Source organism: Sminthopsis crassicaudata, chromosome 5, assembly GCF_048593235.1.
Source record: "Sminthopsis crassicaudata isolate SCR6 chromosome 5, ASM4859323v1, whole genome shotgun sequence".
Classification (NCBI taxonomy): domain Eukaryota; kingdom Metazoa; phylum Chordata; class Mammalia; order Dasyuromorphia; family Dasyuridae; genus Sminthopsis; species Sminthopsis crassicaudata.
The window spans coordinates 268,447,055-268,564,559 of NC_133621.1; the positions used below are offsets into that span (position 1 = coordinate 268,447,055).

Here is a 117,505-nt window from a genome sequence, read left to right on the forward strand (position 1 = left end):
TGTTTAGACTGCTACTACCACCACCACAATTGACCACTTCGGTAAAGAACTACAGCCATAGTTTTAGTGCCTTTCCAAAGCCTCATGACTTTCTGAAATTTGCAAAGTCTTCTGGGCTCATCTTTCTTGAAGTTTTGACTCAGTCACTACTCTTAATGTATATAGAGCACTCTATATACATAGGATATCCTCTATATATTCTACAATCTTAGGGTACGTTTAAACCTTTCCACTAAAAGTGACATATCTTTTCTCCACTGAACTACTGTAAACCTCTTCTCCCTTCTGCTCCTCCATAAATTACAGCATGAATAAGACAATTTAAATGCTGTATAGGATGGGCTTGAACTCAGGACTGCCTGATTGAGAACAGCTCTCCTCTCCATGGGACAGGCTCTCTGTCCCGTACAAATCTTTCCCAGACACTCATGAAGTCAATAACAAGGAAGGAAGTATCAAAAAAGGAATCTACACTACATTTGTCTATTCCAGGACTCCTTTTCAATCTGGGCGCCTTCTTCAACTTCACAGAACTGTTAGGGGTTGCAAGATATTTGAGAAATTATCTAGTAGAATGTCTTCATTTTACAGTAGAAGAAACCGAGACGGGCAAAGGAAATGGTGAATCCATCAAAGTAAGCAACAGAGCAGTTCCAAGATTCGAACGCAAGACCTAGAACTTTGGACTCCTCGAGCTGAGAGCTAACGGACGCACCCACCTGTCAGTGATTTCCCCCTTTTTCGCATCCATATGAACCACGGACCTGACAAACACAGCCGCAGTTCAGTTTCCCTCCTGCCATTGCTAGGATTGCAGGCGGCTCTCTAGGGCTAAATCGGTTAAAACTGCTGTGGGCTCATAAGTCTCTAAACCTCCGGCCTCCAGTTACTTGTGATTTACCTGTTTATTCCCCCTTTAATTCTCCTTCCGAGCAGGCTGAGGGACCCAAGAGGGGACTTACCCGCCAGTTCTCTCAACCAGCCCTCTCCCCTGGCTTCATTCAACTTGTGTCCAGGATGAAGAAGATTTTCCACCTCAGCAAGAAGGGGCAGTTTCGCCTCTTCATCAAACTGCCTTGTTACTTGGAGTCCAAACTAAAAGTGCAATAAAAAATAAAGATAAAGTATGAAAAGTGCTGTATGAACGAACCACAAGATACTAGGTATGTATCACAGAAGGATACCTGGTCTGGAGCAAGGACCTCGGGAACATCCACAAAGTTGCATTGCTCGGGGATGTGGCGAAGGTGCAGCAGTCCCCTGCTCAGAAAGCACAACGTGAATGATCTGAATAAGGTGAAGGGGTAAGAGCAAATGTTTGGAGAGGGGTGGAGAAGGGAAGACCCACAACAGAGTAGCCAAAGACACTCCCCATCCTTCCATGTGAGTCCTTGCCCCCCCCACCACCATTAACCCTCCGAAAAGAAATCCCTCTCAGCACCTGGGACAGGATCAAGGTCAGACTTTTCCTCCTAGGGATTAGATAACAAGTACTGAAAATTGGAGCCACCTGTCTTTCCTGCTTATTTTTTTTTTTTTATTAATTTTTTTTGGTAGTGACAGTACTGCTTTATTTGGACATCTACTATAGTTAGAGTATGGGTAGAGTATACCCATACTAAGAGAATAGTGAAAAGAACAGAACATGAAATCAAAGCCACTTCTTGCTTGCATGACCCGGGAAGTCTTTCAGCCTCTCTGGATGTGGTTTTCTCCTTATATAAAATAGGGCTGGGAGAGGTCGAAAAGTGTTCTGTTTGTTTGTTTGTTTGTTTATTTCTTAAATTAAAACTTTTTATTTTCAAAACATATGCATTGATAATTTTCCACATTGACCCTTGCATTGCCTTGTGTTCCAAATTTTCTCCTTCTTTCCCCCACTCCCTCTCTTAGATGGCAATCAATCCAATATATGTTATATATGCTAAATTACATGTTAAATCCAATATATGTAAACATATTTATACGATTATCTTGCAGCACAAGAAAAATCAGATAAAGAAAATGAGTAAGAAAACCACATGCAAGCAAGCAACAACAAAAAGAGAATGTTAGGTTATGATCCATACTCAGTTCCCACAATCCCTTCTCGATGTAGATGGCTCGCTTCATCACAAGATCCTTGGAACCGGCCTCAGCATTCCCATTGTTGGAAAGTGTCATGTCCAGAACTGATCAGCATGTTGCTGTGTACAGTGATCTCCTGGTTCTGCTCATTTTACTTAGCATCAGTTCATGTAAGTCTCTCCAGACCTCTCGAAAACCATCCTGCTAATTGTTTCTTATAAAACAATAATATCCCATAACATTCATATACCAGAACTTATTCAGCCATTCTCCAACTGAGGGACATCGACTCAGATTCCAATTTCTTGAAAATGGCTGCCACAAATATTTTTGCACATGTGGGTCCCTTTCTCTCTTTTAAGATCTCTTTGGGGTACAAGCCCAGCAAAAAGATTGTTGGATCAAAGGGCATGCACAGTTTGATAAGTTTTTGATCACAGTTCCAAATTGCTCTCCAGAATGGCTAATTCGGTTCACAATTCCACTAACATTGTGTGTGTCCCAGTTTTCCCACATCCACTCCAACATTCATCATTATCTTTTCCTATCATCTTGGCCAATCTGAGAGATGTGTAGTGATATCTCATAGTTGTCTTAATTTGCATTTCTCTGATCAATAGTGATTTAGAGCACCCTTTCATATGACTAGAAATGGTTTTAATTGCTTCACCTGAAAATTATTAATATCCTTTGATCATTTATCAATTGGAGAATGTCTTGAATTCTTATAAATTTGAGTCAATAATCTCTATATTGTAGAAATGAGCCCTTTATCATCATAATTCTTTAACGTAAAAATGTTTTCCCAATTGATTGCTTCCCTTCTAATCTTGTCTGCATTAGTTTTGTTTGTACAAAAACTTTTAAACTTAATATAATCAGAATTATGTATTTGGTGTTCAGTTATGAGTTCCAGTTCTTCTTTGGTCACAAATTTCGTCCTTCTCAACAGATCTGAATGACAAACTATTCTATGTTCTGCTAGTTTGCTTCTAATATCACTCTTTATTGTGGAATACCAATGACAGACCTGCTAGCACTCATAGAGACCATGAAAGCAAGAAAAGGAGAAACACCGGTGTTTATGGTCAAGACATTTTATTTTTTGCTGAGCTTTCTCTCTTTTTTTTTCCTTCTATGCATATTTCTACATTTATCTTGAGGCACAAGAAAAATCACATCAACAAGGGGAGAAAAAGAAAGAAAACAAAAAGCAAATAACAAAGAATGTGAAAATACCAGATTGTGATTCACATTAAGTCTCCCCATTCCTCTTTTTAGATATAGATGTCTTTCTCCATCACAAATTTATGAGAATTGGTCTGAATCACCATCTTGCTGTGTACAATGTTCTCTTAGTTCTGCTCACTTCACTCAGCATTAGTTTGTGTAATTCTCTCCAGGTCTTTCTAAAATCATCCTGCTGATCATTTCTTATAGAAAAATAATATTCTATAACATTCATATACCATAACTTATTCAGTCATTCCTCAATTAATGAACATTCACTCAATTTCCAATTGCTCGCCTCGATAAAAAAGACTGCTACAAATATTTTTGCACATGTAGATCCTTTTCCAATTTTATGATCTTTTTTGGTCTACAGAACCAGTAGAAACACTGCTGGATCAAAGGGTATACCCAGGTTGATAGCCCTTTGGGCATAATTCCAAATTGCTCTCCAAAATGTTTGGATCAGTTTACAGGGAGTAGTCACTTGTTTTCTGAGAGCAGTGATAAAACACATCTAGAGTTTTCCTATGACTAGTGGTAGTTACCAAATTTTTATTCATGTCTTTTCTTTCTGTCTCCTTCCTTTCTCTCCCCCTGTCTCTGTTTCTGCCTATGTCTCTTTCTTTCTCCTGTTATGGCTTCACTATCAGTAGGAACTAAAATCAGGAAGTCAGAGACCTTAGAGTGAATTTCTGGTGGAGAGCTTACTCCAGTAAGGGATATCCCTTCACTTATGCAGTCTCCAATTCTGTCAATTTCCCCAGGACTTTCATTGTAAGGATTCTGGAAGCTTAGAACTCAGTCTCTACATGCTGAATTCCCAGGACCAGTTTACTTTCTGTCTCCTCATACCAGCAGTCCAATTTTTTTTTTTTTTTACTATTTTAATAGTTTTTATTTACCAGATATATGCATGGGTAATTTTACAACCTTGACAATTGCCAAACCATTTGTTCTAATTTTTCCCTTCCTTCCCTCCCCCCAGATGGCAATACATGTTAAATATTTTAGAGTATAAATTAAATACAATATATGTATACATGTCCAAACAGTTGTTTGGCTGTACAAAAAGATTTGTACGGATTTTGAAATAGTGTACATTTAGCCTCTGAAGGCAATCAAAAATGCAAACGGACAAAATTAGAGGGATTGAGAATTCTATGTAGTGGTTCATAATCATCTCCTAGAGTTCTTTTGCTGGATGTAGCTGGTTCAGGTCATTACTTCTCTATTGGAATTGACTTGGTTCATCTCATTGTTGAAAATGGCCACATCCATCAGAATTGATCATCCTGTAGTATTGTTGTTGAAGTATACAAGTATCTCCTGGTCCTGCTCATTCATTCAGCATCAGTTCATGTAAATCTCTCCAGGTCTTTCTGAAATCATCCTGTGGGTCACTTCTGACAGAACAATAATATTCCATAATATTCATATCCCACAATTTATTCAGCCATTCTCCAATCGAGGGGCATCCAATTTCTGGCCCCCAAAAGAGGGCTGCCACAAACATTTTTGCACATACAGGTCCCTTTCCATTCTTTAATATCTCTTTGGGAGTAGTAACACTGCTGGGGTCTAAGGGGATGCACAGTTTGATAACTTTTTGAGTATAGTTCCCAATTGCTCTCCATTATGGCTGGATGTATTCACAATTCCACCAACAAGGTACCAGTGTCCCTGTTTTCCCACATCCCCTCCAACAATTCAGCATTTCCTTTCCCTGTCATTCTATTTCAGAGTTGTCTTAATTTGCATTTCTCTGATTAATAATGAGTAGGAGCATCTTTTCATATGACTAGAAATAGTTTCAATTTCTTCATCTGAGAATTGTCTGTTCATAACCTTTGACCATTTATCAATTGGAGATTGGCTTGATTTCTTATAAATTAGAGTCAATTCTCTATATATTTTAGAAATGAGGCCTTTTTGGAAATGAGGCCTTTATTAAAACTTTTGATTGTAAAAATATTTTCCCAGTTTTTTTCCTTCTAATCTTGTCTGCATTAGTTTTGTTTGTACAAAGGCTTTTTAATTTGATATCAAAATTTTTGTATTTTGTGATCAATACTGATTCTAGTTCTTCTTTGGTCACAAATTTTGGTCCTCCTCCACAGGTCTGAGAGGTAAACTATCCTCTGTTCTTCTCATTTCATTCTTTATGCCTAAATCATGAACCCATTTTGATCTGATCTTGGTGTACTGTGTTATGTGTGGGTCAATGCCTACTTTCTGCCATACTAGTTTCCAATTTTCCCAGCAGTTTTTGTCAAACTGTGAATTCTTATCCCAGAAGCTGGGGTCTTTGGGTTTGTCAAACACTAGATTATTAAAGTTATTGACTATTTTGTCCTGTGAACCTAACCTATTCCACTGATCAACTAGTCTGTTTTTTAGCCAATACCAAATGATTTTGGTGACCCCTGCTTTATAATACAGTTTTAGATCTGGCACAGCTAGGCCACCTTCATTTGATTTTTTTTCATTACTTCCCTTGAAAATCTTGACCTTTTGTTTTTCCAGATGAATTTTGTTATTTTTTTCTAGGTCATTAAATAGTTTTAACTACTAAATAATTTATTTTTAAATAAATTTTAACTTTTTAACTAATAAATTATTTTAGGTAACACTGTCATCTTGATTATATTTGCTCTACCTATCCAAGAGCATTTAATATTTTTCTAATTGGTTAGATCTGACTTTATTTGTGTGCAAAGTGTTTTGTAGTTTTTGAGCCTTCTCTTAAGCTCTAAAACCACAAAGTTGCTAAGGAAACAAAAGAAAAACAAAAAGTAGATAAATCAATCACAGTATGAAGCGACTGTCAATTTAGGGTTCAAAGAAAAACTTTAATGTTTTCAGATAAAGTATCACCTTCTATCCAGCCTATTTACCATTCCATTCCAGCATATCTGTTCCCAGTCCTTTTCAGCCTTTGACTGTCTGCTGGCTGGCTCGAAGGAGGGTTTCAGTGCCAGATCAGAATGACCTGGAATTCTGCAAACTAATCACAGACTAAGCAAGTCTGATTGTTTGGGAAGCAGGCAATTTGTTGCAGAAGTACCAGGTGATCAATAACCACCAACTGTTTTGTACACACCCCCTGCAACTTGACAAAGCCAAGATATCTGTCAACAGAATGTAAATATCAACAAAGGAGCAGTGATAATAGAACCATGGCAGGAGAAGGCAAAGTGCCAAGAAATCAAGGCTTGCTGGAACAAATTCCTGAATTCATCAATGCCTTTGGGGTCAGATTGATTTGTAGAAGCCCAGTTCATATGATTTTTTCAAAGATTGCCATATTAACACCATTCTTAGAAGGATGTTACAGCAGTGACATACAGAGGGTGAAATCTAAAATAACATTCCTTTTTTTTTTTTTCTTTCTTTTCTGAGACAATTGGGGTTAAGTGCCTTGCCCAGGGGCACACAGCTAGAAAGTGTTAGGTGTTGGAGATCAGATTGGCTCTCAGGTCCTCTTGAGTTCAGGGCTGGTGCCCTATTAGCAGCCCCACCTAGCTCCCCCTATAATCACATGTCAACATAAATTGTGGTTCTGAGTAATCTACATGATCTCCTAAAACTAATAATGTATCTCTTACTTCAATTATAAGTTGTAATAAATGTTGGTTAATAGCTTCTTGTTTTTTGCAAAGCAATAATGATATGCTGTAAACAACTGAAACAAATTAGAGCCTCTGTGGAAGATTGCCACCTGAAAAACTGCAAAGTGTTCATTAGCTTGGATAGACATAAAGGATGTGGTAGACCAAAGGATTGAGACAAACAGAGAAACAAGGAAGCTTTAGAGTTCTTTTAATTGCTCTTTGCAGGAGGTGTCCTGCCAAAGCAGCATAAGGTAAAATCACATGGTAAGGCTGAATAGAAGGGAAAAAACATTCTAAAATAGAATCACCTTGGTGGAGTAAGGCTGTAAGGTATTCGGGAGCAGGAGAAAGAGACAAGGTAACTGGAAGTTCTGGGTCATAATGATGAGACCCTGAGTGAAGAGAGTCTATAACTTGTGCCAGAGCAGCTTTGGCTGCTGGAGTGAGAGAATAGGGGTGAAGAGCTTTAACTGAGAATTTAAGGGCAATCTTGGACAGAACCACTAGATGTCGCCCAAGATCATTTGATTCAATTGATCAGATTGGTGTGAGATGACAATTTATGCATAAGCATAAATGTGACTTAAATAACCCAAGGAGCAAAGAAGGTTACATGCCAACGACGCTAACTTCACTTTCTCCAGCAAATATAGAAGGGGAGCCAGACCTTCTGGAGCTTGTCAAGGGTGAGAAAATTGTTACTGGAGTAACTTGCTCTAGTATGTAGATAACTCTGCTCTGTTGGATTTGGCCAAAATCCACCCAGGATGATGTTCTGAAAGCGATATTTGTTCCCAGGGCTATCCAACAGCGATATTTGTTCCCAGGGCTATCCCACAGTTGTATAACAAGGGTGAATAATAGTTTGTTGTACTATATTTACCCCATGGATGAGAAGGGAAACTGAGGGCCAGGGTTACAGATTGCTATAGTTATTGACTGTTTTGACCATGAAATTAACCTATTCCAGTGATCAGCTACTCTATTTGTCAGCAAAATGGTTTTGCTGCCTATTAATTTTTTAAAACTATTTTAATAAAACTTTTTATTTTCAAAACATATGCATCGATAATCTGACACTGACCCTTGCATAGCCTTATGTTTCAGATTGCTCCTCCTTGCCCCCACTCTTTCCCCTAGATGGCAAGCAATCTAGTATATGTTAAACATGTTAAAATATATGTTAAATCTAATATGTATAAACATATACTTTTCTTGCTGCACAAGAAAAATCAGATTAAAAAAAGGAAAGTAAATGAGCAAGAAAACAAAATGCAAGTGAATAAAAAATAAAAGAGTGAGAATGTTTAAGTCGTGATCCATATTCAGTTCCCACAGTTCTCTCTTTGGATGCAGATGGCTTTCTTCACCACAAGATCATTGGAACTGGCATCAATCATCTCATTGTTGGAAAGTGCCTGTTCATTTTTAATGAATGAAAAATTGCTTTTTATTTTAAAACAAAAACTAACTTATTCTTCATTAGTGATGATGTGGGAGGAAATACTATTCTCTTATGCTGAAATTCTGTCATGTCTAAAATGAAGGGAATTTTCTTGGCAAAGTTGCTGGAATGGTTTGCTGTTTCCTTAAGTTCATTTTGACAAATGAAGCAAACCTTGTTAAGTGACTCGTCTGCCTAGTCACACAACAAGGAAGTGTTAAGTGTCTAAAGACAGATTTGAATTCAAACCCTCCTAATTCCAGCGCAAGTGCTTTTTCCTTTTTGCCATCTAGGTGCCCCTCAAGATGACTCTTCCTGACTCTAGACCCAGATCTCTTATTCATTATGCCACCTAACTACCCCATCTGGTGAAATATGTGAAGAATAAAGGTGCCAAGGCCAAAAGTTGTTGCTTCTATTAAACCATTACTATTTGTGTCAGCAATAGGTACAGAGAAATGAAGGAGCAGGGATTACCCCTGCATTGGACGACCTGCATTGGACGAGGTCAGTCAGAGGAGTTCATCACCAAGGGAGACTGCAGAGAGGTAGAGATGAGAACTGAAAAAAGACCATTGGATTTGGCAATTAAGAGATCACTAATAATTTTGAAGAATTTGGAAGATAGAACACAGAGTATTAGAAGAAAATGACAGGAGAGGAAGTGGAGATACCAGTTGTCAACGGGCTTCTTAAGGCATTTAGCTACAAAAGACAGTAGGGATTTGGGATGATAGAGGGTATGGATTGAATAAGTAAAGGTTCTTTGGGGATGTTTGTAGGCAAGCAGGGGAATAGCCAGGATGCAGGGAATGATTGAAGTTAAGTGAGAAGAGGAATGTTTAAAGAGAAATATAGGTGAGATAGAATGGTATTGCTTGTATGTGTAGAGGCATTTTCATTGGCAAGGAGAAGCGCCACCTCTTCATGTGAGAGAGGTGAAGGAGAAGACAGTGGCTGAAAGTATTTGATTGATTAAATGAGATAAATAGTCTTTCAGAACCCGGCTGAGGTTATGTAGTAGTAGCCCACAGTTGCATTCTTTTCTGTAGCATGTATATAAGGGCAAAGGCAGTGCAGGGCAGGAGTGATTCAAGGGCAGGAATGATTCAAGACTGAGTCTGAGAAAGATACAGTTGGCAATTTGATAAGTGGGTATGTAGAGTTGAACAGACAAATTGAATGCTTCGCCAGGGAATCAAAATGGGGAAAGAAAAAAAGCTAGTCCAGAAGGGATGGTCTAATCTGGGATTAGAGGTCAGGTCTGGATGAAGAACAGCGTTTAAATTTGCAAAGAGGTGGGATGAGAATAGAGTGTGATCAAATAAGAAATTGAGAATTTATAAGGGCAGCAGTGCTGTATTATTTGGTGATCAGAGGTCTAACTATCTTTGTATCAGGTCAAGGTATGATGAAGTATACTGTATGAAATGAGAAAGTTGAGGAAATAGAAAATGAGGGTATTTCTGGGAGCACAAAATGTATGTTGAAGAAGTATGATGCATTGGAAAGGAGAGAGAGAGATTGTCAGATTACATGGGTCAAAACAACTAAGTGTAAATCAGATACTTATAAACTGAAGTGGGAGTAGTCTCAGATGGAACACTCTAATTTTAAGGGTGATAAAGCATGTATAGAAGGCAAGACTTTAGCTGAGACTTGAAGGAAGCCAGGAGATGGAAGTGAGGAGCATTCCAGGTATGGGAACAGCCAGTGAAGATACTTTATGACAGGTGATGGAGCGCTATGTGTGAGTAACAGTCATTCAATAAATCTATTGTCTACTATGTAACTTACATTGCACTAAAAGCTGAGTATACAAAGAATGATACAAGAAAGTCCTCACTGTCAGCACACTCATATTCCTACGGAAGCAACAATGTGAAAATAGCTAAGTACAAACATGATATTACATACAAGACAAACTAGAAAATCACCAGAGGAAGACATCAGTATTAAGGAGGATTGGGGAAATCGTCTTGTAGAAAGGAAGATTTTAGCTGGGATTTGAGTAAGCAAGGCAAGGCAAGAGAGAGATGGAGAGGAGAGATGAGAGAACTCAATGAGTTGAGAGAAATCAAATGAAAATGTCAGAAGATAGGGATACTACCTTGTACCAGGATGGGCAAATAGTGTCTACTCCATGCTTCATGCCTCCAACCAAACTACTAGAAACAACAGGTCAACCTATTGTACACAATATAGAGCAAAAGAAGCTTCTAGTAATCATAGAAAATGCAACTCAATATACATTTTGTTCAGTTGCATATCTACAGCCTTATGTACATATATGCTATTTTTTTTTCTTTAGATGATTTCAATAAGAACTTTCCTGTCCCAAGCAAATCCTAAGTGCTTGGAAAACTTTATTTATCCATATTTTCAGTTTAAAATAAAGATTTACAATATGATTTTCATATAAAGACAGGCAAAAAGCAGGCTTGTAATTAATGATTATAACTGAAGGCAACTGGTTTTGCATGTATACTTTATAGTATCAGCTTCGTTGCTCTCTCAGAATACCTCACTTAGTTGTCCAATACAGATAGATACAATGAATCATAGAAATTATACACAGGGAAGTTAATTTCCAAATTGCATTCTTTTAAAGAGCATATATAAGAATTTACAAAGAGACAAGTTGAGTCTTTTCATATATGGCCCTTCCAGAGGATCTCCAGAAAGGTAGGCTGAACGTTACAGCCAGGCATGTGAATTCTTTACGCTTTTCTACTGAATTGGCTGGCTGCTGAATCCTATATTGTCATGGCTTAAACTCCTAGCTCTGATGGGGATTCTATCACTTCTGCCTAGAAACCGATAAGGCCAAATAAAAACAGAAGAGAAACAAATACCACAGCCCATTTCTCTGAGCCACAAGGTAAAAGGAAAGAAAAAGGGGTTTTCCCTTCACCTTTTAGTGCCCACAGGTGGATCAAGTGTGTATGATCTCCATCCTTTTTGAGTATTGTTTTTTAAAGAGGCATCCTCTTGCAGCTTTGCAGCCAAACATGGAAGTACAATGCACTTGAAATTCACCTACCATTTTACACTTCTGGTAGGTCAATTTCAGATGTATTTTACTTCCCTATTTACTCCCAATCCCTAGTACAGGATTATTATCAATATTTCTAGGCCTTATGTATTGTTTTTATCTAATGATCATAATAGTTGAGATTCTAGAAAGAGAACTTGACTCTAGGTTTAGCCCCAATCTTTGCAGTCCTAGGCAAGATTATTGGATTATGACTATGTCAAATCATAATCATCCTCACTTGGGACGAAAATTTCTAAGCTGCTATATGCCTCAGATAGTCTTGTAAGCAGATTATTATTATTATTATTATTTTTTGCCTCTTAGATTTAGTCAATCATCTGTCATTTCTTTCTTCTTCCCAGGAAATCTACTTATCTTTTCGTTTTGACTTTGAATTTTATTTGAAGTTTATTTTGAAATGGTATTTTATTTGGTTTTTCATTTTAGTAACTGCTTTTAGGTTCTCTCTAGTCATCACAAATAGTTAAAACTTTTATGATTTCTCAAGTGGTACTTTTTTACTTGTCTCCAAAATAATTTTTAGTTTTACTACTTTACTACTTTTTAAAAACATCTTTAGGATTTTTCCCTTTTAGTGGTATATAGTTTCAGAGTTGAAGAAATGTCTTAATATCAAATACTAGAGTATTAAATTAAAATGTAGTTTTAGGTGGAGTAATCATTTATTATTCTTGCTGCAGCAGGGGAAAATCTTTGCTTCTCTAAAATAAAAATAAAAAGCATTGTATAAAGCATAGTGGAATGAGATGGTTTTCATCACTAATTGGTGGAAGGTAGTGACAATAGAAATGTGTTAGGATTCTTATAAGGTGCTAAGTCACTGGAATGGATATAATTACCTAATTCAGTATGATTGATCTAACCCTACAAGGAGATGTTATGGGCCAGAACTTGAAGTACTGAGTGGAATTGAGGAGACAATGGTTAAATCTAATTTAGCATTGAATTAATCCTACAGCAAATAATGGTTTCCTGGTGATGAAATGATTGGTGTGTGCTCAGGGGGCAGCATATAAGCAAGAGGCTCTCAGGGCCAAGGAGGACTTTGGGAAAACTACTTGGGGTATTCAGAGTCAGACTCAATCCCACTTCAACCTTCGTGCTGGCTGGAGCCATTTGCACATGAGCTTGCGGGAAACAAAGAGAGGGATAGGCCTCTAAGAAAGCTAACTGGGCCCAGGAAAAGATTCAGGATTTTGAAGGACACAATAAAGGATCTGAACTTCAACTCCTGGCTGCATTTTGTTTTTATTGAACTGAACTGAAAGGAAGGCTGCCTCTACAAGCTCCCCAAGAAACCTGCTCCTAAAGAATGATTACAATTTAGAGAAACAGAAAATTGTTGAAATGAAAATAGAAATTCTAAGTGTGAGTCCTTCACTGTCTTAAATCAATTTAACTTGTTTTTAAGTCCTTAACTTTTAAGTCTTCTTTTTAAGTCCTTAACTTTTAAGTGTGAGGTTTCTTAATGTTCATAGGGATCACCTTGCTATCAAATTTGTGCAATCAAATTGGTGCTTTATTTGTGCTTTAAAATCTTTTTAAAAAGGTATTATTTCCTAAGAGGCCCTACAAATATTCCCCTTAAAAGACTGGTTTCACCTTAAAAGCAGTCTTTCTTAAAATAGCCTATTTCCCTTTGGGATCCTTCTTACTGTTAGAAAGTTTTTTTTCTCTACATTAAAACTCAATTTGCAGATCTATACCTTCCATTCATGAATAAAACAAGTCTAATATTTCTCCCATTTGACAATGCTCTCTATTAATACAATGTATATGTATATACATTCTAGTTGATATAAACTCTACAATGGGAAGAGACGAAAAATCACTGAAACCCAATATAAAATCCTCTAGTGATGTGGTCCTGGGTAGGTAGGTGAGGTAACAGTGAAAGCCTGGAGATAAAATTGTAATACTCCCTGAGGCAACCAGGGAATGTCAGCCTTCCAGTCCCACCCTTGATGGAGGTCTTTGAAAAACCTGTATCCAATCAGAAATCCAAATTGTAATACCATGCCCCCTTTCTTCCCTTATAAACAATATCCTCAAAGTGTAGATGTTCCCTTAAGTTACTTATTAGCTCACCATGCTCAGCCTCATGCTGGCTTCTCACTCCCTCCTTTCCCTTGCAATAGCTTAATGCAATTCTTAAGATGCTATATTCCTTTCAGGTTAGGTTAAGTTTACAGGTTAGACCTTTTTAGGTCTGTGTGTGTCCTAGGAAATATTATCTTTTCCTCCCTCAGGTTCATGTCATATCAACCTAAGAATAGTTTCGTTTCACATCAACCTAAGAATTTACAAAGAGACAAGTTTAGTCTTTTCATCACCAAATAGCATTAAGGTCCCAGAAGACAGGTCTCCTAACTAAACTTCCTTAAAAATAACTGGAATCCCAAGTCTTGTGCCTTAGCTGCTGCTTACTCTCAGCTTTCAGCTAAGTGCTTCTATATAGGAGCTATCTGATTTATTGTCCTATATCTCACTGCCTGTACTGTGAGACACTGATTGTATTCAATGACAATTCTCTGTCCTTAACTTGTATTCTATTTGTCTTTTTTGTCTTGTGACATCTCTACTGACTTTCAATTCTGCCGCCTTCTCATTGCCTTCTTCCTTCCCACCTTAGGCTGTTGGCACATTTTTATTAATATCACACAAAAGTGGTGAATTGCCAATACACAAAGCATTTAGAGCACACGCCTGAAAAAGTAGTTAGGTAATGTATGTATGTAATATGTAATAAATCTGCACATACATTGAGATAACCTAACTAATATAAATGCCACTGTTAATTTGCATTATAAGAAGTTCTCTTACTTCAGAGAAGAGCTGTCTCCTCCAGGGAAATGACCTGAGAAACTTATGCTCCCATCTGGGAACCTTGATTCTCTTGGAGCATTTTGCTTCTTTTATTGAGAGCAATTGCAGGAACACACACTGCCAATCAATTGTGTTATCCTCTTTCCTTGCCAACCTCTACTTGTGTTGGTCTTCTCCTCTATGGATGTAGCCTGGCAGTCAATAGTTTATTCCCTTTCTTCTGGTTAAAGTAATGTCTTATCTTAGTCATGTCACTAAAAAAATATGATTCATATTTCTAAAAGTAGTTCAAAATAGTTTGAATTAAATCTAGTAATATTGATAAACCTATTTCAAAGATTATTGAAAGGGTAACTATAATGTCTCATATCAATTGTCGGACTATAATGTTCCAATCTCAATTCAGATGTCTAATTTTATTTGTTACATTACCTACACCTAGAATATTTTTTTCAGAATTTTGTTTTAGCATTTCTCATAATATATTCCATTGAACCATTTAAATGGAATATGAGACAAATTATTAGAAATACAAATTTATCAAGTTTACTTACAAGTGGTTAAGTAGTACTCTGCCTTTAAAATGTCATAAGTTGCACAACAGTTTTAATCAAAATAAATGATCTTATCTAAAAATGAATATCAGTTTGATTTTTATCATTCCCCGTTCTTGCATGTCACAATTTTACATTGAAAAGTTTTATCTTCAGGCTGCTGAAAATTCAAATTCCTAATTTATTTTGTTGAAAATAAATTTAACATTTCATTTCAAAATGTAAAATGTTTTGAGATGACATCATTTAAAAATCTAAAGCTCTTTCTATCTTCTCACTTTCATAATTATGTATTTGCTCTCTTAAAATGGTATGTTCATTGATTTGAAAAGCAAGATTTTGTGATAGAAGAGAGAATTAAAAAGTCAATCTTGTTCTTCTACCACAAAACCTTGTTTTTCAGTTTTAGCATAAAGATTCATTGAGAGATCCCTAAACTATACCAGGACACCATTTGATACCATTAATTTAAAGACACCTCTGCTTTGGGCATCTTCAAGCTGTTGTCAGAGTAAACTAATTTCACTCTGCCTTTGGGTTAAAATCTCTGGCATGTGAAGAAGGAACCCAGAAACTCTAAAACTCCTTGAAAGAGAAAATCTTTAACTCTGCCTCAGTGAGGGACCCTGCCCAAGGGAAACAGGCAGTTTTAATATGTTATATAGCAAAAGAATTCCGATCCTATTGAATTAAAGAAACTCATTCTATTCAAATTCCAGCTCAAGCTGAAACCCAGCTAGGAGATGAGCTAACTTGAGATTCCACCCACTAGCCCCCTTCAGCTTGTAGCCAAAGCTCCTATTATAAAAGAGCTAAACTAGAATCCTCTCTTTGCAGAGGTTCTAAACATGCCATGCTATGCCATGCCATGCCATGCCATATCTAGGAAACCTCTGCCTATTGGAATACTATTCTCTTCCAGTATTATCCTCTCTTTATCCTCACCTATCTCCCTAATGAGACCTTAGGCCTCTCTGTCAGGATTTCTAACATTACTTCCCAATCCCTATAATAAATCTTTTACAAATCTCAGTTTTCAGGCCTGTAAATTCCTTTATAGAGAATCCCTGTGTTGCCAGAAGGGAGTTCCCCCAAATTCCCTATCTTTGCACCAAATCCCAAGAGGGGATCCAAACCTCTCCATTTAGTTCCCTGAATCCCAAACCTGCCACTGGACCTTATCATTTAACTCTCTGACCACCAGAAACCCTAAGCTTATTTTGGTTCCCTAAATCTAGACCTTATCATTCCCAAATCTAGGCCTACTAAAGGGAACCCCAAAACCTAAATCTCATCACATGGACTCTTTTTGAGAATAGATCTCTTACGTTTTTCCTTTTCCATTTGATATGTGCATTCAAGTTCCTTTATAACAAATCTGATTTAATTCTATGTGTCTTTTAAAATTAGTGTCTTTTCCCTCAGGTAAACATAACTTATTTTCAGCTTTAAAAAGCTTTTCAGAAAGGATGCCAATCTTATATTCTGGTTTGCCCACTTACCTTGTTCTTCACCTTGTTCTTGCTGAAAGGTATGTGCAAGATGTCATTTTGAATGTCTGACTTTGTTCAGGATCAAGAATAGCAAAACTTACTTGGGAATGTACTAGGGTACCATTTGATACAATCACTTTAAAAAAACACCTTTGTGGCATCTTCAAGTTATTGTTGACACAATTAACTTTTTAAAAAAATTACAAGTCACCTTTATTTAATATTAAACTTGAGTTTACAGAGTATGTTATTTACATTATTTCATTTAATTCTAAGAACCTTGTGAAGGAGATGCAAATATCATTATTCCCATTTTACTAGGAAAAGAAAGTGAAACTCATGTGTCTTAAGTTTCCCTTCCCCCACTCCAAATCCAGTGCTCTTTGCCTAACTCCAAATCTAGTGCTCTTTTCATAGGACAGAAAGGACCAATGCAGGTTATCTTTGTTTATCCATGTTTCTGGTCAGGACAATTTTTCTTCTTATTGATTGAGGTGATTCAGAGCAACCCCAACGAACCTGTGATAGAGGAGTCTAACTTAAGAGAAAGGACTAAGGGTGCTGAATGTGGACACGGTGTTCTCACCTTTCACTGTTGTTGCCTGCTTGCCTGTTTTCTGCCCTCTGATTTTCTTCTTCTTTTGATCCAACCTCTCCTGTGCAGCATGACAAATGCAGAAATATGTCCAGAAGAACTGCCTATGTTCAGTCTACATTGGACCACCTGATGTCATCCAAGGTAATGAGAAGGAAGGTAAGGAGGGAGAAACATATGAATTCTGCCAAAATCGATCCCTGCACAGATCCTGAAAAACAAAAAGCCACCATTATAAAAATAAAGGACCAGTAGTTGATGAGGTGTGGTGCTTGAGGGGAAGGAGAGAAGATGGCTAGGCCCCTTTGGAGGCTATAAGGAATATTTCTGTACAGCAGAATAAGCACCACCATCACTACCAATGAATGGATTCAGCTCAAGTTTTGTTTCTTCCAGTCCTGTTACTTCCAAAGAAGAGCCAAAAATCTTTATCTAAATACTCTCTATTATCTATTTATTATTATCTATTATCTAGACCCTCTAGTGTTTATTCCAAACATGAGCATCTTTGTAGTAAGAGGTTGGATGGGGAAAATAAATCATTTCTCTGAACCCCAATCCTCAACCCTGGGGTGTTCCACATTCCTGGAGTCTGAGCCTCCAATCCTGGGAAGATAATCTTGCTTCTTGCTGTGTTAATAGTGTTTTTGAAAGACAGATTGTTGGCGTCCAACTTCAGTGAATAACTGAGAGTGTGAATGAATCTCTGAAGTCAGGTGGAAGATATGCTTTGCAGTCTTCGTTTATTAATCATGAGTGCCAGGCTTAATATACCCTTTTGGCTAGAGTTACAATACATCTTCAGGTGACATCTTATACATTCCAGAGTTAATGCTCAATGAATACTTTGAGATTTCAGTATGTATCTTACCTATCAATACCAAGATGATTATCAACACAGAATTGTAAATAACCTAGTTGTCATGTTCATAAACATCAACAGAATTGTAAATAGTTGTGATGCTTTATCAGTACCAAAGTACTTTTCAAAACAGTGTAGTAAGTAGTAGAAATGATCAGACTAATGTATCTACCTCAAGTATTTCCTTAAATCATTGTTAAGGGATAAATAGTGTAGTTGAAATGCCTTGTTGCTGTTGTATACATTCTCCTAAATTTACCCCAAGAATTTCTTTCAAAGATTGTTCAAAGATTGAAGAGATGATGAGCCTACATGGGCTCGCCCTAACAGAGAGTAGGTCTTAAGCAACACCTGGAATAGACTCCTTCTGTTCATGGACTTCTACATCTCCCCCCTTTTTAAGACATATGGGAAAGCACAAGGCGCTAAGCCAATGAATATAAGAATAACACAAAACTTTTTAGCCATAGTTTGCTATGCTATCGGCATCAATTCCAGGGACACTGCTTTTTGCTATGTTTTCTGCCAAGACAGTTAATTCAGATATATCTCAAGTGTGGTTGGAATTAAATATAGCTCCCTTTATTTTCTTCCTTATTTGAAACCATGTCACTTTGGTGGTATCATTATCCCATCTGAAGAATTAAATATATATGAGTGAATTTATAATCACAAGTTAGTTGGGATTGAGTTTCCAAATTGTTTACATGATCCCCTAACTATATTAATGATTGTTCCATTAACTTTGGTCCTTCTTTTAATTCAGTATCTATATTAATTTGTTCTTTTTATTAAGAGCTAATGATACTTTTTTTGCTAATTGATTTGCAAATTGGACAATCTGAATAGATTGTTAGGAGCTGAAGCTGAAATAGTAAGTGTTGTAATAACTGCTATAGTTGCCAGAACTCCAGCAATGAGTAATCCAACAATTCTCCTTTTCCTGCTTTTGTTTCCTAATTTTCCTTTGATGTTATCTCCATGACCTGTAGCAGTGGTGATTAACCTTAGTAGGCACCATCACACAGGATGTGTGTTCAATAATAACAACCATAGGTAATAAATTAGAAGACATTTCTAATAGCTAACTGGGATAAAACACAATTGTAGCATTTTACAATATAATATATCTTCCTAGCACATTCATGATTTAGATTCCAATGCCATTCCTTAAAACAGCATATGTAGTTAGAAACATCTTTGTATTTTTTAACCATGCTGTAGAGTATATTACTGAGCAGCCTGAACATATCATGGAATCCCATATCTGAGATGTAAAAATTTGGGTCATCTTAAATACATTGTAACAGGAGACTCATCCAGATACTGGATAATTTGGGGTCCATTCATCAATCAATTCCAGTTCCTCCACAAACCAATGGAGCCCAAAGTCCCCTGGAAGTAGGAGTGATGATCCTATCTTCTAAAACTACTTCCTGCTGAGAATGGACATAGAGCTAAATCATCGACAAAGTCCCATATTTTTATGAAGGGGGTGATAAGCTGGAATTCATTGAAGTGTGCAATGATTGATTTAGTTCCTTGAAGCTAGTCAATTCAGTTGTAACTGACCAAAATCTAGAATAAAAAACAAATCTAACAAAATACTTTTTTAAAGCCTATAGGTGAAAGAGATCAAATAATGAGTTAGAGGACCTATGAATATAAAAAACCCCAGAAAAACTTTTTGGGGGATAAGGTGTCAAAGAAATTGACATTTTTATTATTTGGAAAACAGCTGAACAAACAATGGTATAAAAATAAAGCATAATACTAATCTGCTCTAAGAAGTGATAAAAGATAATTTCAGAGAAACTTGAGAAGAGTGATACCAATTTATGTAGAGTGAAGAAAACAGGATCAAGAAAACATTTTACACAATAACAACATTTTCACACTACCTGGTTTAGATATCAATACCATATCTGTGTCACAAAAGGAGTTTGATAGGAGTCCTTCTTTCCCTATTTTTCAAGTAGTTTGCATAGTATTGGGATTAACTGTTCTTCAAATGTTTGGTACAATTCATATGTAAATCTATGTGGCCCTAGAGATGTTTTCTTGGGGAGTTAATTAGTACCCTGTTCTATTTCATTTTCTTTCTTTCTTTCTTTCTTTCTTTCTTTCTTTCTTTCTTTCTTTCTTTCTTTCTTTCTTTCTTTCTTTCTTTCTTTCTTTCTTTCTTTCTTTCTTTTCTTTCTTTCCTTTCTTTCTTTCCTTTCTTTCTTTCCTTTCTTTCCTTTCTTTCTTTCCTTCTTTCTTTTTTTCTTTCTTTCCTTCTTTCTTTGTTTCTTTCTTTCTTTCTTTCTTTCTTTCTTTCTTTCTTTCTTTCTTTCTTTCTTTTTTTTTGAGGCTGGGGTTAAGTGACTTTCCCAGGGTCACACAGCTAGGAAGTGTTAAGTGTCTGAGACCAAATTTGAACTCAGGTCTTCCTGAATTAAGGGCTGGTGCTCTATCCACTGAGCCACCTAGATACCCCCTATTTATTTTTCTAAGATGGGACTATTTAAATAATTTATTTCCTCTTCTGTTAACTTGGGCAATATAGATTGCCCATATTTTTGTAGGTACTCCTCCATTTCATTTAGATTATCCGATTTATTGACATATCGTTGGGTAAAATAACTCATAATTATTGCTCTAATTTCCTCTTTGTTGGTGGAAATTTCTCCCTTTTCATTTTTGAGACTAATAATTTGAGTTTTCTCTTTACTTTTTCTAATCACATTAACTAAAGGTTATCTATTTTGTTGGTTTATTTCATAAAACCAATTCTTAGTTTTACTTATTGATTCAATAGCTTGTTTACTTTCAATTTTATTAATCTCCCATTTTATTTTTAGAACTTAAAATTTGGGATTTAATTAGGGGATTTTCACTTTTTCTTTTTTAGATTTAGCAATCAATTCATTGATCTTCTCTATTTTATCCAAGTAAACATCTAGAGCTGTAAAATTTCCCTCAATTATCATTTTGGTTGCATCACACAAATTTTGATATGTTGCCACATAATTGTCATTCAATTGGATGTAATTATTGATTATATCTGTAATTTTTTGTTTCACCCATTCATTCTTCATGATTAGATTATTTAGTTTCCAATTAATTTTTGTTCTATTTTCCTCTGGCATTTTATTGCATGTGATTTTTATTACATCATGATTCAAAAAAAAAATCCATTTACTGTTTCTGCCTTTATTCATTTGATTTTGTGGTTTTTATGCCCTAATACATGGTCAAGTTTTATATAGTTTCCATAAACTGCCAAGAAAAAAAAATATCCATTCAATTTTCTTCAAAAGTCTGTCATACTTCACTTTTCTAAAATTCTATTTATCTCCTTAACTTCTTTCTTATTTATTTTGTGGTTTGATTTATGTGGTTTGAGATCCCTCAATATTATACTTTTGCTATCGATTTCTTTTTGCAGCTCTCTTAACTTCTCCTTTAGGAATTTAGATGCTACAACTGTTGGTTTATACATGTTTAGTATTGATATTACTTCATTATCAATGGTATCAATGGTATCTTTTTTTAACAAGATATAATTTTCTTATCTCTTTTAATTAGATCACTTTTTGTTTTTCCTTGATCTGAGGTCAGGATAGCTATCTTTTTTAAGCATAATAGATTCTTTCTCTAGCCTTTTGCCTTTACCGGAAATGTGTCACACTGCTTTAAATGTACTTTAAATCTTGTAAACAACATATTGTAGGATTCTGGATTTTAAAACAGTTTGCTATTCGATTCCATTTTATGGAAGAGTTCATCCCATTCCCATTCACAGTTAAAATGCCTAATTCTATATTTCCTGCCATCTTATTACCCCAAATTGTATTTTTCTCTTTCCTTTCCCTCATTCCCTCTTCCCTAGAATTTTGCTTCTGACCACCACTTCCCTTAAATGGCCCTCCCCTTTTATAGTCCCTTTCCCTTTCTTATACTTTCCCCCCACTACTTATGTTTTCCCTTTTCATGTCATGTTTCCCTTCTCACTTCTCACTTCTCTACAAGGTGAGGGAAGTTTCTCTGTGAAACCAAATAGTCTGATATTCTCTCTTTGAGCCACATCCAATGAGAATAATATTCATACAATGTTCATCCCCTTCCTTTCTTTCCCTCAATTATAATAGGTCATCTTTGCCTCTTCTCCCTCAATTATAATAGGTCATCTTTGCCTCTTCATGAGATGTTCCCCTCATTTAACTTCCATTTTCCTTTTTTCCGGTATAACCCCCTTCCTATCTGTAGTTTATTTTTTATATTTTCACAGTAAAACCAAATTATACGTGCATTCTCTTAAGTATACCCATAATGGAGATATAGTTCTCAAGAGTGCATTTATTTTTACCTTTTTATGCTTCTTTTGAGTTCTGTATTTGCAGTTCAAATTTTGGGGTAAACTCTGGTCTTTTCCTCATAAATAACTGAACTTTACCTGTTTCACTGAAAGCTCACCCCGGAGAGATGATGATCAATTTTGCCTGATAATTGATTCTTGGTTGCATTCCAATTTCCTTTGTCTTTGAGAGGATCAGATTCTGGGTCCTTTGAGCTTTTAAGCTAAAAGCTGCAAGGTCAGGGGTAATCCTACTTGTGGCTTCTTGGTATTTGAGGCTGCTCGCAATATTTTTTCCTTGGTCTGATAGTTCTGAAATTTAGCTCTTTTATCCCTTGGAGTTTTCAATTTGGGTACTCTTTCAGGAGGTGGTGGATGAATTGTTTCAGTGGCTATTTTATTCTCTAGTTCAAGGACATCACAGCAGTTTTCCTTGATGATTTCCTGAAAGATAATGTCGAGGCTCTTTTTTAATCATGGTTTTCATTTTCTTAGATTGTCTCTTCTAGATCTGTTTTCCAAGTCAGTTTTTTTTCCAATGATATTCTCATATGTTTTTTCACTTATTTTTGTTTTTGCTTGACTGATTTTTGATGTCTCATTGAGTGATTTCCAAATGGAAATGTTTAGTGAATTATTTTCTTCAGTTACTTTTTAAATTTTCTTTTGTATTTGGACAATTGAAATTTTAAATGAGTTGCTTTCTTCTATGATTTCATTTTCATTTCACTAATTCTGTTTTTTAAGGAGTTGTATTCTTTTTCCATTTTACACATTTTGTTATTCAAGGAGTCCTTTATCCATGTTTTCAAATCTGTTTTATAAGGGTTTTTTCTTTAGAAAATGTTATGGTTTTGTTGTTGTTGTTGTTGTTGTTGTTTGTTTTTTTGTTTGTTTTCCAAACCCTCTTGCAATGTTCTCATTTCATTTCCCCATTTTTCTTCTCTCTTTTAACATTTTGAATTCTTCCAAGAGAACCCTGTAAAATGTGAACCAATTCATATCACTTTTTGGGGCTTCATCTCAAGATGATGTGCTTTTAGTTTCTTCAGGCTTTGACTCTTCTCTTTCTCCATAAAAAAGTATCTATGGTCAGAATTCTTTTTTACCTTTTTGCTCATGTTTTAAAAAAAAGTTTGAGATCTGCCTTTAGGGTAAAGGGGAGATTATCCAAGCTTCATCTATAAGCAACAATGGCCTCACTGGATCAGTAGTGACTAACTTCCGGTGCTGAGTGGACCTGGCCATGTCCCGTGACTATTCTAAGGTATAGGGACTCACTATTTGTCTTTTGTGTTTGCATTAGATGGCTTACAGCTAATCTGCTGATCTATTGGCTTACCATCAGGTCAGAGTTGCCAGCACTGCTATAGATTCCTCTAGTTGATTGTGTGGTGCTGTGGAGGTGCCACCACCCTGGGTCTTGCACTGCCTTTTTACTTGGCCTGTCCTCATTGCACCAGCTCGCACTTGGCCTCGCTCCCTCTTTGCTTGATTGAAACAGATCTTTTCTGGAGATATTCCAAATTATCTTCTGCTGGAAATTTGTTACACTCCAAATATTTGTGAGTTCTGTCACTCCAAAATTAGTTCAGAGGGTGAATTTGTTGTTAATTTGAGTGACACGGGGAGAAGTCAGAAAAAAAGATATGTATCTTTTCTGCCATCTTGGTTCAGCCCCTGCTGTTTAAAATTTTTATAACAGATTTTATTTCTAAGACTTTCTTCTCCCTGAAAATTAACTTGTAAAAGGCAAAACTCAGAAGAATATAACTTGTCTTGAAGCCCATTCATTCAGTGTACTTTTTGTTCCTAATAGAAAAAGCATGGATAATAGCTTTAAAAAGGCAAGAGCCTTATTATGTTAAATATCCCCAGAAGACAAACCTCGCACTGTGTGGAGAGAAGGAAACAGGAGCAAGAATTCAAGTCCATGAGAAATATCCCCAAATTTGGTAATATTTTGCCTAGGAGAAAATGAACTTTCCCCATTTCTCCCGGCTCCACAGAAGCCCAATCGGTAATTCTATCTATTCAGGATAATATTTAGCACAACAGCTAGTGAGGCATAGCTTACTTGAAACAGAATGAAGGTGTTGGTCGAAAATTATAACAATTGAGTCAATTGACAAGCATTTCTCAGGTACCTACTGTGTTTCAGGTTACTATCCTAGATGCTACCATACAGTCACAAGAGTTGGGACAAGGTTTGTAGATGAGGGTTCAGAGTGATAACTAAAAATGCAAACTAAAGAACTCAGCTCACATCAGCTATTGCTTGCAGAAATCATTAAATTTTAGGTTTTAACAAATGAAATTAATTTGTTTGTTTCTTGTCCCATTAAAAGCCAATGAAGTCAGTGACAGATTTTTATGGACATACTTAAAACCAAAATTGAAAATCTACAAAGCAGAATTTATGAAAATATTCTAAACCTGGTTGTGTTTATAGGTCTTCTGCCTAGGCATTCATCATTCAGTTATGTAAATTGGACTTTGTATAATGTGGGAAGCATAATACTCTTTCCTAATAATGCACCTGCAATTAAGTTTGTTAACAAAAGGACTGTACACTCATTATTATGATTTTAACTAATATGATATAAGCAGCAATAATCATCATTTTAAGGAATACTTAGTAGTTGTTGTTGATAATTGTAGAAGTGGCACAAGGTATATAGGATTGGACAATAAAAAAGATCTGAGTTTAAATCCAACCTCAAATATTCTCCAAATGTGTGACCCAAGACAAATCATCAATCCTTTTTAGTATCAGTTATTTGATCTGTAAAATGGGAATAATAATAGTAGCTCCCTCACCACCAGAATGTTGTGAGGATTAAATGGGGTTTACATATAAAAAGTACTTTTGAACCTATGTAAATGCTAATTATTAGAAGAATATTCTCAGCAAGATCTTCTCTGAGAGTGATGTTGAATTTAAAAGCTGATTTCCCCAAGTTTGGTACAATTTTGCCTAGGAGAAAATGAACTTTTTTAACTTCTCCTGGATCAGCTGATGCCCAGTCAGTCATTCTTTCCATCCACTCAAGATAGATATTATCCTAGCAACTACTGAGGCATAAGAACTTGAGCCAATGACAAGCTTTCACTTGCTATAGTTATTTGTACAAGTATCCACCCTGTGTTTGGAAGATTATCTTTCAAAAGAGGTTCTTGGTTAATCTATATAATAGCCCTCTCTCTCCAATTCCAGGGACTAGTCTATATTTTACTGTAGCCTTTGGTTTCCTAGGCAAAGAAGAAAAATATCTTATAAAAACAACTCAAAGATGGACCAAGGAGCTTTGTCACCAAGCAGAAAGAAAGTGTTAAACCATAAAGAATTATAGAAGGATTAGGCTGGAATCCAGTAAGGAATCGCTATTAGATATTTTAGGAAAGTAATATTCAGTTTTTGCTGTGCTGGTCTTCACCAGTCCACAAAATTCATCATTCAGCAGAATTTTCTTTGTGATTTTTTAATGTCTGTCTTTTTTTCTCTGCCTATTTTTCTTTTTCAGTTTCTGAAGGGGATGAACTGAGTGAAGACCTCTCACAAGAATTGGGCATTGACTTATGCCCTAATTGTGACTTGAGACTTTTCAGTAACAGATTGAGGCAAAAGTTGCAGGGGTTTGATTAGTGATTATATTTCCTTCCTGTCTTTCCTCCTCCTTTTCATTATCATTAAGAATGTGTCATCAGCTAGTATTCTTTGTTTCTGGGATAGATTTTTAGGCTCTGAATAGATTATCTCATTAGGATGTAAGCCTGGACTCCAGCAGCCAATGGGAGAAAAGGGAAAAAAAGTTGTGGAAGCTTCTACATTAGGCTCTATACAATATTGTATTTTCAGCTTGTGCTTTGCACTACTTTACTGACGATACCTTCTCTATTGGGAGTTGCCCTTTCTTGTGAGATCATAATAAATCCATTTTGCTTTTAACCTTGAGAGTCTCTGATTTTCATTTGGGAAAGTGTCAGTGCTCTTCCACAGTTTCCATCTCTCCTCCTCTTCCTATGAAAATGATTTCCTTTGTGCTCACTTGTAGCTGTTGCTGCAATTACAATTATATTGGCATAAGTATTGGGTTCTTTTTGTTTTTTGTTTTTTTGTTTTCTTTTTTCTGAGGCAATTGGGGTAAAGTGACTTGTCTAGGACGACACAGCTAAGAAGCATTAAGTTTCTGAGATCAAATTTGAACTCAGGTCCTCCTGGTTTCAGGGCTGATGCTCTATCTACTGGGCCACCTGCTTGCCCCAGCATAAATATTTGTTTTTATTTTGTTTGCATATGATTGTGCACTCAATGTAGCTTGTGAAGCTGACATGCAACTAACTATGGCTCGATTCTCTGCTGCTTCTGATAATTTTTGGCCTTTCACCAAGAAGAAAACATAGTTTGTCCATCAGTCAGCAGCACACCACTCATATATGGAAACACCATTCCAGCACATGGAGAAGCTTTGAATGCTGTGGATAAATTCTCGTATCTTGCCATTAATTCTGAGGTTAATATACCCTTTGCCAGAGGTAGCTCAGTGTTGGGGAGGCTCTGAGGACAAGCTTGGGAGATGAGACTTATTAGACTAATTACCAAACTGAAGGGCTATAGAGCTGTTGTGCATGCTTCATTATTGTATGTCTGTGAAACTTGGACAGTATACCAACACCATGCCAGGAAATGGAATCACTTCCATTTGAATTGTCTTAGGAAGATTCTGAAGCTTTCATCAAGTAGGATAAAATATTAGACAGTGAGGTCCTTTCTCTCTCTCTTTCTTTCTTTCTTTCTTTCTTTCTTTCTTTCTTTCTTTCTTTCTTTCTTTCTTTCTTTTTTTTCTTTCTGAGGACACTAAAAGCCGATTGTCTCCAGAGGAATCCCCTAAGGGGGATATGAGCTGCTCCTCAATACAAAAGAATCTCATAGAGGAAATCAAAAAGGCTCTCACAAGAGACCTAGAAGAGAAATGGGAAAAGGAAAGGGAAGCTTGGAAAGAATGTCTGGAGAAGTTATCCAGAGTGGAACAACTCCAAGGAAAACGGGATTAGTGAGCTGGGAAAAGATTACAGCTCTCTCTAAAACTAAAATGGATGAAATGGAAAAAAAAATCCATAGAAGAAAAAAACTCACTTAAAAACTCATTTGGACAATTACAAAAAGATATAAAAAAGTGAGTGAAGAAAATACAACATTGAAAATTAGACTTGAGCTAGTAGAAATGAATGACTCAGAAAGAAACCGAGAAGTATTCAAGCAAAACAAGAAAAATGAAACAATTGAAAAGAATGTCAAGTACCTTATTGGAAAGACAACAGTCCTGGAAAACAGATCCAGGACAGACAATTTGAGAATAATCAGACTCCCTGAAATATGTGAGGAAAAAAAGAGCCTGTACACTATTTTCAGGAAATTATCAAAGAGAACTGCCCAGACATTTTGGAAACAGAGGGTAAAATAGACATTGAAAAAATTCATCCTTCACCTACAGAAGGGACTCTGAAATCAAAACACCAAGAAATATATTGGCCAAGTTTAAGAACCATCAAATGAAGGAAAAAAACTATTGGAAGCTGCTAGAAACAAGCAATTCAGATATGGAGGAGCCACAATAAGGATAACGCAGGATCTAGCAGCGTCCACATTAAAAGACAAAGGGCCTTGAACATGATATTCAGAAAGTGCTATGAAGCCAAGAATAATTTACCCAGCAAAAATGAGCATCGTTTTCCAGGGAAGAAGATGGATATTTAACGAAATAAATGAATTCCATCTATTCTTGATGAAAAAACCAGACCTACACCAAATGTTACAGAACTCAAGAGATTTCTAAAAACATAAAAAAAATCTTGAGAACTATATTTCTGCCATAAAGATATGTAAAGAACACATGTATAATTTGTCCTAGAAACTAGAGGTGGAAAGGGAATAATATCATAAAAAAGGGTAGAGTGGTGGTACTATAACTCATGAAGAGGCAAAGGTAACCTATTCTATCTGAGAGAAAGAAAGGAGGGAGATGATAGTGTGTGTCAATAGACCTATTCAATTTATGGTGAAACTTCTTCCACTGCATGGAAAAGTGAGAGGGAAGCAGTAAGCTAAGGGGAAGGCAATACAGATATTGTAAGAAAAAAGGGGTAAAATAGGAAAAGGAACTTTAAAGTGGGGGAGAGATACTAAAAAGGGGAGGGCTGTGAAAAGCAAGTGGTGTTCACCAATTTAATACTGGGTAGAGGGTAAGATGGAAGGAAAGGAGAAAAGCATAAGGAGGGGTTAACAGGATGGCAAGCAATATGGAATTAGTCATTCTAACCATAAAGGTGAATGGGGTAAACTCTCTCATAAAGAGGAAGCAGTTAGCAGACTGGATTAAAAGTCAGAATCCTACTATATGTTGTTTATAGGAAAAACACCTGAAACAGGGTGATACATTCAAACTAAAAGTAAAAGGGTGAAGCACAATCTACTATGCTTCAGGTGAAGCCAAAAAAGCAGGAGTAGCCAGCCTCATCTCAAATAAAACAAAAAAATTGATCTAATTAAAAGAGATAAGGAATGGCATTATATCCTGCTAAAGGGTAGCATAAATAATGAAGCAGTATCAATATTAAACATATATGCACCAAGTGGTAGAGCCTCTAAATTCTTAAAAGAGAAATTAAGAGAGCTGCAAAAAGAAATATACAGCAAAACTATAATAGTGGGAGATCTCAACCTTGCACTCTCAGAATTAGATAAATCAAACCACAAAATAAATAAGAAAGAAGTCAAAAAGGTAAATAGAATACTAGAAAAGTGTGATATGATAGATCTTTGGTGAAAGCTAAATGGAGACAGAAAGGAGTATACTTCCTTCTCAGCAGTTCATGGAACCTATACAAAAATTGATCATATACTAGAACATAAAAACCTCAAAATCAAGTGCAGTAAGGCAGAAATAATGAATGCATCCTTTTCAGACCACAGTGCAATTAAAAGTACATTTAATAAAAAGCCAGGGTAAAATAGACCAAAAAATAATTGGAAACTTAATAATCATAAACTAAAGAATGATTGCGTAAAACAGCAAATCATAGACATCATTAATAACTTCACCCAAGAAAATGACAATAATGAGATATTATACCAAAATGTGTGGGATACAGCCAAAGCAGTAATAAGGGGAAGTTTTATATCTCTAGAGGCCTACTAGCATAAAATAGAGAAAGAGGGTCAACGAATTGGGCTTACAACCAAAATTGCTAGAAAAGAAACAAATTAAAACCCCCAGACAAACACAAAATTTGAAATTCTAAAACTAAAAGGTGATATTAATAAAATTGAAATTAAAAACCTATTGAATTAATTAATAAAACTGAGTGGGTCCTATGAAAAAAGCAACAAAATAGACAAACCCTTAGTAAACCTGATTAAAAAAAGGAAAGAGAAAAAGCAAACTGTTAGTCTTGAAAATGAAAAGGGAGAACTCACCACTATTGAAGAGGAAATTAGAACAATAGCAAGGAGGTACTTTGCTCAACTTTATGACAATAAATTCGATAACTTTAATGAAATGGAATATAGTTTGCCCAGATTAACAGAGGAAGAAGGAAGTAGTCTAAATAGTCCCATCTCAGAAAAAGAAATAGAACAAGCTATTAACCAACTCCCTGAGAAAATATCCCCAGGACCTGATGGATTTACATGTGAATTCTACCAAACATTTAAAGAACCACTAACTCCAATGCTATATAAACTATTTGAAAAAATAGGGATTGAAGGAGTTCTACCAATTTTTTTTTTTTTAATGACACAGCCATGGTACTGATACCTAAACCAGGTAGATTGAAAACTGAGAAAGAAAACTATAGACCAATCTCCTTAATGAATATTGATGCTAAAATCTTAAATAAGATATTAGCAAAACGACTTCAGAAAATCATCCCCTGGATAATACACTATGATCAAGTCGGATTTATACCAGGAATGCAGGGCTGGTTTAATATTAGGAAAACTATTAGTATAATTGACCATATTAATAATCAAATTAATAAAAAAAACATATGATCATCTCAATAGATGCAGAAAAATAATTTGATGATATCTAACATCCATTCCTACTAAAAACACTTGAGCATATATTAAAAACTGTCAGTAAACATCATATGTAATGGCGATAAACTGGAATCTTTCCCCATAAGATCAGGAGTGAAACAAGGTTGCCCACCATCACCATTACTATTTGATATAGTACTAGAAAAGCTAGCCTTAACAATAAGAGCCAAGAAAGAGATTCAAGGAATTAGAGTAGGAAATGAGGAAAAAAAACTATCACTCTTTGCAAATGACACGATGGTATACTTAAGAGAACCCCAGAGACTCTGCTAAAAAGCTATTAGAAATAAGTCAGAACTTTAGCAAAGTGGCAGAATACAAAATAAATCCACATAAATCCTCAGCATTTTTATACATTACCAAGACAATCCAACAACATGAGATACAAAGAGAAATTCCCTTCAAAATAACTGTTGATAGTATAAAATATTTGGGAATATATCTACCAAAGGAGAGTCAGGAATTATATGAGCAAAATTACAAAACACTTGACACAAAAATAAAGTCAGATTTAAATAATTGGAAAGACATTCGGTGCTCTTGGATAGGCCGAGCGAATATAATTAAAATGACAATACTCCCTAAACTAATCTATTTATTTAGTGCTATACCAATCAGACTTCCATAAAACTATTTCAATAACCTAGAAAAACTAACAACAGAATTTATATGAACAAGAAAAGGTCGAGAATTTCAAGGGAAGTAATGAAAAAAAAAAATTAAGTGAAGGTGGTCTAGCTGTACCTGATCTAGAAGTGTATTATAAAGCAACAGTCACCAAAACCATTTGGTATTGGCTAAGAAATTGACTAATTGATCAGTAGAATAGGTTAGATTCACAGGGCAAGATAGTGAATAAAAATAGGCATCTAGTGTTTGACAAACCGAAAGATTGCAACTTTTGGGATAAGAATTCATTATTTGACAAAAACTACTGAGAAAACTGGAAATTAGTATGGCAGAAACTAGTTATGGACCCACATTTAATACCACATACTAAGATAAAATCAAAATGCTTCCAAGATTTAGGCATAAAGAACGAGATCTAAATAAATTAGAGGAATATAGGATAGTTTACCTCTCAGACTTGTGGAGGAGGGAGGAATTGGTGTCCAAAGGAGAACTAGAGACCATATTGATCACAAAACAGAAAATTTTGATTACATCAAAATAAAAAGTTTTTGCACAAACAAAACTAATGCAAACAAGATTAGAAGGGAAGTAATAGTTAAGATTCTGATAAAGGCCTCATCTCCAAAATATACAGAGAATTGACTTTAATTTATACGAAATCAAGCCATTCTCCAATTGATAAATGCTCAAAAGATATGAACAGACAATTTTCAGATGATGAAATTTAAACTATTTCCATTTATATGAAAGTGTTCCAAATCACTATTGATCAGAGAAATGCAAATTAAGGCAACTCTGAGTTATCACTACACACCTGTCAGATTTGTTAAGATGACAGGAATAAATAATGATGAATGTTGGAGGGGATGCGGAAAAACTGGGACACTGATGCATTGTTGGTGGAGTTGTGAAAGAATCCAACCATTCTAGAAAGCAATCTGCAATTATGCCCCAAAAGTTATCAAAATGTGCATACCCTTTGACCCAGCAGTGCTACTACTGGGCTTATATCCCAAGGAAATACTAACGAAGGGAAAGGGACCTGTATGTGCCAAAATGTTTGTGCCAGCCCTTTTTGTATTGGCTAGAAACTGGAAAATGAATGGATATCCATCAATTGGAGAATGGTTGGATAAATTATGGTACATGAATGTTATGGAATATTATTGTTCTGTAAGAAATGACCAACAGGAGGAATACAGAGAGGCTTGGAGAGATGTTGAGTGAAACGAGCAGAAATAGGAGATCATTATATACTTCAACAGTGATATTGTATGAGGATGTATTCTGATGGAAGTGGATATCTTCAACATAGAGAAGAGCTAATCCAATTCCAATTGATCAATGATGGACAGAATCAGCTACAACTAGAAAAGGAACACTGGGATATGAGTGTAAACTGTGAGCATTTTTGTTGTTGTTGTTGTTGTTGTTGTTTGTTTTTCTTCCCAGATTATTTTTACCTTCTGAATACAATTCTTCATTTGCAACAACAACAACAGCAAAATTCGGTACTGCACATATATATTCTACCTAAGATATACAATAAGATATTCAATATGTATGTGAATACCTGCCATCTAGGGGAGGGGATGGAGGGAAGGAAAGCAAAAAAAAAAAACTCAGAACAAAAGGGACTACAAGGGATAATGTTGTAAAAAAAGAAATACATATGCATATTTGCTGTCAAAAATGTTATAATTATAAAATTAATAATAAAAAAAAAAGGTTAAGTGACTTGACTAGGGAAACCAGGGTCACCTAGCTATATATATTAGGAGCAGGATGTAAAGTGAAGTCACCTATTTATTTGCTATGTCTCTAACTTGTAATCTAAATGTAATTTGAAATAATAAAAAGGAAAATAGTTCCTTTCCTTGAAATAAATAAATAAACAAACAAATAAAGAAAGAAAGAAAGAAAGAAAAAAAGAAAAAAAATTACATTCTTTTGCAAAGCCAATTTTCTTGTTGCACCATTATATAAATCTTTCAGTTTCACAAACAACTGATTAACAACATTTTTACCTTTCTGTTCCCTTTGTATTCTTCCACCTCCTCCAAAATCATGTCAAAGATATCCACTAGAGAACCAAAGCCAACACCAGAACCATCCTCTTTGATAGCTTGTTTTGTACTTTTGTCATAAAGTCTCTTTTCTTTGCATCAGAAATCATGTCATAAACTTGAGAAATCTGTTTGAACTTTTCTCCTTCATTTGGATTCTTACCTGGGTGAGGTTTCAAGGCTAGTTTTTTTTTTTTTTTTGTTTGTTTGTTTGTTTGGTTTTTGAGAGCCAGGGAGTAACACTCACAGTATGCCAGGTTCAAAATGTCTACGTCTGGGGTGGGTTAAAAGAGGACCTCTAGGAACTGGTGGGGATGTTGGGGGATCAAGTGGGAGAAAGAGAAGATTAGGAGTTGGGGGCACTTTGTTTGTCCAGCATGGGCAGAGGCAGTTGCAGCACTCTGATTCTCCCCAATTTTTCTGTAAAGTTCCCAAGTCCTTTCTTAAACTAATCTGTCAAGTGTCCAAACTGCACAGAGTGCAAATCTGTGGGCTGATCACACTGTTCTAAGTGCCTTATGGACACTTGCCAAAAAGCCCTTTATGGAGAAATCACACAGACAAGAACTCACAAGGTGCTCAGAAAAAGCAGTACAGAGACACTCTCAAGGTTTCAACTTGAGAACTGATTACATGACTTGAGAGACTTAGAACTGCTCTTCATGGCATGCTCTCCTTAGACAAATGTGCTGTATGAGCAAAATAGGACTGAATTAGTGCAAAAGAAGTGGGAGATGCACAAGGTTAGAGAAATCACCTCAAATATTCATAAGAACTATTTGTGTCTTGTAATGTTTTTTTTTTTTCTTCTCTAAATTGTAATCATTCTTGGAGTATGTTTCTTGGGGAGCTTTTGGAGGCAGCCTTAGTTTTAGTTCATTTCAATAATCCCAAATGCAGCCAGGAGTCCAAAGCCTTTACTGTCTCTTTCCAAATCTTATCTCCTTCATTTGGGGCTTGGCTAGTTGTCTGAAGGCCTTCCAGATCTTGGTTTCAGTGTTCTCCCGAGGACAGCCTACCACCACTTCTCTGTCTTCCTTCGTTCTGCCCGACTTGTGAATCTCCTTGACCAAATCCTGACTCTGAATCTCCCAAAGTCCTCCTTGGCCCTGAGAGCTTCTTTCTTATATGCTGCACATTGAGCACACACCAATCATTTCATCACTAGGAAACCATTATTTATTGTATGATTAAATCAATGCTAAATTACATTTAATCATCGTCTCCTCAATTCTACTCAGTACCTTGTTTCAAGTTCTGGCCCATAACATCTCCTTGTAGGATCAGATCAGTCATACTGAACCATGCTAAAAAAGATAATTGTTATCTTTATCCATTCCATGTCTTAGCACCTTGTAAGAATCCTAACAGTGTCTGACCTGTGGGACAAGATTCCAAGGTCACATTGATCTGATCCGCCAGTCAGATGCATTAATTTGACACTAACATAGTAATGTCATTTTGGTCCTCTTTGAAAATGGAGGAAAACAACCATTACCTCTAGCACCATAGAATATTTGCAAAGTCAGGGCTAGGGGAAAGAAAATCAAAGGAAAGCTTGTGGGCCTTGGAGAAATCTAGCTAAATGTGCTTATGCTAGATTCTATATGGGAAGGCACCCACTCACTTTACAAGAGTTCTCTGTGGAGAATCTCTCCAATAATTAACATCATCATTGTCATCATGAGTAACATTTATATAGTGCTTACTACATGCAAGTCCTGTGCTAAGCATTTTGTGAATGTTATCTCACTTGATCCTTATTACAGTGCTGAGAATTGGGTTCTATTATTCTCCCCATTTTACAGATGAGGAAACTGAGGCAAACAGAAGGTAAGTGTCTTGTCCAGGATCACCTAAATAGAAAGCATGTGAGGCTGGACTTGAGTTAAGGTCTTTGTCACTCCCTGTATTGCATTCAATCCACTGAGCTCTACAAATGGAAAGGGCTCCAAAATTATGCTAACATCCCCATATCAAATGCAATGACTAGCTACATGTTCCTTGGGAAAAGCCACAAAGAACCGCAACCTCCACTAATTTTTGCCCTTCACCTGCCTTTCCCCTTTCCCCAATATTCAATTTTGAGAGAAGTCTGACATTCAAATAGCAGAAAAAAAGCAATTAAATTGGAATCTGTTAGAGCATCCATTGGCTCCTCCTCTCCCTTTTCCTTACTTCCACCCTACTTCAAAGGGAAAATGGCTAGAGTCTACCTGAGTGTTGCTTTTGAGTAGCTAGGTTTTCTCCAATGGAAAGAAATGTAAAATATCATCCCATAATTCAGATAATAGGACTTTTTTTTTCCTTTCCCATAGAAAACAATGATGAGCAGAGGTGAATTAGAGTGTACATTAAATGAACAATTTAAATAGGACTTGAAAATTCAACTGGAAGCCAAGCTGTAGGAAGCTTAAAGTAAGTCTGCACACATAATTCTGTTTGACAATTGTTTAAATTAACAATTTCACATTTTCATGAAGAAGGTTCAATCAAACTGTGTTTGTGTGTGGGGGGGGGAGGTTTCCAAGGCAGATCTTTTCCAGTGGCTTCTCTTTCTCATATGCCAACTCTTTCTTTTGCTGCAACCTGCTGCTACCACTACAACTGACCACTTCAGTAAACCCTATAGTCACAATTTCAGTGGCCTTTTATAGCCTCATTATCTTTTGAAATTTACAAGATCACCTGGGCTCATTCATCTTGTGGTTTTGACTCAGTCCCCTGTTATGGGCCAGAGCTTGAAACAAGGTACTAAGTGGAATTACAAGGTAGAATGGAGAAGACAATGGTTCAATCTAGTTTAGCATTGATTTAATCCTACAACAAATAATGTTCTCCTAGTGATATCATGATTGGTTTTTACTCAGTGTGGAATGTATATGCAGAAGCTCTCAGGGCCAGAAGAGACAAGCACACTAGAAGAGGTAGGAGGCTGAGACAGATTCATTCCATTGTCCACCTTTATCATGGCTGAAGCACAAATCTTTGGATTTGGGGAGATTCAGAAGCCAGAGAAGGCAAGCGGGAGCTCAAGTTCTAGGAACCAAAGAGAGAGCTAGGCCTCCAGAAATCTAGCTGAGCCCCAAGTGAAGGAGACAAAATTTTGAAAGAGACAATAAAGGATTTGGATTTTAAGCCCTGCTACTCATGTGGTGATTACTGAACTGAAACCAAGGCTGCTCCCAGAGACCCCAAGGAAACCTCAACAGAAAACATTACATTTTAGAGACCATATTACATTTTGGCACCTAAACGTGGGACCAAGGACCTTCATCTTTGAACCCAAAATTAGAGTGAGTACAAGAAGGAAACTTTATTAAGGGCTAAACTAGTATTTCAGCTGAAATGGGACAGATGCTTAGAAAACAGCCTTCTTTTGCAATAAAGGTAAAATGTGTAGTGAGCATTGTCATATTTATGAAAAGCCAATGTTTGAGAGTAACTTGGGAGCAGATCAATGAATTTTTAGAAACAGTACAGTACACATATCCTTGGTTCTCTAAGGAAAAAAAAAATTGAATCCAAATGAGTTGAAATTAGCAGGAGAGCAATTATCTGAATACTACAATGATAATGGAATTGACTCAATATCCAAAGAAACACTTGATACATAGCATTTAATACAATTGGCTTTAAGAAATAAGTATTAGGGTAAGAAAAAAGAGTAAAGAGCAAGGGAGGGAGGATCAAGAAAAACTAGGTGAAAAGCATGAAGAATTAGATAAGAATGGAGTTAAGTTCAATTCTTAGTGTGGTAGTTCACAACAAGAGAAATTAGGGTATTTCCCAACCCCTGACCTACTTCCCTCAACATTTTATGGGTAGAGGGAGAAGAAGAAGGGAAAGGGGCAGTAACACATTCAGCATCACCTATGAAGCAGCCTATGACAAGATTACAAAAGGGACTGGTTAAGGCAAACAAAGGACAGGATATATCTATCTGATTTAATAAATGGATACCTGTGATTGAAGTGCTTGACTCTTAGGTCAACAGTGGAGAAGATACACTGCTTTTGACCTGGGGAAAAAAAAAAAAAAGATTTGAAAAAGGATTGCACACTTCATGGGGCTATATCATCTTATATTAAGATGTTACTAGACAATCTGGCTTATGAAATCTTAACCCCTAGTGATTGGAAATCCATAACAAGGACATCTTTAGAAGCTGGACAAAACTTGTGGCTTTCTGAATATAATGAATTATGCAGGACACAAACCCACCACAAACAGAAAACTGAAGTTAATGTACAGATCACCTTTGACCAACTAGCAGGTGAAGGTCATTATGCAGACAATTCAACACAGACTAACTATCTCATAGCAGCTTATGAACAAATTGCTACTGCTGTAATAAAAGCTTGGGGCACCCTCCCAAGAAAAGATCGAGGGGAAGCCTTCATAAAAATAGAGCAAGGTTCCAATGATTTTTTTGCTGATTTTGTGGGACGTTTGCAAACAGCTGTCACAAGAACCATTGGAGAAAATGCAGCTACAGGAATGATGAGAAGACAGCTGGCTAAGTAAAATGCTAATGAGGATTGCAGAAGGTTTATATGGGAACTACACAAAGATGCTCCTTTAGAGGATATCATAAGACACTGTGCCACAGTAGGCACAAAATGCTTATTGTACTCAGACTATGATGAACATGGGAAGACGGGATCCCTCTTGACAAGGGACTTCCAGAGATACTCTCTGATGTTTTCAATGTGGGAAAGTTGGACATCTGAGAGCTCAATGTAGGTATAGAGATAGAGTGAGAAGATAGAGTGACACAAAACCTAAAATACTATGTCCAAAATGCAAATGAGGTTTCCACTGGGACTCAGAATGTAGATTGACACAGGGAAATGAGAGGCAGGGCCCAGCTCCAAGACATCAAATAAAAAACAGATGGGACATGATGGCAGCCAAGGTTACACCTTTAGAAGTTCAGGATTCTGATGTGATGAATCAGAAAAAAAATCAGATGGGAGAAAGGGATTATAATTGGAGAGAATACAGGCTTTTTTTTAACCCAAAAGAAGGGCAGTGTCCAGTGCGATCAGCTCCAATGTCATTGCCAGGTGTTGAGGAGAAATTTAGCAAGTGGTAAATAGAAGGGACTAGATAGGTTAACTGCTTGGGGAAGAAAGTTTGCTTGTATTTCTACAGATGGAGAAAGAATCAGATGGGTGCCAATGAGCCATATCCTCCTTGTCCATCAGACAGAGACAGAAAAAGGGGAAAAAAATCTCAAAACAACGGAGAAGAACTAAAAGCAGTCAGGGAAGGTGTGATCACCTCCTTTTTTGGTTCTCCTTGAACACCACCTTGAGAAGTCAGGGAGCTCATGACCACCTATGTTCTAAAAACAAAAGAAAATGGGAGATGTTATGGGCCAGAACTTGAAACAAGGTACTAAGTGGAATTAAGGAGACAATGGTCAAATCTAATTTAACATTGATTTAATCCTGCAACAAGTAATGGTTTCCTAGTGATAAAATGATGGTTTGTACTCAGCTGATAAAGCATATAAAGTACTGTGTAAACCTTAAGGTATGAAGTATGTGAGAGCTATTAGTGTCACCAAGAGAAATTATTTGTCCATTTACATCTGCATTCATTAAAAGTTTATGAAAATGTTTTTCAAATTCCACAAATTTCATACTAGGTTTCAGCCTAGTATGTCATTGTAATGCTTGAAAAACTGAGCAAGATAGAGATTAGAGAACAATTTAACAATTTATTTAATAGAGAGATTTCCTGGGACCAAATGGATCATGGTTGGTCCCAGGGCTGACTGAGACTCTCTTCTCAAAGAATGTGTCCCTGAATGTGGGATATAAGATGGTTTTATAGGGTTACAAGACCTGTGACATAATGGGGGAGGTCCCTGGATGGGTACATTCATCCCATCAAACATTAAGTTGGAATGCTTATAACCTGAGCAGAGTAACTAAATAAGACAAGTAGGGAAACTGGGTCAGGACATCAAAAAAGAACTGTGCCACAAAGAACATGACCTGTAAGTCATGACATTTTAATTAATGATTTGCCTCTATATTTGAATATCCATATACTAGATTTACCTGTTTATCAGATCATATACATTGATCTTCTCCCCAATAAGTAGTATCTGTATTTTCAAATAATTATATAATTCATGACCACTTTTCTGTCCACAATGTATAGATAGTATAATATGTATATGATAATGGAGTCTGTTACTTGTTCAGGGGCCTTTAAACAAGCCAAACCATTGTCCAAATCTGTTGAAAGTATATCGTAGTGCTAAATGTTAGGCATTTTATCCATCACATGCAATTTAGAGACAGTATTGAAGTTCTACAGGATATCAGGTAAGGCACAAACAATGGAGACTATGCCTTAAATAGATATTGTTGGAGCCATCTCACAAGTATAACCTAGATGTTGACCACAGGATTTACAAACTGGATCACAAGTAATCCCTACGGAGACCAAAAGACCTACAGGCAGAATTGATATTTTGGTTTGTTGGAAAGAACGACTAGAAGGAAAAGCAAGGGAGGGGAGGGGAGGGAATGCAGGACTAGAGGGAGGGAAAGAGGGACTAGGAGAAGGAAAAGAGAAGAAAGGAGGAGGGGGAAGGGAAGGGAAAGAAGAAAAGGGAAAGAGAAAAACGAAGAAGGGAGGGGGGAAAGGGGAGACAAGGGAATGGAGATGAAGAGGGAGGAAGAGAAGACAAGATGACAAGGAGAACTATCAGCAGCAGCAGCAGGAGCAGCATGTATCATTTCTGTATTTTTAGGTTCAGTTAATCTGGAGCTGAAAGAAATCAGTATGAGCCGATGTGCACAGGATACATTTCACATCATTAATGGAACATAGGCACAGGGAAAAGCAGGAGAGGGCAAAAAAACAAGACTAGCAAGAGCATGACCTGCATTGTTTCCTTTTGAAGAAATTTTCTTACGTTTGGGACGTTGAACCCAAGTCAGTAAAACAAAATACTGGGACCTTCTACCCACATTATAGCAGACCTCATCAAAATCCCTCCAAGTGACTTAAACTTCCATAAAAACACAATACTCGGAGGCAATCTCATTAGCCCACACCTGAATGGGGCTTTTATCGTCTATATAGCCTTAGGGTATGTTTAAATCTTTATGTTTATATTTAAACTAGAAGGGGTATCTCTTTCCATTGCATAGAAAGTGTTGAAATCCTTCCCTTCTCCCTCCTTTAATAAGAGCACCAATAAGGAAAATTAAATTCTGTAGGGATGGTCTTGAACCGAGGGCTACATGGTTGACACCAGATGTGTGGCTGTCTGTCCGGTACAAATGCTTCCCCTTCACACTTACGGGGTAGGAAGAATCAGAAGAGGCACTGGACTGTATTTGTCCATCTGGGCCCCGAGGGTCGCTTCCTTCAGTTTCACAGAATTGTTAAAAGGACTGCAAGAACCTTGGGAGATTATCGAGTAGAAGATCATTTTACAGAAGAAACCAGGCTCCTAGAGGAAGTGCTTTGCTCATTACAAAAGTAAATAAAACAGGTCTCGAGATTTGAACGCAAGAGCTCCAGGTCTCACCCATCCTCGTGCCCTCGAGCTTTGGACTCCTCGAGCTGAGAGCTAACGGATTTGGCATCCGTGCGCTCACCAGTGCGTGCCTTGACCCTTTATCGCATCCTCGTGAACCTCGGACCTGATAAAGGCATCACTTTCCCTCCGGCCATTGCCAGGATTGCTATCAGCTCTAGTGCTGAATCGGTTATTAACTGTTGCGAGTTCACAGATCCCCAAATCTCGAGTCTCGGGTTATTGACATTTCCCCTTTTAATTCTCCCTTTGTTTCCACTTTCATTTTCCCTTTATTTCCCCTTTTAATTCCCCTTTGTTTCCATTTTAATTTTCCCTTAAATACCCCCATTGAATTCCCCCTTTAATACCCCCTTTTAATTCCCCTTCTGAGTAGGCTGAGGGGCGCGAACGAGGACTCCTCAGCCTAAAGCCTGTCTCCGCAATGAAGATTTTCAATTTCTGCAAGAAGAAGGGGCAATTTCCATCTCGCCCCTTCAAGCTTTCGAGTTCCTTTGGGGTCCAAACACCCTACCCCACCGAAGGATACCTGATCCGGAGCAAGGACCTCAGGAAGATCCACAAAGCTGCCTTGCGTGGAGATGTGGCGAAGGTGCAGCAGCTACTGCTGCTGGGAAAAAACGATGTGAATGATCTGGATAAAGTGAAGCGGTAAGAGCAAAGGTTGGGTTAGAAGGAGAGAAGGGAAAGCCCAAACCCTAGGTAAGACATCCCTGCACAGGAGTAGATGAAGTGCATCCCAATTAACCATCGGGAAATCAAACCACTTCAGCACCTAGGACAGGGTCAGGATAGCAAGTCCCAAAAGCGGGCTTCACTTCCCCTTCCTACCTAGCCACTTTTAATGAATTGGAAACTCCATTTGTCATTTCGTCAGGCCAACATATTCTTGATCAGTAGCAACGTGGAAGCAAATACTATTCCCATCTGCTGAATTGTTTACAGGTCTAAAACGATTTTGTCAGGCTATACTTAAGAATATTGGGGGATTTTCTTGGGAAACTTAATGGAATGTTTTGCCATTTCCTTCAACCCCCTTTTGAGGGATAGGAAATTGAGGCAAACAAGGTCAAATAACCTCAGGGTCACAAAACTTTACTTATCTAACATCACATTTGACCTCAAGAAGAGTTTTCCTGACACCAAGTCCAGAACTCTTGTTCATTGTGCCACTTAGCTGCCCTGGGCTGGTGAAATATGGACACGATCTATGAAGAATGAAAGATTCAAGGCAGAAAATTAATTGTGCTTTTATTAAGACCTGTGTTTTATATAGATCTATAGATCTATAGATATAGATCTATAGATATAGATATAAATATATATATAGATAGATAGATAGATATAGATAGATATATAGATATAGATACAAAGGAATAGTGCAGTAGGGATTGACCTTATGCTAAGAGGTTAATCAAGAAAGGGACTTAAGCAAAGAAGCCTAAGAATCTGATACTTGGGAAGAGAACCAGGAGAAAGCAGTGTTACACAATTTAGAAGGGAATATTAAGGAGAAAATGAATGCACTTTCAAAGACACCAGAGGTTACTAAAATGAGAATAAAGAAAAAGATTTGTTAATTAAGAGATAGATTCATTAGATTCAGTGAAGAATTTAGAAAAAAAACCTTAATTTTCTGACATTCAATTACAAAAGACAGGAGAAATGGGGGATGATAGTAGGCATCAGTTGATCAAGTGTAGTTACTTTGGGGAAGGGGGGAGAAGACAAGGGGATTTTTGTAGGCAAGCAGGGAAATATCCAGGATGCAATGAAAGATTGAAGATAAGTGACAAGAGGAATGGTAAGTATTATAGAATGGTATCGCTTGTATACAAAGAGGCATTTTTATTGGCAAGGAAAAAGACTACCTCTTCATATGAGATAGGTAAATGAAAAATAATGGTAGAAGATATTTAGATGAGTTAGGTGAGAAAGAGGGTGAAAGAGGGAGATCTCAGGAAATGGTCTCAATTTTTTTTCCCCAGTAAAATATGAGTAGGTTTTTTTTTTAATTAGCTGAAAAGGTGAACAGAGTATACTATGGGAGGTTTGAAAAGGGATGAAAAGATTTGGAAGAGCTGCTTTTTTGTCATAATTTTCTGGCAGTCCAGTTCTTATATTTTCTCTTCTTTATTTTCTCTATAGATCTATTGCTTTTTTATGAGTTGTTTCACAATCTGTTCTATTTTCTTATTTTTAAAAATCTGTTTTCTTATTTTTTGGTTATGGTAACCAATTGGTTACCATTGGTTTTGGTAACCAATATGGTAAGTGCCAAGGTGCAAGGGGTCAGCAAATTGCCTGAGGAAAGGTGATTTAGCACAGGTCAGAAACGGAGCAAATTTCTAATGCAATCTGTAATGAAATGTAAATCTACCTCCTGAATATATTCCACCCCACCCCATCCATCCCTGGCAATTTTGTCTACCATACCAGCAATGAGAGTTAATGCATATTTTGTATTTCTTTAGGGGACAGTAGTACCCATTTATTTTTGGAAATTATTTATAATTTAGGCATAAGAATAATAATACATATTACATTAAAACTATCCTAAAAATGGTAAAATTTTGATTGTTGTAGTACATTATCAAACAATCATATTACTCCCTCATTTTTGTAGAACACCTCTTCACCTGGCTTGTGCCAATGGACATCCAGATGTTGTATCTCTCCTAGTAGAGAAAAATTGCAAACTAAATTTGTTGGACAATGACAGTCGAACACCGTTAATAAAGGTATGTATTAGTTAACCGTGATGGTCAATGAAATGCATGTTGATTTCTTTCTGTGATTAAGAAAATTAAAAGTTAGTAAATAAGTTAGTAGCTTTTGCTAACTTCTTTAAATATCCCTAATGATGCTTGAATATACTAAATTTTATATTGCTTTGTTATTTCTTTGTGTATATTATATCTACAGGCAATAGAATGTCAGCAGAAGGAGTGTGCAACAATCTTGCTTGAACATGGTGCAGACCCTAATCTTGGGGATGGCAACAACAACACTGCACTTCACTATGTTGTCCTAGGTCATAATGAATTCATAGCAAAAAAACTACTTCAATACCCGACTGATATTGAAGCAAAAAATAAGGTAGAAGCTAACCTCTTGTATAACAAAGCAGATTTTAAACGATTTGTTCCTACTAGGTATCACTACACAGAGACAAAATTTTCACAGGAACAAATTCTTAAGTACATGTTGTTTTGTTTGTTTGTTTTGTTGTGTTTTGTTTTTTTGTTTTGTTTTGTTTTGTTCTTTTGATCCTAAGGACTACACATTTAAAGTCATTTTCTTTCTAGGAAAGTTGGTAAGAGAGGGAAAATACTAGGCAAATGGCTTTCTTCCAGATTTAACCCTCTTAAGGCAAAATTTTAAAACATTTGTTTTGTTTGTTGTTGTTGTGGTTGTGATTGTTTTGAATTTATAAATTCAGGAGGAATGGTAAAGATAACTAGTCAACTTTAAACCCAACCAGGATATAGCTTTCTTTTAGTAGAGGTCTGTGGAAATAAGTTTGGCTTCATTTGGACAATAATTGATTATGAAATGAAAGTGACATAGAGAAGATCTAATCCAATTCCAATTGATCAATGATGGACAGAATCAGCTACACCCAGAGAAGAACACTGGGAAATGAGGGGAAACTGTTTGCATGTTTTGTTTTTCCCAGGTTATTTTTACCTTCAGAATCCAATTCTTCCTTTGCAACAACAACAACAACAACAAAAATTCAGTTCTGCACATATATATTGTATCTCAGTTATACTGTAACATATTTAATATGTATGGGAATGCCTGCAATCTAGGGGAGGGGTGGAGGGAAGATAGGCAAAATTCAGAACAGAAGGGAATACAAGGGATAATGTTGTAAAAAAAATTACCTATGCATATGTACTGTCAAAAATATAATAATTACAAAATTAATTTAAAAAAAAGAAATGAAAGTGACAAGAATGGGAGACACTCATGGCATAATATGAAATGGTCTCAACAAATTCTGAATTTCTGTCTTTTAAAATATTGTTACATATTATAAACTAGAAGGAATCCCAGTGATCTCTAGTTTCATTTTACAGGTAAAGAAACTTAGGACCCAGAGAGGTGAAATCATTTGCTTTATGGTCACATAGGAATTAATTAATAAAGGATTTGTGCTCTGGTCTTCTAACGCTGGTGTTCCATTAACGTGTCATTAGCAAATTCACAAGATGTTTACAAAATGTTATAAGCTGAATTGAATTAAATATAGAATTCTTGCTTAATATAAAGATATCTTTATTTTGACTTTGCAGGAAGGCCTCACACCACTTTTGCTGGCAATTTCAAGAAATAACATCAACATGGCAGACTTGCTCTTAGAGAATGGAGCAAATGCAAATGCCTTAGATAATGCTAAAAGGTACAGTAACTAAAACTTAAAATTGAAAAAAATTAACATCTCTAAAAGAATAAGATTAAGTCATGGAATTTACATCATGGAATGCTTAGTAAACAATAGTGATTGAAATTGAATATCATTGCAAAGAGGTGAAAAATGTCAACAAACACTGCCTATGAAAAGAAAAAAACTCTTATTTATGATTCTGCAAGAGAGAAAACACTTCCTATAGGCATACTAAGCATTTGTTTATTGGTGATTACTATTTGCAGTTTTCTTTATTGATTTGTAATTATTTAAGATTGTCCCACAAAAGTTTTGTACTCTCATTCAATTGATTTTCTTTATGAAATAATCTTAATGTCACTCATGAGGATCATAACATATATTTCATGTTATTACTTGTTTCACTTTCCCTTAGGAATATGCACATTGACAAATGCAAATAAATAAAAGCATGATAATTCTATGAAATCCTTTGAATGGACCCTTGATCTTTAATCAAGAATGTGAATTCTTATGACACTTTCTTCTTTTAATCCTTCTATCCGATCTGCTCCTACAGAAATTTTATTGTTCTTCATAAAGAATCCAGGAAACATAGTGAATTATTCTCTTGGTTTTTTTAATACTTGAGGACCAGTGCAAATTTTTATTTTCAATGCAAGATTAGTCCACCTCTCTTTCTGTTCATTCATGTCTTTGACATCACTTACTACATCAAAGTCATTATTGCCTACATCTATTTATATTCACCACATATATGTCCATGGATCCTTGGAATTATCTATAATTTTCATTCTTTTGAGATCATGTGTTTGGGTCTGGGATTTTAAAAACTTTACTATAGCCAAATATAATTCCTGAAAGAATAGTAGTGCTTATGAAATGTGGCAATGTGATTATTAGAAGTGCTGTGAAGTTTCTCAAATGACATCCAATTGTCTCTCCCTTCCCCAACAATTTTGAGACCAGTGCATTGTTGTTGTTCAGTGCCCATGCAGGCTTTGATGTGTGCATGTATATCTGTACATAGAAACACATCTACAAACCTATAGACAAACCAACTAGATGGGGCTGCCCATTAAACTACACAGAATCTGGAAATACTTACTTTTATCTACTTTAACCAATCTCTTTTTACTGAATGTGGGACTTTTTCATGTTCCAAGACTTGATGCAGTCAGCAAAATGTCATCTCCAACTAGGAGTATTTGGAAATCATTTCCATCATATACAACCTATTCTATTTGGACTCTGTCCAGAGCATCCTAAACAGCACTGGCAAACACCTTAGGTGAGCATATACTTCATTATTTACATCTAGCTTATTGGAAAAAAGTATCTCTTTGGTGGAATGTGTCATGGGATCTTGTTTGATCTTAGCATATGCATGAAAGAAAAATTTTTGATATCACCAAAAAAAAGCAAAACCCAACTACAACCACCCACTCCCAAACACAAAACTGATATCATCCTAACAAACAAAAATGATTGGTTACCATTGTTGGAATAATTTCAGAATTAGATGGTTATGGACATTCAGATCATAGACTGGCCAGTGTTAAGATAAAAATTAATGCAAATGAGGAGAAAGCCTAAATATGAAAGGGATATAATAGCTATAACCTGCTGTTTTTAAACAAGCTATCAAACCCTCCAAAATGGGAACTTCCGTCAATACTAAATCATTATCTCAAAGAGGAAGCCAAAATAGCCCAGAACCTGCATCAGTTGGGATATATCATCTCTGCAATAAAGAGAGATGTTAGCACTAAAATTAGCTCAAGCTTAGAACAACACAATTTATTTAAAAAAAAAAAAAAATTGAAGTTAGAAGATGAAGACAGGTATTGCTTTGCAAAAAAATGAAAAGCCATTAAGGAGAGAATAAGCCTGTAGGCTGTTTTGCATGAAGACTAGCCAGATCATTCTGAAAGAATTTGTCTACAAACCTGGAAGAATGACAATGAATAAATATGAAATTGAACAGAATCATCAATATTTCTATTTTCATTATGACCAATAGTGGGACATTTGAACCCATTCAGTTCAGTATCTAAAATTCTCTGTGAGGCAAGATAAATTCAAAATTCTGCAGGAAGAGTGGCAAGACCTGAACTAGATGCCTATAAAAAAAAAGTCCATGAGAGAAAAAGCCCCCTCCCAAAAGTGCAAGAGATATTTCAGAATAATTTTTAAAGCATTTGAAAGAAAGAAAAATTCTAAAAGAGTAAAAAAGATCACTTCCCAGTGAAAGAAATATTACAAATATTGAATAGTAATAGATTGGATTTTCATTGAGCTGAAATTGAAAAAAATGTTGATAATTTCTTTCTGAACTTTTACTCTGAATGTATTAATTTTATTTTTAATAACATTTGATGTTTTACCAATTACATGTCAAGATAATTTGAGCATTCACTTTTCTGAGATTTTGAGTTTCTAAATCTCTTCCATCCTTTCAATTTGATGTAGGGGAGAGAAGTGCTTTTATCTTGGAAAACTAATTTTCACATTAATCACATTAGGTTTTTTTTTAGGTTTTAGGTTTTTTTTAGGTAATTTTTTACAACATTATCCCTTGCACTTACTACTGTTCAGATTTCTTCCCATCCTCCTCCCCCAGATGGCAGGCAGTCTTATACATGTTAAATATATTACAATATATTCTAGATACAATATATGTGTGTAGAACCAAATTTCTTGTTACACAGGAAGAAATGGATTCAGAAGGTAGAAATAACAGTTTACACTCATTTCAAAGTGTTCCTTTTCTGGATGTAGCTGAATCTGTCCATCATTGATCAATTGGAATTGGATTAGCTCTTCTCTATGTTGAAGATATCCACTTCCATCAGAATACATCCTCATACAGTATTGTTGTTGAAGTGTATAATGATCTCCTGGTTCTGCGTGTTTCACTTAGCATCAGTTCATGTAAGTCTCTCCAAGCCTCTCTGTATTTCTCCTCTTGGTCATTTCTTACAGAACAATAATATTCCATAACATTCATATACCAAAATTTACCCAACCATTCTCCAATTGATGGACATCCATTCATTTTCCAGCTTCTAGCCACTCTGAAAAGGGCTGCCACAAACATTTTGGCACATACAGGTCCCTTTCCCTTCGTTAGTATTTCCTTGGGATATAAGCCCAGTAGTAGTATGGCTGGGTCAAAGGGTATGTACATTTTGATAACTTTTTGGGCATAATTGCAGATTGCTCTCCAGAATGGTTGGCTTCTTTCACAACTCCACCAACAATGCATCAGTGTCCCAGTTTTCCCACAGCCCCTCCAACATTCATCATTATTTGTTGCTGTCATCTGAGCCAATCTGACAGGTGTGTAATGATATCTCATAGTTGTCTTAATTTGCATTTCTCTGATCAATAGTGATTTGGAACACTCTTTCATATAAGTAGAAATAGTTTCAATTTCATCATCTGAAATTTGCCTGTTCATATCCTTTGACCATTTTTCAATTGGAGAATGGCTTGATTTCTTATAAATTAAAGTCAATTCTCTGTATATTTTGGAGATGAGGCCTTTATCAGAACCTTTAACTATAAAAATGTTTTCCCAATTTGTTACTTCCCTTCTAATCTTGTTTGCATTAGTTTTGTTTGTGCAGAAACTTTTTAATTTGGTGTAATCAAAATTTTCTATTTTGTGATCAATAATGGTCTCTAGTTCTCCCTTGGACACAAACTCCTTCCTCCTCCACAAGTCTGAGAGGTAAACCATCCTATGATCCTCCAATTTATTTATGATTTTGTTCGTTATGCCTAAATCTTGGACCCATTTTGATCTAATCGTAGTATGTGGTGTTAAATGTGGGTCCATGCCTAGTTTCTGCCATACTAATTTCCAGTTTTCCCTGCAGTTTTTGTCAAATAATGAATTCTTATACCAAAATTTGGGATCTTAGTGTTTGTCAAACACTAGATTGCTATTTTTATTCACTATCTTGCCCTGTGAACCTAACCTATGCCACTGATCAACTAGTCTATTTCTTAGCCAATACCAAATGGTTTTGGTGACTGTTGCTATATAATACAGTTCTAGATCAGGTACAGCTAGACCACCTTCACTTAATTTTTTTTTCATTACTTCCCTTGAAATTCTCGACCTTTTGTTGTTCCATATAAATTCTGTTGTTATTTTTTCTAGGTTATTGAAATAGTTTCTTGGAAGTCTGATTGGTATAGCACTAAATAAATAGATTAGTTTAGGGAGTATTGTCATTTTAATTATATTCGCTCGGCCTATCCAAGAGCACCGAATGTCTTTCCAATTATTTAAATCTGACTTTATTTTTGTGGCAAGTGTTTTGTAATTTTGCTCATATAATTCCTGACTCTCCTTTGGTAGATATATTCCCAAATATTTCATACTATCGACCGTTATTTTGAATGGAATTTCTCTTTGTATCTCTTGCTGTTGCATTTTGTCAGTGATATATAAAAATGCCGAGGATTTATGTGGATTTATTTTGTATTCTGCCACTTTGCTAAAATTCTGACTTATTTCTAATAGCTTTTTAGCAGAGTCTTTGGGGTTCTCTAAGTATACCATCACGTCATCTGCGAAAAGTGATAATTTGATTTCCACATTTCCTACTCTAATTCCTTGAATCTCTTTCTCGGCTCTTATTGCCGAGGCTAGAGTTTCTAGTACTATATTGAAAAGTAATGGTGATACTGGGCAACCTTGTTTCACTCCTGATCTTATAGGGAAAGGTTCTAGTTTATCGCCATTACATATGATGTTTACTGAAGGTTTTAAATATATGCTCCTTATTATTTCAAGGAATAGTCCATTTATTCCTAGACTCTCAAGCGTTTTTAATAGGAATGGATGTTGGATTTTATCAAATGCTTTTTCTGCATCTATTGAGATGATCATATGGTTTTTATTAATGTGATTATTAATATGGTCAATTATACTAATAGTTTTCCTAATATTATACCAGCCCTGCATTCCTGGTATAAATCCCACTTGGTCATAGTGTATTATCCTGGGGATGATTTTCTGAAGTCTATTTGCTAATATCTTATTTAAGATTTTAGCATCAATATTCACTAAGGAAATTGGTGTACAGTTTTCTTTCTCAGTTTTCAATCTACCTGGTTTAGGTATCAGTACCATGTCTGTGTCATAGAAGGAATTTGGTAGGACTCCTTCAATCCCTATTTCTTCAAATAGTTTACATAGCATTGGAGTTAGTTGTTCTTTAAGTGTTTGGTAGAATTCAGATGTAAATCCATCTGGTCCTGGGGACTTTTCTTAGGAAGTTGGTTAATAGCTTGGTCTATTTATTTTTCTGAAATGGGACTATTTAGACTACTTACTTCTTCCTCTGTTAATCTGGGCAAGCTGTATTTTTGAAGGTATTCTTCCATTTCATTGAAGTTATCGAATTTATTGGCATAAAGTTGAGCAAAGTAGCTCCTAACTATTGTTCTAATTAACTCTTCATTAGTGGTGAGTTCACCCTTTTCACTTTCAAGACTAACAGTTTGCTTTTTCTCTTTCCTTTTTTTAATCAGGTTTACTAAGGGTTTGTCTATTTTGTTGCTTTTTTCATAGAACCAACTCTTAGTTTTATTAATTAATTCAATAGTTTTTTTTTACTTTCAATTTTATTAATCTCACCTTTTATTTTTTGAATTTCAAGTTTTGTGTTTTTCTGGGGGGTTTTAATTTGTTCCTTTTCTAGCAATTTTAGTTGTAAGCCCAATTCGTTGACCCTCTCTTTCTCTATTTTATGCAAGTAGGCCTCTAGAGATATAAAACTTCCCCTTATTACTGCTTTGGCTGTATCCTACACATTTTGGTATGATGTCTCATTATTGTCATTTTCTTGGGTGAAGTTATTAATTATGTCTATGATTTGCTGTTTTACCCAGTCATTCTTTAAGATTATTTAGTTTCCAATTATTTTTTGATCTATTTTCCCCTGGCATTTTATTAAATGTAATTTTGATTGCATTGTGGTCTGAAAAGGATGCATTTACTATTTCTGCCTTACTGCATTTGCTTTTGAGGTTTTTATGCCCTAGTATATGATCAATTTTTGTATAGGTTCCATGAACTGCTGAGAAGGAAGTATACTCCTTTCTGTCTCCATTTAGCTTTCGCCAGAGACCTAACATATCAAACTTTTCTAGTATTCTATTTACCTGTTTGACTTCTTTCTTATTTATTTTGTGGTTTGATTTATCTAATTCTGAGAGTGCAAAGTTGAGATGTCCCACTATTTTAATTTTGCTATCTATTTCCTCTTGCAGCTCTCTTAATTTCTCTTTTAAGAATTTAGATGCTGCACCACTTCGTGCATATACGTTTAATATTGATACTGCTTCATTATTGATGCTGCCCTTTAGCAGGATATAATGCCATTCCTTATCTCTTTTAATTTGATCAATTTTTGTTTTTGCTTGATCTGACATGTGGATGGCTACCCCTGCTTTTTTGGTTTTGCCTGAAGCATAATAGATTCTGCTCCACCCTTTTACTTTTAGTTTGAATGTATCACCCTGTTTCAGGTGTGTTTCCTGTAAACAACATATAGTAGGATTCTGACTTTTAATCCATTCTGCTAACAGCTTCCTCTTAATGAGGCAGTTTGCCCTGTTCACATTTATGGTTAGAAGGACTAATTCTATATTGCTTAGCATCCTATTAACCCCTGCTTATGCTTTTCCCCTTTCCTTGCCTCTTACACCCCTGCCCAGTATTTTTTTTTTTTAATTTCTAATCATGAACAAATTTATTTTAAAACAGTTTTTGGTGTATATGTATGTGTATGTATATTATGTATATTACCATTCATTAAAGACAAAAGCAAATTTCCATACTAATTACATGGATACACTTGTTTATTTTTATATAATGAATTAAATCTTAGTGGGATATTTTATAGTTTTATTGATGCTAAATTTTTCGTGACTCAATTTAAGAAGCTTTGTCATAGACACTGAAATAATATCAATACTAAACATATATGCACCAAATGATATGGGGCCAAATTCTTTTTTTTTTTTAATTTTTTAAATTATATATATATACTTTTTTTATAATATTATCCCTTGTATTCATTTTTCCAAATTACCCCCCCTCCCTCTATTCCCTCCCCCCAATGACAGGCAATCCCATACAATTTACATGTGTTACAATATAGTCTAGGTACAATACATGTGTGTGAATATCATTTTCTTGTTGCACAATAAACATTAGAATCCGAAGGTACATGCAACCTGGGCAGACAGATATTAGTGCTAACAATTTACATTCACTTCCCAGTGTTTCTTCTCTGGGTGTAGCTACCTCTGTCCATCATTGATCAACTGGAAGTGAGTTGGATCTTCTTTATGTTGAAGATTTCCACCTCCATCAGAATACATCCTCATACAGTATTGTTGTTGAAGTGTACAGTGATCTTCTGGTTCTGCTCATTTCACTCAGCATCAGTTGATTTAAGTCTCTCCAGGCCTCTCTGTATTCCTCCTGCTGGTCATTTCTTACAGAGCAATAATATTCCATAACCTTCATATACCACAATTTACCCAACCATTCTCCAACTGATGGGCATCCATTCATCTTCCAGTTTCTAGCTACAACAAAAAGAGCTGCCACAAACATTTTGGCACATATATGTCTCTTTCCGCTCTTTAGTATTTCTTTGGGATATAATTCCAGTAGTAGCTCTGCTGGGTCAAAGGGTATGCACAGTTTGATAACTTTTTGGGCATAATTCCAGATTGCTCTCCACTATGGCTGGATTCTTTCGCAACTCCACCAGCAATGTATTAGTGTCCCAATTTCCCCACATCCCCTCCAACATTTATCATTATTTGTTCCTGTCATCTTAGCCAATATGACAGGTGTGTAGTAGTATCTCAGAGTGGTCTTAATTTGCAATTCTCTGATCAGTAGTGATTTGGAACACTCTTTCATGTGAGTGGATATAGTTTCAATTTCTTCCTCTGTGAATTGTCTGTTCATATCCTTTGACCATTTATCAATTGGAGAATGGTTCGGTTTCTTATAAATTATGGTTAGTTCTCTATATATTTTGGAAATGAGACCTTTGTCAGAACCTTTGTTTTTAAAAATATTTTCCCAATTTGTTACTTCCCTTCTAATGTTGTTTGCATTAGTATTATTTGTACAGAAACTTTTTAGTTTGATGTAATCAAAATCTTCTATTTTGTGATCAATAATGATCTCTAGTTCTCCTCTGGTCATAAATTCCTTCCTCCTCCACAAGTCTGAGAGGTAGATTATCCTCTGTTCCTCTAATCTATTTATTATCTCCCTCTTTATGCCTAAATCATAGACCCATTTTGATCTTATCTTGGTATATGGTGTTAAGTGTGGATCCATATCTAATTTCTGCCATACTAATTTCCAGTTTTCCCAACAGTTTTTTCCGAATAATGAATTTTTATCCCTAATGTTGGAATCTTTGGGTTTGTCAAAGATTAGATTGCTATAGATGTACCCTTTTTTGTCCTTTGTATCTAATCTGTTCCACTGATCTACCGGTCTATTTCTTAGCCAATACCAAATGGTTTTGGCGACTGCTGCTATATAATATAGCTTTAGATCAGGTACACTTAGACCACCTTCCTCTGAGTTTTTTTTTCATTAGTTCCCTTGCAATTCTCGACCTTTTATTCTTCCATATGAATTTTGTTGTTATTTTTTCTAGGTCATTGAAATAGTTTCTTGGGAGTCTGATTGGTATAGCACTAAATAAATAGATTAGTTTGGGGAGTATTGTCATCTTTATTATATTCGCTCGGCCTATCCAAGAGCACTGAATGTCTTTCCAATTATTTAAATCTGATTTTATTTTTGTGGCAAGTGTTTTGTAATTTTTCTCATATAATTCCTGACTTTTCTTTGGTAGATGGATTCCCAAATATTTTATACTCTCAACATTTGTTTAGAATGGAATTTCTCTTTGTATCTCTTGCTGTTGCATTTTGTTAGTGATATATAAAAATGCCGTGGATTTATGTGGATTTATTTTGTATCCTGCCACTTTGCTGAAATTTTGAATTATTTCTAGTAGCTTTTTAGCAGAGTCTTTGGGGTTCTCGAAGTATACCATCATGTCATCTGCAAAAAGTGATAGTTTAATTTCCTCATTTCCTACTCTAATTCCTTGAATCTCTTTCTCGGCTCTTATTGCCGAGGCTAGCGTTTCTAGTACTATATTGAATAGTAATGGTGATAGTGGGCAACCTTGTTTCACTCCTGATCTTACTGGGAAAGGTTGCAGTTTATTTCTATTGCATATTATGCTTACTGAAGGTCTTAAATATATGCTCCTTATTATTTCAAGGAATAGTCCATTTATTCCTATACTCTCAAGAGTTTTTAGTAGGAATGGATGTTGGATTTTGTCAAATGCTTTTTCTGCATCTATTGAGATGATCATATGGTTCTTATTAATTTGATTATTAATATGGTCAATTATATTAATAGTTTTCCTAATATTAAACCAGCCCTGCATTCCTGGAATAAATCCTACTTGATCATAGTGTATTATCTTGGAGATGATTTTCTGAAGTCTTTTTGCTAATATCTTATTTAAGATTTTAGCATCAATATTCATTAAGGAGATTGGTCTATAATTTTCTTTCTCAGTTTTCGATCTACCTGGTTTAGGTATCAGTACCATGTCTGTGTCATAAAAGGAGTTTGGTAGGACTCCTTCATCCCCTATTTTTTCAAATAATTTATATAACATTGGGGCTAATTGTTCTTTAAATGTTTGGTAGAATTCACATGTGAATCCATCTGGCCCTGGGGATTTTTTCCTGGGGAGTTGATTAATAGCTTGTTCTATTTCTTTTTCTGAAATGGGACTATTTAAGCAATTTATCTCCTCCTCTGTTAATCTAGGGAGCCTATATTTTTGGAGGAAGTCATCCATTTCACTTAAATTATCAAATTTATTGGCATAAAGTTGGGCAAAGTAACTCCTTATTATTTCTCTAATTTCCTCTTCATTGGTGGAAAGATCCCCCTTTTCATTTGTAAGACTATCAATTTGATTTTCCTCTTTCTTTTTTTTGATCAAATTTACCAAAGGTTTATCTATTTTATTGGCTTTTTCATAAAACCAACTCTTGGTTTTATTTATTAATTCAATAGTTTTTTTACTTTCAATTTTATTGATTTCTCCTTTTAATTTTTGTATTTCAAGTTTAATTTTTGGTTGGGGGTTTATAATTTGGTCTTTTTCTAGCCTTTTAAGTGGTAAGCCCAATTCGTTAATCTTCTCTTTCTCAATTTTCTTCAAATAAGCCTCTAAAGATATAAAATTTCCCCTTATTACTGCTTTAGCTGCATCCCAAAGATTTTGATATGATGTCTCATCATTGTCATTATCTTGGGTGAAATTGTTAATTGTTTCTATAATTTGCTCTTTCACCCAGTCATTCTTTGAGATGAGATTATTCAGTTTCCAATTACTTTTTGGTCTATTTACCCCTAACTTTTTACTGAATGTAGCTTTTATTGCATTGTGATCTGAGAAGAAGGCATTTATTATTTCTGCCTTCCTACATTTAATTTTGAGATCTTTATGTCCTAATATATGGTCAATTTTTGTATAGGATCCATGAACTGCTGAGAAGAAAGTATATTCCTTCCTATTGCCATTCAGTTTTCTTCAAAGGTCTATCATACCTAGTTTTTCTAATATTCTATTTACTTTTTTAATTTCTTTCTTATTTGTTTTGTGGTTTGATTTGTCTAAATCTGAGAGTGCAAGGTTGAGATCTCCCACTATTATAGTTTTACTGTCTATTTCTTCTTGTAGTTCTCTTAACTTTTCCTTTAGAAAGTTAGATGCTATACCACTTGGTGCATATATGTTTAGTATTGATATGGCTTCATTATTTATGCTACCTTTCAGCAGGATATAGTTTCCTTCCTTATCTTTTTTAACGAGATCTACTTCTGCTTTTGCTTGATCTGAGATAAGGATAGCTACCCCTGCTTTTTTGGCTTTACCTGAAGCATAATAGGCTCTGTTCCAACCTTTTACTTTTATTCTGTATGTATCTCCCTGCTTTAAGTGTGTTTCCTGTAGGCAACATATTGTAGGGTTCTGCTTTTTGATCCAATCTGCTATCCGTCTCCGTTTGATGGGATCGTTCATCCCATTTACATTTACAGTTAAAATTACTAATTCTGTATTTCCTGCCATCGTATTATCCCCAGATTATGCTTTTTTCCCTTGACCACCCTGATCCCCCTCCCCGATATTTAATTTACAGACCCCCCTTGTGACGCGCAACCCTCCCTCTTTTTTTTTTTTTTTTAGGATCCCTCCCCCCTCCCTCCAAGTCCCTTCACTTATTCTCCTTTCCCTTTTCCCTTTTCCTCCCCCCCCTTTTAATGAGGTGAGAGAAAAATTCTCTGAAAAACAAATATGTTAATTATTTACTTTTTGAGCCTCTCCTGATGAGAGTAAGATTCACACAATGATTCTCCCCCTCACTAAGTTCCCTCAGATATGGTGTATTTTCTATGCCTCTTCCTGGGATGTAGTTTCCCTCTTTTTATCACTCCTTCCCCTTTTTCTGAACCGACCTCCTTCCCTTTATTACACCCCCCTTTTTTTCTTTTATATCAGTAAAATCAAATTATCCTTGAGTATTTTTTATATACCCACCACAGAGTTACAGTTCTCAAGGGTTCTGTGTACCTTTTTCTGTTTCTCTTCAGTCTTGTGTATGTAGATCAAATTTTTTGTTTAAGTCTGGTTTTTTTCTTAGAAACATATAGAATTCCTCTGTTTCATTGAATGACCATCTTCTTCCATGGAAAAAGATGCTAAACTTAGCTGGGTAGTTCATTCTTGGTTGCAGTCCTTGATCTTTTGCCTTATGGAATATCAGGTTCCAGGCCCTTCTATCTTTTAATGTGGAGGCAGCCAGATCTTGGGTGACCCTTATTGTGGCACCTTGGTATTTAAATTGTTTTTTTTCTAGCTGCTTGCAGGATTTTCTCCTTTGTGTGGTAATTCTGCAGCTTAGCCACTATATTCCGTGGTGTTCTTTTTTTAGGGTCTATTTCAGAAGGAGTTCGATGAATTCTTTCCACATCTACTTTCCCTTCTGTTTCTATTATCTCTGGACAGTTCTCTTTGATAATTTCCTGTAAAATAGAATCTAGGCTCTTTTTTTGATCATAGTTTTCGGGAAGTCCAATAATCCGCAGATTATCTCTCCTAGATCTATTTTCCAGGTCTATAGATTTTCCCAGTAAGTATTTGACGTTGTTCTCCAGCTTCTCATTTTTTTTTGTTTTGTTTGACTGATTCTTGGGTTCTCTGTGAATCATTCATTTCTATTTGTTCCATCCTGACTTTTAAGGAGTTATTTTCTTCTTTCACAGTTTTTAGTTCTTTTTGTAAATGCCCAATTTCGTTTTTAAATGAATTATTTTGCTCTATTGAATTTTTTTCCATTTCCCTAATTTTTTTTTTGAGAATTATTTTCTTTTTCCAATTCAGAAATTCTATTTTCTTGAGACTTTTTTATCTTTTCCAATTCAGAAATCCTACTTTCCTGTGTTTTTTTAACCTTTTCTAATTCGTAAATTTCGTTTCCCTGCATCTCCTGTGAATTCTTTATTTTTTCCAACTCCAATTGCAGGACGTTGTTATTCTCTATCATAGCTTCCCTTTCCTTTCCCCATTTTTCTTCAATCTCCCTCAATTTTTTACGAGTTTCTTCTAGGAGAGAGTTATGTAATGGGGGGCAGGAATCGTTCCCCTTTAGGTTGTTATCTGCTGACTCTCTGCTGTTACCTTCCTCGGGGTTGGATACCCGCTCTTTCTCTGTATAGAAGGAATCTATGGTTTTTCTAGCTTTTTTGCTCATATTTAAAAAAATCTTTTGGGGTCTGTCCCTGGGGTAGGAAATTATATATTTACTTCTTTACCAGCTTCCTCCCAGACCAGATGGATGCAGAGGCTCCTGCGCCTGAGCTAAGATGGAGCTCTGGGAGAGAGTTCCCCACCCCCTCCCTGGAAGTGCCTCAGAGGTGATTAGCGCTACTGTGCTTCGAGGGCATAGAATAGTAAAGACAGCACAAAGCCCAGCCTATGTGTCCGGGTGGGGAGTGGATGTCTGCAGCAGGTCATGTGAAAAGCCCCTGTGCTCAAACTGGAAGTGTCTGCCAGAAACCTTGGTCCCTAGTTCAAAGGTTTCGCTTCTCTGGGACTTCCTGGAGCTGAGTTCCACTCCCTCCAGCTAAGCTAGGCAGTGTGTGTTGCCTTGGGCCGTATCCACCCACTTGTCAATCTCTTAACTATTCTCAGGAGGTAGCTGACGCCACACCCCCTGGTGCCGAGATCTGCTGAGTCACCTTCAGGGTCCAGGGAAAATCTAATCTGAGTTTTAAAATATTTTGGCTTTCTCTTCTGAACTGCTAAATAATTAGCAGAGAAGAGCTAACAGCCTGTGCCAGATTCCTTTACCTCAGTGGCTTATCTGATCCCAGAGCCCTTCCCAGCGCAATGGGCGCAGTGTGCCACTACCCCACCGTCTGTGCTGGTCTCTCTTATTCCTCCCCCGGGAACTGACCTTTCCTGTTGAAACTCCAGATTCTCTTCAGCTGGTAAGTCGTGCTTCCAGTCCTTATGGTATCTATCAGTCCTGAGCTAATTCTGAGACTTAATTTATCTAATTGGTTGTGAGGGAGTGAGGACGTTCACAGAGACGTGTGTTTCTTCTCCGCCATCCCCCCCTACCCAGTATTAAAGTGGTGAACACCACTTGCTTTTCACAGCCCTCCATTTTTAGGATCCCTCCCCCACCTTAAAGTTCCTCCCCTTATTTTACCCCTTTTCCTCAAAATTTCTGTATTCCCTTCCCCTTAGCTTACTCCTTCCCTTTCACTTTTCAATGAAGTGGAAGAAGTTTCACCATTAATCGAATATGTCGATTGAGACACACTATGTTCATCTCCCTCCTTTCTTTCTCTCAGATATAATAGGTTACCTTTGCCTCTTCATGAGATGTAGTCCCACCACTTTACCCTTTTTTATGATATAATTTCCTTTCCACCTCTAGTTTCTAAGACAAATTGTATATATGTTCTTTACATATTTTTTTGGCAGAAGTATAGTTCTCAAGATTTCTTTTTACCTTTTTAGAAATCTCTTGAGTTCTGTATTTGAAGATCAAACCTTTGATGTAAATCTGTTTTTTTCATCAAAAATAGATGGAATTCATTTATTTCGTTAAATGTCCATCTTCTTCCCTGGAAAACGATGCTCATTCTTGCTGGGTAAGTTATTCTTGGCTGCATACCAAGTCCCTTAGCCTTTTGGAATATCATATTCCAGGCCCTTTGTTCTTTTAATGCGGACGCTGCTAGATCCTGGGTTATTCTTATTGTAGATCCTCCATATCTGAATTGCTTTGTTCTAGCAGCTTCCAATATCTTTTGCTTTGTCTGATGGTTCTTGAACTTGGCCACTATATTTCTTGGCGTTTTGATTTTAGGTTCCCTTTCAGTAGGTGATCGATGAATGTTTTCAATGTCTATTTTACCCTCTGTTTCCAGAACATCTGGGCAGTTCTCTTTGATAATTTCATCGAAAATGGTGTCCAATCTCTTTTTTTCCTCCCATTTTTCAGGGAGACCGATTATTCTCAAATCGTCTCTCTTGGATCTGTTTCCCAGGTCTGTTGTCTTTCTAATAAGGTACTTGACATTCTTTTCAATTGTTTCATTTCTCTGGTTTTGCTTGACTACCCCTTGGTTTCTCCTTGAGTCATTCATTTCTACTTATTCGAGTCTAATTTTCAATGATGTATTTTCTTCACTCACTTTTTTTATATCTCTTTGTAATTGTCCAATTGAGTTTTTTTCTTCTATGGAATTTTTTTTCCATTTTATCCATTTTATTCTTTAGAGAGCTGTTTTCTTTTGCCAGCTCACTAATCCTGTTTTCCTTGGAGCTGTTTACCTTTTCCAGCTCACTAATCTTGTTTCTCAATGATTTGATTTCTTTATCCACCCTGTCTTTAAATGCATGGGATGACTTCTCCAGGCTCTCTTGCCAAGCTTCCCTTTCCTTTTCCCATTTGTCTTCCAGCTCTCTTGTGAGAGTGAGAGCCTTTTTGATTTCCTCTATGAGATTCTTTTGTATTGAGGAGCAGCTCATATCCCCCTTAGGGGATTCCTCTAGGGACAGTCTGTTTTTAGTCTCCTCAGTGTTTGAAGTCTGCTCTCTCTATATACAAAAGCTGTCAATGGTTAGAACCCTTTTGAAATTTTTGTTCATTTTGTCAGAGTAGGAATCGAAGAAAAAAAAATTGACAAGAGAAACAATTGATCTGTTTTGCGGGGGATGGGGATGGATGGTATTAATGGGCTTCCTCTACAGACTGGGGGTAGGGCAGCAGAGAGCCACTAACAGAACAACGATGACTGTACTGAGTCTGCACTCTGAGGCTCTGAGAACGCGCTGAATCAGTCCAGGTGGGGGTTGGGGGTGGCCGGGTTCTGAGAGACGCAGGCTTTCCGGGGTTTCCCCCTTTCTTATCATCTCATAGGGGTACAAACATAGCATTGCTGGTATTCACAGTTTTCTCCTCCTTTGGCTATAATTCCAAATTGTTCTTCAGAAAGGTTGGATCAGTTCACAACTCCACCAACAATGCATAAATGTCCCAATTTTCCTATCTTTTCTTCAACTTTTATCATTTTATTTTATTAGAGTATAATTTTATTTCTCTATCTAGCACTTCCTTATTTAGGTATAGCACCATATTTGTTGCATAAAAGGAATTTAGCAGGACTCCTTCACCTATTTTCCCTAGCAATGTATATGCTCATAGAATGAAGTTTTCTTTGAATGTTTATTAGAATTCCAAAGTGAACCCATCGGGCACTGGGGATTTTTTTTCCTTAAGGAGTTCAATAATGGCTTGCTCAATTTCTTTTTCTAAGATGCAGTTATTTAATTAGGCATTCTATTTCCGGTTCACTTAACTTGGGTAATTTATGATTTCCTAAATATTCATTGATTTCCTCCTATTTATTAGTACATAATTGGGCAAAATATTTGCCAATAATTGCTTTAATTTCTTCATTAGTGATAATTTCATATTTTTTGATACTGGAATTTGGTTTTCAACACTCTTTAAAAAAATCTAATTAATTAATGATGTATCTCAATGATTTTTCATAAAAGCAGCTATTGGATTTATTAGCTTAATACTTCCACTACATTTTTTTAATAAGTTAAATCTCTTGAATCTCAGATTTGATTTTGAGGATTTCCATTTGGTACTGAATTAGTGATTTTTAAATTTGCTCTCTTACTAAGTTTTGTTTTTTGTTTTTTTTTTTAGTTTCTGGCCCAATTCATTGATCTGTTCTATTTCTATTTCACTGATATAAGAATTTAGAGAAGTAAATTTTACCTTTATTTAATGCTGTTTTGGTTACATTTCATAAATTTTGGTATGTCATCCCATTTATATCATTCTCTTTTACGGGCATTTATTTTGTATCCAGCTTTACTAAAGTTAATTCTTTTTTAGTATTTTTAGTTGATTAACTAAACATGCCATATCATCTGCAAATAATGATAGTTTTGTTTTCTCATTACCAACTCTATTCCTGTCATTTCTTTTTCCCCCTCTTATTGTTAAAGCTAACATTTCTAATACAATATTAAATAGTAGTGGGGATAAGAGACAACCTCATTTCACTCCTGAGTTTACTGGAAATGTTTCTACCATATTATTCCCATTGCATATAATGCTTGAATATGGTTTTAGATAGATGGTATTTATCATTTTTAGGAAAATTTGATTTATTACTACATCCTCTTGTTGTTGTTGTTTAATATGAATTAATATTATATTTTGTTGAATGCTTTTGTCTGAATATATTGAGATAATTATATGATTTCTGTTAGTTTTGTTATTGATATAGTCAATTATGCTGTTAGTTTTTTCTGATATTCAGACAGCTCTCTATTCCTGGTATAAATGCTATGTAACCATTTTGTATAATTCTGGTAATAAGTTCCTATAATCGCTTTTTGAAAATTTATTTATTCTTATTGTCAGTTACATTTAAACCTTTTCATTTCTTTTTACAAGTTTTGAGTTCCAAATTTATAGAAAAGACATGCCATTCGCCAAATGATTAGTAGCTAAAGCATATAAACAGACAATTTTCAGATGATGAAATTAAAATCATTTCTAGTCATGTGAAAAAATGTTCTAAATCATTATTGGTCTGAGAAATGCAAATTAGGACAACTCTGAGGTACCATTACAGAATTCTCAGATTGGTTAAAATGACAAGAAAAGATCATGATGAATGTTAGATGGAATGTGGGAAAACTGAGACAATATTATATTACTGATGGAGTTGTGAACTGACCCAACCATTCTGGAGAGCAATATGGAACTATGCCCAAAGGGTTATCAAATTGTGCATACCCTTTGAACCAGCAGTGTCTCTACTTACCTGCATTCCAAAGAAATCGTAAAAAAAATGAAAAATGATTGATCCTAACCTAATACCTTATACCAAGAAAAAGTTGAATGGAATAATGATTTAGACATAAAGAGTGTTACTATAAGCAAATTAGAAGAATAATCTCAGTTCAGTGAGGAAGGAAAGAATTTGTTGCCAAAGAAGAACTAGAGTACATTCTGGAATACAAAATGGATAATTTAATTTTAAATTAATGTGATTTAAAAATTTTCTGCACACACAAAAAAAATCTGTACAAGCAAAACCAATAAAGATAAGAAGGAAAGCAGTAACCTGAGAAAAATTACTTCCAAGGGCTCTGATAAAGGCCTAATTTCTAAATATAGAGAGAGAATTAATTCAAATAAAAATTAATAAGAATACAAACCATTATCCAATTGACAAATGGTTAAAGGATATGAACAATTTCAGATGAAGAAATCCAAACCATTTCTAGTCACTTGAAAAGATACTTTAATTCATTATTGGTCAGAGGAATGCAAATTAAAACAACTCTGAGATACAACTACATACCTCCCAGATTGACTAGGATGACAGGAAAAGATAATGATAAATATTGGAGGGTATGTTGGTGAAGTAAACTGATCCAACCATTCTGAAGAGCAATATGAAACAATGTCCCTTTAAACAAGCAATGTCCCTATTGGGCCTGTATCCCCAAGATATCATAAAAAAGGAAAAAGGACTTATGTTGGCAAAAATGTTTGTAGCAGCCCTTTTTGTAGTGGCAATGAAGTGGATACTGAGTGGATGTCCATCAGTTGGAGAGTGGCTGAACAAGTTATGGCATATTACATTTTTGGAATAATATTATTCTATCAGGAATAATCAGCAGGATGATTTCAGAGTGGTCTTGAGAGACTTACATAAACTGATGCTAAGTGAAGTGAGGAAAACTAAGAACATTGTATGCAGCAACAATAAGATTATACAATGATCATTTCTGACAGAAATGGCTCTTTTCAACAGCAAGGTGATTCAGGCCAGTTCCAGTGGTCTCATGATGAAGAGAGCCATTTGCACCCCAGAGAGAGGACTATGGGATCTCAGTGGGAATCACAACATAGTATTTCACTTTTGATGTTGTTTCTCTTTGCTTCCTTTTTGTTTTCTTTCTTTCTTTTTTCCCCCCTTTTGACCTGGTTTTCTTATGCAGCATAATAATTGTGAAAATGTGTATTGAAGAATTGCACATGTTTAATATATTGAATTACTTGCTAACTGGGGATGGGTGAGGGAAATGGAAGGAGAAAAAATTTGGAACACAATATTTTGCATGTTGAATATTGAAAATATACATGTATTTAAAAAATTAAAAATAAATAAAATTAAATAAAAAGTAAAACAAAACAAAAATGTGAGTTCCACATTCTCTCCTTTGTCCCTACACACAGTTCCTATTAAGAAACTATATGTGAAGTTATGCAAAACATTTCCATAGATGAGAAAGAAAACATAGAACTCTCTTATTGTAAAAACAAACAAAAACACCCAAACAACAGCAACAATAACAAGAACAATCTTTAAGAAAAGTAAAGTTAGTACTCCTACTGATGAACATGCCTTTTTGCATAACATCATAATGAAATCCTTTTTGTTTTTTCTTCAAAGAAAAATAAAACTTAAAGGGAGAGAAAGAAAAGCAGGATTGGAGGGAAAGAGAGAGAGAGAAAAAGAGAGGTCAATTTCTTATCCTAAGTCCTTCAGAGTAGATATGGATCATTGTACTACTCAGAATAAGAAAGGCATTTACACTGGTCATTGCAGATCATTGCTATTAATTTGCATGTATGTGTGTGTATACATATCTATCTATCTATCTATCTATCTATCTATCTATCTATCTATCTATATCTATATCTATATCTATCTATCTATCTATCTATCTATCTATCTATCTATCTATATATATATATATATACATATATACATGTATATGTATACATATACATCTCCCCATCCAATTGAGCCAGACCTTTCCTGAAATCCTTGCAAAGTATCTTAAGTTGGAAAATGATAATACTATGAAAGTTTGTGGATTCTGTCACTCCAGATTCTATTAAGAGGCTTGATTTAGCATTGATTCTGAAATTTTGTTTTTAAATTTAGGATTAGATTATTTAGTTTTTTATTAATGATTTAACTGTTTTTCCCACTGCCCTTTGATGAATTTTATCTTATTGCATTAAGATCTGAAAAGAATGCATTTAATATTTTTGAATGACTTCTGGGAGTAGAGCTAGAAAACTAAGCAGGAAATCAGTGTAGCACTCTCATATTCACCAAAAAACAAACATAAAATAGTTTCCACACCAAATCGGGGCAGAGAAGAATCATCAAAAATACTGGGAGAAATAAATTGTGAGCCCAAAAATCTTGAAAAATTAGCAGGAAATGTGTGAGGCAAAAGGGGAGCACAATGCAAGTCAGGAAGCAAGCCAGTAGGAAGCCCCACCTCAGGAACCATATGTAGAAACTGAGAACCAGTATGGTGGAGTAAGCAAATGCCAACATTGGATCCCCAAAATATCCCAGTATAGTCAGGGGAACAGGGAGACTACCTCTGACAAGGGTCACATGCTTCAGTCTAGGTCCTTGAAAACAGGCAAGCTCCAGAGGCCAGACCTCCTTTCAGTGTAGCCCCAGATAAAGAAGTAAACTCTAACCTTCAGGCACCTAAGCAAACAGGTACCTGCCAGTGATTGGATTACCCTGTCCTTTGTCGTATTGGGGGGTGAATGCAGAAGCTCCTCAAGGGCCTCAATACATGCCAAACACTATCACTAACAGCTCAATTTGGTACCAAGCAGGCTGTAAGACCCTGAGGGCCTCCAGCAGTGCTAAAGGATGAGCAAAAGAGGATCTGACCATAGAAAGTTATTATGGTGACAGAATAGATGAGGGCAACTATGTGAAAATATCTATGGGCAAAATGCCAATGAAAAGTTCTTATTTTTTTGCCCTTGAATTATATGATTTTTAAGCTATTTTTTGAGCTCTCCTAAAAGTCCTTTCTGGGCCTGAAACCACTTTCTCTTTTTCTTTAGGGATGGGGTGGGGTAGAGTAGCTGACACTGCTGGAGGCTTATACTGAGCCAATGTCCGAGTGTTTGTGCCTGCCTTCTTCTAAGGCTTTTTCTGCACTTTTCCAGAGATACACTGAAGCAAGTAGCAGTTTAACCACTTGTGGCTGCCTGTGTGCTTAAGTACCTCTAGGTTTGAAATTGACCTCTTTTCCTAGGGCTACACTGAAACACATGAGTTCTGGCCCCTGGGGGTTTCTTGTTTACCAGGGAGCTATCCTAAAAACTCGGAGCTAAAGTTTGCCTGTTCCCCTGGCCATGCCAACATGGAGGTACATGGGAGGTGCTGGTGTTAGCTTTTGCCTAATTCTCTGAGCTGACACTCAGAATCTACTGCTGGTTTGCTGAGGTGGAACCTGATGTAAGTTTCCTGAGATGCTTCTTGTTCTGGACTGCATTTCCCATTTATTCTAGGGAGATCTTTCCTGCCAATCTTCCAAGATTCTTAAACTCACAGATAGTTTCACTCCATCCTTTTGATGGTTCTGCTATTATAGAAGTTTCATTGGGGAGCAATTTTATGTTGTTTGGAGATTAATGTGGAAGACTCAAAATGATTTATTATTTACTTCCCGATCTTGACTGCTGAACACAATGTTAATAAAAATAAAAAACAAAACAAAACACACCTTTTTAGACATATGATAATATTAACTACTAATACTAAAGTTTATGATTCCATCAGTTTCAATATCTCTCATTATCTTTTAATTCCCATCCAAACATACTTTTTCCTCCTTTCTTAGATCTGATATTAGAGAGTTAGGATCAGAGAAAAAAGAGAATTAATATTTCTATCTGCTAGAAAGAGCTTATTAATATTTCAAAATAAATAGTTTTTCTTTTTAAATCTATGATTTCATCAGTGAGGATTTTTCTTGCACTAACTGAACCTTTAACAGAATCAAGCTGTTTTGTCATTTATGACTAAGTAGTCAAGGGATAGTACTATCTTTCATCAGTACTAGCTTATCAAAAACCCATATATCATCCAGCATACAATAAGCTCAGTACTTCAGAAGTATTTCAGAAAACATTTGTGTTTTCATCAACATAGATATTCTTTCCACTTGTTCAGCTCCTTAAGAATTTTAATAAGTTGACTTTGTGAGTTAATGATCTTTCTCCAAATCAATTGGTGCTCTCTTTCTGGCAATTAATTCTTCTAAATTTACATAAGTGTTCCCCTAAACAAGAAAGTTCATTGCTGTATTCATGTTCAAAGACTTTCAGAAAGTTAAGACATAAAAGAGCTTCATCTGATTTTGCTTTAGACAACCAATTGTCACTTCTACATTATGATAGGGCACTGGAGTAAGAATTTAATGGAATTGATAAGATTGTTTCTAATTGTTTTTGTTTGTTTGTTTGTTTGTTTGTTTTTTTGTCTGAGGCAACTGGTGCTACTGACTTGCCCAGGGTGTCACAGCTAGGAAATGTTAAGTGTCTGAGCCCAAATTTGAACTCAGGTCCTCCTAACTTCAGGGCTGGGTTTCTATCCATTGTGCCATCTAGCTACCCCTTTCAAAGAGCTTCCACTTTACTTTTCAGGCCAGTAAACAAACTGAATTGCCTTAATTTTGTCACCCAAGGAACATTGACACAATCTCTATTTTTTTAAATTATGATTAATTTCACAATCCCTACTAAAATTGGAAGGGGACAAAAAAGTTCTCTTTTCCATCTTTCTGTCTGGTTTTCATTGTCATTTCTAATGCTGCACTTGAGTAATCAAAATACTCCTCTCCATCACTATATGTTCATGTTGCATATGTGTATTAAGACTAAATGATATGAGATATCTTCTTATTGAAGTATATCTAGAAACATGATTAAATGTGATTAGTTTAAAGTTTTAAAAATGAATTGTTTCTTTGTTATTCTAGAACGGCCCTTATGATTGCTGTCACTCAGGAATCATCAGATTTGGTCACTCTGCTTCTCCACCATAATGCTGATCCCACTATCCAAGATGTGTATGGATGGACAGCTGAGCAGTATGCTCAGCAATATGATTATCCTCTGTAAGTGCTAACATAATTCTAAATGTCTTTATGTAACTGCATCTAAAAGAATTTTTCCTCCATAAAATCGAAAGTGAATATGGTTTTTATACTTGCATAATGTAACAACTGTCTGGCAAAGTCCCTGGAAAATTCCAGCTCTTCCAACTGCCACATGTTCAGAATAGCCCTGGGCAAACAGGCAACCTCTTGAGGATAGACCTCTGTTTCATACTTAAGGATCCTAAGAAGAAATTGAGCAAATGACCAACTCAAATTATCGAAGTTGAGTACAACACGGGCAAAAAAGATATGAGCTAGAACCACACAAGTCTGATATCAGAATTTTCAGAAGTAATAATGATAATAACTGCCATTTTAATAGTGTTTTTAAGATTTTCCAATGTTTTACATACATTTTCGTATTTGATCTTCACAAATTCTATAATATAATAATAATTGTGTACATTGATAGAGGCAGTGGGTTTTGTTGTTGTTTATTTCTTTTTTAATGTCTTGCAGACATCTCTCACTTGTAAGAGACCTAAAGTTAAGGTTTAGGGAAAATCACATTATATCTTGGATATCTTCATGTGAGTGCTAATGAAAAAGAATCCTATATGTTAATGGCCAACATTAAGTATTCACAGGCACTTTGTAGGGGTAAATATGCTCAATTTGGTGTCAGAAGTCCTGGGGAAAGATCATCCCTCTCACTGTGTGTGGACAACTTGTCTGGACAACTGTATCCTTTCTGGGATTTAGTTATTTAACTGATAAAAAGATTACCCTTGAAGATGGCGGAGAGGAAACACACGACTCAGTGAACGTCCTCACTCCCTCACAACCAATTAGATAAATTAAGTCTCAAAATTAGCTCAGGACTGATAGATACCACAAGGACTGGAAGCACGACTTACCAGCTGAAGAGAATCTGGAGTTTCAACAGGAAAGGTCAGTTCTCAGGGGAGGAATAAGAAAGACCAGCACAGACGGTGGGGTAGGGGCACACTGCGCCCATTGCGCTGGGAGGGGCTCTGGGATCAGAGAAGCCACTGAGGTAAAGGAATCTGGCACAGGCTGTTAGCTCTTCTCTGCTAATTATTTAGCAGTTCAGAAGAGAAAGCCAAAATATTTTAAAACTCAGATTAGATTTTCCCCAATCCTGGGGGTGACTCAGGCACCAGGGGGTGTGGCCTCAGCTACCTCCTGAGAATAGTTAAGAGACTGACAAGTGGGTGGATACGGCCCAAGGCAACACACACTGCCTAGCTTAGCTGGAGGGAGTGGAACTCAGCTCCAGGAAGTCCCAGAGAAGCGGAACCTTTGAACTAGGGACCGCGGTTTCTGGCAGACACTTCCAGTTTGAGCGCAGGGGCTTCTTACGTCACCTGCTGCAGACACCCACTCCCCACCCGGACACATAGCCTGGGCTTCCTGCAGTCTTCACTATTCTACGCCCTCGAAGCACAGCAGTGCTAATCACCTCTGAGGCACTCCCAGGGAGGGGGTGGGGAACTCTCTCCCAGAGCTCTCTCTTAGCGCGGGCGCAGGGGCGGCTGCATCCATCCGGTCTGGGAGGAAGCTGGTAAAGAAGTAAATAATTTCCTACCCCAGGGACAGACCCCAAAACATTTTTTAAGTATGAGCAAAAAAGCTAGAAAAACTATAGATTCCTTCTATACAGAGAAAGAGCGGGTATCCAACCCCGAGGAAGTTAACAGCAAAGATTCAGAAGATAACAACCTAAAGGGGAACGATTCCTGCCCCCCATCACATAACTCTCTCCTAGAAGAAGCTCTTAAGAAATTGAGGGAGATCGAAGAAAAATGGGGAAAGGAAAGAGAAGTTATGATAGAGAATAACAATGTCCTGAAATTGGAGTTGGAAAAAATAAAGAATTCACAGGAGATGCAGGGAAACAAAATTAGTGAATTAGAAAAGGTTAAAAAAACACAGGAAAGTAGGATATCTGAATTGGAAAAGATAAAAAAGTCTCAAGAAAATAGAATTTCTGAATTGGAAAAAGAAAATAATTCTCAAAAAAAAAAAAATTAGGGAAATGGAAAAAAACTCAATAGAGCAAAATAATTCATTTAAAAACGAAATTGGGCATTTACAAAAAGAACTAAAAACTGTGAAAGAAGAAAATAACTCCTTAAAAGTCAGGATGGAACAAATAGAAATGAATGATTCACAGAGAACCCAAGAATCAGTCAAACAAAACAAAAAAAATGAGAAGCTGGAGAACAACGTCAAATACTTACTGGGAAAATCTATAGACCTGGAAAATAGATCTAGGAGAGATAATCTGCGGATTATTGGACTTCCAGAAAACTATGACCAAAAAAAGAGCCTAGATTCTATTTTACAGGAAATTATCAAAGAGAACTGTCCAGAGATAATAGAAACAGAAGGGAAAGTAGATGTGGAAAGAATTCATCGAACTCCTTCTGAAATAGACCCTAAAAAAAGAACACCACGGAATATTGTGGCTAAGCTGCAGAATTACCACACAAAGGAGAAAATCCTGCAAGCAGCTAGAAAAAAACAATTTAAATACCAAGGTGCCACAATAAGGGTCACCCAAGATCTGGCTGCCTCCACATTAAAAGATAGAAGGGCCTGGAACCTGATATTCCGAAAGGCAAAAGATCAAGGACTGCAACCAAGAATGAACTACCCAGCTAAGTTTAGCATCTTTTTCCATGGAAGAAGATGGTCATTCAATGAAACAGAGGAATTCTATATGTTTCTAAGAAAAAAACCAGACTTAAACAAAAAATTTGATCTACATCCACAAGACTGAAGAGAAACAGAAAAAGGTACACATAACCCTTGAGAACTGTAACTTTGTTGTGGGTATATAAAAAATACTCAAGGATAATTTGATTTTACTGATATAAAAGAAAAAAAGGGGGGTGTGGTAAAGGGAAGGAGGTCGGTTCAGAAAAAGGGGAAGGAGTGATAAAAAGAGGGAAACTACATCCCAGGAAGAGACATAGAAAATACACCATATCTGAGGGAACTTAGTGAGGGGGAGAATCATTGTGTGAATCTTACTCTCATCAGAAGAGGCTCAAAGAGTAAATAATTAACATATTTGTTTTTCAGAGAATTTTCTCTCACCTCATTAAAAGGGGGGAGAGGAAAAGGGGAAAGGAAAAGGAGAATAAGTGAAGGGACTTGGAGGGAGGGGGGAGGGATCCTAAAAAAAAAAAAAAAAGAGGGAGGGTTGCGCGTCACAAGGGGGGTCTGTAAATTAAATATCGGGGAGGGGGAACAGGGGGGTCAAGGGAAAAAAGTATAATCTGGGGATAATACGATGGCAGGAAATACAGAATTAGTAATTTTAACTGTAAATGTAAATGGGATGAACGATCCCATCAAACGGAGACGGATAGCAGATTGGATCAAAAAGCAGAACCCTACAATATGTTGTCTACAGGAAACACACTTAAAGCAGGGAGATACATACAGAGTAAAGGTAAAAGGTTGGAACAGAGCTTATTATGCTTCAGGTAAAGCCAAAAAAGCAGGGGTAGCTATCCTTATCTCAGATCAAGCAAAAGCAGAAGTAGATCTCGTTAAAAAAGATAAGGAAGGAAACTATATCCTGCTGAAAGGTAGCATAAATAATGAAGCCATATCAATACTAAACATATATGCACCAAGTGGTATAGCATCTAACTTTCTAAAGGAAAAGTTAAGAGAACTGCAAGAAGAAATAGACAGTAAAACTATAATAGTGGGAGATCTCAACCTTGCACTCTCAGATTTAGACAAATCAAACCACAAAACAAACAAGAAAGAAATTAAAAAAGTAAATAGAACATTAGAAAAACTAGGTATGATAGACCTTTGGAGAAAACTGAATGGCAATAGGAAGGAATATACTTTCTTCTCAGCAGTTCATGGATCCTATACAAAAATTGACCATATATTAGGACATAAAGATCTCAAAATTAAATGTAGGAAGGCAGAAATAATAAATGCCTTCTTCTCAGATCACAATGCAATAAAAGCTACATTCAGTAAAAAGTTAGGGGTAAATAGACCAAAAAGTAATTGGAAACTGAATAATCTCATCTTAAAGAATGACTGGGTGAAAGAGCAAATTATAGAAACAATTAACAATTTCACCCAAGATAATGATAATGATGAGACATCATATCAAAATCTTTGGGATGCAGCTAAAGCAGTAATAAGGGGAAATTTTATATCTTTAGAGGCTTATTTGAAGAAAATTGAGAAAGAGAAGATTAACGAATTGGGCTTACAACTTAAAAGGCTAGAAAAAGACCAAATTATAAACCCCCAACCAAAAATTAAACTCGAAATACAAAAATTAAAAGGAGAAATCAATAAAATTGAAAGTAAAAAAACTATTGAATTAATAAATAAAACCAAGAGTTGGTTTTATGAAAAAGCCAATAAAATAGATAAACCTTTGGTAAATTTGATCAAAAAAAAGAAAGAGGAAAATCAAATTGATAGTCTTACAAATGAAAAGGGGGATCTTTCCACCAATGAAGAGGAAATTAGAGAAATAATAAGGAGTTACTTTGCCCAACTTTATGCCAATAAATTTGATAACTTAAGTGAAATGGATGACTTTCTCCAAAAATATAGGCTCCCTAGATTAACAGAGGAGGAGATAAATTGCTTAAATAGTCCCATTTCAGAAAAAGAAATAGAACAAGCTATTAATCAACTCCCCAGGAAAAAATCCCCAGGGCCAGATGGATTCACATGTGAATTCTACCAAACATTTAAAGAACAATTAGCCCCAATGTTATATAAATTATTTGAAAAAATAGGGGATGAAGGAGTCCTACCAAACTCCTTTTATGACACAGACATGGTACTGATACCTAAACCTGGTAGATCGAAAACTGAGAAAGAAAATTATAGACCAATCTCCTTAATGAATATTGATGCTAAAATCTTAAATAAGATATTAGCAAAAAGACTTCAGAAAATCATCTCCAAGATAATACACTATGATCAAGTAGGATTTATTCCAGGAATGCAGGGCTGGTTTAATATTAGGAAAACTATTAATATAATTGACCATATTAATAATCAAATTAATAAGAACCATATGATCATCTCAATAGATGCAGAAAAAGCATTTGACAAAATCCAACATCCATTCCTACTAAAAACTCTTGAGAGTATAGGAATAAATGGATTATTCCTTAGAATAATCAGGAGTATATATTTAAGACCGTCAGTAAGCATAATATGCAATAGAAATAAACTGCAACCTTTCCCAGTAAGATCAGGAGTGAAACAAGGTTGCCCACTATCACCATTACTATTCAATATAGTACTAGAAACGCTAGCCTCGGCAATAAGAGCCGAGAAAGAGATTCAAGGAATTAGAGTAGGAAATGAGGAAATCAAACTATCACTTTTTGCAGATGACATGATGGTATACTTAGAAAACCCCAAAGACTCTGCTAAAAAGCTACTAGAAATAATTCAAAATTTCAGCAAAGTGGCAGGATACAAAATAAATCCACATAAATCCTCGGCATTTTTATATATCACTAACAAAATGCAACAGCAAGAGATACAAAGAGAAATTCCATTCCAAACAAATGTTGAGAGTATAAAATATTTGGGAATCCATCTACCAAAGAAAAGTCAGGAATTATATGAGAAAAATTACAAAACACTTGCCACAAAAATAAAGTCAGATTTAAATAATTGGAAAGACATTCAGTGCTCTTGGATAGGCCGAGCGAATATAATAAAGATGACAATACTCCCCAAACTAATCTATTTATTTAGTGCTATACCAATCAGACTCCCAAGAAACTATTTTAATGACCTAGAAAAAATAACAACAAAATTCATATGGAAGAATAAAAGGTCAAGAATTGCAAGGGAACTAATGAAAAAAAACTCAGAGGAAGGTGGTCTAAGTGTACCTGATCTAAAGCTATATTATATAGCAGCAGTCACCAAAACCATTTGGTATTGGCTACGAAATAGACCGGTAGATCAGTGGAACAGATTAGATACAAAGGACAAAAAAGGATACATCTATAGCAATCTAATCTTTGACAAACCCAAAGATTCCAACATTAGGGATAAAAATTCATTATTCGGAAAAAACTGTTGGGAAAACTGGAAATTAGTATGGCAGAAATTAGATATGGATCCACACTTAACACCATATACCAAGATAAGATCAAAATGGGTCCATGATTTAGGCATAAAGAGGGAGATAATAAATAGATTAGAGGAACAGAGGATAATCTACCTCTCAGACTTGTGGAGGAGGAAGGAATTTATGACCAGAGGAGAACTAGAGATCATTATTGATCACAAAATAGAAGATTTTGATTACATCAAACTAAAAAGTTTCTGTACAAATAATACTAATGCAAACAAGATTAGAAGGGAAGTAACAAATTGGGAAAATATTTTTAAAAACAAAGGTTCTGACAAAGGTCTCATTTCCAAAATATATAGAGAACTGACCCAAATTTATAAGAAACCGAACCATTCTCCAATTGATAAATGGTCAAAGGATATGAACAGACAATTCTCAGAGGAAGAAATTGAAACTATATCCACTCACATGAAAGAGTGTTCCAAATCACTACTGATCAGAGAAATGCAAATTAAGACCACTCTGAGATACCACTACACACCTGTCAGATTGGCTAAGATGACAGGAACAAATAATGACAAATGTTGGAGGGGATGTGGGAAAACTGGGACACTAATACATTGCTGGTGGAGTTGTGAAAGAATCCAGCCATTCTGGAGAGCAATCTGGAATTATGCCCAAAAAGTTATCAAACTGTGCATACCCTTTGACCCAGCAGCGCTACTACTGGGATTATATCCCAAAGAAATACTAAAGAGCGGAAAGAGACATATATGTGCCAAAATGTTTGTGGCAGCTCTTTTTGTTGTAGCTAGAAATTGGAGGATGAATGGATGTCCATCAGTTGGAGAATGGTTGGGTAAATTGTGGTATATGAAGGTTATGGAATATTATTGCTCGGTAAGAAATGACCAGCAGGAGGAATACAGAGAGGCCTGGAGAGACTTAAATCAACTGATGCTGAGTGAAATGAGCAGAACCAGAAGATCACTGTACACTTCAACAACAATGCTGTATGAGGATGTATTCTGATGGAAGTGGAAATCTTCAACATAAAGAAGATCCAACTCACTTCCAGTTGATCAATGATGGACAGAGGTAGCTGCACCCAGAGAAGAAACACTGGGAGGGGAATGAAAATTGTTAGCACTAATATCTGTCTGCCCAGGTTGCATGTACCTTCGGATTCTAATGTTTATTGTGCAACAAGAAAGTGATATTCGCACACATGTATTGTACCTAGACTATATTGTAACACATGTAAAATGTATGGTATTGCCTGTCGTCGGGGGGAGGGAATAGAGGGAGGGGGGGTAAATTGGAAAAATGAATACAAGGGATAATATTATAAAATATATATATATATATATATATAATAAAAAAAAAAAAAAAAAAAAAAAAAAAAAAGATTACCCTTAATGCCCTTAATAAGCCTTTTCAGTTTTAAGCCTACAATTCTATAGTACTGTGACTCTGAAGACAAATGTATTACATCTCAGTTGAATGATTAGTATTGCTTTATTAAAGACTTTATTAAAACAATAAAAATATTAAAAGTGTCTAATATTTGAGATACATAAAGATTTGTTGCATATATTATTTTATTTGGGTGATGCAGACATATTTTGTTTACTTTTTTTTTAGACTTACTTATTATCAACAAATTGAAAATCAGAAAGACTGTAATAAGCCCTCTACATCCCAAATCAGCTGTTCAGAGCAACCTTCTGGTTTTGGATTTGCTTTCAGTGTACCATTCCTGTACAAAAAAGGTAGAACTACTGATAAACCCAAATAAATAGTTAATTAAAAAATAAGCGCTATCTTAAAATTCATACATTCTCTATTTTAAAATAATAGAAACTTTTTTATCTTTGGTTAATGAATTAATTACCAAATTGTAGGTCTACTACCCTGAAACTACAAAGCAATGTTTGTGTCACTTTTATCTGCTTTATCTCCCCAATAAATGTTAGGCTACACTATCAATTTTCTGACTTCCAAATTATTTTATAAATGTTTAACCAAATTATTCTACATATGTTAAACCAAAATAACCAAATAACTTAACCAAAAGTGAAAACTCTTTAACACTTAAAACATTAAATATTACATTTGATAATATAATGTTTTTACGCTTAAATGTGGGGTAAATAAATGATACCATTTCTTATGATTTAATATAAATTGAATGAAATTCGCCAAAGATCTATCATATCAAACTTTTCTAGTATTCTATTTACCTGTTTGGCTTCTTTCTTATTTATTTTATGGTTTGGTTTATCTAATTCTGAGAGTGCAAGGTTGAGATCTCCCACTATTATAGTTTTGCTGTCTATTTCTTCTTTCAGCTCCCTTATTTTCTCTTTTAAGAATTTAGATGCTGCACCACTGGGTGAGTATATGTTTAATATTGATACGGCTTCATTATTGATGCTGCCCTTTAGCAGGATATAATGCCCTTCCTTATCTCTTTTAATTCAATCAATTTTTGTTTTTACTTGATCTGAGATGATGATGGCTACCCCTGCTTTTTTGGCTTTACCTGAAGCATCGTAGATTCCTTTACTTTTAGTTTGAATGCATTACCCTGTTTCAGGTGTATTTCCTGTAAACAACTTATAGTAGGATTCTGACTTTTAATCTAGTCTACTCACTGATTCCTCTTTACAAGGGAGTTTATCCCATTCACATTTATGGTTAGAATGACTAATTCTATATTGCTTGCCATCCTGTTAACCTCTGCTTATGTTTTTAACCTTTCCTTCCCTCTTACCCCCCTACCCAGTATTAAACTTGTGAACACCACTTGCTTTTCACAGCCCTCCATATATTTTCCCAATTTGTTACTTCCCTTCTAATCTTGTTTGCATTAGTTTTGTTTGTACAAATGCTTTTTAATTTGATGTAATCAAAATCTTCTATTTTGTGATCAATAATGATCTCTAGTTCTCCTTTGGTCATAAATTTCTTTGTCCTCCACAGGTCTGAAAGGTAGACTATCCCCAGTTCCTCTAATCTGTTTATGATCTCATTCTTTATGCCTAAATCATGGACCCATTTTGTTCTTATCTTGGTATATGGTGTTAAGTGTGGGTCCATATCTAATTTTTGCCATACTAATTTCCAGTATTCCCAACAGTTTTTTTTTTTTTTTTCAAATAATGAATTCTTATCCCAAATGTTGGTGTCTTTGGGTTTGTCAAAATCTAGATTTCTATAGTTGTACCCTATTTTGTCCTGTGTACCCAATCTTTTCCCCTGATCGACTAGTCTATTTCTTAGCCAATACCAAATGGTTTTAATGACTGTTGTTTTATAATATAGTTCTAGATCAGGTACAGCTAGACCAACTTCATTTAATTTTTTTTCATTACTTCTCTTGAAATTCTCGACCTCTTATTGTTCCATATAATTTCTGTTGTTATTTTTTCTAGGTCATTAAAATAGTTTCTTGGGAGTCTGATTGGTATAGCACTAAATAAATAGATTAGTTTGGGGAGCATTGTCATCTTTATTACATTCGCTCGGTCTATCCAAGAGCACTTAATGTCTTTCCAATTATTTAAATCTGACTTTATTTTTGTGGCAAGTGTTTCGTAATTTTGCTCATATAATTCCTGACTTTTCTTTGGTAGATGGATTCCCAAATATTTTATAGTCTTGACAGTTGTTTGGAATGGAATTTCTCTTTGTATCTCTTGCTGTTGCATTTTGTTGGTGGTGTATAAAAATGCTGGAAAATTATGTGGATTTATTTTGTATTCAGCAAATTTGCTAAAGTTGTGAATTCCAATAACTTTTTATTAGAATCTCTTGGGTTCTCTAACTATACCATCAAACCATCTGCAAAGAGTGATAGTTTGATTTCTTCATTACCTACTCTTATTCCTTTAATCTCTTTCTTGAATCTTATTGCCGTGGCTAGCATTTCTAATACAATATTGAATAGTAATGGTGATAGTGGGCAACCTTTTTCACTCCTGATCTTACTAGGAAAGGTTCCAGTTTATCTCCATTACCTAGTATGCTTACTGATGGTCTTAAGTATAGGCTCATGGCTATTTTAAGGAATAGTCCATTTATTCCTATTCTCTCAAGTGTTTGTAGTAGGAATGGATGTTATATTTTATCAAATGCTTTTTTTTGCATCTATTGAGATGATCATAAGCTTTTTAAAAATTTGATTATTAATATGGTCAATTATACTAATAGTTTTCCTAATAGTTTTCCTAATATTAAACCAGCCCTGCATTCCATTCCTTGTATAAATCCTACTTGATCATAGTGTATTATTCTGGGGATGATTTTCTGAAGTCTTTTTGCTAATATCTTATTTAAGATTTTAGCATCAATATTCATTAAGGAGATTGGTCTATAGTTTTCTTTCTCAGTTTTCAACCTACCTCGTTTAGTATCATCAGTGACATGTCTGTGTCATAAAAAGAGTTTGGTAGGACTCCTTCATCCTCTATTTTTTCAAATAATTTATATAACATTGGGGCTACTTGTTTTTTAAATGTTTGGTAGAATTCACATGTAAACCCATCTGGTCCTGGGGATTTTTTCTTGGGGAGTTGAGTAATAGCTTGTTCTATTTCTTTTTTCTTAAATGGGACTATTTAAGCAGTTTACCTCCTCCTCTGTTAATCTAGGAAGCCTATATTATTGGAGGTAGTCATCCATTTAAAATTGGGCAAAGTAACTCCTTATTATTTCTCTAATTTCCTCTTCGTTGGTGGAAAAATCCCCCTTTTCATTTTTAAGACGAACAATTTGTTTTCCCTTTCCTTTTTCTAATCAGATTTAACAAAGTTTTATCTATTTTATTAGCTTTTTCATAAAACCAACTCTTAGTTTTATTTATCAATTAAAAGGGGTTTTTTTCTTTCTTTTTTTTTTTTTTCTTTCTTTATTTTTTTACTGAGGCTGGGGTTCAGTGACTTATCCAGGGTCACACAGCTAGGAAGTGTCAAATGTCTGAGGCTAGATTTGAACTCAAGGCTGGTGCTCTATCCACTGGGCCACCTAGCTGCCCACTATTTTCAATATTATTGATTTCTCCTTTTAATTTTAGAATTTCAAGTTTAGTTTTTGGTTGGGACTATTTAAGCAGTTTACCTCCTCCTTCTCTTAATCTAGGAAGCCTATATTTTTGGAGGTAGTCATCCATTTAAAGTTGGGGAAAGTAACTCCTTATTATTTCTCTAATTTCCTCTTCATTGGTGGAAAGATCCCTCTTTTCATTTGTAAGACTAACAATTTAAGTTTTCCCTTTCCTTTTTCTAATCAGATTTACCAAAGGTCTATCTATTTTATTAGCTTTTACATAAAACCAACTCTTAGTTTTATTTATTAATTCAATAGATTTTTTTTTCATTTTTTTGTTTTTTTTCTTATTTTTTTTCCTGAGGCTGGGGTTAAGTGACTGGCCCAGGGTCACACAGCTAGGAAATGTTAAATGTCTGAGGCCAGATTTAAACTCAGGTCCTCCTGAATTCAAGGCTGGTGCTCTATCCACTGGGCCACCTACCTGCCCACTACTTTCAATATTATTGATTTCTCCTTTTAATTTTAGAATTTCAAGTTTAGTGTTTGGTTGGGGGGTTTATTTTGGTCCTTTTCTAGCTTTTCAAGTTGCAGGCCCAATTTATTGATCTTCTCTTTCTCTCTTTTATTCAAGTAAGCCTCTAAAGACATGGCATTTCCCCTTATCACCTCTTTTGCTGCATCCCACAAATTTTGGTATGATGTCTCATCATTGTCATTATCTTGTGTGAAATTATTATTTTTTTCTATCATTTGCTGTTTTACCTAGTCATTTTTAAGATGAGATTATTTAGTTTCAAATTACTTTTTGGTCTATTTGCCCCTAACTTCTTGTTGAATGTAGTTTTTATTGCATTGTGATCTGAGATGAAGGCATTTACTATTTCTGCCTTCCTGCATTAAATTTTGAGATTTTTACGTCCCAATATATGGTCAATTTTTGTATTGGTTCCATGAACTGCTGAGAAAAAAGTATACTCCTTTCTATCACCATTCAGTTTTCTCCAAAGATCTATCATACCTAGTTTTTCTAATGTTCCATTTACCTCTTTAATTCCTTTCTTATTTTTTTTATGGTTTGATTTATCTAATTCTGAGAGTGCAAGGTTAAGGTCTCTCACTATTATAGATTTGCTGTTTAATTTTTTTTGCAACTCTCTTAACTTCTCCTTTAGGAAGTCAGATGGCATACCATTTGGTGCATATATGTTTAGTATTGATATCGTTTCATTATCTATGCTACCTTTTAGCAGGATATGGTTTCCTTCCTTATCTCTTTTAATTGGATCAATTTCTGCTTTTGCTTGATCTGAGATAAGGATGGCTAGCCCTGCTTTTTTGGCTTCACCTGAAACATAATAGATTCTTTTCCAACCTTTTACCTTTACTCTGTATGTATCTCCCTCCTTTAAATGTGTTTCCTGTAAACAACATATTATAGGGTTCTGACATTTGATCCAGTCTGCTATCTGCCTCAGTTTAATGGGAGAGTTCATGCCATTCACATTTAGAGTTAAAATTACTAATTCTGTATTTCCTGCCATCATATTATTCCCTGATTATGCTTTTTTTTCCCCCTTGTCCCCCTGAAACCTTTACCCAGTATTGAATTTATGGACCCCACTTGTGATGCATAGCCCTCCCTTTTAAGTATCCCTCCCCCCTCTTTTTAAGTCCCTTCTCCTTTCTTGTACCCTTCCCTTATTCCTCTTTTTCTTTTCCTTTTTCCTCTCCGCACTTTTAATGAGGTGAGAGAGAATTCTGTGAAAAACAAATATGTCAATTATTTACTCTTTGAGCCTACTCTGATGAGAGTAAGATTTATACAATATTTCTCCCCCTCTCTAAGTTCCCTCAGATGTGGTAAATTTTCTATGCCTCCTCCTGGGATTTAGATTCCTTCTTTTTATCTTTCCTTTCCCATTTTATGATACTATCTCCTTCCCTTTACTACTTCTTTTTCATGTTATATCAGTAAAATTAAATTATCCATGTGGACTTTGTATCCACAACAGAGATACAGTTCTCAAGAGTGCTTTTTACCTTTTTTTTTTTTGCTTCTCTTGAGACTTGTGGATGTAGATCAAATTTTTTGTTTAAATCTGTTTTTTTTTTTTTTTTTTTTCCTTAGAAACAAATGGAATTCCTCTGTTTCATTAAATGTCCATCTTCTTCCATGGAAGAAAATGCTAAACTTAGTTGGATAGTTTATTATTGGTTGCAATACTAGTTCTTTTGACTTTCAGAATATCAGGTTCTAGGCCCTACGATCCTTTAATGTGGAGGCACCCAGGTCTTGAGTGATCCTTATTGTGGAATCTTGATATGAATTTTTTTTTTTTCCTGGCTACTTGCAATATTTTTTCCTTAGTTTGGTAGTTTGGCAGCTTAGCCACAATGTTCTTTTTTTAGGGTCTTTTTCAGAAGATGTTCGAGGAATTCTTTCATCGCCTATTTTCCCTTCTGTTCCTATTATCTCTGGACAATTCTCGTTGATGATTTCCTGTAAAATAGAATCTGGGCTCTTTTTTTTCATCATAATTTTCAGTAAGTCCAATGATCCTCAGATTATCTCTCCTAGATCTATTTTCCAAGTCTATAGATTTTCCCAGTAAATATTTGATGTTATTCTCCAGCTTTTCATTTATTTATTTTTTTGTTTTGTTTTGTTTTGTTTGACTGATTCTTGATTTCTCAATGAATCATTCATTTCTATTTGTTCAGTTCTGATTTTTAATGAGTCATTTTCCTTCAAATTTTTAGTTCTTTTTGTATGGGTCCAATTGAGCTTTTAAATGAATTATTTTGCTCAGTTGAATTTTTTTTCATTTCACTATTTTTTTAGTGAGTTATTTTCTTTTTCCACATCACAAACACTACTTTTTAAGGATTTTTTTTATCTTCTCCAATTCAGAAATCTTACTTTCCTGTTTTTTGTTAATCTTTTCTAATTCACAAAATTTTGTTTCCCTGCACCTCCTGTGAATTCTGTATTTTTTTCCAACTCAAATTTCAGGACGTTGTTATTCTCTATCATAGCTTCTCTTTCCTTTCCCCATTTTTCTTCAAAATCTCTTAACTTTTGAACAGTCTCTTCTAGGAGAGGATTATGTGTTGACGGGCATGTATCATTCCCTTTTAGGCTGTTATCTGGAGAGTGTTTGCTGTTAGCTTCCTTGGGGTTGGATACCAGCTCTTTCTCAGTATAGAATGTGTCAATCATTCTCTTCAGTTTCTTACTCATTCTTAAAACTCTGTGGGGGTCTGCTCTTTTGTATGAAATTTACCAGCTTTCTCCCAGACAGTTGATAGGATGCAGCAATCCTTTGACTGGGCTAAGAGAGAACTCTGGGAGAGAGTTCTCTTCCTCCCAACAGAAATGACTCAGAGGTGGTTAGCAGGGCTGCAGCAAGGAGTGCCCATTGAAGGACCCACACTATGTCACCTAGCAACTGCCCTGAGACTAGAGGCTGAACAGTAAAAGCGTCACAAACCCCAGGCAAAGCCTCCCATAGGGCCGTAAATATTACCAGCTGACACAAAAAGCCCCTGCTCTTAAACTGGACATCTCTGCTCAGAAAGCACACTTGCTGTTGCAGGGGTTCTGCTGCTGTGGGAGTTCCACTGCTGCTGAAGTTTCACTACTGTGAGAATTCCACTACCTCAGGCTGAGCCCCACACTATGAGGATCACAGCCTGCCCCAGGCTGTGTCCCCTGCTGTTCACATTCTTAACTGCCCTAAGGAAAAGCCCCGGACAGCAGAAGGGGGCTGCACACCATAATGAGATTAGTGTTAGGTAACTTCTGGTTTGGGGTGATTATATTTTCTGGATTTTTACTTTAAAGTGGCTTTGATTTCTCTTCTTATGTGCCATTTTACAAGCAGAGTGGAGCTATCAGCCTATGCCAGATTCCTCTATCTCAGTGGCTTCTCTGATCCCAGAGTTCTCCCCAGCCCATTTGACTCAATGTGCTAGCCCTTAGTCCAACCCTGTCTGTGCCGGTGCTTTTTTTCCTCCTCTTAGAACCGACCTTTTCTGTTAAAATTCCAGATTCTCTTTTTCTGGTAAGTTGTGCTTCTAATCCTTGTGGTTTTTATCAGTCCAGCATTATTTTTGAAGCTGATTTCACTAGTTGGTATTGATGGTAAAAGGGAGCTTAGAAATGCATGTGTATCTTCTGTGCCATCTTGGCTCTGCCCCACTTTCTTTCCTTTTTCTAATCAAATTTACCAAAGGTTTATCAATTTTATCGTTTTTTTTCATAAAACAAACTCTCAAGTTTTATTTATTAATTTAAAAGTTTTTTTATATTCAATTTTATTTTCATTTTCATTTTAGTATTCCAAGTTAATATTTGATGGGAGGGTTAATTTGCTCTTTTTCTAACTTTTTAAGTAGTAAACCCAATTCATTGATCTTCTTTCTCTATTTTATTCAAGTAAGCCTCTAGAGATATAAAATTTTCCCTTATTACCACTGTGGCTGCATCCCACAAATTTTGGTATGTTGTCTCATTGTCGTCATTCTCTTGAGTGAAATTATTGTGTCTATGATTTGACCCATTCATTCCTTAGGATGAGATTATTTAGTTTCCAATTACTTTTTTGTTTAGCCCTAGCTTTTTGTTGAATGTAGTTTTTTCATTGTGATCTAAAAAGAATGAATTTACTATTTCTAACTTTCTGCATTTAATTTTGAGGTCTTTATGTCCCAATATATGGTCAATTTTTGTAGAAGTTCCATGAACTGCTGAGAAGAAAGTATACTCCTTCCTGTCTCTATTCAGTTTTTTCAAAAGATCTGTCATATCTAACTTTTCCAATATTACCAATATTTACCTCTTTAACTTCTTTCTTATTTGTTTTGTGGTTTGATTTATCTAATTCTGAAAGTGCAAGGTTGAGTTCTCCAACTATTATAGTTTGCTGTGTATTTTTTCTTCCAACTCTTTCAACTTCTCCTTTAGGAGATCTTGGGGCACCATATATGCACAATATATATTCACTACTTGGTGCATATATGTTTAGTATTGATACTGCTTCATTGTCTATGCTACTCTTTTGCAAGATGTACTTTCCTTCCTTATTTCTTTTAATTAGATAATATTTTGCTTTTCTTGATCTGAAAATGGCTAGCCCTGCTATTCTGAATTCACCTGAAGCATAATGAATAGATTCTCCTACAGCCTTTTACCTTGACTCTGTATGTATTACCCTGCTTTAAATGTGTTTCCTGCAAACCATATATTGAAGGATTCTGGCTTTTGATGCAGTGTGCATCAGACTCCACTTTATGGGAGAATTCATCACATTCACATTTACAGTTAAAAGTACTAATTCTGTATTTTCTGCCATCTTATTATCCCCAGATTATACTTTCCTTTTCCTTTCCCTCTTTACCCATGTCCCCAGTATTAAACTTAGGGCACCACTTGCCTCATGCCGCTCTCCCTTTTTAGAATCCCTCCCATCCCCTTTAAGTCCCTCCTCCTTTCCTTTAATTTTGTCTTATTTTTTTTTTCTGTATTCCCTTCTATTTAGTTTACTCCTTTCCTTCTCCCTTTTCATCTCCCACATTTCAATGGGGTGAGAGAAGTTTCTCTGTAAACCAAATATGTCTAATATTTTCTCTTTGAGCCAAATCTGATGAGAGTACGATGTACCTCCCTCTCCCTTAATTCCCTCAGATATAATAGGTTTCCTTTGCCTCTTTGTGTGATGTAATTTCCCTCTTTTTATCTCCCCTTTTCCCTTTTCTGATAAAATCCCCTTTCCACTTTTATTTTCCAATTTTTTTTAATATTATAACAGTAAAACCAAATTATACAAATGCTCTTTATGTATGCCTATAACAAAAAACAAGAGTTCTTTTTATCTTTTATGGTTCTCCTATTGGGAGGTTAAATTTTTTGTTTAGCTCTATTTATTTATTTATTTTTTCATTAGGAATAAATGGAATTCACTTGTTTCATTGAATGTCTATCTTCTTCCCTGGAAGAAAATGTGCAGCTTAGCTGGGTAGTTTATTCTTGGCTGCATTCCAAGTCTTTTTGACTTTCAGAAGCTGAGATTCCAGGCCCTTTGATCCTTTAATGTGGAAGCTGCTAGATTCTGAGTTATCCTATATTGTCGCTCCTTGGTATTGTTTTTTTTTTTTTTTTTTTTTTTTTTTTTTTTTTTTTTCTGGCTGCTTGTAACATTTTTTCCTAAGTCTGACAGTTCTGAAATTTAGCCACGTTATTACTTGACGTTTTCATTTGGGGTTTCAATGCCTATTTTACCTTCTGATTCTCTTACATGTGAGGCAGTTCTCTTGGAGGATTTTCTGAAAAATAGTGTCTAGGCTCTTTTTGCTCATCATGCTTTTCAGAGATTCCAATTATCCTTAGATTATGTGTCCTAGATCTATTTTCCAGGTCTCTTATTTTTCCACGTAGATATTTAACATTTTTTTCTATTTTTTTCATTTTTTTGTTTTTTCTTGACTGATTCTTGATGTCTCAAATAATCATTCATTTCTGTTTTTTCAATTCTGAGTTTTTAAATTAATTTTATAAATATAATTTTTTCATAGTACATATGCATGAATATATATATTTTTTTACATTATCCCTGTATTCATTTTTCCAAATTTTCCCCTCCCTCCCTCCCTGCCTCTACTCCCTCCCCTAGATGACAGGCAATTCCATGAATATTAAATGTACTACAGCATAACCTAGATATAATATATGTGTGTAAATCCAATTTTCTTGTCGCATGGTAATAATTGGATTCCAAAGGTATAAGTAACCTGGGTAGAAAGATAATAATGCAAGCAGTTTACATTCAATTCTGATCAGTTCTGATTTTTAATCAAATCAGTTCTTATTTTTAATAAGTTATTAGCTTCATTAACTTTTTTCCCTTCTTTTTCTATATGTCCAATTGAGTTTTTAAATGACTTGTTTTGCTCTATGGAATTTTTTCCATTTCACTCATTTTTTTTTGTTTGTTTGTTTGTTTTGTTTTGTTTTGTTTTGTTTTGTTTTTAATGAGTTATTTTCATTTTTCCAATGAACAAATCTTACTTTCCTGGGACTTCTTTACCTTTTCCAATTCACAAATTCTGTTTACCTGGGAGTCCCTTACCTTTTCCATTTCACATTTCAGGAAGTTGTTTTCTTTTTCCACTTTATCAAATCTTTCTTTTAATGAGTTATATGCATTTCTCATGCTCTTTTGCAGAGCTTCTCTTTTTTTTTTATCCATTTTTCTTCTAGCTCTGTTTTAGGATATTTTCTGATTTCTTCCAGTTGAACTTGTCTGATGGGGATCAGGTTATATCCCCCTTTGTTTTTGTTTTTTTTTTTTTTTTTCTGGAAATTTTCTTCTATTAGTCTCCTTAGGGTTAGAAATCTGCTCTATTTCTGTATAGAAGCTATCTATAGTTAAAGCTAGCTTGGCTTTTTTATTCATTTTTTTTAAAGCCCTTAGTGTCTGGCTTCAGGGCAAGGAGGTTCTCAGCTTCCTCTGCAAAACAGGGACAGATAGACAGTAACTGTCCTGCAAAAACAGGCTTGAAGAGTGGACATTCTGCTGCAAAGTCTTACTGCCCTGGGCAGAGCCCCCACTGTGCAGAAATTATGAGTGTCTTGGGCAGAACCCTGCTATGCAGTAGTGTGATTTTCTTTGGAAGTACCCCACTGGGCAGGAAGTGTGCCCTGGGCAGAGCCCCATTAGTGGCTGCCTTGGGACAAGCGGTTGAGCAGCAGAAGTGTCTCTGTTCTGGTAGACTATGGCTGAACAGCTGTACTGGGGTTGTGCTGGGTCACTCCTGGTGCTGGGTGGGTATGGTCAGGTCCTGTTAAACTCTGGTGTTTTGGCGTATATGCTACTTTTGGTGTTTGTGTAATTTCTCTGTTGATCTACTGCTTTTCAATTAAAGCAGAGCAGACAATGTGTGGTAGAGTCCTCCATGCAAATTCTCCACCCACAGGGATCACACTGTGCTCCGGGTCCACTCAGCATGGGCAAGCCTCCGTGTTCTGACTCCCTGGCTGCTCTGGACTCCTCCTACCCGATCAAGACAGACTTTATCTGGCGAAGTTCCAAGTAATCTTTGGCTGGCAAAGTGTTGTACTCCCAATATTTGGGAATCCTACCAGTCAAGCATGATTTCTGAGGCTGAATTAGGTATATAGTAAGTGAGGGTAGAAGGGAGTTCAGAATGAAGCATCTATCCTCTCCACCATCTTGGCTCTGCCCCCCCCCCCCCCCCCCCCCGGGAAGTAGTATTTTTTTTAAAACAAGATCTCTGGTTCTTTTTCTAAAGCTCTCATTTCCTTTCTCCACTTTCCTTTTAACTCTTTTAAGATGTATTTATAATTCTTACTAAGAGAATCTTCAGAGTTGCAGACCAAGTTATCTTACATTTTGAGGCTTGACCTGATGGCTTTTTGCCTCAAGTGTCATCAGGGTTTGAGGTCTGCACTTCCCTATCTCCATAGAATCTATCTATGGTCAGAGTTCTTTTGCTTTTCATTTTTAAATGTTCTGGTCTGCTCTTAGGACAATAGGGAAATTGTCCCAAATTTCCTCTATCTCAAATTTCCTCTACAGGCAACAGTAGTTTCATGCTTCCCTGGGGCCAGGGTTGCTGTCTTCCATCTAGTGCTGTGTAAGCATGGCTAAACCCATTTGTTTTCCTGGGGTTTGGGGTCTCATTATTTGTCTTCTGAAGTTGAGTTGAAAGTCTTTCAGCAGAAGATATTTTGGAAGAACTTCAGGAAAAGTCTGTTTGCTGATCCAGTGGTTTCTGAACCAAGACAGAATAGCTTGTATTATAGTTAAAAGATTCCCAGTAAATTTCTCCAGGGGACAGAATCCACTCTGACCTCAGTCCCTGTATTGTACCTTTGCTGGGCCACCTCCACCCTACCCCTGTTCTTCAGACCGACTTTTCCTGAGGTTCTTCCAAAGTATCTTCTGCTGAAAATATATGTGGATTCTGTCACTCGAAAACCAATTCAGAGGCTTTATGTGACAAAAGGAAGGAAGAGCTCAAAGATTTGTGCATTTTTTGTCTCCTTGATTTTATGTTTTAAAAAACTACCATACTAAAATATCTGCCTAGGGAGAAGCATTAGCTACTTTGATATTTATGAACATAGTTGATATCTTCAGGCCCTCCACTCTTCAGGAAAGTATCTAGAAATACCATTTTTGGCTGCACAGTATAAAATGACATTTTTAGCTTATTTATGTTTAAATGGAAATAAATCATTATTAGATAACTCAATATGTATTATGTTATATAATGAAATTTCACTTAAAATATATCAGAGAGTAGCGGGAACTCTAAATTCTCAGTCTGAGGAGACACAGTGAACATTTTTGCAGGTCCTAACCAGTTGGGTAAACTGGCTAAAGAGCTGTCCTTTACTGTCAGAAGACATAGGTTTAAAACTCACTTCTGATACATCCTAGCTGGTTGACTCTACACAAGTTGCTTAACCTCACAGTGCCTCAACTTAATAATTCACTAAGAATATCATTTGCAATAAAGGCTTCATTTCCAAAATATAAAGAGAATTGACTCTAATTTATAAGAAATCAAGCCATTCTCCTATTGATATATGGTCAAAGGATATGAACAGACAATTCTCAGAAGAAGAAATTGAAACTATTTCTAGCTATATGAAAAGATGCTCCATGTCATTATTAATCAGAGAAATGCAAATTAAAACAACTCTGAGATACCACTACACATCTCTAATTGGCTAGAATGACAGGGAAAGATAATGCAGAATGTTGGAGGGGATGTGGGAAAACAGGGACACTGACACATTGTTGCTGGAATTGTGAATGCATCCAGCCATTCTGGAGAGCAATTTTCAACTTTGCTCAAAAAGTTATCAAACTGTGCATCCCCTTTCACCCAGCAGTTTTACTTCTGGTCTTATATCCCAAAGAGATCTTAAAGAAGGGAAAGGGATGCGGATGCCCATTGATTAGAGAAGGGCTGAATAAATTGTGGTATATGAATATTATGGAATATGATTGCTGTGTAAGAAATGACTAGCAGGATGATTTCAGAAAAGCCTGGATAGATTTACATGACCTGATGCTGAGTGAAATGAGTAGGACCAGAAGATCGTTGTATACTTGCACAACAATACTATATGATGATCAATTCTGATGGATATGGCCATTTTCAACAATAAGATGAACCAAATCACTTCCAATAGAGCAATAATGAACTGAACCAGCTACACCCAGCATAAGAACCACTACATAGAATTCCCAATCCCTCTAATTTTGTCCGGCTGCATTTTATATTTCCTTCACAGGCTAATTGTACACTGTTTCAAAGTCCGATTCTTTTTGGACTGCAAAACAACCTTTTGGTCGTGTGTGTGTGTGTGTGTGTGTGTGTGTGTGTGTGTGTGTATATATGTATAAATTTCTACTTTAAGATATCGAACATGTATTGACCAACCTGCCATCTTTGGGGTGGGGGGGAACGAGGGGAAAAATTAGAAAAAACGGTTTCGCAATTGTCAATGTTGTGAAATTCCCCATGCATATATCTGGTAAATAAAAACTATTAAATTAAAAGAATATCATTTGCAGAGAAATTCCCTGTTTATCAGTGAAGGTAATTTTTATCACTGTGATTTCCATACAAATGAAATCTCATATTCCTTTGGACATAATTAGTTCAAAAGCAATCTGGCAGCATCATTTTCAATGTTTTGGAGAAAGTCAATTTTGGAGAATGATTTATGAATTAAATAACAAAATAATATACCTAGTGAAATGGAGAAATAGTTATCTCTTAGTTCTTTCCCTTAGACTCATGTCATGGTTCGTAGTAAAAAAAAAAGAATTTCTTATTTTATTGCCCAGTACAATATTTTTAAACTATATTTTGCAGTCAAAGATCAGAAGAAATAATAGATGTGCATTGTAAATCATTACTTTTGTTTTTATTTTTAGTTTCCCTTCCCAAGAAGACTTGAATAGAAAAAATACATTGGTTTTCTACTTATTAATCCCTTTCTTCCAGGGATTATAGAGCTTTAGACAGGTTACATTGTTTTGGATCTCTTGCCCATGGAGAAGAGATAGAAATATGTTATGTTATGCTAAACTGAATGTCTGTGGATTTCTCTGATTTATAAAAGGGAATATTCTGCCATGTCATGCTGAATGTGGCAGTACTATATTTCCAAACATTTTATCTGTGAGGACTGTGGTAAGAAAGTCGATCTTTCCCAATATCGTCTTTGCAATCTACTTACATAAAAAAGCCCAAATTAATCATGTTAGAGCAGATTGTTCTTTTTATTTATGGTATTTGCTTAGAGATATGGTGCTCTGAAAGTGCGAAGCAATTAATGTAACCAGATCACTCACAGATAACTCATATTTTAAGACCACCTCTTTCTACCCACCTCATTCAACTTAAAGACATTTATCTATATCACAATTCCCTTTGAATCATATTGGCGTTGCTCAAAAATACATTGTAGAATAGCTTTAAAATTATGCCTTTTATATTAATTTTTATATATTAAGTTTTAATTGTATTTTACTTTTTTCTACAATAGCAGAAGAAAGTTCTTCAGAAGATTCTACAAGCAGGTAGGCTTTGTAGCTTTTGATTAATCTTCTTGGTCCAGTCTTCAATAGGTTTTTCAATTCAGACAAAGCAGACTGTCATGAATCCAAAATTTTTATACTACTATAGTATACTATGCTATACTATGCTATAGAATTTTTATACTATCATATTAATTCATGTTTTTGCTTAATTAACTTTCAACAAATTAGGTTTACTGGACACCTACTAGGTACATGTGCATTTGCACATATATATATATATATATATATATGTACATTATTATGTGTGTATATATGTTTATGCATATATTGCATATGTGTGTGTATATATACACACACATATATGTACACTATGTGTATGTGTGTGCATGTGTTTATTCAAGCTTATTTATCAGATTATTAACTGTTTTGTGTATAGATAGTTGACTGAGGAAGCTGAAGGATTAAGTGACTAGTTTGGGTTCATGAAATCATTATGTGACAAAGGAAGAAGTTGAATCCACTGTATTTTTACCCCCTTCCTACTTCCTATCCACAAAACCCTAATAGAACTATTAATAAATAGTATTTGATGAATGAAGAATGAACCAGCTATGTTCCATATGGCCACACCACATGTTAGCCACCTGGAAGGGGGCTTTTAAATCACATCTGCAATGCAAATATGTATCATCTTCTACTTGCAGAAGTTTTACCTAAGTGCTCAGATCAAGGAGTTATCAACAGGGGCTGGGGGTTAGTCACTGGGACCAGGATCCTAAATTAAGACAAGAGATGGTATTGGAGATTTCTCAGCAAGGAGAGAAGCAATGGTAGAGAAGAGGGAAGCGTCTGGTGAGTAGTTTCTGCTTGGAACTCTTGTAGACAACTATGGTAGAGAGCTAATTTTTACTTTGAGACTTTGGCAGGAATATTCTTCTTTCCAATTAGAGAGATGTGGGCAAGTTGGCATTGTATCTTGAGAAGTAGTAAACCTTTTGAAAACGCACTTCTCTGGAGCTCCTACAAAGGCAAACAGATATGGCAAAGGATTAGTTGTAAAGGTCATTAACAGGAATGACTAAAACAGAGATTGCTAAGTATCTCACTTTTAGTGAGCTCATTTTCCCACAGCACAGAATGTTATTTTGCAGTGTCCTACAGATTCTGTGCTCTTTGTTGCTGTCAGTGTTAAGAGTTACTCTTAATATAAAAGAAGGTGAAAATTCTGGAAAAACGCCTTTCCACTTTCTAGATGATCAAGTAGAATGAAGTATTCCAAGAAATGATAATTTTTTTCTCTTAAATAAGGAGGAAGGTGAAGAGAAAAGAGGCAAAGTTGGGAGTGATTGTCTCGGGAGATTGGTGGGAAGAGTCCCCTGATCCCAAGAAGCTGAACATTTGGAACCTTTCTTCCTATATTTATTTAAAAAATGAAGTATTAGAACTATAAAGCACCCAGAGCAGTTCCTAATATGACAAATTCAACGGAGATATTTTCACAGCCCCATAGGATGGCATTGATTAATGTGAAATAGCTTAGGGGCTAAATCAAATATGATTAAGCAAGATGTTTCAAGTGACATGGCTTTTTAAAGTCAGAGGGAAGTAAGTCCTTGATGTAGAGAAAAGAGCCCATTAGAACAGAGTTAGGAAGGGAACAAGGGGGGGGGCCTAGGTAAGAACAAACTCTCATGTACATTGTATCTATGGGAGTTGTTGCAGGATACCTAAAGAGATAATTGAGTCAGTCTTTTAGATATGCTAACAAGATAGTCCCAGGAAATTGATCTCTTTTTCTATGGGATTATGGTTGATGGACATGTTGCAGCATTTACATTATTCCTGTTAATGGTATTATATTATTCCTCTTTTAGATGTGAATTTAAGGGGAAGCAAATAGGAACATGATTTTGAAGCTCTAAGAATCTGGAAAGAAAAATAAAAATTTGGAAGTTAATAAAAAAATTCAGGAGGCCTTGAGAAGTTTAAGTAAAAAGTAGAGTTAGTTGAAGTGAAAATTGAGAAGCTGAGTTGAAGATGATAGATTCCAACTAAAGGAAGAAAAGAAAGTGAGCCCAAAGAGGATTTGAGGAGATGGAAAAGACATAAGAAAGAAGACAAGGTGAAGGCTATAAAGAGGAGGAAAAGGAGATGAAATACAACTGAAAAATGAGAAAGGGAAGAAGAATGTTAAAAAACAGGACCAAATAAGCAGTCAGTTCTCAAGTTTAAGAAGAAAGGAAGGGAGATTGCTCATGTGTATCAAAGTATCAGAGCAAAAGGAATGAAGGAAGGAAGGAAGGAAGGAAGGAAGGAAAGGAAAGGAAAGGAAAGGAAAGGAAAGGAAAGGAAAGGAAAGGAAAGGAAAGGAAAGGAAAGGAAAGGAAAGGAAAGGAAAGGAAAGGAAAGGAAAGGAAAGGAAAGGAAAGGAAAGGAAAGGAAAGGAAAGGAAAGGAAAGGAAAGGAAAGGAAAGGAAAGGAAAGGAAAGGAAAGGAAAGGAAAGGAAAGGAAAGGAAAGGAAAGGAAAGGAAAGGAAAGGAAAGGAAAGGAAAGGAAAGGAAAGGAAAGGAAAGGAAAGGAAAGGAAAGGAAAGGAAAGGAAAGGAAAGGAAAGGAAAGGAGAAAGGAAAGGAAAAAGGAAAGGAAAGGAAAGGAAAGGAAAGGAAAGGAAAAATGAAAGGAAAAAGGAAAGGAAAAATGAAAGGAAAAAGGAAAGGAAAAATGAAAGGAAAAAGGAAAGGAAAAATGAAAGGAAAAAGGAAAGGAAAAAGGAAAGGAAAAAGGAAAGGAAAAAGGAAAGGAAAGGAAAGGAAAGGAAGAAGGAAAGGAAGAAGGAAAGGAAGAAGGAAAGAGAAAGAAAGATGTGCTAACACATCCTAAGGAGCTGAGAAGAGAATGGTTTTGTGCTAGTGAACAGGGAATAAAGATAAATTGGATTCAAGTCCCCCCTTTGTTATATTGAGCAAGTGTGCCCCAGAAATTTTTCCCATAACAGTTGCTCATCTGCATTATTTTCTCTCTGAAATTTCCCTACATTAATCAAAGACAAATAATGTACCCCAACTTGAATTCTGAACTCAACCACTCTCTCCCTCCAGCGCAAGTGAATTGAAAAATCTGGAGTTGAAACTCCTTGAAAGTAGATTACCACAGGGATTGTAAAAACTTTTTCTAGCAAGGAAGATAAACATTTACTTTTACAATAAAGACTTACTGAGACTGGAACGCATGATATATTCACATATCTAAAGGACAACTAGGCAAAGCAGTGGGCACTGTGTCCTGGGTTTGGAATCAAGAAGGGTCATCTGAGTTCTAATCTAGATCAGATACTTATTTGGTTATGATTCCAGGCAAGTCTCACTTAATCCTGTTTTCCTGAGTTTCCCCATCTGTGAAAGAATTGAGGAAAGAAATGGCAAACCACTTTAGTACCTATGCCAATCAAATGCCAAATGGGATCAAAGAATAAGAGACTACTGAAATGATTGAACAACAAATACAACTCATATCTAGAGCTGAAACCTGTTGAGGGTAATTGTCACAATTTAGAAGGGAAGGTACAGAGAACAGTGACATGCTATTACAAATAGATTTCCAAGGTTTTAATAATTTGGGAATTTATAATGTCCCATTGTGTTTGTTTATCAACTTTAGAAAAGTGTAAAAATTAAGTGAGATTATTCTGGAGGAAAGAGCCCCTGATAGCTTCTAAACTAATATTTTCTTCTCTACCAAAATGAATCTTGGAATAGGAATAGTTGATTATATCTTCTATTCAATCATCCTTTGTAACATATCATTGGGTAACAAAGAACCTTGCAACAACTAAAAAGTTTTCTTGTTCATGATTGACTTCTGGAAATAAAAGAACTAATTTTTGGTTTCTTTTTGAAAGATACTCTGACATACCAGAATGGAAAATTCTCCAGCTAATCACAGATAACGAATTCAGTTTTGATATGGAGGTAAAGTTTCTTTATTGATTTTTTTTTCTACTCATATTTCAGTTTAGACAGTGCTTTGTTTTGTTAAAAGATATTGTAAACATACTATACAATCTCTTTAGTTATTTAATACCAAAGATCCAAATGGAGTTAAAAGGACCCAAATTATTTTAAAGCAAAGAAGCTTTTTTTCTGCATCAGACTTTCAAGTTTCCCCACCTCTAAGTTTTGTTGTGTTTTTTTTTTCTTCTGAATAACTAACTGAAACCAACTTTTATGCAATTTACATTCTGCTAATATTTCTCTATCAGTCTCCATATTTTCTTGTTACCTTTGTATTTAACTATGCACTGAAAAGAGTCTTAGATTTGGAGTGGAGAACCAGGCTTCAAATCCCATGACTTACACTCTAAAATAAATAATATTATGATGTTCCTAGAGGTCTCTTCTTGCTCCATATCTGTGATTCATTCCATAATAATACTAATTTTCTCTAAAAGTTGGTTGCACCGGTTGCTCCTGATTTTTTATTACAAATAGAGCACCTATGAATATTTCTGTACACATAGTTCTTATTTTTCCTGTCCTTGCTCTTTTTAGGATGAATTCTTAGCAATGGAAAAAAAAATAGTATTTTGATTCTTACATATTGTTTTCTAAAACACCTGGACCAATTATAGTTCTCCTAGTGGTATATTAGAATTTCCCACGATTTGTAAATTTTTTTTTTGTTTTTCTATGACATTTTGTTTATTTGTAAAATTTATTTTATTTGAAAAAAACAGTAAAAAAAATAAAAACAGAAAAGGAATACAAAACAAAATAAAACAAAGCAAAAGATAACATTGTCATGTGCCCTTCAAAAATTCAAGGAGAATTAAAAATATACATCAACAAATTACCAGATAAAGAAATTATATATTTATTAGAAGAAATTAAGTTCATGAATATCCATTTTTTCTTTACTTCTTTGTAAATTGTTTTCTCTGCCGTATAACTTATTTACTATACTCTTTCCTTTCATCTACCCTCTCACCCTCAAGAAAGCTACCATTAAGAAAATATATATTTATGTAGACATATATAGACACACACACACACACACACACACACACACACACACACACACACGACTTTCCTATCCCTACTGATTCTAATTAAATTCTGTTTTATAACTTGTCTTGTTATTACTTAACCTCTCCCCACTCCAGGATCCCTCCCTTGTCTTCTTTCCTCACCCTTTGCTTCCCCATCTGCCCACCCCACTACCCTTACTTCTTTATAGATTTTTGGAGAGTGCTCTACTTTTCATATTATATATGTAGTGTTGAACCCATTCCTGATGTGAGTAGGTTTTCAGAACTGAGTCTTCCCTCTCTCTAATGCTTGCTTGTATTCTTCTTCTATGCTTTCTTTCTATTACATAATTACTATTTTTATCTTACCTCTACCAGTCTTTCCTTTGAGCTACCTTACTGTTGATGTAAATCTTAAAAGCATAGTATACATTTCCAGGGAAAACCAAACAATATTTTGATGTTTAAACAGTTTCTCTATGCGGAATTCTTCAAAATTGCTCTTTAATATTGTCCCTTATATGTTAAATTTTCTGTTAAGTTCAGGTTTGGTTGAAAGAAAGTCCTGAAAATTTGCAAGTTCATTTAATATTCATTTTTTATCATTCAAAATTATAGATAATTTTGTTGGATGTGATATTTTTGGCCATAGGAATAGCTTTTTATTTTTTTTCCTGTTGTGGATAGATTGATTCCAGGACCTGTAGACCTGTAGTCTTCTATTGTAGGTGCTGATAAGTCTTGCACAATTCTAATTGTAACAGCTCCAATGTTTTGATTTTTTTTTTTTGCTTTTTGCAAAATTTTCTTTTTGATCTGGGGATTTCACTATTTGACTAGAATATTCCTGTTTATTTTCCAAAAAGAATCTTTTGTGGTGGTGATCAGGGGATTTTTTCTATTTCTATTTTTCCCTTCATGTCCTATCACTCCAGGACTGTATTCGTGCATTATTGTGTCAAGGTCCATTTTTTTGTCAAAAAGTTATAACAGTGAGCTTATTCCTATATTTTCTTTTCTTGATCTGCTCTTCACATCTTTCAGTTTTCATATAGGATGTTTTACCTTCTTCTATTTTCTCATTCTTTATAATCTATTTTGTTATTTCTTGGTTTCTCATAGCTTCACTGGCTTCCCTTTATCCAATTCTCATTTTCAAATTTCATCTTTGAGACTCTGTCCCTCCTTTGCTAGTTGGCTAACTTTTTTTTTCATAATCGTCTTGTTTTCATTGTTTGGCTTTTTATTTTTATTTTTTAAAGTTTTTTCCTCTATGTCTCTCATTTGATGTTTGAATTCTTTTTTTAATTCCTCCATAAATTCTCTCTGGGCAGGGGGCCATTTCACATTACTCTTTGAGGTAGAAGAAGCTTTTTGTTACTAAAATGTCCTCCTCTGAAGATGAATTCTGGTTTTCTCTATTCCCATAATATGATTTAATGGTGGGAGTCTACTTTGCTGGCTCATTTTTTTTTAATAAGAAGTATAAACATCTCTAATCATAGGATTGGAGGATGGTGCCTCAAGCTTCCCTTGAGATCTCCACTCTGATCAGGAATTCCAAATCAAGAGCTCCACCTTCACCAAGTGCTGATTTCTTCCTACCCAGGGCCTTCTCTCTGCAGCACAGTGGAGCCTGGAATTCCCAGTCATCCAGGATTCACTCTGTCTTCCTAGACTCAAACCCGAATTTGACAAAGAGTGGGGTGGAGTGAAAGTTTCTGCCGAGACTCCAGCCATATCCAGATAGCTGAGAGGCTCCCCACTTGATGTTTCTGTGTAGTTTGCCTGGAGGTGTTTGCACATCAGACAAGTTACTCCTCAATCTTGGGGCTTTTTGGATTGTATCAGAACCCCTGTCCTGCCCCAAGTTATCTTGATCTATCACCAGTGTTGGCCCTGAGGCACAAATTTGTTCTATTTGTGGGGAAAATCTGGAGAGCTTCAAATTTACCAACTTGCTCCTCCATCTTCCCAGAATTCTCTATTCTTTTTAATTTTTCACCTTCTTAAGGTGATAAAATAAACATGTTGATTTTTAAGTTTCTTTCAGTGGTGGGAAACTGGAACATTTTTCATGAAGTTAATGATATTTTTATTGTCATTTCTTCATTTTGAGCTATTTTGCTAGATTTAGAGATTAAAAGATATGTGTCAGATACAGTCAATCTTCAGCTGTCATGGAAGTCACATTGTTAGAAAATGATTTGAAAGTCAAACTATACATAGAATATATGGGAAATGGGAAAGAGGGCATTCAATTCCAATGACCACCAAACCAAAGTTCATCTTTACCTAGGAATGATTGACCATATTATTTCTAACCTAGAAATACTGTTGAAGTAATTTTCTGACATGTTCCCAGATGAATCCTTTGTCTTTGACCTTTTTCCAGCTTCCTTTTACTCATTAGAATTTAAGCTCCTTGAGGGGAAGGCTGCCTTTCCTTTTACTTGTATTCATATTCACACCATTGTACACTGTGTCTGACACACACACACACACACACACACACACACACACACACACACACACATATATATATATATATATACATACACATGTATAGGCATATATTTATATAATAACTGCTTAAAAAGGATTTTTTTCTAAGTTATGTAATCTTGTGACACTAAGATTGATTACAGTTTTATTAAGGTATTATTTATACAGTCTGTGTTTAGAATTTGTCTTAAAAAAAAAAAAAAAAGAAATCTCATTTCAATGTGTCCTAATCTACTTTCTTCAATATTCTTTGTTGTAATGAGATATATTTCTGTAATGTTCTTATTTAGAGGACCCCTTGAGTGTTGCATTAGATTTTGGGAGCATAATTATAATAGATCTTTGAGTTTTAAGTCCAGACATGTAAATTTTCATAGGCAATGGAATGCACAGACTTCTTTAATCTATAAAAATAAGATGAATAAGACTAATGAAGGGAATAATACATATCAGCTGCTCCACAAATTTGCAGCATTGTGGCTTTCATTTTTCATCTCTACTTTGCATGCAGGTTGTTATCATGAAAGTGAACATGAGGTTACTGACTTAATCTCACAAATACTTGAATTTGCAAAAGTTAAAATATATGCATATTGAGAGTTGAATGTATATCTTACATATTGTTATTATCTAACTTAGTTTATATAGAGATTTGAAATATTTTCCAACCTTTTTCTATTCTTTTAGTTTCAAAAGCACGTTTTTGTTTGTTTGTTTATTTGTTTGTTTGTTACACAGATCTCTATATAATCAGACTTATTGATTTTTGTCTGCAGTACTTACTATGTTTGATAACATGGATCCTGCATGGTGGATCAAAAATCTTATTGTTTTATTATAGGTTTTAATTTTAAATATTTAAGTTAATAGGATCAACTAGTTGGATAAGTGGTAAGGGCAGTGGTTTTGCAACAAGGAGGACCTGATTCAAATGTAATATCAGACACTTATCATGTAATAGCTGTGTAACCTTGGGCAAGTCACTTAAACCCAATTGCCTCACCAAAAAATAAGTCATTATTATTAGTAGAGTTTATTGTAGTGTACTTATTGACCTTACCTTTCACTACTTGCCTAAAGAAATTCTAAGTACTATAGAAATTTTGTTCTCTGCCTATGCCTTGTATTTTCTAATCTTCAAGACTTTAGAGTTTCTTCTCAAAATGTATTTCTCCACCATTTACCTGTTGCCTTTGTAAACTGTAGTTTTATCTTCCTTTATACTATTTTATCTCTTCCTCTATGGAAGCAAGCTCTCCCCCTCTTTTGAGGTCTATTGATACCACATTTTTCCTTGGGCAAAAAAAATCTGGGTTTTTTTTAGACTCTCCCATTGAATCTAGTAGAGTAACTTACATATAAAAATATGACTTAATGATGTTTTTTTTTCCTTAGTAAATTTGTTGGATTAGTAATGGGTTATATATCATTGATAAATAATAAATATTTATATAGTACTTTTCCCATGGTAGATATTATACTCAGCACATTACATTTGATTCACACAACAATCCTCAGATGTAAATACTATTATCATTACCATTTGACAAATGAGGAAACTGAAACAAATAGCTGTTAATTAGGATTACTGCAGGGTCACACAGCTAGTAAATGTTTGAGAGAGAAATTGAAATTGAACTCAGATCTTTGTGAATGCAGCTTCAGTGCTCTAACCACGATTTTTGTTCACATGTCCATATTTTTGGTAGGTATTTTGGGGTTTGTGACCCATATTTCTTTATTTTGTAAACATTGGGTTCCAATTTCATGGTCCCTTGTTTTAAGACATTTTGAAAAGTCTACTTCCATTCTGTCTGTTACTTGCTTACATTTCTGGCTGCTTGCAGTAAAAAGGCAGTACAATACGGTTGTGGCTTAGGGCACTACAAAAAAAAAAAAAAAAAAAAAAAAGAAAGGATGATAACAGGGATTAAAATGTCTAGAGAGGATTTTCAGCATGTTGGCAAAATGGACATGTTTGTAAGGGATATGGAATAGATTACAGAAATTAAAAATAAATAATAGAGTTGGCATGAGTGAGGGGGGAAATCTGTTGGAGGAGATGGGATGGCACAGGGTCACCTGAATAAGTTTTAAAGCTCAAGCTTGGTAAGGAGTAAGCCTACTTCATCATGCAAGGTAGGAATGAAGGAGATATTGGCAGAAGGCATCTGAGAGATAGGAGATGTGGAAGAGAAGAGGTGAGGGAGCTCATTTCAAACAGCCTCATTTTTTTTAGTAAAATTTGAAGCAAATTTCTCATTTCAAAGTGTGGGCAAGAAAGAAACCATGGAAAATTTGAGAGAGGATGAAAAGTTGTGGAAGAGCTGCTGTGGGGATTGGGATAGTCACTTGATAAGGAAGGTATCATAGGGTTCCCTTAAGGGTCCAGTTATATATCATAAATTTGTGGTGGTAGCAATTGGAATGGATGAATGATTTTCTAATTTTTAATCCATTTCCTATATAAACTTGTGTTTTTATTTTATAAACCTAAAAATATTTCTTTGAATAGTGTTCCATAAGTTTACAAAACTAAAAGAGACCTATAACACACACACCTCACACACACACACACACACACACACACACACACACACACACATAGTACAAGACTTCTGTTTTAAATATGTATTTTTTCTATCGAGTAGAAGTCATGGATGACTTCTAAAGTCTTTAAGGGTCCTCTAACTTGCAAATTTCCATTGTCCTAAGTACCGTAATAAATATGTGATTTTACCAAGACAGGGTATAAGCCTATCTTGTCTCAGTAAGAATGCTGTCCTACTTTTGCCTTTTTGAAAGTCACATCGTTTTAAACTTATAGCACAATAACTAATACGTGTAGGTCTTTGTCACAAGACATTCTAAGAAAAACAATTTTGCCCCAGTGTGTACATATTATATATAGCTATATTTTTTCTTTTCAAATTGTACATACTACTGCTGAGTCCAATACAAAAGAAATGACATAATTAATTGTGCTTAATCAGGAAAGACAAGAGGTAATACTTAGGCCTTAATAATAAGGTCAAAACTTGATTGGCAGAAAAGAAGGAGGAAAACTTCTAGAAGAGAGGATAGGCAAAAGATAGGGATGTTTCCAAGTAATGTAAGTCTTGACATTTAGCTATAATAGAGGACCTGTAATGGGAACATAAATTATTTTCTATAAAAGAGAGAGTCTTGGGAGTCACTGTCTTTTCATATAGAGTATAATAACATATTGAAACATATTTTTAAAAAACATTGAAATCAGACTGAAAGATTACCTGGAACAGATATACATTATAGGCCAAAAAGTCATTTCAGTAGGATGCAAGATGATAAAATAAAACAAAATGGAGTGGTTGTGGAAATATGAAATGTTAAACAATAACTTGTTCATTTTAGAGAAAGATTCAGCAGTATGTACCCATTATTGGGTTGCAGAGAGAAAAGGCCATAACTGAGTTTTTTAAAGGCTAAGTACCTGTAAAATATAAGTATCATAAATAGAAATGAAGAAGTTGCAAAGTTTTGGGGGGCTTATATGATTACAAGCTGACAACTTTTTAATGTGTTGTCGGGAAACATTTCAATGGAATTATCTCATAGATTGCTTAAATTTTAGGAATTTGAGAAAAGTCAGATGGTTTCCATTTCTTCTGGCAAATGAGTGTCAGAAATCTGAATTACAGCACAGTCTCTTTTGCAACAAGAACAGTTAAATGGATTAGCTCTCAGCTTTATGTTGGAAATAACCAAAGATAGAAGCATAAAATATGAAAACAAGAAAACAAATATGCCTGTGCTTACGAATGTATGTAAAATGAAGAAAGGAGACAGTTTTTTGTATCAGATACCACTTGAGAAATTAAAAAAAAATAAAAAACAACCTCATGATTTGGAGGGTCCTTAAGTGAATTAAAGCAAGCAAGCAGAGGGGCAGCTAGGTGGAACAGTGGATAGAGCACCAGCCCTGAAGTCAAATGTGATCTCAGACATTTAACACATTTTAGCTGTGTGACCCTGGGCAAGTCACTTAACCCCAATTGCATCAGCCAAAACAAGGAAAAAAAAAACATCAAGCATGAGAACAAGAAATTAAACCAAGAGAAAAACTCCTAATCTAAGTATGAGAGAGGGGTAGAGTTGGATATTGAATACCCAACTAGTAACAATGAATTATATAGTATAATAGATCTGCATTGTGGTTAAGTTAAATTTTCTGTTTCTGTGATGATTAGAGAAATGCCACTGGCAAATTTATATAAGACATATTCTCATCTTTTTTATATACTTTTTAAAACATTTTGTCTTTTGTTTGTTTTTCTTTGTATGTATTTTTGTATTAATGTATATATATATATATGTATATATATATATATATAATTCTATATATATATATTTATAGTAGACATGTATATATATTGGAATAAGTGTATAATATATATCAGTGTGTATATGTTTTAGATACATATACACATTTCAGACATACATACATATATAGATAGATAGATCGATAAATGAATGGATAGATGGATAGATAGGTCAAACATAGATCAAATTGGACTGGCCAAGGCTTTGTTGTCATTTAATCATTTTATTTGTGTCTGGCTCTTCAAGAGCACATTTAGTATTTTCTTGTCAAAGGAATAGAAATAGTTTGGCATTTCCTTCTTAGTAAGGAATTGAGACAAATGAGATTCAATGAATTGTCCAGGGGCATACAGCTAGTGTCTGAGGCCAGAATTTAATTCATAAAGAGCAATCTTTCTGATTCCAAGCTTAGGCCTCTATTAAATAGGCCACTATTTAAGAGGGATTATGTACAAAAACATTTTCTTCTCACATATATTTAGCATGTGAAAAATATTATTTTATGTATTATGTAATGACAATCATAATGATATCCTGAGTTAGAATTTTATCCTTCCTTACAAGTTCAACCATTTCTGTATGAAAACTCAGAGTTATCTCCTCTAAAGAAAAAAAAAAGATAGAAAATAATCATGAAAAGTGTAAGCATGAAACGGTTCTTTTGAAGAAAATGTTGTAAAAATATTGTGTTTTCTATAGATCCTTCTCTCTAGGTGGAAATTCTTCACAATTTAATTGTAGAAAACATTTAGGAGTACTTTAATCAGTGGACTTGTTAACAATTTTGTTGATGTTTTCATTTTATCAGTGTTCTTTTGAAAGTGTCTTGGAAAGATCTTCAGAACATATATTTGCATCTACAAGTCAAAATATACAAGACGTTATTTCTTTGGGACAACATGAAGGTAAGTTTATATTGTGTAGAAAGTGGGGTTTCAATTAAAAAAGGAAAAAGAAGGGGCAGATAGGTTAGGCAGTGGATAGAGCACCAGCCCTGAATTCAGGATGACCTGAGTTCAAATCTATTTTCATGCACTTAACACTTCCTAGTTGAGTATCACTTAACCCCAATTGCCTCAGCAACCAAAAATATAATGTATGTGAGAGCTGGAAAAATAGGGGATAGAATGTTGGGGCTGGAGTAAAGTATCATCAAATAGATAGAAGATAAGAAATTGCATGTTGTCCCACTGCTACTCACAGTACTATAATCAATATTGTTGAAGGCAAGAGGTTAATGGACAAAGAAATAAGCTATACATGATGTGGAGTGACTAATTGGCTCTAGGAAGTGTCTCTGCTAATATTCCTCCAGCCTTTGCAATGTGCTTAGTTTTAGCAAACTGAATGAGTTACTTTTCAGCTGAATTGGTTAGTTATACAGATGACAACTTCTATGATATGAGGTCATGTCACATCATTTATTTCTTTCTTTATTTGTTTTTTGGTGATAGAGACTAGACCTTAAACTTCATTGAAACAAAGCCTCAGAGAATTGCCTAGAGCACTGAAAGTTTGTTCATAGTCACACAACCAGTGTGTTTCAGAGGTGGAACTTGGGCTGAAACCTTCCTCATTGCAGGCCTGCCTCTCTAACTTCATTGATGTCTCTCACCCCCAGATGCTGAAGTCTTTAATTTATTTACTTCCTGTAAAGTGTAACCTGAAGATACTTGTCATAAAAATTCATTTTTAAAAACCTTCAGAAGTTGCTAGATTATTCTGTTTCTGTTCAGACTTTTGTACTCTAGCATAATGTCAATAAATGTTAGTAAGTGAGAAAGGGTGAAAAAAAGAGCAGGCAATAGGAAGTGAGAAATAGATAGGGGAAGATGCTGTTTTGGAACCAGGGTGGGGAGAGAGCAACCAAAGACTCCTTTCCTTTCACACTGAATAGGAGGAGCTCCAGATGTCCTTGAGAGTTCTTTGTTGGCCTACTTTGCTGAACCTTAGAGTCTAGTAACAATAGTTTAAGAATGTTAAAATGAGGTGAACGGAAAATACAAACTGAAAAAGAAAAGTTTTCACATAACTGGGGAAGGGGAGAGGGAAATCACTTGCCACTAATAATTTAGCAGATGCAGAAATGGGGGCCCCTAAAGCCCTGGACAGGAAGACTCTCACCTTTTCAGCCCTACTTCGTCCTGTTTGTGTTCCCTCTTTTTCATCCAAACTATTTTCATCATTTTCCTACATATTGTCCTGCCCTGTGTCCTTTCAGGCCATCTGGTGAAATCTCCCTTTTCAGAAACTTTGTCATGTGCAAACTCCATAAAGTTTTTCTGGAGTTTACTAGTCTTCTTGATAATTATTTCCCAATATCTCAATTTGTTGGTTTCTTTTAAAGGCATATTCATTATACACATGATCAACTGGGGCAGCTTGTTGGTATAGTGGATAGAGCACTAGCTCTGAAGCCAGGAGGACCTGAGTTCAAATCTGTCTCAGACACTTCAACTTCCTAGCTGTGCAACCCTGGGCAAGTCACCTCCATTGCCTCAGCAAAAAACAAAAACAAAAACACGATAGACTAAAGTTACAAAGTACCTACTATTATGTACATGACACTGTCATCCATTGTAAGGCTTATTCAAATTAGATACAATACCCTTTTGTTTTTCCGAACTTTTCATAAAGGGAACTATGGATCAAATGAGTTCATTGTTCCAGATATTCTAGAAACTGATGGACAGAAGGTGACTTCTCCTATCCAATGAGTATGAGTTATATATTGTCTACTTCATTAATTTCTGAGGTAAAAAAAAATAACATCATCACTGAACTGTCAGACTTGCAATGGCGCCCACACAGAGTATACACATAGGAAGAAATATGGGTCACTTCTAGCAGCACATATGCTATCAGTCTCTCCTGTCCACCTGTCCATAGTCACTGAAACACTGTCTTCCCCAATCAGAAAATGGTGCATCCATGAATGAAGGAAACAAAACAAAACAATAAGGGTAGAAATGTATCAGGCAATTTGTCTATTATGTATTTAGAAAGAGGAAAATTAATGACTTTTTTAGCCTAGTTTTATGAGCAAAAATATTAATAAGCAAGTTAGTTAAAATGGTTATATTACTAATTAAATCTGTTTCATGCTGTTATGGAAGCATTTGTTTCCATTGTCAACGTTCTAACCCTCCTTCAGTTTCTTAGTGCCGAGTAGACTGATATATACTAAGCCTAACTTTATATAGTTTATGGTAGTACAAAATTTGTTAAGATGTTTTGGACTGATGTATGATAAACTAATTTTTATCATAAAATAAATGATATTCAAAGTTTTAAATTTTATTTTCTGAGATGTATTATCAATATCTCTGTAAATAGCTTGGTTTTTCATGAATGTTAATTTATATAAGTTGAGGGGAATTTTACATGGTAATAACATTGAATTAATAATTGCAGAATTAGACCAGTGATGCTTTTTTAAAAATTACTTACAAAACTGAAAGGTTTTAAAATGAGCATCTCACAAAAAGCTTAAAATCTAGCAGTAGATTGAAATAGCAAAATAATCAAATTAATTAATTAATAAGGTAGAAATTTCTGATATTTTATGACTTATCTGAACATAGATTACAATAGATAAAATCATTATCTGTCACAACTGTCATTACTGTTAATAAGGAGAGGATTTCATTCATATAAGAAAAATAATTCTAAATAAAATAAATTTTCACTTAAATATTACTTAGACTTGAAACAAGAATTGAAATGTAAAGGACCACCAGATGGAAGCCAGGACATTTTTGATAAAAGTGACCAGGAACAGGTATGGAAAAGTGATGTTAAATTTTCCTTTTTTACAGATTTTTATTAAAGCTTCTTATTTATATACCATATGCATGAGTAATTTTTCAACATTGATCCTTGCAAAATCTTGTGTTCCAAATTTTCCCTTTCTTCTCTTCATCATTTTCCATAGATGGCAGGTAATCCAATACATGTTAAATATGTTAAAATATGTGTTAATTCCAATATATGTATACATATTTATATAAATATCTTGCTGCACAAGAAAAATCAATTGAAAAAGGAAAAACATAATTGACAAAGGAAACAAAATACAAGCAAACAACAGAAAGAGTGAAAATGATATGTTGTGGTCCATTCTCAGTTTACACAGTCCTCTTTCTGGGTGTAGATGGCTCTCTTCATCACAAGATTATTGGAATGGATCTGAATCATCTCATGGTTGGAAATAGGCACATCTATCAGAATTGATCATCGTATATTCTTCTTGTTGCCATGCATGATGATTTCCTAATTCTGTTTATTTCTCTGAGCATCATCATGTAATTCTCCTCAGGCCTCTGTAAAATCATTCTACTGACCATTTGTTATACAACAATAGATACTGTAATTTCTGATATTTTATTTTAGTAAAAGTGTCTTTCATACAAATTTTACTGGAAGTGATTTTCAGAACTTAGTGTACTTTAAAATGTATTTTTGTCTTTTTTTTAGGAGTTGAAATGTTCTTTGTGGGTATAGGGACCAACAGCAAAACTCCAACCCTAGCTAGGTAATAATAGAAGAAAAAGAGTAATCCAAAGATACTGCAATTTTGAACATTTCTTAAATGATAAAGAAGTTAGTTAAACTACTTGATTATTTCATTGTTTTCCCTTTATTCAGCAAAATAATTATGATAACAGAAATACCATAGATCTGGAAGCATGTGAAAGAGCACATTTTAAAAAATATGTTCTGATTTTTTTGTTAGGCAAGCTAACATTTTTGTCACTGATGGCAGGATAACCTGGAATATCAATATCTGGAAATGTATGTCTCGTTCGAAAAAATATACTACATTCCATCAATATATAAAAATGTCAATGTATGGCATTGAAGGTGCCATCATAATAATATCTTAGCATTGATGATCAAAGTGAATCTAGTTTATCTTTGTCAGAATTAACAAATCCTGTCTGCAGAATCCCCCCAAAAAAGTAGAAAATTTGATGTGATTGAAAAGTTACTCCCCAAGTAAATCAGCCCATTGTATATTGAACAGCTCTGATAGTTTGGGATGTTTTCTTATAGTGAGCTAAATTACAGCTTTCTATAATGTGCAGCCAGGGCTAATGGTTCTGAGTTAAAGAATGAAGTTGAAGAAATTCCCTAGTTTTTTGATGACATCACGGGAAACCTCACCTGGCCCAGGACACGGAAAGGATTGACAGATTGATAGCTCTTTCTCGATTCCTGGCATCTTTTAAATTGTCTTTTTTGAAAACTAGACACCCCTACTTAATTACCAGACTGTCCTATGATATAAATCGTGGTTGATTTCTAATGACTCTTTTAGTTCCTCTGGACTGCACTTTTCCAGTGTCCTACCTAAACATAATAATGTGGAATTATGAAGATAGAATAAGGCCCGTCACTTTTGCTGCAAAGATCATATAATCCCTTTTGATACCCTCATCATATTAAACTTATGACCCACTAACAAATATTTCTTGGTCTTTGAGAATTTTTATGAAAAACTGTTTTGCCCCATTGTATACATATGCAGCTGATTTTTAAAAATATAATTCCAGTATTTTAATTTGTCCCCTTTGAGATATTCCTTGTTAGCACTATCTCCTTGTTCTAATCTATAAAGATCCATTGGAATCTCAGTTCTTTGATTTATTTCTTCTATATCCTCTATCAATCCCATTCCATTGACAATTCTGCTAATAAGTATTAGATCTATTACTTCATCCTGATTATCAGTGTAAAGTGTTGGATAGAGAAAGCCCTGGAGGTAAAGCTACCCTTTGCCCTCCAGGAAAATTGGTGTTGTTAAAATCCACCCAGTGAAACTACTCCTAATCTACCAAATTTTTCTTTAATACAGTCCACATTTTTCTCCTAGGCCACAAAGATCTTGTGAGAAACTTTTTGAAATACTTGTTGAAATCCAGGCACACTGGGTTTTGACATTCCTTGGATCTAGTCTTCTATCTTTAGAATGATGAGAATTTTTTTTAAAGTGAAACTTCTGAGATATCTAGTATATTTTGTTCTATTGAACACATATGAATTCTTAATTATTCATCTTTGGATTTTCTTATGGGAAATATGCAGGAACTATTTATTACTCATGCTGGAACTTCCAAGGAATTCATAACAACGTTAACCTTTCCTAATACCATGACAACTCCCTGGTAAACTGTAATTACTCAAAGATTTTAGGCAAAGATTTTTCAGTTCAATGTGCAAATTAGCTGAAGGGTTTTTTTTGGTGCTAACCCTAACCACATTACTTGAGCTCAGTGGGGAATAGACTCAGGATGTGTCATGCTTTAGTCTCACTAACTAGTAATATCTTCTTTAACTGAAATCAGAAGAGTTCTAAAGTCCAGGTTTCAGATGCTTTTTGCAAGATAGAATCTGCTCTCAATAGTCTTTTTATCATGTTCATTTTGTTAGAACAACCTGCACAATCAAGAGACAAGAGAGGCTTGAAAAACAAAGCAGGTCACACAGCTTTACCTTCCCAACACCATCTTTCTACAACGAGATTCCAGTTCACAACCTTTTCACAATCTTTTCTAGACAATACATTTCAATCATATTTTTGAATCATTATTTCTCTGCCTAGAAACAAGAATTGAAATGACTGTTCCAATGTGATTTCTTAAAAATCAACAATTCAGATCGGATAACATCCTCGTGAATTAATTATTGAATTTTAATCTGAGTATTGCCCAAATACTAGCACACTCATCAACAAATCAGTGAATTGAATATCTTCTTAAAATCCATAGGTTTCAGCTACAGGAATAGCCATGATATAGAACAGAAAATAGTTATCATTGAGGTCTATACTTCAGCCCTTAGTTTTACATGAAAAGATTCTATTACTTGATCTGTGTTCATTAAAGGAAATAACAGATTCTCCATCATGGATAGAGCAACAAAAAACATAACTGCTTTAGAAGGCAATATGGACCCCAACAATTAATGTCTCTAGCTGGAAGCTCACTGTCAACTATTTAGGGATATTGTGGATGATATTCTTATGCAGTTGTAGTGCTTTTGTTTTCTTGCTGAATCTGTTTGTTTGGGATATAATGAAAATCAGCCCAATAAGATTTTGCCATCTCAATTCAAGTAGGAGTTAATAAATGTCTAATTTTGGAGAAATGACATTCAATGCAATTTAAAGTATAAATATATTCTACATATTTGTCAACAACTAAGTGGCATAGGAGATAGAGATTCAGATCTGGAGTCAGGAAGATTTGATGAGAGTTAGGGAAGGGGAACCCCTTTGGGTTTGGTGCAAGGATACATAGTTCAATGCAATCTAGTGATGGCGCAGAGTCGCTGTAAAGGAATTTACAGACCCGAAAACCTAGATTGATTAAAAAAAAAAAAAAAAAAAAAAAAAAAAAAAAAAAAAAAAAAAGGTGTATTGTAGGGGTTTGGAAGTAAGGGTAAAGGTAGAAAGATGCCAGGGCCAGAGCTGGTCCCTGGGTAGACAGGAACTCTTACATGGCCAGTGTAAGGACACCATGTTTTAGGGCTCCTGCCAAGAGTGGACTCCAGGATTTCCTTTTTATGATCTTGAAGGTGTGTGGAGTCCCAGGCTCCTGGATTGTTTTGGCCAGGGTTAGCAATTAATAGAATTCAGTGGGTCTTTAGATACGGAAGAAGCTGTTTGTAGGTCTTGAAAAAAGTCAGACATGACTGAACAAGAAAAAAAAAAATTGACTGTTATTTGTAAATGATGTGATTCTAAAAACAATTTATTCCAAAATATCTGTAGGTAGGCATCGATATTGTGGTTTGTCCCATTTAATTATAGAATTATAATCCCAACTCATTTGAACATTTGAATGATTATACTGGGTCAGGGAATCACATTTTGACTATTTTGAAATAGTTACTTAATACTCCATGGCCGAATAATTCTATTAATGTCCCTAAGTTATCATTTTGTAATCATTTCTTATCTCTTATTCTTTAATTATATGCAAAAAGCATTTGTTTTCTCTTGCCCAGTCTTATCCTCTAATTTTTAAAAAAGAGAGATTATATGGACTCGAACTGAACTCAGAAGGGGACAATCTATATAGGTATATATTTTTGAAAATAAGTTTCCTTTAAATCACATTCTAGTTTTCCTCACACTTACGTCATAATTTACATTTGCTATTTTTACACTTTTATTTGAACTTTAATTCAAAGAAATTACAAAATGAATAATAGAGAAACACATAAATGTGGTGAAAAAATTTACTAGTTAAAAATATGTCTCTAATTTTTTATCCCATTTCAACCTTATATTTTACTTTTTTTTTTTGGCTAAGCAGATTAGGCAGAACATATCTGTATTATTATTTCAAAATTTATCATTTAAATTTATCAGTTAAAAACAAAATCTCTTTACAATCTATTTTTGATTAAAAAATTGTCCTTTTAGAGCAGGAAAAACTATTAAAATAAGAAATGAGAAATTTTTCTATTTGTTTTTTTGGGAATATAGTATGCATAGTATGCAATACAAGTATAATATTAACCTAATACAAAATATCCTAGCTAAAACTTACTTTAAAATTTAATTTTTTTTCTTTCATTTAGAGAAAATTTAATTTTTTCTAACATTCTTTTGAAACATAGATGATTTGGGATTATGTAAAACACTAAGATTAAAAGATTAAGTTTAACTATTATTTGTTTGAGTTCTAATTGTTCTTTGTCCTTATTTCATTACCCCAGGATAAAGTTACTTTGGAAACAACCAGCATACCAGAACAAACAGCATCTAGGAAACGATTTCAGTGTCTTTGTTTCCCATTTTTGAATTGGAAAAGAAGATCTCCACAAGCAAAATTCAATAAGAAATCTAATGTTAAGGACATACATTTAGATGCAGATACAAATTGCACAGAAAATCCTGAAAAAATGAGGGACAAAGAGAAAAAAATGAAATTTAAAAATAAATTTAGAATCAAGAAAACTAAGTTAACACAGGTGCATGGTGAAATTGAGAAAAAGTTCCAAATTGCTGATGACACTCAAGAGAAACTCCAAAAAGATGAGTTTGGAGAGGTAGCTACATCTACTTTGGCAAATACCTTAAGTGACTCTGAGGAAAAGGAGACATATCAAGGCCCTCTCCCTGCAGGACTTCATCCGTCATTTCCTGAAGGAAGAGAGCATGATTTGGAAAATGTTGTTTTCCAGAATTTACAGAGCACTTTGCAAGAAAACATTCTTGGCACCCCAAAGCCTAAGAATGATATTCACACAGAAGTTGAATGTACTTCTAATATATATGAAGAAGATTTTGCTTATAATGAAGAAAATATAAAAAGAGCGGGCTCAAATGAAATGAAGGAAGATGCAATCAGCCAAGAAAAAAAGCCTGAACTTTATATTGCAAGAAAATGTAAGAAGAAAACCAAACATATAGAAATATCATTTGAGGATAGTGATTAAAATGCCAGTAACTCTACCAGTGAGCTAAGGCATTGGAGATACTCCCTTCCAGATGGGGACAAAATCTCAAAAATGCACCTGGATAAAAAATTAAAGCAAGATTCACAAAGATTAACAAATGATTTAGGAATGTTGCAAGCAGAGTCCCTGACATTGGATAAAGAAAAAATACCATCAGAAAAAGAGGTAGATTCACCTTTTGACACTCTATATTCTATTTATTTTTCATCTTCATCAATCCTCCCGTGCAATTGATTTTTCATATGATGAAAATGCTATGTTCACATGCTTGCTATTTGTACAATTTACATTGAAAGTTGCATTAAGAAAATTATCCAGAAAATCTTTTTTACAGTTTTTATTTTGGTCATCTAAATTACTCCATCAATTTCCAAAATATTTGGCATGTAACCAATGAATTTTCTAAATCAGACATACAAATTGAAATATTAGACTAGGTAACCAAAAGAACTAGGATAAGCCTAAAGATAATTAGAACACAAACTAAAAGACATATAAAGAACTCAGATTTTCTTTTATGCAAATCCTTGTAATATATGACATTTGAAAGAATTTTGCTTTCTATGGTCATTTTTATTTTCTTAACCAAATGTAATGTGTTGTGACTTAAAATACTGAAAACATAAGCCAAACTTTGGAAATTTCTAAAAAATTCATCTGACTAAATTAATACATTTATGACAATCTGCTTATTTACCTTTACTCATATAACTAAAATCATGACTTTTTGTGTTTCAAAACAAAATGAAACACAATTTTGCTAATTAATCATTTAATATCAGTCATCAATTTACTATTTCTCTATTCCACCACTAATAAATTACAGAATTGAAACTTAAACCTAGATTTTCTCTCTTCAAGTTTAGTGCTCCTCTTCTTGCATTGACTTGCTTTTTCAAAATATATTTTAATTTGCTATAGGTACCTGTCATTTTAGCACTTAGAAATAATGTAAACTAGAAGAAAAGATAGCAAAACAATAGCAAAACACTGACTTGTGATATGGTTGTGCAAGAGACTGGCTTTAGATACTATTAAATTAGTATAGTTCATTCATTGAGTTTTATTTTTTGGAACATTGACAGTCATGGAGTCAAATCCCCTTATCTTATCACTGAGGAAGAGTTAGGCTTAGAGAAGTTAGACTACATGGCCAGAGTCTCTTGGTTCATATGTACTGTTATGTGTCTATCTTATAATTATCATTATCCTTTCACAATAATAACTGAAGATAAAAGAGAGGATAGTGGAGAGAGAGCCAAACTCATTCAGTTAGACTTAGATTCAAGTGCTGCTTCTAATGTGTTATGTTATCTTGGGCAAGTCTATTGATTTTACCAGGCAACTGCTACTAGAAGCAGAGGCTGACCTGACTTTATGGAGGGAGTTTCCTCACTTGGAGTCACTCCCATTGATGATCTTAAAGGTCCTGTCCAAACATCATGAGAGTATAACTCTCATTACAAAGTATTCCCATTTGATCTTCATTTCTATTCCTATAAAGTGCTGGGACATCTTTACAAACAAGGAAATAGAATCTCAATTTGGTATTTAAGCTTAAAACTTCTGATGAGAAACTCAATGCTAACTCTGAAATCTATCAATCTACAACTGTCTATCTCTCTACAAAGTACGAAATAATGCAAATTCATTCTGAATCAAATGTGGGGCCTATACCCAGAAATACTAGATTCTGCTATTAGTTTATTATCATGACTTTGACCAAATTACTTAATGTATCTGTGCTTCAGATTCCTCATCAACAAAATGAGAGCATTAGACTAAGGTTGTTTTTTTGTTTTGTTTTGTTTTTTCCTAATTTTTTTTTCTTTCCTAAAAAGATTGTGATTCAGTGCACCTGCACAGGGAATAGCACTGATATTCCATAATGTAGCAGTCACATTGCCTAAATCTCACTCTCCTCAATTTCCTGTGTTTTTAACCCAATATTTCAATGACTAATTTTAGGGTATTTTTTGTTTTTGTTTTTTGTAGTACTTTTTTGAACTTGACAATAAGGAAAAAGAAATGAGAAATGGGATTGGAAACAATCATCCTATAGTTAAAAATGAACTGGGTCTATTTGTTCGTCATAGGGACATGGTAAAAAAGGCCAAAAATAAGTCAGCTATTTTATCTCTTTATCCCTGTCTGCTTGTTAAAGGAGAGAAATGAGAGAAGCATGTGAAAATAGGATGAGAAAACAAAATGAGGTGATAATTAAGCTATCATTTTGAAAAATGAACCAATTTTTCTGCTTTCTAACAAAACTTATAAAAGTATCATCATTTTTGACTATGATATAAAAATGAAGGTAATATCTATTGAGGATAATGTGTATTTCAAAATAAAATAGAAAAATTAAAGTTAGCATAGCATATTTGATAGTGAGCCAAGAAGACCTTTTTCAAGTCCAACTTCTGACATAGATAGATAGGCAAGTCAATAAACATCTCCATGTTCTAGTTATTGGTGGAATTGGTAGAGGGAATTTTCTCTTCAAGTAGATCCTTGTACTAGAGAAATCACAAATCTAGTATTTGTACCTAAGTTAGCATATAAATACGTATATGAAATATTATGTATTAAAGAATAGATATGTGTATATGTACATATATATGTACACACACACACACATCTCTCTCACAGAGGCAGATAAGGAATAAAGTGGCAATGATACTAAGCTTTCCTTTTAGGTGGAGCAAAAGCATCAACACAACGAAATGGAGTCATTCGAGAGAAAAGATGATCAATTAACTAAAAACAGAAGAGATGGCAACGTTAATGAGATATTTTCAATGGAGAATCATCAGCTTGGTAAAGATGAAGAAAACACACTTCCTGGGGAAGAAATTCCAATAATGGGCATTTCCTCCAGGGAAAATTTAGCACTTGGGCACCAATTTTTAAGGGGTAAGTTTGTCAAAATATTCAAAATATGTTTATTATCAAATATTAACATTCATGGTATGTTTAGTTTGCTCTAAAAATCTAGATTCTGATTCACTCTGCATCCACTTGTTTTTTGCTGAGAAAGGAATGAAGGTCCCATGAATGTATATTGTTCCTTACTGTAAGTATGTTCTTTTATTTTGGAATTGTTATATCAGTGTATATTAAAAGAGTTAGATAACCTTTGAGGGGTTCCAAAAGAATAGGATGAAAAAAAAGATATGGATAGCAAGGAGCAAAGCAAGGGAATTTTCAAATGTTTGCAAATGTATAAATAATAAGTGCTAATGAGATATGAGAATAGGCTTACAGCTACTCCAAAAATTAGTTGGGTTCTTTTAGATGTTAAAAAGTTTCCCATCAATAGAGAAATGTCTAAGAATGAACCCGTTTAAGTGCTTATCATGAGCCAAGCACTGCGGATACCACCAAAAAACTCAGAAAACCTAGAATCTCAAGAACCTCACACTTTTAATTGCAGACATGCAACTCATTAAAAAGATCTATTTACCAACACATCACTCTGTAAGACAGGCCTGAGGAGAAAAAAGGCTAATATCCTTTCAGGATGGAAGAATCAAAAGGGGGAATTGACAGAGTTGTAGAGAGCAGTGCTCACCTAGCATTTAAGGCCTTCTAGTGCTCATGTGGCTACTGGACAGGTTGAGGAAGAGGAAAAAAACAAATAACAACTACCTGCTGCCCCATCTAAAAAAGTCTTAGCACCACAAGATGAGACACAGGAATACAGTAAAGAGGGTTCACAATTCATTTTGGGACTGTACATACTTGAAGACCTCTAAAATTCCAACTTAGGAGAGCTGAAATGTGGAAGTGATCTGGACTAACATTTAGAAAGTAGAGAGTGTTTGAAAAATTAAGCCTGGATTTACTTTTATTGAAAATAAAATTGAAAAGTAATTTAATAGCCTTAAAAAACTTTTCCTTGAACAATTAAGTTTAAGATAAAAACAAATTAGATACATTAGGAAAACAACAATATATAACTTATTTGGGAGACACTGAAAAAGGGCATCTTTCCCTGCTTCAATGCCAGTATTCATACATTGTGACCATAGTTGCATGCAGACAGAAAGTTATCTACTTTATTCCTTTGATTAGTGAAACCATATTAGACTTATTAGTAAGACACAGGAAAGCAATGGACAATTGAGAGAAAGTTTCCTTTCTTAAAAATCATCTTGTATTACTTTTATATCAGCTTCATTTTTCAAGATCTCTTTCCTTAGCCTTCTAGTGAAACATCCCTAATTAATACATCACTATTACATGCAGTGTTCCATATTGAAAGTCTTCCACCCTGCATAAATAGGAGGTGATACCCTTTCATCTGGACTAAGCTTTGACATTATAATTTCACAGTATTAAATTGCAGTTATTTTATTGTCCTCAATAATAACATTATTATAGTCAAAATTTATATTGTTGTCCTGTTGTCCTTATTTCATTTTGCATTAATTCATATAAATATTCTTATGCTTTTATATAAGTATGATTTCTAACCATACACAATGACCATGCATCCATCAACAAAACACAATTTGCTTAGCCATTCCCAGTTATTTGCTGCTACAAAAAGTGGTTGCTGTGAATATTTTTGTTTTTAAAATTTTTCTTGCCATTGGGTAAAAATAACTCATTGGGGTGTGTGTTTAGCAGTTGGAGAGAGGAAATGCTGCTAAAGCACCAGAGAAATTACTATTCTTTGGGAAAGTTTGACAAAAAGGGCATCAAAAGAGGGTAAGTTGCTAGCAAGCATTCTTTTTAAATGTTGTTAAATCTGAGAATAAAATTACATGATGGAATAAAATGGATATCAAGAATGATTACAAAATGTGCTTTTTCCCACTAAATTTCTTCTTTGAAACTTTATCAGAGTAGGAAGATGAAGTTATCTAAAAGCTACATGAACAGAGCAACAGGTAGGTTTGTGAAGTCCATTTGAGGTAAATAAAGAACAATCTTACTACCTTTGCTCAAAGTTATAACTAGCATGTACAATCTCTCTGTCCCTCTCTTTGTCTCTCTGTCCCTGTCTCTCTGTCTCTGTCACACACACCTACACACACACACACAGAGAGAGAGAGAGAGAGAGAGAGAGAGAGAGAGAGAGAGAGAGAGAGAGAGAGAGGGAGGGAGGGAGGGAGGGAGGGAGGGAGGGAGGGAGGAGAGAGAGAGAGAGAGAGAGAGAGAGAGAGAGAGAGAGAGAGAGAGAGAGAGAGAGAGAGAGAGAGAGAGAGAGAGAGAGAGAGAGAGAAAGGAATGTGTTAATTCCATAGGCAGTCCATTCCTTTTTAAATAAGTTTTAGTTGTTTGGAAGTGGGTTGCTTTTGTGTTCTTTGTTTTTCATACATTGATCCCAAATGTGTTTCCTGTGCCTAGTATTGAAAGCTTTGGAGGGTCCAATTAAACATTGTTTTATTTTATATTTGAGCACATATACTACTTCCTTTCATCCCAGTTCTTTCTCTTCTCTTCTTTATGGTAAACATCATCAGTTGCCCTTTATTTAACAAGGTCTTTTTCCTTCACCATCCTGATTTCTCTTCTCTGGAATTATTCTGAGTGCTAATTGTCTTTTCTAAAATATATCTCCCAGGAATGAACATATTCTTCAAACAAGTTGTGATCAGGGCATAGTATAAGGAAAGTGTCACTTCCCTCCTCCTGGATTCTATGAATTCTTAGAATTCAACCTACAATCATCAATTAAGACTTTCTCCTGGCCTTGTCTCTATAGGAAGCCTGTCTTGATAAATTCCTGATATTTTGCACACAAATTGTTTAATCACAACAACCTGCATTTACATGACTGATCTTTTTTAGTCCAAGTACAGGCAACAAATGGAAAACATTGTCTGTTAAAAAATAAGTTGGATGAGAAATAAGCAGAATCTATTCCTAGACTAGAGAAGA

General features: G+C 35.2%; 1 protein-coding gene across 3 annotated transcripts; it reads left to right on the forward strand.

The window, feature by feature from the left end:
• Positions 1 to 672: 672 nt before the first annotated feature.
• On the forward strand, positions 673 to 116,292 carry LOC141544617 (uncharacterized). 3 transcript variants are annotated; one of them, XM_074271011.1, is made up of 15 exons: positions 673 to 1,304; positions 1,981 to 2,237; positions 35,201 to 35,300; positions 40,829 to 41,103; positions 43,079 to 43,193; positions 43,378 to 43,551; positions 44,754 to 44,860; positions 67,375 to 67,512; positions 75,263 to 75,390; positions 90,261 to 90,294; positions 94,154 to 94,223; positions 102,954 to 103,050; positions 105,850 to 105,926; positions 110,873 to 111,781; positions 114,313 to 116,292. In XM_074271011.1, the coding sequence occupies exons 4-14, from the start codon at positions 40,877 to 40,879 to the stop codon at positions 111,593 to 111,595; spliced, it is 1,890 nt and encodes a 629-aa protein (XP_074127112.1). In that variant the 5' UTR covers positions 673 to 1,304; positions 1,981 to 2,237; positions 35,201 to 35,300; positions 40,829 to 40,876; the 3' UTR covers positions 111,596 to 111,781; positions 114,313 to 116,292. The 3 variants fall into 3 exon arrangements, with proteins under 3 accessions (XP_074127112.1, XP_074127113.1, XP_074127114.1); XM_074271012.1 differs by having other exon boundaries at positions 673 to 1,296; XM_074271013.1 differs by having other exon boundaries at positions 673 to 1,163.
• Positions 116,293 to 117,505: the final 1,213 nt, after the last annotated feature.

What these genes read in the sequence shown, in the direction of transcription:
- LOC141544617 (XM_074271011.1), top strand. Translation starts at nt 40,877, where the DNA reads ATGAAGATTTTCAATTTCTGCAAGAAGAAGGGGCAATTTCCATCTCGC. An exon ending in GCCTTAGATAATGCTAAAAG is followed by an intron (nt 44,861 to 67,374) that starts GTACAGTAACTA and finishes TTGTTATTCTAG; the next exon opens with AACGGCCCTTATGATTGCTG. An exon ending in TCAGAAGATTCTACAAGCAG is followed by an intron (nt 90,295 to 94,153) that starts GTAGGCTTTGTA and finishes TCTTTTTGAAAG; the next exon opens with ATACTCTGACATACCAGAAT.